Source organism: Talpa europaea (genome assembly GCF_964194135.1).
Source record: "Talpa europaea genome assembly, chromosome: 2".
In the NCBI taxonomy this organism is placed as follows: Eukaryota; Metazoa; Chordata; class Mammalia; order Eulipotyphla; family Talpidae; genus Talpa; species Talpa europaea.
In genome coordinates, this window is record NC_140068.1 from 11,399,364 (window position 1) to 11,542,559 (window position 143,196).

Sequence of the window (143,196 nt, forward strand, 5' to 3'; positions counted from 1 at the left end):
GTCTGTCTTTCAAACCAGGGTCTAGCAGACCGCTGTATTCTAGTCTGTCTTTCAAAAAGGCCCAACTTTTCTTGATGGTCTGTTTGAGCAGTTCACTGCCTGTGGGTGTGCATACATGTTTACACACACACACGTGCAACAGCAATCCTGACTCCCATCTGCACGCCATCGGTCCCTTTGCTATGGTAAATAAGCGACAGCAATCAAGTCTAAACACTTTTCTAATTGAATTTTAAAAGTACCTTAAATTTTTTTAAATTTCAGTCTTCAATATTGAAACTGCTAAGTCACTCCATTTTTCCATTGTGGGGGGGGGGGAACCAGGAAAAGTTAGGGGAAATTTTTTTAAGATTTTATTTTTGCATAGAAGAACTGGGGCATAGGCCAGTGGTATGGGGTTGGGGGTTGTGAGAGGATTCACCAGAGACAGAGTGGGGAGCAGGACAGGCGAATGGATTGACTGAAACACACTGTTGAGGGGAGCAGCAGGCGAGACAGGAGAGGTCTGCTGCACCATGTGGGTCACCCACCTGGCTGGGGATCTAACTTAGGCCATTGAGGTGATAGGGCTGAGACTTAACCCCTAGGCCACCAGGGAGGACCCAGGGGAAAGTATTTAAAATCTTCAAAAACTAAACAATCTGATGTTCTGTGTTACTGTACTAATAGTTTTTCCTTTACTGGAAAAACTAAACAATATGAACTTTCTGTAGTGACTGTACCACTTAAAAAACAAAAGGAAATCATCAGTAAGAATGGAATAACTCACAACTAAGCCTGAAAATACATGTTCCTGAGACACACTGCTGACCTCATCCAAAAATCAAGTTGCTTCTGTTTGGAAGGTGGCTTCAAGAAGGTGCATGCAGCTCTCTCGAGGGAGGGAGGTCATGAAAAGGAAGGAAAGAAGGGGGGCAGGGCCCAATCAGATCAGTCTGTGGCCCCATCCTAATCACTGAGTTTCCCAATCTGACTCTGATTTGTTTGTTTTAAGCACTTACGTAACACATATTTCTATGTTAGCAGACAAATTTTCACATGAAATGTTGCACAGGTCTTTAGAGTCCTCCTTGCAGAAAAATTCAGATGCACAACTATTTCCTTCTCATAATAAAGCAATTCTCATTTAGCAATTAAGTTATATATACATTTAAAAAAAAAATGGTCAGTGGAACCTTGTGTGACATGTAACCTTAATTAACTACCCAGTGATCACTACCAGAGGTGATTCTAGACAGGGGACAACTTAAAAATAGAGCATTTTCACAATAGAAAACTGAATATTCCCATTGGGAGGTAAATATGATATTTTATTGTCAAACAACATGGGCCAAAGACCAGATTTTCAATAAGTGCAATAAAACAGGTTTAGAAAGGTTACTCTAGAGGCCCCAAGAGTATAGCAATGGTATTTTTTAATGGTTTTGTGACAATTATAACTTCCCAGCTATTTTAGGTCTCAAAAGAAAATGTTCAATCAAAAGACTAAAATCATTCAAAGCATTTAATATTTCTAAATAATTGTCTGATAACAAAATTTTAATACAAGAAATTATTCATAGCATTAAATTATATTTATTAAATATCGGAATAAGCCACATTAAGAAATATTACAACAAAGCAACTTACTGGGACATGGTGGTATTCTATGCTACTGCAAAAGTACGTGAAGAGCTACTGTACTCAGTTTGAGGGTCAGGTTTTACTTTTTGCAAGCCTTGTATCTTTCAGTTACATTCTCCCAGTTGATTACATTCCAAATAGCTTTCAGGTAATCAGGTCTGACATTTTTATACTGAAGGTAATAAGCATGTTCCCAAACATCAATCCCCAGCAGTGGAATAAGACCTATTGGAAAGAAGGTGGGGGGGTAGGAAAAACTATTAATTTCAACCTAAAACACTACATTTTCTCAATTTCAACTTTGATCATCATATGCACCTTGCCAACATTCTCATCCATTTTTCAGTTTCTTATATAAACAGAAAACCTGCATAAGAGTGAATACCCTATAAAAAGATTTAAACTTTGCTCTTTAGAAGAAAATATAATAAATAGTAAAAATCATTAAACAAGGAAAAAATCAATTAACTACAGCAGTATGTGAATAGCTATTTTTACAATACCAAGAATCATCCAAGTGTCCATTCTCAGTTCCCCTGGCCTCAGTGTACTGTTTGTGGGGGTGGTTGAGACCTTCCAAAGGCCCTGAATGGGGGGCGGGGGGGTGTTGAGAAGCCTGTTCTGTTCCCCCAAGGCCAATGTTAATCTTACACAATACAAAGCATTTATAACACTAACAGAATAATTTAACAAGGAAAACTGAATTCAGGGCTAGAGAAGACACTATTTTCAGAGGTAAACAGTGTCAATGAAGAATTAGTTCTAGCTTATAAAAATCATTCATTTTGAAAAATTCAAAATCATTCATTTTGTAGCGTATGTCTCGAGCAGTTATGAGACACGCCACTAGTAATTTAGTAATCCTTCAGGTGGTGAAGTTTATAAATGTTTTTCCTCATAAATAACTGCCGTGACTTCCACTTGTCTTCACCGCGGTGGGTTTCCCTCCCGTGGGAGTGGAGGAGCAACTGGGTGTCATGGAAACCAGCCTATGGTCAGGTACATTCAGATACACCCGACTCACAGCCACCAGGGTTCCCAAATCTGTTGCTCTTCCAAACCCAGTGGCATCTCACTTTTCCAAAAAAGCTTGGATTCTGGCAAATTCTGAGTTTTGTGAGGGAAGTAGGTCATGTAAACATGCGGTAGAAAAATTGGCTGAGAACTACGCTGTTGAAGGGAAGCTGTCACTTTAGGATCATGGCATCAAAAATAACCTGCCAGCGAACCCCTGGGTGACTCCTGAATGCCTCCTAAAGAGCGGCTTACTCTGCCTGGCTCCACAGAAAAAAAGTGCAGCACCCTGCCTGGAGCTCCTAACCAAATACTTTCATGTATTAATTCCTCCACCACCCCACCCCACCCCACCCCAGCCCCCCGCCCCAGAAAAAAGAGTCTAGAAGCCTGAGCTCAAACCTGAGTCCCACTAGGACTCAGGCTAACAGAGGGGTGAGAGTCCAGGGTCTGAAGCCAGACTCAGGTTCTCTGCCTTTTCCTCATACTTGTTTAATTTTGGTTTATTTTAAGGCATATAATTATGTGAACTAATGTGAAGTCTGCCAAATGAAGCAGAGTTTAAGATTAAACTTTTTGTTAATGTAGCTGCAAAATTACAAATTTTACAAAGTATCAAGGATTCAATGCCCTGCTGCTGACACACTATGGGTATCATGTTAGTATTTGTTCAAGTTAGCTGAGAATAGTTGACTGCTTGTTTTCCTTAGTTCAAGGTAAATGCTGTAACATTGAACCTTCTCTCCCCAGTGAATGTAACAATTCTCAAATCCAACCTGTTGTTCCTTGCAGGGGGTCCTGGTTAGAACAAGCAGCAATCTGTAAGCGGCCCTGTTCCTTATTGAAACCAAGCCAGCCCCAGCCTGAGCCTTGCACACCAATGGATACAGCAGTCAACTTCTCCTTAAATTTGTCAAAGGAACCAAAGTCTCGCTTGATGGCTTCTAGCAATTCCCCTATTAAAAAGAAAAAAAAATCCACAAATACCATTAAAATACTTTATTACACATTAGGAATTCCTGTCATGTGATCTAAGATACAACCAGACATCACCCAGGAGTCACAATATGCCCACAGCCTGGTGGCGAGTTGACCTGCCTGACCTGCTGTGAGGTCTGCTTCAATTCACGTCTGTTACTGAGTGTGTTGGTGGGGTTTCTTCCTTCAATGCAATATTTCCATCAAGAAAAAAATTTTCCATTCCCCCCCCGCCTAAATTTTACTTTGACTTCTACCTATGTGTCTCAATTTGGGAATAAAATATTGTGTGTACTATCTGGTCTTCTCCAAGGCAGCCATGATCTTGCCTATCTCAATTACATCACTTTTTTTAAAGATTTATTTATATATACATACAAGAACTGGAGTACAGGCCAGAATTGGGGGGGGGGGGGGGCGAAAGGATTCACCAGAGATAGCGGGGAACAGAACAGGCAGACTGACTGAAATATACTGCTAGGGGAGCAGTGCGTGAGTCAGGAGAGGTTTGCTGTGCCATGTGGGTAGCTCCCTGGCCTGGCTGGGGATCAAACTCATGCTGCAGTGGCCGCAAACAGCTTCATGGGTTGCATCTTAACCCCTTGCGCCACCAGGGAGACCCACAATTACATCATTTTTAAGAGTGAATTTCTTTTCTACTTCTGAAAAAAGGATACACTTTCAGAACTAGATTCCTTTATTCTGCAGTAGTAAGTTAATTTTAGGTTGAGCTATCAATGAAGCCAAAAATATCAGTTCTCTGCTTCTACAGGTTTAAAAACAATTAGCTAGCATCCCCACGATGACAGAATAGAGTGGTACGAAGAACACAAAATGGTAGAGTGCCAAAACCCGCTAGCTGAATATGAGGGAAGCTGATTTCCTGGTAACTCCCAAAACCTCACAAGTACTGAGTTATGATCTGAAAACCTAAGTCAGAAAAAATTAACTGCCCAGCTTCCACACTCATTCCCCATTCCCCTTTACTTCCAAACGAACTTGTTTATACCAAGTGCACAGGCTAAGGTGCTTTCTCTAACACCACTAGACATAAAAATCACAAAAGCTTAAGGTCCGGGCCAGAAGCCCAGAACTAGGGAGCAGAGGGGATTTATCGTCTTCCCTGGGGCAAGGACAGTAAATGAAGTTGTCTGAGCCACCAGGAGCTGCACAGGGCAGTAAACCAGGCCAGCAGCTCCTGGCTCCCGGCATCACCTGCAGCTCTCCTGGGAAGGGCCGTTTGAAGCGTAGTAAAGTAACAGCAAATTGCACTATTCTAGGCACTTTTCATGAAACTTATTTAATTTTCAAAACAGGCCTTCCTCTAAACAAGGAAGAAAGTAAGGAACAGAATGACTGAGCATCTTACCCACAGCTAGCCAAATGAAAGCTCCCTTCTGAAACTGGTTCTCAGTCTTTCCCTTACAATACACTTCAACCAAAAGTTACACTTTATGTGATCATGCCCACAAGTGTGTGTATAAAACCTGGTTCTAAGTAGTTTCATTGTAAGTTCGTTGTATAAGCATTTCACCAAAAGCATTCTGACCCATAAATAACTGGCACAAGGTACTCTGCTATGAAGGCTAAAGTAACTGGGTGATGGTTTCAGGTTTGGTTTCAACTAACACAATGCTCCTCCCATTACATAAATCTAAAGCTAACTTATCAGTTTGCAAATCCCTCGATGCAGTGTCACCCTCCCTCCATCCAAACCAAAAGTTCACCAGGCTACGGCAAATACAAAGCAGGCAGCTAGAAATCATTAGTCTTCAAAAATGACAATCAATTGTTTAGCTAACTTATCTACAAGAGCTGTTCTCTGTTGTTGTCTTAACCAAATTTATCACACAACACTTGAAGGTGGAGGCAAAAAAGGATTCTTCCTTCCACCTGCCCCCACCCCCAGCAAAAATCAACTCCTAATGAGGTTGTTTCCAAATACTAGGATGCACATTAGAAACGGAATTTTGAATAGCTGTGTGACATTTTCCACACTACCGTTTGCTCCTGTCACCATGTCACATGTCCACTGACAGATTCCAAAGTTCGATGGGGACTATGTGGGTCCAGTTCTATACCCTCAAAGCCCTTGGTCTCGCCTCCAAAAGAATGTCTTTCAAAAGAAGAAATCAACTCTCGGGGCAAATTGTCATGAACTAGGAGAAACTTGCAACCAAAGCTGACCAGACTGTCAAACCCATCAACCAGTGGGTTTATCTTTCATGGCACAACAGTTATGCTGCAAAAAGGTTGTGACAGAGTATTTATGGCAAATACTGTAAAATCCGGTGCTGTAACTTCCTGAATGTGTTCATTCTTACCTAAGCCCTGTTGAAAGTTACAACTCTGTTGCACTCCTTGCTATGAAAAGCAGGACAATGTGAAAGTTCAAGGTAACAAAAAAATCAATAATCACACCTACTGCGCCCTTAATGCAACTGCAGCACAGCAATATATACTGACCTTTGGGTTCTCCTCCACCATTAGGGCTCAGGTTTGTCCAGAAAATGGTGTGATTGATATGACCTCCACCATTGAACCTCAGTGCAGGCTGAAGAGCTACCTGAGTTGTCACGTCACCTGAAATGTTAACAAGTAAACACATTTTGTAAAATTCTTACTTTCAACCACCCTGTACACTATTTTCTCCCTTCTTAAAATGTCAGATAATTGAGCCAGCTTATCTTAACATCCCTGATGGTACTAAAATTCCCCAATTTCAGGATTCTACCAAAACTATAACCCTCAAAATCATCTGTTCAGTGGATTTTCAGTTCAATTAATAATGTGATAATTTAGTGAGGCCCAGTAGTGGGGTGGGGAGTGGGCACAAAGATGGTAGAAAACTCACTTCTGACCATCAAGGAATTCAAAGTTTTCTTGGATAGAAAAGATTTCAGCAAATAAGAGCTCCAAGACAGAAAACTGTGGGATGTTACAATTTATGGTCCAAATACAGACTATAGAAAATTTGCCACTCTCATTTCTAAACAACTATTCTTTGGAGAGTATTTTAATGTTCCATTAACAAGAAAGTCAACATACTCAAAATGGAACTTCTGATTTTCAACCCCAAACTCACTTACCCTGTGGCTTCCCTGTCTCCATTAAGTGCCAGCCCTTTCTCAGGCCATTCTTGTGAACTAGAAGTTGTTTTGACTCCTTTCCTCTCACACTCCACTTTCAACCAGCAGAGCCAGCAGAGCCAGCCGTGCCTTTAGGACACAGCCAGCATCCTATACCTCGCCCCCAACCTGTGCATGCAGAGGCAACCCCCACTGGCCTTGGCGCCTAGTCTCTAACTGGTCTCCTGCTCCCAACATAGGATTCCTCTAGACCCAAACCCATCCTGGAACTACTCAAGCCCACAAAAGGCTGGTTTTTTTTTTTTTTCATGCAGTTAACCCAAATCCTTACAATGGGCTAAAAGGCTGTCATCCGGCCCTCTGCATCGCCATGCTCCCAGCAGCAGCCACACTGTCTGGCACCAACAAGGAAACTCAGCCCCTCCCAGCTTAGAAGTTTTTGTCCTTGGCTTTCCTGATAAGACTACAACCCGGCCCATGACATACAGACTTGTCCATCTAGAATGAAAGCTCCGTGAGAACAAGGACTCGTGGGCACTGCTGTGTCCCAGTGCCAGACACACTGCCTTGTTAATAGGACAGGCACTTAACAAAATTTGTTCACTGACTAAATCAGTAACTGAATGTACAGAATGCTGCCTCTAAGGAAAAAAAAAAATCTAAGAATGTACACAATGGTGCCTCTAATCAAAGAAATACAGAGTGGTCTACACTTCAAAAAAAAAAAAGTCATGCTGGAGGACATGAACTTACCTAGCTAAAAGGTGGCAAAATAACTCCAAGAAGCTTAACAGCTCAGATTAGCTGAACTATTATGAAAAATGGGAATTCCCTTGTTCAGTAAATATTGAGTGCTTGTGAGTCACAAAACACCAAGAGGTAAACTGAAGGACACAAAGAAGCTGACCTCAGGGAACTTACATAACAGAAAAAGGTCCCTTTCTTTTTCTGTGGGCTCACACTAGAAACAAATGTAAAAAATGTTGCCATTTCAACAAAGCCAAACCTACCTCCTCCACCCCCCCCCAGCTTTAGCAAATCAGAAAGGATAGGATCAAATGATATCTGAATACCTAGATGATCTTTTAGAGTTCTTAATAACAACTTTTTGTTGCTATATTTACAAAGTAACTCTCTTACAGTTAAGTATTCCACTCATTAACTTATCTTGGAGAATCAACAAAAAATAAATGAAGGCTTTATTTTTTTTCTAATAAATCAACAGTAACAATTTTTTAATGGCAAAGACACATGCTTGTTGACAGTTTAACAATCTCAACCTCTTCAAGTCTACTTAACAGTTAGAAAATTTTAAAAGAAAATTGGGGTTTAATGCCTGAACACTTTCCTGACACCATTTTCTTCAGTTTCATTCTGCTATTACTCATTTTTATTTGAAAATTATGTTATTTACATGGGATGAGACTGACCATGTTATTATTTTATTTATGCTTTTCTCCCAAATTTTGAAACATGAAAATTATCTCTAATAATTTTTAAAATATAATTTTTAAGAAAAAGATCTGCAGCACTTATTACAATATTGTGCACTATAAAGCTAAGGCTTTTCCCGAAACTGACTTTCATTAAGCAAGCAATACTTTGATTCCACAAGGGCAGAAATTAAGTTTGTGGTTATTTTCCTTTTTGGAAATTGTTAAGGTTGTTTTTAATATTAACAAGAAAGGTTCGGGAGCATCAGCTGTTATCACAGGAAATACTTTCACAGCTGAGACTGTCTCACCATTACCACAGCCTTCACACATTTGCTATTTCCTAAATCACAGAACTTTTCCTGCAATGGAGGCTCCTGATTGTCACAACCAAATCTGCGGAATGGGGTAACTTCCTCTCGTTTTGTTCATGACCACCTGCACAAGCAGGGGCCACACTCCATTGTCCCACTAGCTGCCCCCCGTCAACAAGACGCCACTGGCGAAAATCCGCTCAAGGAATGTCAGAGGACTGCTGTGCAATCAAGGCATACTTAAGGTAAAAACACATCTTTTAACTGTGCGGCCTCTTGAGCAATTCCTAGTGTGGAACCACCAGTGTCAGCGGGTTCCTCCTGCAAGCCCGGCTGACAGACCGCAAGTGCGCACAGTCCACGCGCTCCCGGTTTTGTCAACTGAGCTTTGGAAAAAACAAACCCCCCTGAAAATGCAGGTGCATCGAGTTGCAGTTTCTGCACATCCGGAAACAAACCCACGCCTGCCTGCCGCCGACAGGGGGGCCACCGAGCAGGCGGGGGGGGGGGCGACCCTAAGGCCCCGAGCGCCGGCGGCGGGGGGGGGGGCGCAGCGGCGGGAGAGCCCGGGGGCGGCGCTTACCCTTGGCCAGCGCCTCCTGGTACTTCTCCTCCGTGGCGTTCAGGTTGTTGACGTAGGTGGCGTGGTGCTTGCTGTGGTGCAGCTGCATGATCTGCGCGTTGATGTGCGGCTCCAGCGCGCCGTAGTCGTAGGGCAGGTCGGGGAGGCTGTGCTTCTGCCGGGCGCCCGCGGCCCCCAGCGCCGGCACCAGCTTCCGGCTCGCGCTGCGGAGAGGACGCCCCGGCGCGCTCACGCGGGCCCCGCGGCTCCCGGCCCCCGTAGGCCTCCCGCGGCCCGCCCGCCCCCGCCCCCGCCCCCGCCCCCCGGCCCGGCGACCCCCGCCCCGTCCCCGCCGGCCCGCACCTGCACGCCGCCCGGCACAACATGGCGCCCCGCCGGCCTCGGGCCTCGCCGCGCTCCGCCGCCCGCCGACCGTCCCGAGTACCGGCCGCACAGCAAGGGCAGCCCCGCCCCCGCCGGGCCCCGCCCCCTACGCCCGCCGCTCCCAACGCGGGGGGGACGGGGGCCCGAGACGGTGCCGGCCCGCTGGGTCCCGGCTCGGCGCCCAGGGAACCGAGAGGGGCGCACCCGCGGAGCTGCTCCCGGCGAGTCGCAGGCAGCGCGGTGATCAGTCGCTGCGCGCTGGGTCTGCGGCCGAAGGGACGGTCTCACCCCCCCCGGTGAGAAGTGGTACGCTCCGAATAACCACGCCCCCATGGGGGCGGGGCCCTTCCGGCGCGCGGCTCAGGGCGCAGGCGCGAGTGCTGCCCCGCCCCGCCCCCAGCCGCGGGCGTGCGTCCTATCTCCGCCCGCGGACCGCGGTTACCAGGACACCCAGGCACCGCCCCCCGCGCTCGGCTCCCCACGCCTCTGCCGTCATGACCTTCTTAGGGACAGAGCTGACCTTGGGGTCTCCGCCAGGCCCAGGACTGCAGGAGTATGTGTGGCTCGGCCCCTGCGGGGTGCCAGGGGCTGCGCTGCCAGCTTTACAGCCCGTTAACCTCATGTCACCCCCAGGGTCGCCGCGATTCCAGACGACAGTCCCCGCGCTCGCCCTCGCGAGGTTAAGCAGAATGCGCGGTAGATAAAGACATGTCAGGGTGAGGCCCCAAGTTCACACTTTCTTGTTTACTAGGCCTTCCCAACCGGTCTTGGGCGCTTGTTGAATGACTTCCATGAACCAATCGCTGGCCTGCTGGTTGAAAGAAGAACAGCGGGGCCTCTTTCCTAATGTCTCTTTCCTAGTGTTTATCAGTGCCCGATAAACTGTAAGTACCGAATGCTTCCTCAACAATGAAAAAAATGTCCTGTATTGTGTAGATTCTCCCCATCTAGGAATGCTTTGCTCTGATATTGGCCCGGGTGGGGTCTTTATGGGATAGAACAATGAATAAGACCTGTCATTCCTTCCCACCCCCATCCTCACCCCTTACTTCCTTCCCTTCCCAGGATGACCTGACTTTGGGTTGGGGAGTATTGCGAAGAGGTACCTCCGGGCATGACTTCACAACAACAGGGCCTGGTCAGCTTTGCTGACAGACCGAGTGAAGGAAATTCAGCTTGGGACCAGGTTACAAGGGTCCTTAAAACTCAAAGCATTTTTGTTGAAGTGAGGCACTTCCTAGCATGAATATTAAGCCACTTTCAGGGTACTAGCTGTGGGAGCTGGAAGAAAGGGGGTATTTTTTTTTAAGATTTATTTATATAGGCATACAAGAGCTGGGGTACAGGCCAGAGATTGGAGGGGGTGAGAGGATTCACCAGAGACAGACCGCGGAGCAGAACAGGCACTGGCTGAAATATACTGTTGAGGGTAGCAGCGGGCAAGACAGGAGAGGTCTACTGTGCCACGTGGGTTGCTCCCTGGCGGCAGGGGATCGAATTCATGCTGCAGAGGCTGTGGATTGCTTCACAATGCGGTGCTTAACCCCTTGTGCCATCAGGGAGGCTGAAAGGGGGTATTTTAAAGGAAGAAACTTCAGAGACAGTAAGAAAAAACTTATCAAGTGAGAACAAAATGTCCTCACACCGAAGAGACTGTGCCCAGGGTAGCATAGATGGATTTCTTGTTTGTCTGTACAGATGATGCCACTTGGAGACTTAGATTTACCCCAGGACCTGACCTTTTGAACAAGCCACAAAAATTAGGGAATGGGAAAATGACAGTAACAATTCAGTGGAAATGTCTCTAATATATGTCATCAGCTACATCCTTCCAGAAGTTGGAAGACAGGAGAATACCCAGACACCAAGAGTTTGGGGGGTTATGGAAAGTAATGTTACTAACTTTTTTTGTCTGCCACATCTAATAAACAGCCTCAGCTTCTTTTTAGGTGGCCACTGTAAGAAGTACTGGTTCAGGTCTCCCTGGTGGAACAGGGGTAAAAGTCTCAGTGTGATCAAGCTATCACCAGCCACCCTGGCATTGTAACAGGGTAGTCCCCAGGAAGGGGGGAGGTTCCAGGTTTCCTGCCCCACACAAAGGAGGGTGGAGTGGAGCTGGGAGGAGAAAAAGCTGGAGAGGACACTGGAGAAGAGGAAACAAGATGGAGAACAAGGAGACCTGGAGGAGACACATGGAGCAGAGAGACATATGAAGAAACTGTGCTTGCCTTTTGGTCCTGTGTTACAGGGCAGGGAGAGGGGCACCCCAGACCCCGCAAACTACCTGCTCTAATTAGTTCTGCCACCCACCGCATCAACACAAAACATATGAGACTTTAATGGAAAGGAACTTTAATACAATTAGGAAACAATACATGAAAGGCAAAGAATATAGTTTCTAAATCAAGCACCCAAAGTTACCCGTCCCCTCGTGGGTAAAATTCCACCCAAGCAGGATTGGCCCAGAGCAAGGCCCCAAAGCCTGCCACAAGTCTAAATAAAGCATCTTCCAGTGGAGACCCACAGAAAAGGATCAGAAACAACCACAAAGTTGGGGAGGAAAAGAGCAAAATCAAGTCAAAAACCACCATTGTCACCTCCCCACGGGTCTCTCACCCACATATGTGTCACCCAGCCCATGATCAAAAGCAAGCGCAGTTTCTTCACATGTCTCTTGGCTCCATGTGCCTCCTCTAGATCTCCTCCTGGCTCACCATTCTCCTTCCTTCCTTCCTCAGTCTCCTCTGCAGCTTCTTCTCTCCCTGCTCAGCTCCACCCTTCTTTTTGGGTGGGGCAGAGAACCTGGAACCTCCCCCTTTCCTGGGGACCACCCTGTTACAATCCCCCCTTTTATTTTTCTTTTAAAGATTTATTTATTTATTAAGATTTATTTATTTTTATACAAGAATCAGGGTACAGGACAGATGCGTGGGAATATTCACCAGAGACAGAGCGGGGAACAGAACAGGCAGACTGATGAAATACACTGCTGAGGGGAGCAGCGGGAGAGCCAGGAAAGGTCTGCTTCACCATGTAGGATTCTTGCCAGCCTGCCAGGATCGAACCGGTGCTGCAGAGGCTGTGGACAGACTCACAGTGTGGCGCTCAACCACTTGCACCACCAGGGAGACCCTATTTGTTTATTTTTATACAAGAACGGGGGTACAGGTCAGATGCGCAGGAGGGTGAGAGGATTCACCAGAGACAGAGCAGGGAACAGAACAGGCAGAGTGAAGAAATACACTGCTGAGGGGAGCAGCGGGCGCAACAGGAGAGGTCTGCCACGCCATGTGGGACCCTCCCGGCTGGCCAGCAGGGATCAAACTGGCACTGCAGAGGCTGCAGACAGTGCTCAATCGCCTGTGCAACCAGGGGAGGCCCATAATCCCCCCTTTTAATTTTTAGTCCACCATATCTACGGTGGCACAGATCTCAGGGTGTAGTCTTAGGAGACAGGAGACAGTCTTTTTTGAGGGTTACAGTGTATGTAAGAGAAGCAACCATTAGTCAGTAGCATTGTCCATGAATATCCAGTATGACAGTTTTCCATTCTGGAAAAATCCAAGCCAAAAGAAAAAAAAAAATCTGGAGGCATTAGCTAAAACAAGACAGCAAATATATCAAAATCACAGGGGAAAAAAATCTTAAAATTGGTTCAACTTACGTAAAAAACAATTTCTCTCAACCTTGATCCAAATTGTTTCAACAGCATAGCAAAAGTTCTCAAACTAAATCTACTTTTAAACCATATTACCCATTTTTGCATAAAATCACAGGGCAGAATAACTAAATGTCAATTTTAGCTGGCTTTGTTGGAATACTCCACATAGGATCAGAGCAAACTCGTGACATCCGGTCCACGGAGGCTTCAAGAACAAAGTTGGTCTCAGACTCCACCTGGGCTTCCTCTTCCCAAGGATACCAGCGTTTTTTTGTTTTTGGGTTGTCCAGTCCTGCCAATGGAGGCAGCTTCCTCACCTTCTTTGGAGGTCTCTGGAACCCTACGAACAAAGCAGCAGGTTCTCCTCTTCTTGGTTCAGCTCTATTTCAACTTCCTGGAAGATGCTACTCAAAGCCACACAATGAAACTCATGTCCAATTTTTTAGTTTAAGCAGACAAAATCCCCATGGAAGTTATGCAAAAACAGACTTTGAGATAAGTAGTAAAAGATTACTGCCACTATTTTTATGCTGCGTTGGTATCAAGGGGAGAGAAAATGCAAACACAAGTTAGCTTTGCTGGGAAAAAAACCACAACCTTGCTGCAGATCCTGGTAACTCAAAATAAGAAAACTTTGTAGATTCGGAACAAATGCCAAAAAAATTACCAGTATTATGTCAAAGAAAACTTAGCATGTGTCTCCGACAGTCTTCTCAGTCCTTTGTAGGAATTTTTTGTTCTTTTTTAACCCATCAAAATTTCCATCAATAGATATCTGTTGAGGCCTTTCGCCCCTATTTTCTCCAGAAATAATTTCTGTAGCTATCAAACAATTGAAGTATACAATATTACACAGTGACAATCACCACTGACAATTTACATACCTATCAGGGACTGAGAGGTTGTATACACATTTTAGAAAACCAATATGAACATTTCTGTACATGTCAAAGTTTCCCCATTTTCCCAATTGACAAGGCTTCCCTTCTAGTTTCACTCTCCTAGGAAAGCCAAATAGGACAAATTCATCTGATGCCTTTCCCAGGAGGAAAGGGAGAAACTCTGTGGAGTGTCTCAGGAGCTCTACTGAGGTTCCACAAAATATCCTTGTATCAATCAAATGACAGGCTACCAAATGTTTACTTGAATTTAGATTTCTGCCATTTTTAATGGCCAATAAGTTTAGAAATTTTCCAATCAACTGGCAAGCTTCCTTTACAGCTAGAAAGTTCAAAGTAATTTTGACAAAACCAACTGCGCCTGATCTCAGAAGTCCCCGAGTGTGATCCGAAGAGGCCAGAGAATTCAGAGGAAGAAAAGGCCTCCTTCAAGTGGAGAACACTCTCTTCAGCTCACTTGACATCCCATTTTCACAGTGACTGGGAGACACTGAATGAGCTGTCTGACTAAACACATAATAAGAAAAATAGCAAATTTTTAAATAACCAAGAACTGATTCCAGACACTTGCTTGAATTCCTTACACAGGCACAAGGTTCAGATTCACAGAGCTATTTGCACAAAGATAGGACCAGGTAAGGGAAGTAGAAGCCGCACTCCAGGCCCACTGCGCTCATGGGGACAACCCAGCCCTTCCAGCCACCTGCCACTGTCCACCAAGTCATGGTTATCCCAGGTTGCCCACAGCCAAAGCGCCTGAGCTTACCCTGAATGTCAGGGGGAGAGTATAGAAGAGGATCTTCACAAGGAACTCAGGCCTGAGCCAGCCAGTGTGGAAAAGAAGTGCTCACTACCTGCCTCTTGTGTTAGAAAAGCATCTGTTTGTTCCCCACTGTGAGCTGCTCCTGGGCTCCTGCAGGGAAACAGTGACAGGAGCTGCTTCCTAGACATGGGTTGGTAGCTACAGGTCCCCAACTGAGTTAATACCCAAGGGGCTTTCAGATGAAACAAATACAGCACACCTCTCACCATTTTCACCACATCCCCGGCTTCCAAAAATGAACAGGAAACTCCAAATACCAGACACCCAAGGAAAACACCCAATGTTTCCCAATTCCCACTCATCCAGGCCTGACACACCAACGAAGCCCCAAACTGAGGGAGACTCACAGACTCCCTCCCTGACTGGAATGCTGATTCTGTTACAGGGCAGGGAGAGGGGCAGCCCAAACCCCGCAAACCTGCCTATTCTAAATAGGTTCTGCCATCTGCCACATCAACACAAAACATAGGAGACCTTAATGGGAAGGAACTTTAACAAAACTAGGAAACAATACAGGAAAGGCAAAGAGTCTAGTTTCTAAATGAAGCACCCAAAGTTACCCGTCCCCTCGTGGGTAAAACTCCAAATGGGATCAGCCCAGAGCAAGGCCCCAAAGCCTGCCACAAGTCTAAAGCATCTTCCAGTGGGGACCCACAGAAAAGGGTCAGAAATAACCAGACAAGCCCGGAAGGAAAAGAGCAAAATCAAAATCAAGATAAAAAGCTGCCATGGTCACTTCCCCACGGGTCTCACCCACATCTGTGTCACCCCGTCCACGACCAAAAGGCAAGCGCAGTTTCTTCACGTCTCTCCATTCCATGTGCTCCTCCAGGTCTCCTCCTGGCTCGCCATCCTGCTTCCTTCCTTCCTCAGTCTCCTCTGCAGCTTCTCTCCCCGCTCAGCTCCACCCTGTGGGACAGGGAACCTGGAACCTCCTCCTTTCCTGGGGACCACCCTGTTACAATTCCTCCCAAATGTGTGCAGGCGAAGGGCTTGACGGGCGTGCACCCCGGGGAGCTGACACCAAAGGCCAGGGGACCACAGTTTTCCACCTGGGTTCTGTCTCCTCCAAGATGAATCCAGGGGGCAGAGAAGAGCTGGGCCTCTCCCCAGGAGGACTTGGCATGTTCCCCGGAGGAAACACCCCACAGCTGCTGGGACTCTCCTTCAGCCTGGAGAGAGGGTGCTCTCTCTGAGCATGGGGGTCAGACAGCCACCCGGGATGCCCAGGGGACAGGGTGGCCTGGAGCGCAGCCGCTGTGGCGGCGGCAGGCAACTGCTCCATCCCCAGGAAGTCAGAGTTGGGGCTGGCAGAGCCCCAAGTGGCATCCAGCTCCAGGCTCTGGCCTGTCCCATTGGTACCGAACACCGGCCTCAGTTTCCCTCAGCCAACAAAATGTAGTTATGTTACAGGGCAGGGAGAGGTGCACCCCAAATCCCCCCAAAACCTGCCTGCTCTAAATGGGTTCTGCCATCTGCTGCATTAACACAAAACATATGAGACTTTAATGGGAAGGAACTTTAATACAATTAGGAAACAGTACAGGAAAGGCAAAGAATCTAGTTTCTAAATGAAGCACCCAAAGTTAACCGTCCCCTCGTGGGTAAAAGTCCATCCAAATGGGATTGGCCCAGAGCAAGGCCCCAAAGCCTGCCACGAGTCTAAAGCACCTTCCAGTGGGGACCCCCAGAAAAGGGTCAGAAACAACCAGACAAGCCCAGAAGGAAAAGAGCAAAATCAACATCAAGATAAAAGCTGCCATTGTCACCTCCCCACGGGTCTCACCCACATGTGTCACCCCGTCCATTACCAAAAGACAAGCGCAGTTTCTTCACCAGTCTCTAGGCTCCATGCGCCTCCTTCAGGTCTCCTTCTGGCTCCATCCTGCTTCCTTCCTTCCTCAGTCTCCTCTGCAGCTTCTTCTCTCCCTGCTCAGCTCCCCCCTCCCTTGGGTGGGGCAGGGAACCTGGAGCCTCCCCCTCTCCTGGGGACCCCCTGTTACAGTTATTGTCAGGGAAGTTCACAGGGCCTGTGTGTGTGGGGGGGAGGAGCGGAGAGTGGGAGGAAAGCTGAAACTGCCCTGGTTTAGTCGTGGTGACTGGAAGACCCGCCATGGAAATGGTGATTTGATTCTCCCCTCGGTGGACACCACCCAGGAAGGCAGCCCCAGGTCTGGGGAAGCAAACTGATCAGCAGCCACGAGGGAAATAAATAAATAAATGTACAGACATGAAATCCAAAGCGTAAGAGTCAAGCAGAAAAGACCCCCACGGGGCCTCCCTGGGGGCGCGGGGGTGAAAGAAAGCGCCAGACCCCGCCTGTCTCACCCGCTGCTCCCCTCACCAGGGCACCTCAGTAGATCCACCTGTCTGACGGCCTGACCGCCACTCTCTCTGGTGCATCCGCTACAACCCGCCCCACCCCACCACCTCTGGCCTACACCCCAGTGCTTGTATACACAATAAATAACTCTTGGGGAAAAGAAAAGCCCCCCCCCACACACACACACACCCCACAGCGCCGGCAGGGGCACACCCTAAACCCATCACGGCTGTGAAAAGGAGGAGCTTGTCGGGAGCAGCTGCCAAAGAGAAGCGTGGATCCGAGGGCAGCAGATGCTCTCCCAGGGGGAGCGGGCCGGGGGATTGGATGCCACCTGGGAACCGAGATGATTTATTTGGGGGGCGACGTGCTGGGTCCCTGGAATATTTTGGTTAAATGCAAAGTGGAGGCCTGTGATGAGACACGCGGGTGCGGCAGGTGAGGTTAACTGGGCGGCGAGGCGGTTCCGAGAGTGACGTGGGGAGCCCCTGAGCTGCTGGGAAAGTCTCCCGCGAGGGTCGGTTCGTTTTCCAGCGTCTCTCCCGAGACTCACAAGACGCTGCGATCCTTTGCGGGGCGGCCCCGAGCAGATCCGGGGCGCGCACGGTGGAGGGGCGCAGGGCCAGAGTGGGGGTCTGTGGCGTCCAGGTAGCCGCTCGCGCGCGGGCGCCGGGGCCTCCGCGGCACCACCTGGGCCTGGGCGCGGGGGGCGCGGGGCGGGCGAGGGCGCGCACCTGGGGCGGGGGCGAGCATAGGAGGCGGCGTCTCCGCGGCGGGGCGGGCTCGGGCCCCCAGCGGCGAGAGCAAGAGCCAGAGCCGACGCGCAGCGGCCGGGACGGGAGGAGAAGGTGCGGGAAGGCCGGAGAGAGCCCGGAGAGTCCAGATCCCCCGACGACCGGGGGGGGGGGGGGGGGAGGCCTGCCCGCCCTTACCCCCCACCTCAGCCGCGGGTCCGCGGCCCCTCAGCGCCAGGCCCGCCCAGAGAGCGGGGAGAGTCCCCCCGGCCCGGGCCTCCTGCCTGCCCTGCCCGCGGCCGCCCGGCTCGACGTCGGGGGGAACGCGAAAGGAGCCCCAGGACCTGTGCCCGCGAACCCGGAGCCCCCCGGAGCCGGCCCCGTGCAGCGGCCGGCAGGACCTGCCGCGGACCCCAAGACCTCGCCGCGCACGGACTTGGGCCCCGCTGGGAGCAGGTCTGGGGTGGGCGTCCCCCGAAGCTCTGCCCGCGGGGGGAGGACGAGCCTGGGGGCGCCGCGGACCCCGGGAGGCAGACGCGGCCGGGAGCTGCCGCCGGAGACCTGGAGCGGAGGGGGACGAGCTGCGGGCGGGACCCGCCCGGGACCCCGAGCCGCAGACGCAGGGCGGGGGAGCAGGAGCCCAACGCCCCACCCGCTCGCCCGGCGCTGACGGCCCCAGCCACGGACCGCGGGGCCCCCGAGCACGCGAGCGGCTGGGGCGGGGGCGCCTTCTCCGTGGCGCCCGGTGAGGAGGAGCGAGGGGATCCTCTGTGCGCCCCCGAAGAGGAGGGTCCGGGTGGCCTTCAGCGGCCTGGGGGTTGGTTCCCCGCAGCAGGCGGCAGAGTCTCAAGAAGCCGCCCAGACGCGCCAGAAGCGGGCGCCGAGGTCGGGAGCCCCGAACGTGGGGGACGCGGCTGCGGATCTCCCGGAACAGCGGAGCCGCCCCCCGGCACCCGTGGGCGAGGCCCGTGGGCTGGAGAGCGAGGGTGAGGGCGGAGGAGCCTCAGGGGCGGGGGGTGGGCCCTGGCCTGTGGGGGCGCCCACGCGGGGAGGGGCCCGGAGCCGCCCTGTGGGCAGCTGGTCCCCAGGACCCGAGCCCAGGGGGCCCCGGCAGCGGCGGTGGGGAGACCTGGTGCGGCGGGGACGGCAGTGAGCACCCCCGGGGCTAGGCGAGTCCCCCCAAAAGAGCCGAGGGTCTCAGACCTCAGAGTGCTCAACCTGGGGGTACGGGTGGGGGTGGCGGGCGCTGAGCCCGCAGCCGGGAGAAGGCCCCGAGCCGGACGCCCGTGTTGGGACGGCGGAGTCCCCCGAGACGGAGCAGTGGCTCCCCCTGGGGGGAGCGGGGCTGTGGGGGGCAGTCGGGAGCGATCATGGGGGGCGGGGCGTGCAAAGGAGCTGCTCATTCAGCCTTCCGGGGTGCCCTGGCTGGAAGGAGCCGGTTTCTGCGGTGTCTGCTGTGATTGTGCGCAGGTGCCGCTCACCTGTGGGTCGTGGCTGCGGGGTTCACTGGCCAAGGCAAAGCCGGGCGGGGGCTGTGGACGGAGGGTGCGGGCAGACTGCTCCTTTCGGGGTTTGCGCCGAACGCCTTGGGGCTGCCCTGCGGCGGCGACAATGAGGAGCCTGAGGGGGTGTGGGCTTAGCCTCGGCTGCCTGAGGGGGGCCCTGGGGAAGGGGCGGGATGCCTGCGCGGCTCACCTGAGCCTGGGGGGCTGCGAAAATGAAGGCTGCGGCCGAGGGCCAGGAGCAGAAGAGGACCCCAGGGGCGCAGCAGCCGAAAGTAAGGGAGGGGGCATGAGGAGAGCGCGGGGAGCGGGCGAGGTCGAGGGCTCCAGGGACCCCAGCGGCCGGGCTGCGCTTTCGGGGGATCTGGCGCCCCCTACCGACACTTCTGCCGCGGTCCATTTTTGTTGGTGCCGGCGTCGGCCGGTGGGGTGCGCGGGCCTTCTGGCCGCACCTGGGGCCGCACCTGGAGGCTTCTCAGCTCTGCTCGGTCGTGCGCGGGCTTTTCCCCAGCAGGGATGCCGGTTGCCCCGGGGCGCCTGGGCTGGGGTGTCTGGGAGGTGATTTGCTTTTCCTGGCAGTGGGCGCGGTCCCCGTCTGCCTGTGGCTAGAGAGGGGGTGTCTTCCCGGAGAAGTGACCTCGGGCCCCCGCCCGCGACGTCTTCGGGGCGCGCGCTGCTCCTGGAGGTGTGAGTGTGCGCGGAGGGTGGAGGAGTCGCCCGCGTCTGACGCAGCGTGGGCAGGTAATTTTCGATTCGATGCCCCTATTTCTGCTTTTTCTTGTCATCTCATTCTCAGAACGCGCCTGATCATTGTCCTTTGGCAAATGCTCTGTACTCGGGATCCCACATTTGCCTTTTGCAAGGGCGAGGTACTGAGATTTGTAGACTTCACCCTCTGACAAGAGATCCTTGGAGCAGAACTTTTGGAGACTTACTAAAATATGTCTTAATTCTCAAAATTGATACATTATTTCCCCTATGTCTAACTCCACTTTCAGGCTATTATGTTTCAAATTTGGGGGGATATTCATTTCTTCTAGCACCCAATACTATAGTTGTCTTATATTGAAAGTTTTGTAATTGCCTTAATTTTTTCTCATTTTAAGATTTTTCTTTCTCAGCATTATAATTAAGATTTTTGCATTCATTATGCTGAGCACTTGCATAGAGTCCATGGTAAAATTCATTTATGATATATTTCCATTTTTTATTATAGAATTTCAATAAGATAGATGATTGATACCTCTTTGTTCTACAATTTGTTTACCCTGGATGTCAGGGGGAGACGGTAGAAGAGGACAGCCAAAAGGAAATCAGGCCTGAGCCAGCCACTGTGGAAAAGAAGCGCTTTCTGCCTGGCTCTTGTGTTGGAAAAGCACCTGTCTGTTCCCCACTGTCAGCTGTTTGTGGGCTCCTGCTGGGAAACAGTGACAGGAGCTGCTCCTTAGACATGGGTTGGCAGCTACAGGTCCCCAACTCAGTTAACAATGTTCCCCAAGGGGCTTGCAGATGAAACAAACACTGTGCTTCTCCTAACTCTACCCAGATGAAACAAACATGATGCTTCTCCTAATTCTACCCAAATCCTGTGTCCCAAAAAATGAACAGGACTTCAAATACCAGATACCCAACAACAATACGGAATGTTTCCCAATTCCTACTCCCCCAGGCCTGACACACCACAGGAGCCCCAAATTGAGGGAGACTCACAGACTCCCTCCCAAACTGAGGGCAACTGGACTCCCTCCCTGATGGGGACTACACACTCAAATGTGTATAGGTGAAGGACTTGGCCTGCACCCCTGGGGAACTGACAGCAAATGCCAGGGGATCAAGGTTTTCCACCCAGGTTCCATCTCCTCCAAGGTGAATCCAGGGGACAGAGAAGAGCTGTGTCTGTCCTGAGGAGGACTTAGGAACTTCCCCCAGAGGAAAAAACCCCACAGCTGCTGGGACTACCCTCCCCCCCCCCCCCCCCCGCAGAGGTCACTCCCTCTGAGCACCGGCTCAGGATGCCAGCCGGGATGCCCAGGTAACAGGGTGGCCTGGAGCAGCCACTCTGCAGGCAACTGCTCAGTCCCCGGGAAGTCAGAGTTGGGGTTGGCAGAGCCCAAGTGGCATCCAGCTCCTGTCTCTGGCCTGCCCCATTGGTACCGACCACCGGCCTCAGTTTCCCTCAGCCAACAAAAGGAAATCAAGTTTGGGGAAAAGGAAAGTGGTTGAATTATTTGTGGACAAAGGAGGGCAGCAGACTCACGTCTGACAGACCACCACCGTCCTGCTCTGGGGCAGAGGGCAGGGGTCTTCATGCAAAAGGAGAAGAGGAGGGAGGGTCTGCAAAGGGGCCAGAGAAGCGGTTGGGGAGAGATGGGTGAGCTCCAGGCTGCTTGGAATGGGAGAAGACAAACCTGTCAAATTAGGGCAGAACTGCAAGACATGGGGGAGACCAACTTGTTCATTCCTATCTGAGGGACCGGTCACGTGTAACTGCATCCGATGTGCTCCGGCAGCTCAAAGAAAAACCTCAGATTCATAATAAAATGCTTCTCTAGTTACGTTTCCTCCTTGATTTTTTTAGCTTGCTTTCTTTATGCATACAAGAACTGGGGTATAGGCCAGAGATGCAGGGTGTGAGAGGATTCAACAGAGAGAGTGGGGAGCAGAACTGGTGGATGGACTGAAATCCACAGCTGAGGGGGGGGCAGCAGGGAGACTGGGGAGGCCTGCTGCACCCTGTGGGCTGCTCCTGGTCCACGCGGGTGGAACTCGTTCTTTAGGGGCTGGCCAGGGCTGGAGAGAGCCATCTGTAACCACCTTCGATCCCGCCAGCTCCCTCCCTGCACCGGCACTGGCTGCCTGCCTGACCCAGTCCAGCCCCCCAGGCCTGGGCTTCTTTTGCCCTGACCGCCCTCAGCAGAGGCCTCACCACTCAAGGCCCCCACCTGGCCTGCTACCAGGAGACGCCAGGGGGGATCTCCAAGCAGAGCAGGGGTGCATGCACCCTGCCCAGCCTCCCCAGATCTCCAGCTGCTGCAGCACCAGGACTCAGAACTCTCTTAGCACCTCCCCTGGCAGACCCTCACCCACCTCCCCCTTTTTTACTCCCTTGTCTATAAGCCCCGGCCCTCAGCCCAAGAGCAGGAGGGGGTGAGCAGACTCGAGGGGCTGGCTCCCCAGAGCACCCACAGTCACAGGCTTGCTTTCCCCAGCTCTGGCTCCCTGCCACTGGGGAAGAAAGGAGACTGGAGGTGGGGTCATGGCCTAGGGGAGGTGGGAACCATGGGAAGCTCAGCGCAAACTTGAGAACCATTTCCACCTCAAAAGACACCAGGGCAACACCACAGGGAAGCCCCAGAACTGAAAAAAGTACCTGCTCACACAGAGTCTGGACCCCAGCATCACATCTACCTTCCGCACACTCACACCTCCAGGAGCAGCACGTGCCCCAAAGACGCCCTGGGCAGGGGGCTCGAGGTCGCTTCTCCGGGAAGACATCCCCTCTCCAGCCACCGGCAGATGGGGGACCCTGCCCACTGCCAGGAAAAGCAGGTATGAGGTAGCAGGCGTGAGGGAGGCTGACTGAGGCTGAGCCTAGTGCTCTTGGGGCTCACCTGGCCCAAGCCAGAGTCTTCCTGTTGGGCTGAGGCTCAATCCCAGGTGTTTCCGTTCATTTTCAGGCTTTCCCCCCACCTAACAACAGCAACTCAGCAAAAAAAAAAAAAAAAAAAAAAAAAAAAAAAAAAAAAAAAAAAAAAAAAAAAAAACCAGTCACCTTGAAGGCCTCCCTGGTTGGCCTAGGGGTTAAGGCTCAGCGCTATCACGCCTACAGCCTGAGTTCGATCCCCGCTCAGGGAGCTGACGAGCATAGAGCGCAGCAGGCCTCTCTGTCTTGCCTGCTGCAGCATTATATGTTCTGTCTCTATTAATCCTCTCTCGCCTATCCCCCTTCCCGGGCCGCCCCTGGCCCACCCCCCCCAACTCTCCTCCTCCCACCCCCCCCCAACTCTCCTCCTCCCACCCCCCCCAACTCTTCCCCCACAAAAATGTACCTTGTTGGACTAACCTCCTCCTCAGGATCCCTGCCTGTCTTCAGCAAACTCCTACTCCCTTTAAGGTGAAGCCAGAGAGCGTGCAGTGCCAACAGACCTCCCTAAGCAAGGAAAGCCCCACTTCCAACTCAGAGCACCTGGCACAGCAACCATGAGGCAGCAGAGGGATAGACCCCAGACCCAGGCTTAGTGAAAATGGAGACGGCTAGAGGAAGTGAAGCCTGTCAGCGCTGGGCATGTGTGGGTCAGGTGTGAGGAGGAAGAGGAAGGCCCTTACACCGGTGCAGACAGGGCTCAAGTGGGGCAGTGGGACATTGGGTGAGGCTCCAAGGCATAGGGGAAGAGCTGGCCACCCCACCCCTACTTAACACCAGGAAAGGCTGGCCCCGGCACAGCCTCAAACACTTACGCCTGGGCGAGGCCAGACCTCACTGACAGCACAGGCTGCAAGAGATAGGTCTCAGCAGTGAAATGCCAAATCCTAGTCCAGAGGACCCTCTACCACATATTACAACCACATATTACAATCTCCCCTTTTAATTTTTATTCCACCATATCTATGGTGCATCAGTCTTTTTTCAGGGCTACAATGTATGTAAGAGAAGCAACAATTGGGGGGGGTGCAATTGTATGGGGAATATAACCAAAATCATAATGCATACATCCTGCAAAAAATGAAAAATGATGTAAGAATTATATAAAATAAAATAATAAAAAAAGAAGAGCAACAATTAGTCAGCAGCATTGACCATGAAGGTCCAGTATGCCACTTTCCCATTACTGGAAAATAGTCCATTATCCAATCCAAAGGAAAAATAAAAAAACAAACATCTGGAGGCATTAGCCAAAACAAGACAGCAAATATATCAAAATCACAGGGGAAAAAAATCTTAAAATTGGTTCAAATTATCTAATATAATGATTTTTTTTTAAAGATTTATTTATACGAGCACTGGGTACAGTCAGAAGCGTGGGAGGGTGAGAGAATTAACCAGAGCCAGAGCAGGGAGCAGAACAGGCAGACAGATGAAGTACACTGCTGAGGGGAGCAGCGGGCGGCAGGAGAGGTCTGCAGTCTGCGCCATGTGAGACCCTCGCCAGAGGCCAGGGAATGAACTGGCACTTCAGAGGCTGCGGGCAGCTTCGCAGCCCAGCGCTCACCTGATGCACCTCCAGGGGAGGCCCGGTTCAAATTATCTAAAAACAGGTTCTCTCAACCTTGATCCCAAATTGTTTCAACAGCATAGCAAAAGTTTGCAAACTAAATCTACTTTTAATCCATATCGCCTATTTTTGCATACACTCCCAGGGCACAATAGCCAAACAGCAACGGCAGCTGGCTCTGCCGGACGGAACACTCCACATAGGATCAGAGCGAACTCTTGGCGTTCAGTCCACGTGGGCTTCAAGAACAAAGCTGGTCTCGCCAGACTCCACCTGGGCTTCCTCTTCTCGAGGGTACCAGGGCTTTTGTTTTTTCCAGGTCGTCCAGTCCTGCCCAGGGAGGCAGCTTTCTCACCTCCCTTGGTGGTTTCTGGAGCCCTACGGGCAAAGCAGCGGGTTCTCCTCTTCTTGGTCCAGCTCTGTCTCAGCTTCTTGGAAGATCGCCCCTCACAGCCACACAATGACACTCCTCTCCAATTGCTTTTGTTTTAAGCAGACAAAATCCCTATGGAAGTGAAGTGATGCAGAAATAGACACTGACCTGAGTAGTAAAAATCACTACTACCACTCTTTTCATGCTGTGTCGGTGTCAAGAGGAGCGAAAAGGCAAACACGAGTTAGCTCTGCTGGAAAAAGAAAAAATAATAATTGAACATTGCCACATTCCTAGTCAGTCAAAATAAGCAAGCTTTGTTGAATCAGAACAAAATGCAACAAAATTACCAGTATTATGCCAAAACTTAGTAAAAATCAGTTGTATCTCCAACAGTCTATTCAGTCTGGAATACGCTGGAATGTAGGGGGAAAACAATTTTTTTTTAACCCATCAAATTCCATCAATAGGAATCTGTTGAGGCCTTTCCTTCCTATTTTCTCCAGAAACAATTGCTGTAGGCATCAAACCATTGACGTATACAATATGACAAGGCGACAATCACCACTGACAATTTACATACCTGTCAGGGACTGAGAGGTTTATACACGTTTTAGAAAATCAATGTGAACATTTCTGTACATGTCAAAGTTTCCCCATTTTCCCAAGTGACAAGGCTTCCCTTCTAGTTTCACTCTCCTAGGGAGGCCAAATAGGATGGATTCATCTGATGCCTTTCCCAGGAGGAAAGGGAGAAACTCTGAGGAGTGTCCCATGAGCTCTACTGAGGTTCCACAAGATTTCCTTGTATCAACCAAATGACAGGCTACCAAATGTTTACTTGAATTCAGATTTCTGCCACTTTTAATGGCCAATAAGAAAATGGCCTTTACAGCTGACTAGAAAGTCCAAAGTCATTTTGACAAAACCAACTGAGCCTGATCCCAGAAGTCCCCGAGTGTGATCCTCCTTCAAGTGGAGAACACTCTCTTCAGCTCACTTGACACCCCATTTTCACAGTGACTGGGAGACACTGAATGAGCTGTCTGACTAAACACATAATAAGAAAAATAGCAAATTTTTAAATAACCAAGAACTGATTCCAGATACTTGCTTGAATTCCTTGCACAGGCACAAGGTTCAGATTCACAGAGCTATGGGCACAAAGTGAGGACCAGGAAAGGGAAGTAGAAGCCCCGCTCCAGGCCCACTGCGCTCATGGGGACAACCCAGCCCTTCCAGCCACCTGCCACTGTCCACCAAGTCAGGGTTATCCCAGGTTGCCCACAGCCAAAGCGCCTGAGCTTACCCTGGATGTCAGGGGGAGAGTGTAGAAGAGGATCCTCACAAGGAACTCAGGCCTGAGCCAGCCAGTGTGGAAAAGAAGCGCTCAGTACCTGGCTCTTGTGTTAGAAAAGCATCTGTCTGTTCCCCACTGTCAGCTGCTCCTGGGCTCCTGCAGGGAAACAGTGACAGGAGCTGCTTCCTAGACATGGGTTGGTAGCTACAGGTCCCCAACTCAGTTAACACTGTCCCAAGGGGCTCGCAGATGAAACAAACATCCAGCTCTCACCATTTTAACCACATCCCTGGCTTCCAAAAACGAACAGGAAACTCCAAGTACCAGATACCCAAGGAAAATTCCCAATGTTTCCCAATTCCCACTCCCCCAGGCCTGACACGCTGCAGGAGCCCCAAACCTAGGGAGACTCACAGACCCCCTCCTTGACAGGAACGCTGATTCCTCCCAAATATGTGCAGGGGAGGGGCTCCATGTGCACCCTGGGGAGCTGACACCAAAGGCCAGGGGACCGCGGTTTTCCACCTGGGTTCTGTCTCCTCCAAGATGATTCCAGGGGCAGAGAAGAGCTGGGCCTCTCCTGAGGAGGACTTGGCATGTTCCCTGGAGGAAACACCCCACAGCTGCTGGGACTTTCCCTCAGCCTGGAGAGAGGGCGCTCCCTCTGAGAATGGGGTGGGGTCAGGAAGACACCCGGGATGCCCTGGTAATGGGGGGGCCTGGAGCACCCCACTGCGGGGTGGGGGAGGCAACTGCTCCATCCCCAGGAAGTCAGAGTTGGGGCTGGCAGAGCCCAAGTGGCATCCAGCTCCTGGCTCTGGCCTGCCCCATTGGTACCAACCGCCGGCCTCAGTTTCCCTCAGCCAACAAAAGGAAACCGAGTTTGGGGAACAAGGAAAGTTGTTGAAATGGTGGACAAGGAGGAGGGCAGCTGATAGACCCCGTCCTGCCAGAGGGCAGGGTCTTTATGCAAAGGGGAAAAAGGGGGAAGAGGAGGGAGGGTCCGCCAAGGGGCCAGAGAAGGGGTCGGGTGGGCGCTTTGGGGGAGCTCCAGGCTGCTTTTCTCAGCTCCTTGGATGGGAGAAGACAAACCTGTCAAAGGAGGGTGACTGCCAGAGAAGGGGGAGACCAACTGGTTCATCCCTACCTGAGGGACGGGTCACCGGTAGCTGCATCCGATGTGCTCCGCAGCGCAAACCAAAACCTCAGATTCATAATAAAACGCTTCTTGAGTTACACGTTTCCTCCTTGATTTTTTTAGCTTTTTTTCTTTATGCATACAAGAACTGGGGTACAGGGCAGAGGTGCGGGGGTGCGAGAGGAGTCACCAGAGACAGCGTGGGGAGCAGAACTGGCGGATGGACTGAAATCCACAGCTGAGCGGGGCAGCGGGGAGACCGGGGAGGCCTGCTGCGCCCTGCGGGCTGCTCCTGGCCTGCCCAGTGTGTGTGTGGGATGGGGGGACACGGGACTCATCCTGCAGGGGCTGGCCAGGGCTGGAGAGCCCCCTCTGTAACCACCCCGCCCCCCAGGAGGCCCATGAAGGTGACCTGAAATGGCCCCCAGTTCTCTTGGGGAAGCTGAGCACAACCTGAGCTGCAGGAGAGACGGGCCGCCTTTGCATCACCACGGAGTGAAGCAGCTCAGGGCCGCGTCCTCCTGCCCCCAGGGACGGTGCGGGGCTCCTGACCCCCAGCTCCCTCCCTGCGCTGGCTGCGGCTGCCCACCCTCCGGGTATGCCCCAGGCCAGGGCTTCTCCCCCGACCACCCTCCGCAGAGGCTGCGCCACTCGAGGCCCCGCCTGGCCTGCGACCAGGACACCAGGGGGGGCGCCACTCAGAGCAGGGGCGCACGCACCCCGCCCCCCTCCTGATCTCCAGCCGCTGCATCACCGGGACTCGCCGAACCCTCTTACCCCCTGGCCGACCCTCGCCGCTCTCCCCTTCTTCATCCCTGTCTACAAGCCCCGGCCCTCGGCAGGACGGGTGAGCAGACAGCAGGGGCTCCCGCCTCTGCGCCCCGCCACCGGCTCTCCTCCCCCAGCTCTGGCGGGTCCCGGGACCAGGGAGGGGACCCACCCGCCGACCTCGCGACGGAAGCCGAGGGAACCTCCACAGGGTCAAGGCAAACCGAGAGCCCTTTCCACCCAAAGACGCCTTCGCCGCACAACAGGGACGCCCACACTCGAAAAGAGGACACAGTCAGACGCGGGCGTCACCCCCACCCGCACACACTCGCACCCCGGGAGCAGCGTGCACCCCAACACGCGCGGGGCAGGGGCCCGAGGCCACACCCCGGGAAGACACCCCGCCCCCCAGGCACAGGCACAGGCACACAGGTGACCCCGCCCATGGCCAGGAGGCGCAAATCACCCCACCCAGGCACCCCACCCGCGAGAGCCTCCTGCAGCCCGACGTCCCTCCGGGGAGAAGCCCGCACTGACCCGGAGCCGAGGAGCCGCCAGGGGGCGCAGCAGCTGCTGCCAGCAGCCCCGGCCGGCCAACTGCGCAGGCGCGAATGGAGACAAACCGACCGCGCGGAAGCGTCGGTAGGGGGCGCCAGAGCCCAGGCGAGCCGGGCCTGAGCCCCGCCTGAGCCCCGCCTGAGCCCCGCCTGAGCCCCGCCTGAGCCCCGCCTGAGCCCCGCCTTGCCCCTTCACCCCCTGGACCCTCTTACCTTGTTTTCAGTTGCTTCGCTCCCATCGGTCCTCTTCTGCTCCTTGCTGCCTGCAGCAACTTTCACTCTGGCAGCCCCAGCTCAGGTGTGCCCGCAAGCATCCTGCCCCTCCGGCAGGTGCCCACCCGCAGGCTGCGGACCGCAGCCCGCACTCCCAACACCCCTGTTTTCACCACCCCAGGCTTGTCACAAACATTCTGGGCGCCAACCCCAAGAGGAAGCAGTCTTCCCTCACCCCTGAGTCCGCACACCGTTTGCTGCCTCCACAGCCCCCGCCCGGCTTTGCCTTGGCCAGTGAACCCCGCAGCCACGACCCTCAGGTGAGCGGCACCTGCGCACAATCACAGCAGACACCGCAGAAACCGGCCCCTTCCAGCCAGGGCACCCCGGAAGGCTGAACGAGCAGCTCCTTTGCACGCCCCCCCCCCATGATCGCTCCCGACTGCCCCCCACAGCCCCGCTCCCCCCAGGGGGAGCCACTGCTCCGTCTCGGGGGACTCCGCCGTCCCAAGCAGGGGCGTCCGGCTCGGGGTCTTCTCGGGGCTGCGTCTCAGCGCCAGCCACCCCAACCCGCACCCCCAGGTTGAGCACTCTGAGGTCTGAGACCCTCAGCTCTCTTGGGGGGACCCGCCCAGCCCCGGGGGTGCTCACTGCCGTCCCCGCCGCTCCAGGTCTCGTCCCCCCGCTGCCGGCGCCCCCGCGCTCAGGCAGCCCCTTGGCCGGGGGCACCGCCCGCCTGGGGAGAGCGCGCTCCCCGCCCGCCGCTCCGGGCCCCTCCCCGCCGCGGGCGCCCCCACAGGCCAGGACCCCCCCTCCCCCCGCCCCTGAGGCTCCTCCGCCCTCACCCTCGCTCTCCAGCCCACCGGCCTCGCCCACGCGTGCCGGGAGGAGGATCAGCTGCTCTGGGAGCATCCGCAGCCGCGTCCCCCACGTTCGGGGCTCCTGGCCTGGGCGCCCGCTTCTGGCGCGTCTGGGCGGGTTTTTGGGGGGACTCTGCTGCGCAGAACCTCCCCCCGGCCGCTTAAGGTCACCCCGACCCTCCTCTCCGGGGGCGCACAGAGGATGCCCTCGCTGCCCCTCCCCGGGCGCCACGGAGAAGGCGCCCCCGCCCCAGCCGCGGGCGTGCTCGGGGGCCCCGCGGTCCGTGGCTGGGGCCGTCAGCGCCGGGCGAGCGGGTGGGGCGTCGGGCTCCTGCTCCCCCGCCCTGCGTCTGCGGCTCGGGGTCCCGGGCGGGTCCCGCCGGCAGCTCCCCCCTCCGCTCCAGGTCTCCGGCGGCAGCTCCGGGCCCCGTCTGCCTCCCGGGGTCCGCGGCGCCCCCAGGCTCGCCCTCCCCCCGCGGGCAGAGCTTCGGGGGACGCTCACCCCAGACCTGCTCCCAGCGGGGCCCAAGTCCGTGCGCGGCCCCCGCCGGGTCCTGCCGCCCGGGCCGGCTCCGGGGGCTCCGGGCACACGGGCAGAGGGTTCCCGGGCCCCCGGGGGACTTTCGCGATCTCCCCGACAGCGCAGCGGGGCGCCCGGGGGCAGGGCGGGCAGGAGGCCCGGCCCGGGTGAACCCCGACTCTCCGCGCTCTCGGGCGGGCCGGGGGCTGAGGGGCCTGAGGGGCCGGGGCCGGGGGGCTGACGGGCGGGCCCCCCCCCCCAGCGCCCGGGGGATCTGGACTCTCTCCGGGCTCTCCGGCGTTCCCGCGGGGGCGCCTCCTGCCCCGGCCGCTGCTGCGCGTCCTTCTCGCTGCCGCTCGGCTGGGGCCCGAGCCCGCCCGGCCGCGGAGACGCCGCCTCACCGGCTCCGCCCCGGCCCCAGGTGTGCGCCTCGCCGCCCCGCCGCGACGGCCCCCCAGAATGCCCGCATTCAACCCCCGCAGGGAGCTGACCCGCGCGGCGCCGCGGACCTCTCCGGTCTTGCCTGCTGCTCCCCTGGGCAGTGGATTTCAGTGGATCTGCCTGTTCTTCTCCCCAATATCTCTGCTGAATCCTCTCACTTCCCACACCTTTGGACTATACCCCTCCCCCCCCCCCTTCTACGCAAAAATAAATAAAATCTTTAAACAAAACTAAAACAAACTTTGAATTAGAAATTGGTAGAGTTTACTCCATCAAAATATCATGCCAGTTGGTATTCATCAAATTGTGGAGTTACAGGCGCTCGAGTCTGTGAAATAAACTCTTAAGTAAATTTAGCTGATTTATTGAGTGCAAAATCTATATTCCTAGAGAGTTTTTGCTTGTGTTGCTAAATTTGCTTTCCTAAATGTTCTACTTATTTATATTCCTACCACACTGTTGGCAACACCAGCCATTATCATACTTTGTTTTTGGAAACCTAACATAAATTCAGAAGTACCCAGACTGAGAATCAGATACAGGAGCTCCTGTTTTGTGTTATGTGAGTCACTCCTTCTCTGCTACACATAGATTAATTTTGTGTTTTTGAAATAAATATTATTTAGTGTATACTAAAAAAAAAATCATGCCAAGATCTTGTATTCATGAAGAAACAGATGGTTATTTTCAAACACAACTCCAGTTAAAATACAATACTTTCTCTCTTACCACAATTAATATTACATGCATTATAAAATTACCTACTAACAGCTGGGGTGGTTGCTTTAAATTACCAGAAGACTCTGGGTCAATGGTATCCTCAATTTGAAATCTGGATATAAGCATGTATTTATCAAATATTATCAAATAGGAAAATGAACTCTAAATCACATAAGGTCACTCTTTCCATAAATAAGGTATTTCTTTCTGGGCCTCCCTGGTGGTGCAGGTGGTTAAGTGCTGCACTGTGAAGCTGTCTGCAGCCTCTGCAGCACCGGTTCCATCCTGGCTGACCAGAGAGATGCCCACATGGCGGGGCAGACCTCTCCTGTCTCGCCTGCTGCTCCCCTTAACAGTGTACTTTCTCAGTCTGCCTGTTCTGTTCCCCGCTCTGTCTCTGGTGAATCCTCTCACCCTCCCATGCATCTGGCCTGTACCCCAGTTTTTGTATAAAAAAAATATAAATCTTTAAAAAAATTTCTTTCAGTCAGGTTTTTCCTTTGAGACACAGCCCCAATCCCTTGTTCCTTGCTCATGGATCCCTGATCCTGTCCAGAGCATCAATGTGCCAAGTGCAGAGTAATGAATCAATGTTCTTTGTTTTTGGCTTGATTTTTTCTTTTTCTTTTTAAAGATTTATCCATTCATGCATACAAGAACTGGGGCACAGGCCAGAGGTGTGGGGGGTGAGGGGACTCACCAGAGTCAGAGTGGAGAACAGAACAGGCAGACTGACTCATATACACTGCTGAGGGGAGCAGCGGACAAGCCAGGAGAGGTCTGCTGATCCACTGTGGGCAGCTCTCTGGCCAGCTGGGATGGAACTCATGCTGCAGTGGCCACGAATACACTCATAGCTTGTGTCTTAACCCCTTGCACCACCATGGAGGCCGGAATCAATGTTCTTTGATGTCACCAGTCCCTCAGTCCCTTCACCAGTTACAACCAACAAGACATATCAATGCAGGGAAAGGAGTCTGAGAAATCTTCCTCTTTCCCTATAGAGATACATAAACTAACTTACCCCTTTCTTTTCTTCTGTGAAATGGTTGATGTCTGGAGCCTCAGCAGCCATGTTGTGATGATGAGAGCCCAAACACAAAACCAGGACAGTAGAGCAGAAAACAGAAAGAGCTCAGTTCCTGCCGAATGCGCCGAGGAACCCTGTGACAGAAGGACTCCATTGTTAAAGCCAGTGCTAGTGTGGTTTCTGTCACAGGTGCTGGACTAGCACCCCCCACACCAGTTCCCCACACGATGTTAAGGCCTTGGTGACGTTATGGCAGCAATATGGTGTACAACATATCACAGTCCTAAATGTAATAAGGATGGCTTTTCCCCTCCTCAAGATGATGACGTTTAGGGTACAGCCCTAAGTGGAGAGGACCAGAGACTAATATAAATAGTGACTGAGACATCATTTTCTCTACCCTCATCCCAATTCTGTAAAATAGTAAACCAAATCTAATTTTCAACAATTTTACTATATTTGCATAAACTCATAGGGCAGAACAACCAAGCAGAATGTTGCTGGCTTTGCTGATAACTCCACAGGGTCTAGAGTGAGTTTTGTAATGCTCAGTCCCTGCGGGCTTCATCAAAGTCACAGTCTTACCAGACTTCACCTGTGATTTTCTCTTCACAAGGTTCTGAGGCTTTTTCCAGGGTTTTTCCAGTCCTGCCAATGGAGACAAGCTCCCTCCCCTTTCGTGGAGGTCTGTGGAACCCGGTAAGCAAGGAGACAGGCTCTTCATGACTCGCTCTTCTCAGCTCAGCTCCAATTTTATTTCCAGAAGCAGCTCAATCAAAGCCTTGTAACAAAACATGTTTTTAATTTTCTAGTTTAAGGAGGAATACATAATATTCCCTATTGAGATTATGCAAAGACAGACAGACACTGTCCTGAGAAGCACAAATATTGCCTACACAGCTGGGGGATGAGAAAAGCAAATGTTCCAGTTTGCTCATAAAAAGACACAAATGGCCACTGCTAAGACCACAGCCCAGTTGAAAGACAAGTTCTCTAGAGATAAAAAACAAAACATTGGCTGCCCTTGTCGCGGGGTCGTCGCCAGCGCGGAGGCCGCAGCGTCCACCATGAATTTACTTCAGATGGTACGGGACCACTAGGTACATGTACTTGTACCTATGGGGTTCGTCCTTGGATGTTACCTAGACAGAAAGAATGATGAAAAGCTAACTGCCTTCCGGAATAAGAGTATGTTATTTAAAAGGGAACTGAGACCCAATGAAGAAGTCACCTGGAAGTAGAGGCTGTGGCTGAAATGCAGGATGTTCACGTCATAAAAATTATGAGAGAAATAAAGACATTATTATTTAGTTTGAAAAAAAAACATTAAAAATCAATATTTTTTTCTTTTTCTCTTTACATATTTTATTTTATATAATTCTTACATCTTTTTTCATCTTTGCACAATGTATGCATTTTCATTTTGGTTTTTTCCCCATACAATTGCTCCCCACCCCCTTATTTTGACTCTAGTCCTTCTTTCCCCCCCTCCCCCCCTTTATAGTTGCTTGTTGATTTTGATTTTTACTTTGTATTAAAATCAATATTTTTTAAAAGTCATTAAATATTATCCAAATCCTCCTCAGTGTGCTTTTCCCCGTGTATTAAGTCTCCATCTTCTGTTGGTAATTTTCCTAAATCCAATTTTTTATAGGATCAGTAGGTATTCTCAGTTCCAAAACATATCAATATTGTCAGTCTCTTTTTGTGAGTTTTTTTAAGACAAAGCTTAGCAAGTGACCTTTAGAAATAACAAAAACTTGAAAATGACCATACCTAAATTTATGGTATAAGGCAAAAGACAAAGATGCTTGCTCAATTTTGTTACACACACACACACACATTTCAGAATAATCAGAATCGTCCTACAATATTATACTGGAACATACTAGGTTTTAAAAATCGCGTACATTTTAGAATACTTTAATCAATTTTTATGTATGCTGAAAAAGTGTAACTTTTCCCCTCAATGACAATGTTATTTCTATGAAGTTTTAACATCTCTAGATCCATCCAATGTGTTTTAGCATTTAACTACAAAGACAATAATTTATTAAGAGTCCTAAGACACATCAAATCATTTGGCTGATCAAAGGCTTTACTATTTCTGAAATTTGACTTCATATTGTCACAGGCTTAATAAATATATGCAGATTTTTATAAAACAACACTAAATTACCCAGAGTGACAACTAGAGAATTTTTAATTTAGATCTGTTGGTACAATGCTCAACAATGTTGACTGGACTATATTTTTCAGTTAACCAAGTCTGAGGGTAAAAGAGAACCACGATTTTAGATTACCTAAACAGTCTTTAATTTGTCATCCAAAACTAGTAAAAGCAGTTGAAGAATACTTGAGTCTTTACTGCAGGTGAAAAAGAAATTAAAGTTTGGTTTTATGTAAGTACACTGCTGATAATAAACTTAAAAATATTTAAAGCAAGTCATTCTAGCACATAATATGTTTTTAAGATACCTCTCTCAGACTTTCAACATTTTTTAGCACCATTTTCTTAAAGTTAGCCATTTTGCTTTGACACTAAATTTTTCCAGATTTAGCATATGTTTTATTTTTATTTATTTTTTGTAGAGAGGGATTTTTATTTATTTATTTATTAAAATCTAAGGTTTATTTATTTATTTATACAAGCACTGGGTATAGTCAGAAGTGCGGGAGGGTGAGAGAATTCACCAGAGCCAGAGCAGGGAGCAGGGCAGGCAGAAGGACCGAAGTACACTGCCAAAGGGAGCAGCGGGCGGCAGGAGAGGTCTGTGCGCCATGTGGGACCCTCCTCCGGTGGCCGGGGAGCAGCCGGGGATTGAACTGTCGCTGCAGAGGCTGTGGGCAGCTTCGCAACCCAGCACTCAACCCCTGTGCCACCGGGGAAACCCTTAGTATATCTGTTTAAATACATTTCTTAACACACCTCATTTTATTTGCATTTAGAGTTATGACATTATGTTTTTTATTTTTATTTATTTTTACTTTTTTTAAAGATTTATTTATTCATGTATACAAGAGCTGGGGTACAGGCCAGAGATGCAAGGGGTGAGAGGATTCACCAGAGACAGAGTAGGGAACAGAACAGGCAGACTGACTGAAATACACTGCTGAGGGGAGCAGCGGGAGAGACAGGAGAGGTCTGCAGCACCATGTGGGGTTTCTCCCTGGCCGTTGGGGATTGAACTGGTGCTGCAAAGGCTGCGTATTGCTTCATAGAGCGGTGCTTAACCCCTTGAGCCACCCAGGAGGCCCCTCTTTTTGATTTTTAGATTGTAAGATGGTTATGGCAGAATTTTGTCTTTATTTATGCCTGCAGGCCCAGAAGAGACCTTTTTCCAAAGTCTGAGCCCCTGAACAATTAGGCAACAGACCATCCATTGCCCCAGCAGGGGCACATTCTCACTTTCAAGCAAGCAGGGAGTATAGAGGCAGGAGACTTCCAAGAGGTCATCAGGTCATCCTGGGCACACAAGTCAGGCACCTGGCCAGAGACATTCTGGCAGTCACTCCCTGAAAGTTTTAGTCCACCCCAAGGTCTTGTCCCAACATAACTTCAGCTAATGAACAGCTCAGCCTCACTTTTCCACTTTAAGACACTGTAAGAGCTGTTATGCTATTCCTTTGTACTGGGTAACTCATACATAAACACATATTTTATTTATTTTTTTCTTAGGTGAGATGACAGTAAAGTTTAGTTTTTCTACAATAAGAAGCAAAAAATAAAGCAAAACCTTGTGAAGAAGTCAACAAATTTTCATTTTTTTTAACTTTATAATTTTTTAAAGATTTTTTTAAATTATTGTTATTATTTTATTTATTTATACAAGCACTGGGTACAGTCAGAAGCGAGGAAGGTGAGAGAATTCACCAGAGCGAGAGCTGGGAGCAGAGCAGGCAGAAGGACCGAAGTACACTGCTGAGGGGAGCAGCGGGCGGCAGGAGAGGTCTGCGTGCCATGTGGGACCCTCCTCCGGTGGCCAGGGAGTAGCTGGGGATCGAACCAGTGCCGCAGATGCTGCAGGCAGCTTCGCAATGCAGTGTTCAACCGCTGCGCCACCGGGGAGGCCCCAGATTTTCATTATTAAACTTAGTAGATCCTTAGTAGTTTTATAGGAGAAATATACCACCATTTAAATAATGATAAAAAGAACAGATTTAAGATAGAGAAACCAGCTGTAGTTTCAGTTTTTCTTAGGATAGGAAGTTCAAATTGCAGAGTTACAAATGAAACAATTTCCTATACCAGAGGTTTTGTTGCTGTTGTTGTTGTTGTTGTTGTTGTTGTTTTTGGCTAGGACAAGGGATGGAAAAATCAATTAAAGTGCTTACCTGGGGAGCAAAGTTACTTCTTTTAACAGGAAGATATTGTGGGTTAGCCATTTCAGAAAAGAATTTTATCAAAGGAAGTCCGGGTATAAACAAAACTACATTTATCTATCTCTGTTAACATAGACCAGGTCAATAATTCTTTTTGACTACTCCAAGCTTTTTTTTTTTCCTTTTTCTAATTAAACACATTTAAATATACAATGAAAGTATTAACTCCCAACATTATAAATTTAAGACATATTTGCTTTAATTAAACCATTACATTTTGAACTAGTTTTTGTTTACAAACAACTTTAGATCACGATCTCAAATTTTTTTTTAATTGTATAGGCACCATTTATAATTATTTTATTTTATTTTTTTAAGATTTATTTATTTATTTATACAAGAACCGGGGTACAGGTTAGAAGCATGGGAGGGTGAGAGAATTCACTAGAGACAGAGCGGGGAGCAGAACAGGCAGACAGACCAAAGACACTGCTGAGGGGAGCAGCGGGAGAGGCAGAAGAGGTCTCCCATGCCATGTAGGTTTCTCCCTGGCAGGTGGGGAATTGAACCAGCACTGCAGAGGCTGCAGACAGCTTTGCAACATGGCGCTCAAAGGCTGTGCCACCAGGGAGTCCCTATAATAATTTTAACACAGCAACCCTCTAAAGACAAAAGACACAAAGGCAAAGACACAGACTTAGAGATTTCTTTCATTTAGAATTTGGGCCATTTGCAATAATTTTTTTGTTAAAGATTTATTTATTCATGCATAAAAGAACCCGGGTACAGGCCAGATGTGCGGGAGGGTGAGAGGATTCACCAGAGACAGAGCAGGGAATAGAATAGGCAGACTGACTGAAATACTCTGCTGAGGGGAGCAGTGGGCTGGGCAGGAGAGGTCTGCGGGCCATGTGGGACCCTCGCAGGCAGCAGGTAACCGGAGCTGCAGATGCCGTGGACAGCTTCACAGCGCAGCGGCTCAACTGCTGTGCCGGTGGGGAGGCTCTCCCTATCAGTTTTGTTTTTTGAAAATTAATCAAGATATTTAATAGACAGTGCAAACCATAATTTCATCTGAATATAAATGTATGCACATTTCCAATGAGTTATCTATCAGTTATCACAAACAGCAACAAGGACCTTAGAGCCATGTTAGAAAAATGTATAGCTGGAATTTAATTCTAACAATCTCACTTGCTCTCAAGAGAACACCATCCATTTCAAATCAGTCTCACAAACTCCAAAAGACCAGGGGAGCAGGAGTGAGGAATGGGCCAGAGTGGTAAACACAGGGGCCAGTCACAGGTGATGGACAGAAATACAGTTCTTGAGGAAACTAAATCAGATGCATTATTATAGCTAAGAACAAGGAAAAGCCTATGGCTTTTAAAAAACGACTTTTCTGCCAGTACCATACAAGTCTTACAAAGAGATGTGGGACAAGTCAATAGACTTAAAAGGACGGAGGCTACATTTTCAGATCATTTAAACTGCAAACTGTTGACCCTTTCCATTGAGGCTCAGCAGTGGAGTTAGCTAGTCCAGAAGCTCAATGTTGGATTTGCAAATACAGTTTATTTTACAGAAATTCAACATTATAAACAGCAGGCACCTCCCACCCCACCCGCTCCCATCCCCCCAACTGGTCCCGCTGAGTGCAGACCATGCTATGCAGAGAGTGAGCAGGATGTGGCCATACTGCTTTGGGGGGAGATTCAAGAGCGATGGCACCTGCCTGCACCACGTCCTGCCTGTCCTGCACACGCACACGCCCGCCTGCTGCGCAGGCCACCAGAGTCTGTCTGGCCCAGCCTGCACTGGACCACTTACAAGGACCCAGCCAGGGTCTCCAATTCCTTCACGTCATCATCTTCCTCTTCCTTCTTCTTGGTGGGTTTTGATGGAAGGGTTATAGAGGGAACATTTGGTAGAGGGACTGTTTCGGGTCCACTGATTTCCAGCAAATTCTTGTCTAGCTCCTCCTGTTCTAGTTCTTCTAATTCTGCCATGAACTCATCCTCATCAAACTCTTCTCCAAACCCAACAGGTCTTGAAAGAGCTGTTGAAATCTCTTCCACCAGTTCTTGCTGGTCAGCAATGTCCTGCATTAACTCATCAACTTTAGCGATGTCCATGTTGTCGTGGGCAGCCTTCATGGCTTTGGCAGCATAGCCCATATTCTTAAGCACCTCGGTGTTGATATTAGCGTTCACTAGGGCCTCTTGCTGGAACTCAGTCGTTGAGCGCATACCATCTATCTGTGCCAGCTGCTTTTCGTATCTCTTCTTGTGCTTCAGTGCCTGGAGGGCAGCGCGCTTGTTTTTCCTGCCCTGCTTCTTGGCAGCCGTTCTTACTTAGCATCTCCTCGGTGTCCCGCAGCCCTGTATGGCCTCTTGGGGGGTCCGGCTGCCCTTGCCCGCCTTACCCCCTCCCGCCCCAAAGAGCTTCCCAAACACCGACAGGTTTGCTGCTCGCAGCACCGGACTGTGCTGCCAACTCAGGCTCCTCTAGGCTCAGGGCGCCTGCTCCAGGCCCCACCGCTCCCTGCCTCCGCAGGCCTCTCCCCCATCAGTTTTTTAAGGCCACATTTTTCCGTAAGTTCCTAGAAGGGATTTTGCATGTGTGGACAGTTTCACCAAAACTATATCCCTTTTCAAGACAAAGATAGACGAATTCCTAAAACAACTTAAGTGTTCCAAGTTTAGTCAATACAGCCTTTTAAGGTTTGCTGCTTTTTTTTTTTTTTTCTGTAATCGAGGTTTCTAATATGAGATGGAAACTAAGGTCCTAACACTTACATGTTATAACAGGTATCTCATTTTAATCATTTTAAAACCTCCTGAGCCAAAGACTGGAACCATCTTAAAGACAAGCATAGAAAATTCAAATTGCTTTGCAAAGTCCTGGTTTCTGTTTGACTTCACAGATTAGGCCTGGTCCTAGGAAAGATAAAAGATACCTTATCCATGGGCCATGAGGACAGGAGAAGAGATAGATTAAGATCTTACTTTGCAGTTTGTCTGTTCTTAGGCTCTTATCAGAAATTTGATAAGGAATATCATTTACAGAAACCCTCGATGTAGTTTTTGATTACTAAATTGATTATTAAATAAGAAACTTAGATTTTTAAAGAAACCTGTAATATTTATTTTTTAAAGACTTATTTATTTATGCATACAAGAACTGGGGTACAGGCCAGAGGTGTGGAGGGTGAGAGGATTCACCAGAGACAGAGTTGGGAACAGAACAGGCAGACTAACTGAAATACACTGCTGAGAGGAGCAGCAGGCGAGACAGGAGAGGTCTGCTGCGCCATGTGGGTAGCTCCCTGGCCAGGCTGCAGAGGCTGCTGATAGCGTCACAGTGCTGTGCTACCCTTTGTGCCACCAGGGAGGCCCTAGATGTCTGTTTTGTTTTTTTTTTAAACTGGCCCAGCCAATTTTATAAAGGATTTTGCAAATTGTCCACAGATGGGGCCAGCTTGTCACAATCCCTGTCTGTGAAAGGCCCAGGAATGGGAAGTTTAGGTGTCAGTGGAGTCTCTCCTGACACACAGCCTAGTGATCCGGAATCGCACTTTAACGGGGAGCGAGTCCCTCAGGCTGTTGACACGCACTAGCCAGGGCACTGCCCACTGGGGAGCGTCTCCTCCAGGGCAGCTTGGTCGTCGCAAGCCTGCTCCAAAGTCCCGAGTGTCCTGGCTCACAGGCCGGTGCACCTGATGGCCGTTTGGAACAACCGAGGGAGCCAACCTGGGGGTGCCGCTGCTGTGGAAGCAGCCGAGACGACTAAGGATATGATTCCAGCCTGAAAGTGCCTCTACGGTGGTTGCGGGGCTCCAGGAATGCCAGAAGGAATTGACCGAAGGGAGAGCCGCCAGCCTGGGGGCTGGTCAGGTGACTGGAATCCAGGCAGGCATATGCGGTTTAATCCAGAAAACTGTTTGGACAAAATGGAAGGAACAATGCAAGGGCTGCCAAGAGTGCCCTTGGGGAAGGTGGCATTGGGACTATACAGGGAAGAGTTGGAGGAAAAAGACACAAATAGGGAGAGGAAGTGCAGACCTCAGAAGCCCAGAGATCTTTCTCCAAAGCCTGAGCCCTTAGATATTCATTGCCCTGGCAGGGGCACATTTGCACTCTAAAGCAGGGAGTATAGAAGCAGGAGACTCCGGAGCAGTTCTCTGGGGTGCCAGTCAGGCGGGATCTATTCCTCCCTGAAACTTTGCGTCTCTGTCCAGGCTTTGTCCAGCACCATTTCAGCTGATTCCCAGGTCAGCCTGACAGTTTTACTGGAAGACATTGCAAGACCTGGGATGCGATCATCTCTTTAGGCGAGATAACTTACACAAACACACGCTTTTGTTTTCTTTTAGGCAAGATGACATTATATTTTAGTTGCCTTACAATAAGGAGCCAAAAGTAAACCTGAAAATTGAGTGATTTTATAAAAAATGACTTTAGGGGCCTCCCTGGTGGCGCAAGGGTTAAAGACACAGCACTATCAAGCTATCACCAGCCACTGCAGCATGAGTTTGATGCCCAGTCAGGGAGCTGACCCACATGGCATAGCAGACCTCTCGGATCTCACCTACTGCTCACCTCTGCAGTGTATTTCAGTAGATCTGCCTGTTCTGCTGCCCACTCTCTATGATGAATCCTATCACACACACACCCCACCTCTGATCTACACCCCAGGTCTTGTATGCATAAATAAATCTTTAAAAAAAAATGACTTTAGGGACCTCCCTGGTGGCACAAGGGGTTAAGACAGAGCACTATGAAGCTACCCGCAGCCACTGCAGCACAAGTTTGATCCCTGGCCAGAGAGGTAACCCACATGCTGTGGCAGACCTCTCCTGTCTGGCCTGCTGCTCCCCTCACCAGTGTTTTTGGTCCCTCTGCCTGTTCTGCTCCCAACTCTGCTCCCCACTCTGTCTCTGGTGAATGCCCTCACCCCCACACCTCTGGCCTGTACCCCAGTACTTGTATGAATAAATAAATAAGTCTTTAAAAAAATTGTTGTAGAGCAACCCCGATACAAAACGGGGTGCCTGACTGTGGGTCCTCACCCGCGCGCTTAAAAGGACTTATCAATGCTCTACTGCAGGCACACGCGAAAGGTTCATAAAAGGTTTATTTACAAGGGAAGGGGAAATGAGGAAATGGACAGCTCAGGGAGAAAAGTGGAGACAAAGTTTTAAATGAGTCCTACCCCATCCACCAATCAGGAATCCCAAAATGGCACTCTGGGAGCTGGCCACCAGCCAGGAACCGTGAAGCCAGGAGGCAAGCAATAGCGAGCCCCCCAAGGCCCACGTGTTTGGTTTTTATATCCAACCTGGCTGCCCAACTCCACCCTCAGGTCCCAGCCACCCTCCCTTTGGTGGTGATGGGATTTGTCTTTCCCAATGTCTTGATGGCTTTAGTCTGGAGTGGGGGTGGGGTCCACAAAGCCTGTATGGGATTAGCTCAGGACATCATTTCCCCCTAACAAAACGACTTTAAATGCTCAACAAATTCTCATTATAAAGCTTAGCAAAACCTGAGTTGTAGGAGAGATTTAACCACCATTGGAACCATGATTAAAAGAACAAATTCAAGAGGGGATTGGGGCTCACCCAGCGCAGGAGAGACTGGCAAAGGTGGGTTCCACCTCCGCGTTGTTAACCCCTGAGGGTTAGTTGCCATATTATCCTCTCATCGGATTGTCCTTTCTTTTCTTTAAAATCAGAAAGATAAACTTGTTAAATGAAGAGGTAGTGTTACAGGGCAGGGAGAGGGGCAGCCCAGACCCCGCAAACCTGCCTTCTCTAAATGGGTTCTGCCATCCACCGCATCAACACAAAACATATGAGATTTTAATGGGAAGGAACTTTAATACAGTTAGGAAACAAGACAGGAAAGGCAAAAACTAGTTTCTAAATCAAGTACCCAAAGTTACCCGTGCCCTCCGGGTAAAAGTCCACCCAAGCAGGATTGGCCGAGAGCAAAACCCCAAAGCCTGCCCCAAGTCTAAAGCACCTTCCAGTGGGGACCCACAGAAAAGGGTCAGAAACAACCAGACAAGCCTGGAAGGAAAAGAGCAAAATCAACATCAAGATAAAAGCTGCCATGGTCACCTCCCCACAGGTCTCACGCACATCTGTGTCACCCCGTCCACGACCAAAAGACAAGCGCAGTTTCTTCACGTGCCTCTCGGCCCCAGCCGCCTCCCCCAGGTCTCCTCCTGGCTCCACCCTGCTTCCTCCCTTCTCAGTCTCCTCTGCAGCTTCTCCTCTCCCTGCCCAGCTCCCCCCTCCCTTGGGCGGGGCAGGAAACCTGGACCCGCCCCCTTTCCCGGGGACCCCCGTTACAGCAGGGGTGCTTCTCAGGTGGGAGCCAGCCCGCCCCTCACCGCCTCCGCAGCAGGGCCCGTCCGGCTCTGTGTTTCCTCACAGCTCCTCTTGCCTGGGAGGCGCCTCCAGAAGCACCGGCCGCTGGAGCGGCGCCCGAACGCGCTTCCCCGCGCTGTGACGCGCCGCTTCTCGTCGGGTCGGGTAAACACCCCAGACCCGGCCCCCCGGGGTTCCTGCCCCCCAGTACAGCGACCCGGGAGTCCTGACTTTCTCCCTGAATAAACTTTCCACCTTAAAGTTTGCTTCTCTCTGTCACTCACCTGAGCGCCTGCGAATTCCTTTCCCGGCTGGTGGGAGGAGACCCCGTGGCGATTCGGGGCTCCGTCACCGGCGCGGGGACCCAGCGCCCCGGGAGTCGGCGCCCCGGGGAGTCCGGAAGTCAGCGATGGGGGAGGGGCGGCTCCCCTCCACGGGGGGCGGAGCCGGAGGGGCGCGGCCTCGAGCTTCCAGGTTCGGATGAATGAGATTCGCCGGCCTGAGCGTCCACAGCCTCCCGCGCGCCGCCGCCGCGATCCTCCCCCCGGGCCCCGGCGGGGACTGCCCGGCCCTCACAGGTGCCGTCGGGGGACCCTCCCCGCCCGCGGGCGCGGGGTTGGGGGCCGGGGGGAGCCGGGTCCTCCTGCGGGACTGAGGAGGCTCGAGTGAGCGCCGGGACCGAGACGCGGCGCCCGACGGGCGGGGAGGCCACGGCGCCTGCGGGGACGCGGGGCGGGGACGCCCCGGGAGGACGCGGGGGGGGGTCCCCTGGCGCCTCTGGGCGGAGAGGGCTCGGCGCTGCGAGCTGTCCGCGGGGTGCTCTGGTGAGAACCGCAGGATTTGAGGGGCCCCGCGATGCTGCCGTGGTCGGAATCTCCGTGTTGCCGGTCCGCGCCCAGGACGCTCGGGCCCGGCTGCGTCTACCTTATGATGACCTCACACCGCCTCCGGGAGCCGGGCTCTGGGCTTGTGGAGCCCCCTTTTTAGTTTTTTGGGTTGGTTTTTTTTTCTAGTCCCGCCCTCGGTCAGGGGCGCCCGGTGCTGGGCTCGGAGCTCCCGGGCGGGCGCGCGCCAGGAGACGGGAGGCGCGGGGAGCCGCTCGGAGGGCGGGGGAGCCTGGACGCCGGTGACCGTGGTCGGTGGGGGAGGAAGTTTCTAGACTTTTTGCTTTGATTTTGCTCCTTGGTGCCAGGAGGAGTCGCAGCGGGTGGGGACAGAGGGAGAGTAACGTCTTTCCTGTCCTGAGCCCCGTGAGTGTCCCGGGGCGCCTCGCGGAGACGGGGTGACTGGGCGCGAGTTCTCAGCCTGGGATTCCAGGGAAACCCAAAGCCACTCCAGAGAGAAGTGAAAGGTTATTGAGAAAGGGGGTGCAGAGGCAGGTGCTAGATGGCAGGAAGGCGGGGGAGCAGGCCTTGAGCGATGGGTAAATGAATCAACCAAATTAATTGGTCGGATGCCACGAATCCTGCTAACCTGTGGCATCGCAGCGCCTGCCCGGTCCTCGGACCCCAGAAGCACCCCAGGGGCTCGTCTCTCCCTCTGGGACCCGCAGAGCGGCCTGTCCCGGTCCGGCCCACCCGCCCTCGGGGGTCCGGCTCGAGCCTTCCGGGTCGTGCGGCTCAAGGGCCGCGTGTGAACAAGGTGACCCCAGGGATTCCCCCTCGGGAGGCGGCGCTGGGGCTGGGCCTCAGCTGCGATGAGGGGCGGGGGTGCTGCCGCCTCAGCTGGGCTGACGGACCCTGGGGAGCCTTGGGGAGAGAAAATCCTCACCATTGAGGAGAAAAGAGTTGGAAAGACCAGGAGTGGGGGAAATAGATGGGGAGATGCTCAAGTGGAGAGGAAAGGGGGGGGGAGAGATGGAAGTTGTGGTTGCTGGGGGAGGAGAGGAGCTCACAGATCCCCATCCTCACAATCACACCCACAGGAGAAGGGGTTTTATGGTGTTACCCTGAGGAGAAAGGAGAAGGTTATTCAAAGTACATTTTGGGGTTTATTTTTCTCTTACCTCGTTGTTAATTTTTGGACGGTGTTTGATGTCCCACCTCTGCTGTAGTCCTGGTGCTTTTCCCTCCACCACAGCAGCCATGACCCGTCACCACAGCCCCTGTGCTCCTCGCTCCCCATTTTTGTTTTTTTTTTTTAATGTCTGTTATAGTTAAATACTTGCAAAATACTTCGTTGCCACTGCTGAGCTCTTTCCAAGGTCGTCCTTAGTAATGGGAGAAAGAATGAATATTGTCCCTCTAGTTACTCATAAATTCTACACCAAGTATAATTCAGGCACAGGTAACTCTCACCAGTTGCTCTCTCACCCTCTCAGCAGGAATGGCCCTGGCATCTCACACCCTGTGTTTTCTTTTGCTCCTGCTGCTGGGACCAGCCTGGAAGACCATGGGCTGTGAGTGTCCTGGGGTCTCCTGGGGAGAAGGGTAGAGGGAGGACCTGAGCAGAGGGACTTGGGGCAGGTCTCAGCAGGGGGTGCCTGTTCCCTTCTCTGAAAGAGAGCCAGGGTGTGGTCTGTGCTGACAGGCTCCCTGGGATGTTACACCCAGTTCCAGAAACTCAGCCTAAGGCACCTTTTGTCCCCTTGGGCTCACAGGAGGCAGCTCACCCTCCTGCATGTGGAGTCCCACCATGAAGTTCCAAATGTCCTGTGGTGTCTTTTCTGTGCAAAGTCCTCTCAGCAAGATTATATGACACTGAAGATAGTTACCAGCGGAATCCCGCTGGGGACAGGAAGTCCATGGTGGCTTCTGAGTATTTAACACCCAGAGAGTTCAAAGTGGAGCAGCACTGAGATGATGAGGGGATGGAGGGAGACTCCTCCCTCTGCAGCAGGCCCTGCCCAGGGTCCCCAGGGCCTCACCTGAGTTTCTCTCTCACAGTTGCTGCTCATTCTCTTTGCCTCAACCTCACTGTCACATCTCACTCCCAACCTGGGCAGCCCTGGGGTGCAGCCCAGGGCTCTGTGGATGGAAACCCTTTCCTTCAGTATGACTGTGACAGCAACAAGGTCACGCCTCTGGGTCCCCTGGGGGAGAAGGTGAAGGCCACCGAGACATGGACAGACTTGACCCAGACACTGGGAGAAGTGGGGAGAGAGCTCAGGATGATCCTGCCTGACATCAAGCTGGAGACAACCAGGACCAGGGGTGAGTGAGGGGAGGGGCAGGGGGCTGGAGACAGGGCCCAAGAGGGGAGGGAGCAGCCCAGGGGGGAGGGGCTTTGTGTGAAAACTGAACACTGTCCCACCTTAGACAATTGTAAACCTGATGGGCAAGGATGGGCGAGACTTGGCGAGAACCCAGGCCCCTAAGTGTGCAGAGACTCTGACCCCCCCACACTACTGGGGGTGATGAGGCAGCCACAGTGACCGAAGTGTTTGTGTGTGGATGGCAGGTTCCTCAACCCTGCAGGCCAAGCTGTCTTGTCAGCGTGAAGCACACAGTGGCACTGGTGCATCCTGGGAGTTCAACATCAATGGACAGCGGGCCCTCCACTTTGATGCAATGAGGGGGACGTGGTCTGCCATTGGTCCTGGAGCCAGCAGGATCATGGACGAGTGGGAGAACAACCAGCAGCTGACAGAGTATTTCCGGAAGCTCTCCAGGGGAGATTGCAGTCACTGGCTTGGGAAATTCCTACCACACTGGGAGGATATGCTGGAACCCATAGGTAACTGAGCAGGGCAGGAAGATGTAGGAACTTCCTATAAATCTCTGACCTTTCTTGAGGGTGTGAGTGTGTGATTGAAGGTGTGATGGATGGATCATCTGATTTCTTGGTGGACTCCTCTCTGCAGAGTCAGAGACCACATAGCATCCCACTTTCTCCTGTCTGGCAGCATTGGGATCAAAGTGTTTTCTTGGTTAAAAACCCATCCAAAGTTTAACTGTGCTTCACTTCTGTATCATGCATAATATGGAACAAACTTTTCCTATGCATTAGCCAAGAGTTGTATTCCTTCCTAAGCATGGGTCAGCTTCCATCATTCATCTCTTGTGCTTTCACTGTCATGAAATGTATCTGAGATATTTAGTGACAAAAAAGAAAAGACAGGCAATGCCCAGTGTAGGGCAGATGTGGAGAGAGTGAATCCCTGGGTGTCTGGGAGAGAGTATGAAGATGGAGTCAGTGAGGAGGGTGACAGACACAGTGAGGCGAGGGGGTGTGCTGGGCAAGACCTGCTTGTCCGTGATCCTGGAGGTTCCAGAGTGAAATGTGGACAGTCAGGGATGAGGAGCAGGTATTGTCAGATCATGTGGAGTTTCCATTTCTAATTCTGAAGCAATTTCCACCCCAGGAAGGGGTGTTTTTTAAAAAAACATCTGTTCCAAGCTTACCTCAGGGACCTGCGGTCTTGTCTCCTCTGTGGTCTGGCTGGGCCACGCTGGTCTCAGTCGCTCCACATATCAGTGCACTTCTGAAAGAAGCTGAGAGCACAAGGCAAGAGGAGGTCTGTGGACCAGCCACACAGATCTGGCCTCCTCAGCCGGGGTCACTATGTCTTCTCTCCTTGCAGTCATCATTGTTCTTAAGTGTTGTGTCCAGTCTGTGCTTGAGTGGGATTTCAAGAGATAACCACTTAAAGGGTAGAATCTAGATGATGGTGTTCCCAGCATAGAGCGGATGTGGAAAAGTGAACCCTTTCGGTGGCTGGGGAGAGAGTCTGGAGACTGAGAGTCAGTTGAGGGTGAGAGTGTGAGGTGAGGGGGTGTGTTTGCCTGGAAAGACCTGCCTGTCCCTGACCCTGGAGGTTCTAGAGTGAAATGTGGACCATCAGGAATGAGGAGCAGGAGGGGATGGTGCTAGAGAGCTCAGTGGGGAGCTGCTCCCTTGGCTTGTCCAGTCCTTCATCACAGATGGACAAGAGTGGCCTCACAGGGAATAACATTTTATTTGTTATATTGTAATTATTTCATTTTTTGTATTGAGTTATTTTATCTCTTGTATTCATCTATTTTAATTATTGCTTTATTTTTAATTTTATATAGTTTTGCATAGAACTGGCATGTTGGCCAGAGGTTGGGCGGTGAGAGCACTCACCAGAGACAGTGTGGGGAGCAGAACAGATGCATCTTCTGAAATACACTGCTTAGGGGACCAGCAGGTGAGACAGGAGAGGTCTGCTGCCCCATGTGGGTCATATCCCTGGCCGGGGATTGAACTCAGGCCGTCCTGTGGGCCTTCTGGGTGGTGGGTCACCAGGGAGGCCCTATTTTAGTTCTTACATGATTTTATTTCAATTATTTTATTTATAGTATAGAGGATTTATTTTTTAGTTTTTCATTCTTTTTAATCTTAATATATTATTTTATTTCATTTTCTTTTATTGGGTTTTCTTTTCTTATCCAAGTTACATGGACCCACCAGATGACGGACCAGGGTGATGGTGGCTGGTGCTGAGTCCCAGGGCGAGTTAGGGGTGATCAGGCAGCTGTAGGGACAGCACAGGCAGGGCCTCTGGAGTGTTAAAGTGGCTTCTGGATAAGGACAGAGACATGAATGACTTACTCTTGAAGATGTCCCACGAGGACTGCAACATGTGTCTTTGGCAATTGGAAGTGCACCAGGAGATGCCAGGGAAGACAGGTGTGGGGAAGAAGTGTGGATTTCTGAGATGAGTGTATGAGAGTGTGTGTGTGTATGTGTGTGTGTGTGTGTGTGTGAGAGAGAGAGAGAGAGAGAGAGAGAGAGAGACTGGGTGTGAGTCTGCCTGTGGGAGCAGCTGATCCTGCGCAGGGAGCGGCTCTCAGGAGACCCTGGTCACAGGGCTGTTCTCCCTCCTTCCCCTTCTCCTCCCGCCATCTCTCCCCCTGGGACATTGCTCTGGGGATTCTAGCTGACCCCACACCCGAGGGAGTCATGCTCTTTTCAGAGGTTTCTTCTGACTCTCCCTTCTCTGAGAAACCCTCTCTCTGTCTCACCTGCTGTGTGTCTGCAGTCCGTCCTGTCCGCCTCGCATGCCAGCTCCTGAGAGGACTCTCTGCACCCTCTCCTGGGCCCTCCTCTGTCACAGCAGGGATGACTGATGAGAGGTCACCCTAGTTCCCTTCACTGTGTGAGCCCCTGGGGGACCCACCTCCTGTCTCTGGTCACCCGTAGGCCTGTCACTGTGCCCCCAACAGTGCAGGAGTAGAGAGTGGCCTCCTCTTTGCTGGACCTGGGCCAGCAGGAGGCAAGGCGGCCTCTTCTCACTGTGGTGTCTGCTCCTGCTCCAGGCTTCCACTCTTGCCTTTCCATTTCAGCATCGCCAAACAGGGCCCCAGGTACCGTCACATCCAAGGCCGGGACTGTCAGACACACGCCCTGGCCCATCCCTGTGATCCTCCTCCCCTGCGCCATCCTGCTTGGCATCACGGGTTTACCCTGAAGGTACTGGGGGCAGAACAGGTGGGATGGGATGGGCAGGTCACTGGGTATGAGGAAGGGATGGAATTCCAGTCCCCCCACCTTCCCAGAATCCACTCATGGTGGATTGAAACCAGGTGAGAAGAGCTCATGTCACCTGAGCAAGAACTGGGCCCAGCTCAGCCATGAGCGCTGAGTCCCCCTCCCTGGAGGCCAGTGGGTGGGAAGGGCCACGCCAAGGCTTAAGGCCTTTCATAGCAATGAGCTTGAACAACTCAGTCCTGACTGGGGTGAGATGCTGCTCTTGGTGGATGCCAGTGGGGTGGAGAGGGGAGTGTGGAATTTGGGGACACAGGCACACACACACACACACACACACACACACACATATATATATATATATATATATATATATACCCCTCAGTCCTTGTTTGGGGACAGTGCCGGGAGTGTCCAAAGGAGTGTCTGGGTCCAGGTACTGAGTGGGGAGGGGCTGGGCGGAATGCCAGGTGGAGACTTAAAAGCTTTACCTCCAATCACAAGACTGGAATGAGGATTCTGTTCCCATAGACCTGTCTGGGTGACTGTAGGGGAGGCAGGCGCCACTAGGGAGAGATCAAAGGACATTTGCTCTCACTCTACCTTGAGCATCTTGGCTCACCCTCTACCAGTCACCTGTCAGCCAGCCTCCTGCACACCCCAGATCCTGAGCCATTTGGGGACCCTGCCTTGAGCAGAGGTAGCCTGGGGACAGGGTGCAGGGCCAAGCTTCTTGTGATGCTCAGAACTGAGCTGGATCAGGACAGATGAGGAGAGGGGGCAGGGAGAGTCATGGTGAGTTCTCTGTCCTGCCAGCTGAGAGGCTCAGAGAGAAGCGGAAGAGGGATTTGAGCCTCTAGTGGACTCCAGAGACCTGGGATGCTGATCGTGAAGGACACACCAGACAGGGGACTGCTATGAGCAAGAAGCAGTGATTCTGTTTTTCTCAGCATGGTTATATGGGAACTATGAACAAAGACATCTCGTTTGTTTATGTCAGAGAAAGCCAAAACCACCTTGCCTCGCACGCCATGTATGTGAGCTCATACACACCACGTATGTGAGGCCTTGAGCTTATTGGACATGTCTGCCCTAGTGGGCCTCTGTTGCTAGGTAACAACCCAGAAGGCTTCCAAGGACAAAGCAAGTTCGGGGGCATCCCTCCTGGGCGGTTTTCCGCCCTGATGTTTCGGTCAGCCCTTTCCCTTGCCATCCTCAGGTCACCCCTCCATCATCCTCATGCAACAGGGATGATGGCCTGCAACCCTCCCCAAGGCTGGAAGTATGGATATGGGGGCCCGTCTCCTCTCTCACAGCTTGCCCCCCAGACCCTCTAGTAAGAGGGAGAATCAGCAGTGAGAATGGGGAGCAGAGGGGTTCATTACTGCCTTTAGCTGGGCCAAAGCCTTGGTATCAGGCCTGGGGCAGTCTGATGTGGAAGAGGGTGAAGAATTGGCACAGGCTACTGCACCCAGGGTTGGGGACCCAGGTTGGGGAAGTACCTGACCCTCAGGGAGGGAGGGCTGTGAGATGGGGGTGACAGGGGAGGGGGAGCTCCAGGAGAAGGGACCCAGGATCTCTCAGCCCCTGGGACAAACATTTGTTCTTCTCTGAAGGCCCGTGCTGCTGCCCGAGCCCCGAGCCGGGGGTCCTGCTCTAGACTCTGCCGTTGGGACTCGCCGTGGCTCCCCTGCTTCATCTTCCACCCCAGGACGCAGCGGATCCAAATCTGGAGGACTCCTCGGTCACCACTCCCAGCGTCTCAGTGTCTCCTGTCCTCTGTGGCCTTTGGTGACTGCCCATCACTGCTTTTTCTTAACACAAGAGGCCAGTTTCTCTGGTGCTAAAGATGGAATTCCTGCACTTCAACATTGAACTACTTAAACACATCGAATGGTGAACAGGAAATGGATTCACCAAGTTCCTGACACTGTTTGGATCTTAGACACTGAATCCTCCCGGGCCTCCCTGGTGGCTTAGGGGGTTGAGCAGAGTGCTGTGAAGCTCTCCGCAGCCCCTGCACACAGGTTCAATGCCAGTCTGGCCAAGGAGATAACCACATGGCACAGCAGACCTTTCCTGTCGCACCCACTGCTCCCCTCAGCAATGCTTTCTGTCTGCCTGTTCTGTTGCCCGCTCTGTCTCTGGTGAATCTTCTCACCCTCTGTAACTAGCAATAAAATATAATTGCTAGCCCTGTGCACAGGTGTTTGAGGGAGGCTCGATTCCGTGGGATTCAATGACCACACTGTATTAAAGGAAAAAGGATTTATTGTGAGCAACAGAGGCGATGTGCGAGCAAAATTATAAACAGTGCCCCAAACCCAACCAAACTGATGAACATGCATACATACTGTACAGTTTCCTCAGAAATTAGCATCATGGAGGCAAAGAGTCAGCACTCCGGAGAACAGCATCACGCAGGCAAAAAGGTAGCACTCCGGAGAAGAGCATGGGAGACGTATCCACGTCCAGCAGCTGCAAGCAGCAGCAGCTAGGCGTCCACTGTGTTTTTATCTCCCAAGGTCGGATATGGCCAGTATCCAAGCCCAGGGAGTCATGGTGGGCTGGTCACGTTCCTGCGCACGACGCCCCGGAGTTACATAACCAACCCATTTCTTGGTGGTCCCGGACATCGCGAACAGTTACATAACCAGCCCTATCTTTTGGCTGCTGGTTCGGGCGCTGGCCAGGCTCCCGGATCACGGGGCCAAAAGGTGGTCGAACATCTTCCAATGTCCCCGGCAAAACGACATTAACACTTTATTTTCGTACACCCTCCCGCTCCTCTGACTGTACCCCAGCTCTTGTATAAATAAATAAATCTTAAAAAATATATATGACTTATATAACGGACTAGAAAGAATGAGTGTTTATGTTTTGGGGAGGGAGATGCTGAGTAAGATTTTACTTAAAAGGAAAAGACACTGCTGCTGACACAAAGTGTGAAAAACACAGGTAAAAATCTCAGTTTCTCATGTAGGAAGTTACACACTGGAGAAAGGGACATTCTCAGCATCACACAACCATCAAGGACATTCTCAGGTTGGTCTGGGAGAGTCCCCAGGACTCTACTTGCATAATTATCCGGGGCTTAACTATTTCCACTGAGCTGTCCCCATCATGAATGTTAACCAATAAGTTATCCCTTGCTTTTGGTAGAATCAGACTATAATTTTGTCAGAAATTAAATTCACTGTTTTATTTGCATGCCTATTAATGCCTATTAAATTCTAGTATCCAAAAATCTGCCATTGATAAGCAGCAATTTAAATCACTTTCCCAAAGTAGTTAAGGGAAAAAATAATATTTGCAACTTACCAATAAGACAGAAAAGTTACACAGTGTGTTAACATACATTTGTTTTTTAGAATTGATGCTTTCAATATAAACAAATAAAAAATAATAAATAATAAAATAAAAAATAAAAATAAATTTAAAAAAGAAGAAAAAAATAGAATTGATGAAGAAATTATGAAGGATTAAATAACATATAAATATCCAATTCAAGAGTAAAAACAAATATGTTTTAGTTCCTAGGTCCCTGGACAAAGAAAGGAAGGCAAAAGATACTAAAAAGTCATTAGTTTGGTCTTCTGGTTACTTACTAGTTCAAAATTGCTCCATTAATTAAAAATTTTAAATTATTTTAAAGAAAGGGATTTATACCCACACATGCTTCCTCTGCTAGTGTCAGAAGTTAAGTGGCGGGAAAAGAAGCCGGGGAAGGAGCACGAACGGGCTCGCTGCTCCTCACCACACCTCTCGTGTCTGTGTTCATAACCTGCTTTCTCTGTACCAGACTGAATGCAGAATGACTAAAATAGGACTGGTTCATCTTATAAGACAAATAGACAAGGAATGTGTGTTTTTTTAAAAATATGAGCTGCTGTCTAAGACTAACAACAGTCTGCTATAAAAATGGATGAGGAAAGGTAAGGTTGCCCGTGTGCATAGATTATCAATTCAGCCCCATTTCCCCGTGGCGAATGTCACAGAAGTACATGAGAACGACAAAGCAACCAAGGGTGCTAGAAAGGCCAACGCCTAGCAAAGCAGCGAACGACACAAGTGACAAGGAAACAGACTACGGACCTGAGAACAATAAGGGTGATGAGGAGACGGAACATCACCCGGAGGCAAAAGTTAGACTCGTTTCAGAAAAGTTCTTTTGTCCTTAGCCTTTCCATGTTCTTTTTTTTCCGCTCTTTTTCACTTCTTTCCTCTTTGCTTATTTCCTGGAATTACATCCACATGCACAGTGGGATGACAAGTCATCAGCAAGGCCTTTATTTTCTGCAGGTGGATATGGCAGCCCATGGGATTCAGTGACTCAGGGAGGGTTGCCACCAGTTAAGGCCGAAGTCGTCCTCTGAGTGGTGGTTCCTGGATTTGAGCCCAGCATCCTCGCCAGAGCACACCCCTGTCTGCTTTACAATACCAAGTCCTACCACAGACCTGAGAGGTGAGACCCCTGGGAGCTTACACTGCACCGTGTAGCTGAACTGGCAGTAGCAAGTCTTGACATTCTTAGGCCTTGAAGCCCAACCTTTTTTGGTCATTTTGATCCCTGGGAGAGGGACCCTTTTCTCCTCCTGCTTGGATTCTGAGTCTGATTCAAGTGTAGCAGAGAACACCTTTCAGGGTTCCATGTGAGTCTAGGACTCTCAGGGTTCTATGTGACTCTAGAACTCTCAGTGCTGATTCCGATGACATTTCCAGTAAAATAAGATTGAGGTCAAGACAAAAGAATTAACAAATAAACAATAAAGATTTACCCAAGTAAACAATACTTAGCATGAATGGACCTGAAAACCAAAAAGTCTTTGTTCAGTGTTTGCCTGCAGTGGTCACAGTTCCCAGGTGCAGCACCTGGCAGATCACCTCCTTCCCCACCTTGGGGTCTCTGACATCGACGACACTGGTGACAGGTGTGGTCCCACTACGGTGTGAGAGTCTCAATACTGTTCTCAATCCTTGACCTGGAGATCCAAAATAATGCCTGCCCTGAATATTGGCTGAGCAAGTGATACCTAGAAGATCTTCCAGGAATTTGCAGTGAAGGATTCTGTGGCTGTATCTCACATGACATCTCTGCCACCACATCCAAGTCAGCCTCTAGGTCAGCAAATAAAGAAGAGCCTCCAGGACACTAGTTTCTCCATCCTCCTTTCCAAACAGCCCAGTTATCAGCTTCAGTTGGAAGCTGGGTGTTTGTCCTCCAAACCTGCTAGCCCTGCCTGGGAGCTCTGCTCAGCAATGCTGCCCTGCACTCTAGCAGGCCCAGGCCGCCAGCAGCATTACTTATAGTTATTCTTTTTCCTGGTCCCTTATTTAAGTTTTCTAGATTCTGCTATGAGTGAGACCATCCGGTATTTTTCTTTTTCTTTCTGGCTTATTTCACTGAGCATGATCCCTTCCAGTGCCATTCATGTAGCTGCAATTGCATGTGTTTATCTTTTTTGAATGCTGAGTAATATTCCATGGTGTATATGTACCACATCTTCTTGATCCAGTCACCTATTTTTGGGCATTTGGGTTGTTTCCAAAGCTTACGCCAGCAGCATTAACAGCACAAACAACAGAATTTGTCACAGTCCCTTTTCACACCAGCAGCCTCACGCCCATGTTCACATACTATTTTATAATTTTTTTTTTATAGAGGCATGTTTATTTATTTGTTTGTTTGTTTGTTTGTTTGTTTGTTTGTTTGTTTATACATGCACTGGGTACAGTCAGAAGCGCGGGAGGGTGAGAGAATTCACCAGAGCCAGAGCGGGAAGCAGAGCAGGCAGAAGGACCGAAGTACACTGCTGAGGGGAGCAGCGGGCGGCAGGAGAGGTCTGCGCGCCATGTGGGACCCTCCTCTGGTGGCCGGGGAGCAGCCGGGGATCGAACCGGCGCCGCAGAGGCCACGGGCAGCTTCGCAACCCAGCGCTCAACCGCTGCGCCACTGGGGAGGCCCCTATTTTATAATTTTTGTAAGTAGATTTTATTTTAAGATTGGAACTATGTGTTTCAATGTAATTATTATTTTTACATCATTGTCCATTTTTGTACAATATTTGATCTCACCCCTCAGGTATAGTCCCCTTAAACCATGCTCTTCAGAGAAGATACCAAACCCTAGTTTTATTATATGCTGAAAGTTTAACGTTTAACAGAAAACACAAAGTCTCATAGGCAAGTATTTCAATGTTTGAAGTGCTAAGGAACATCAAAATTCTATTGTAACAACTTGAGAGTATGTCAAAGCAAATACAGTGAAGCATTGTGAAAGGCAAATTATCTTCAGATTTTCAGAGATAATATGGTTAAAAAATACACTGGATTTTTTTTTTCTTAAACTAAGAAATTGGGTGACTTTGGGACCCCAGAAAGATCCCTTCAAGTTAAGAAATAAAAGCACAATAAGCCAATATTGAATGGAATTTATTATAATGGGAAATTCAAAATTTAGGGCCTATGATGAAGAAAACTTTCCTCCTGAAATTCCAAGAATCCAAGTATTATCAGAAGCACTTTAGAAGTAATCCCACCTGTGGGAAAGCACTTCCAGAACAGCCAAGAAGATTCCCCATCCTAAAACCACTTACAAGCCAAAGTCATGTCCCTCATTAGAGTCTTCACCCAAATTATAAGCAGGAAGAGAAAGAATTTTCATGTAAAAAATGTGTAGTTCCAGTGGAAAGGGAACCCTGCTACATTGCTGGTGGGAGTGCAAATTGGTCCAACCACTATGCAAAGCTGTCTGGAGGGTCCTCGGTGTACTAAAAATGGAGCTACCATACAACCCAGCAGTTCCACTCCTAGGGATGTACCCAAAGGACACAAAAACATTGATTCAAAAGGGCACCTGTACACCTCTGTTTATTGCAGCACTATTTACAAGAGGTAAAACCTAGAAACAACCCAAATGCTCAAAAATAGATGACTGGATCAAGAAGATGTGGCATATATACACCATGGAATATTATTCAGCAATCCAAAAAGACAAACTCATGCCATTCACAGCAACGTGGATGGAGCTAGAAGGAATTATGCTCAGTGAAATCAGCAGAAGGAAAAAGAAAAATATCGGATGGTTTCACTTATAATAGGAATATAGGGGAACCAAAGAAGACATCAGTGTAAAAAAAATAACAACAGTACAAAACACAACGAAGCAAAAACAGGCAATTATAAATCAGAGACATCCTGCAGAGGAGGAGGAGGGAGAGAGATCAGAGGGAGGGAGAAGCACAGGGGACTGAGGGGATGGTGCACGGGTGCATTGGGGAAGGAAACTCTATGGGGACTACACCTGAGGGGGTGGGGGAAGCAAATATTGTTTAAAAATTAAAATAATAATAATAATAACTTAAAAAATATGTAGTTCCAAAACACACTGCTAAAGTTATGAAATAACTGCATCATTGTGAATAAAAATTAAAGAAGCAATAATTAACCACAAAGGGCGTGCATATTCCTGAGAACCAGCAGAAAGGAGGAGCAGCAGGCACATTGCTGTATTCTACATTGCCAGTCATTTAAATTTTTCTCTCAAGTGGTTACGATTTTTTCACATTCAAGGTTTATGCCTACCCTGAAAAACAGTACTGTTTCAGAAGCCTCTGGAAATGTTCCTGTTACCCCTATGCAATTAGTTCTAGTATACTAGCCAAATAAAAGGGGGAAGTGGTCTAAAACAGTAGCAAATATTATTTTACTATTAGTGCAGATCTGGAAAATTTATCAACAGAAATAAGACAGGGGCCTCCCTGATCACACAGGGGTTAAAGACAGCGCTATCAAGCTATCACCAGCCACTGAGAATGAGTTTGATCCCCCACCAGCCAGGAGAAACCCACATGGCACAGCAGACCTCTCCTGTCTGGCCTGCTGCTCCCCTCAGCAGTGGATCTCAGTGGATCCCCCTGTTCTGGTCCACACTGTCTCTGGTGAATCCTCTCGCACACACCGCCAACCTCTGGCCTGTACCCCAATTCTTGTATGCATAAATAAACAAATTCAAAAAAAAGAAATAGGTAACTTGTCAAAAAAAATCAAGGTGGGGTAAATTGATTTCTCTGGGTCTTGCCACAACAGCCCTGCATTCTTCCCCTATGACCAAAGTATTTGTAGCCCACAGTTGCGAGAGAAAACCTTTATCACAAGGTCACGACCTACTGGGCTACGTTGCCTCATCAGTCATGTTATAAATATAGTTTAGCTATACCATCCTTGTGGGTGCATCTGATAGTAGCTAAAATTCATTTTTTTTAAGATTTATTTTATTTATTTATGCACACAAGAACTGGGTTGTAGCCCAGAGGTGCATGGTGCGAGAGGATTCACCAGAGACAGAGTGGGGAGCAGAACAGACAGTTCCACTGAAATACACTACCGAGGGGAGCAGTGGGCTAGGCAGGAGAGGTTTGCTGTGCCATGTGAGTTGCTCTTGGCTGGCAGGGGATATTAAACTCCTGCTGCAGTGGCTGGCAGTCCCTTGATATTGCTATGTTTAACCTCTGCGCCACCAGGGAGGCTCAACTTCCACGCTTTCTTGACCACTATCTACAATTCTCCTTGTGGTTCATCTTCCTGTCATTAGCTGTCTTAGAACAAGATGGCACAGTTTGAAGGGGGTAGTCCGTCCACCAACAGACATGGCAAAAAAAAGAAGTGAACTCTATTTCAGAAGAGGAAACTCCCCCTCCAAAGATGGAAATCCACAGAAAGCAGCAAACCAAGGTGAGTAGGGGGTGGGGGTAGCATGTAGGGTTGGCTGGAGTGTAGCAGTCTCATCTTTGTGGTCCTGCTGGGCCGCTGGTCTTGATCACTCCACATTTCCGTGCACTTCTGCCAAAAGCTGAGAGAGCACAAGGCAAGATGAGGTCTGCGGACCATCCACACAGATCTGGCCTCCTCAGCCAGGGTCACTATGTCTTCTCTCCTTGCGTTCATCATTGTTCTTAAGTGTTGTGTCCAATCTGTCCTTGAGGTGGGTTTCACAGAGATAACCACCTAACTTACCAGCAAGGAGTGTCAGTGAGGGTGAGGGGTGTGAGGGGCGTGTCCCTGAACCCGGAGGTTCCAAACTGAAATGTGGACCCTCAGGGATGAGGAGCCGGAGGGGATGGTGCTAGAGAGTTCGGTGGGGACCTGCTCCCTTGGCTTGTCCAGTCCTTGATCACAAACAGACTAGAATGGCTTTACGGGGAGTAAAATTTTATTTGTTGTATTTTAATTATTTCTTTTAAGTACTTTACTAATTTTATCTCTTATATTTCATCTATTTTATTTTATTTATTGTTTTATTTTTAGTAAATTTAGTTCTTTTTTATTTTTGTGTAGAAGAACGGAGGTATAGGTCAGAGGGTGGGGGGACATAAGAAGATTCACCAGGGACAGAGTGGGGAGCAGAACAGGCAGATCCACTGAAATACACTGTGTTGGGACACTCCCTGGTTGGGGATCTAACTGAGGACATCCCATAGGCCTTTGCAGTGGTCAGTGTCGGTAGGGCACCAGGGAGGCACTATTTTAGTGTTAAATGATTTTATTTAAATTATTTTATTTATAATATTTTAACTATTTCTGAGTTTTTCTTTTTTTTTTCATTTTTTATTGGGTTTTCTTTTCTTATCCAAGTTACATGGGCCCACCAGATGACTGATCAGGGTGATGGCGGCTGGTGTGAGTCCAGGGCAAGTTAGGGGTGATCAGGCAGCTGTAGGGACAGCACAGGCAGGACGTTCTGGAGAGTTAAAGAGGCTTCTAGACAAGGACAGTAGATTCTAAGAGGTGCAAACCAAAACATACTCCAGAGATGAGGCAGAAGCAGAAGTCCAGGAGGACCAAACAAATGCAGTTAACACTTGAGAGAATAAAGCCTTAGACAGGGCAGGTAAACTCTAAGGTAAGAGCTGGAAAAATGGACACATCTGCTCCAGGAGTAGAGCAACTAGGTGAAAGAGCCAATCACAAAATCAGACAATGAGAATAGAGGAGAAAAAGGTTTAAAATCCCTAGACACAGCCAACAAAGGGTAGCTTGCCCCTCCCAAGCACAGCACACCTAGAGTCCTTACTTTCTTCCTTTAAATAAACTTTATTTTAAAGATTGATTTATTTATGCATACAAGAACTGGGGTACAGGCCAGAGGTATGGGGGATGAGAGGATTCACCAGAGACAGATTGGGGAACAGAACAGGAAGACTGACTGAAATATACTGCTGAGGGGAGCACCAGGGACACAGGAGAGGTCTGCTGCTCCACATGGGTAACACCCTGGCAAGCCAGGGATCTATCTCAGGCTGCAGAGGCTGCAGATAGCTTCATAGTGCAGTGCTTAACCCCTTGTGCCACCAGGGAGGCCCTCTTTACATTCTTTTTTTTTTAAAAAATTTATTTATGTATGTATACAAGAACTGGGGTATAAGTCAGAGGTGTGGAAGGTAAAAGGATTCACCAGAGACAGAGTGGGGAGCAGAACAGACAGATTGCGTGAAAACAGAGACCAACCCCTCAATTGCAGAAGCCCCTCCTGGGCCCTTGAAGAGCCCCTTGGGTGGACTTCTGTGACTTGCTCCTTTTGAAAATTGGCAGAAGTGAGACCTTTGCCTCTCACCAGACAGGACAGCCGCTATACCTGATGCTCCTCCCACAGGACCTGCCTCCGCATCTCCGGAGCTGGAACAGCTGCTGCTATTCATTTTAGTCGGTGAGGTGAAGACCAGTTAGGAATATACTCTTATATATTGTGTTGAGATATTTATAATGTAGTAACAATGTGCAAATACTAACATTTATGTATTCACAGTCCCTCTGTGTGAAGGTAGTTATCGCTGTGCAGAACCCACTTGTCCACAGCGCTCATAAGCCTATGAAAAGATGCTGGGCGTCATGAGCCTCCAAGGAAATAGATCACACCACCCAGTGAGATGCCCCACATGCTCCGGGTTGGGTGGCATCAGAAAGAAAGTGCAGAACATTTGAAACTCTCTTACTGCCGGTTATATAGGGATGTGAACAAGCTGTAGAATATTTAGCACCCTGAAATTTAGACTAGCAGCATTGGGAATCAAAGTGTTTTCTTGCTTAAAAAAGCATCCAAACTTTAAACTATGCTTCACTTCTGTATCATACAGAATATGGAGCAAACTTTTTTCCTATGCATTAGCCAAGAGTTGTATTCCTTCCTAAGAATCGGTCAGCTTCCAACATGTCATCCCTTGTGCTTTCGCTGTCATGAAATGTATCTGAGATGTTTAGTGAAAAGAAAGAAAAGACAGGCAGTGCCCAGTGTAGGGCGGATGTGGAGAGAGTGAACCCCTGGGTGTCTGGGAGAGTGTATGGAGATGGAGTCCAGTGAGGAGGATGACAGACAGTGTGAAGACCTGCTTGTCCATGATCCTGGAGCTTCCACAGTGAATTGTGGACGATCAGGGATGAGGAGCAGGTATTGTCAGATCCTGTGGAGTTTCCATTTTTAATTCTGAAGCAATTTCCACCACAGGAAAGTGGTGTTTTTAAAAAATATCTTCTAGGCTTTCCTTGGGGATCAAAACTATGGTCTCCTGGTTCTCAATCAGTCCACATATCAGTGCACTTTTGACAAAAGCTGTGAGCACAAGGCAAGAGGAGGTCTGAGGACCATCCACACAGGTCTGGCCTCCTCAGCCTCCAGGTCTGGCCTCCTCACTGTGTCCTCTCTCCTTGTATTCATCATTGTTTTTAAGTGTTGTGTCCAGTCTGTCCATGAGTGGGATTTTTCAGAGATAACCAATGTTGATTGGCAGGGGTGGAATCTAGATGATGGCATCCCAGTGTGAAGCGGATGTGGACAAAGTGAACCCCCTGTGGCTGGAGAGGGAGTCTGGAGATGGAGAGTCAGTGAGGGTGACAGTGTGAGGTGAGGGGGTGTGTGTGTCTGAGAAGTCCTGCGTGTCCCTGACCCTCGAGGCTCCAGAGTGAAATGTGGACCATTAGGGATGGGGAGCAAGGTGGGTATGGTGCTAGAGAGCTCAATGGGGTCCAGCTTCCTTGGCTTGTCCAGTCCTTCATCACAGTCAGACTAGAGTGGCCTCACAGGAAAAACTATTTTATTTGTTTTATTAAATTATTTCATTTATTGTACTTAATTATTTTATCTCTTCATTTTCATTTAATTCTTTTACTTGTTGCTTTATTTTTAAATTTCAGTTATTTTTTATTTTATTTAGTTTTGTGTAGAACTGGGATGTAGACCAGAGGTTGGGGGGTGAGAGGATTCACCAGAGACATAGTGGGGAGCAGAACAGGCGGATCTTCTGAAATTCACTGCCGAGGGGAACATCGGCTGAGACAGGAGAGGTCTGCTGTGCCATGTGGGTAGCTTCCTGGCCAGCGATTCAACTCAGGCCATTCTGTGGGCCTTTGTGTTGGCAGGTGGTGGTAGGTCACCAGGGACGCCCTATTTTAGTTCTTATATGATACTATTTAAATTACTTTATTTATAGTATTTTAAGGATTTTAAAAATTTTTTCATTCTTTTATCTTAATATTTTATTTTATTTCATTTTCTTTTATTGGGTTTTCTTTCCTTACCCAAGTTACATGGACCCACCAGATGACGGACCAGGGTGATGACGGCCAGTGTGAGTCCAGGGCAAGTTAGGGGTGATCAGGCAGCTGTAGGGACAGCACAGGCAGGGCCTCTGGAGAGTTAAAGTGGCATCTGGGTAAGGACAGAGACATGAGTGACTTACTCTTGAATGTCCCAGGGGGACTGCAAGATGTGGCTTCGGCAAGTGGCAGTGCACCAGGAGATTCCAGGGAAGACAGGTGTGGGGAAGGAAGTGTGGATTTCTGACATGAGTGTGTGTGTGTGTGTGTGTGTGTGTGTGTGTGTGAGAGAGAGAGACAGACAGACAGACAGACACTGTGTGTGACTCTGCCTGTGGGAACAGCTGATCCTGCGCAGGGAGCGGCTCTCAGGAGACACTGGTCACAGGGCTGTTCTCCCTCCTTCCCCTTCTCCTCCCGCCATCTCTCCCCCTGGGACATTGCTCTGGGGATTCTAGCTGACCCCACACCCGAGGGAGTCATGCTCTTTTCAGAGGGTTCCTTCTGACTCTCCCTTCTCTGAGAAACCCTCTCTCTGTCTCACCTGCTGTGTGTCTGCAGTCCGTCCTGTCCGCCTCGCATGCCAGCTCCTGAGAGGACTCTCTGCACCCTCTCCTGGGCCCTCCTCTGTCACAGCAGGGGTGACTGATGAGAGGTCACCCTAGTTCACTTTACTGTGTGAGCCCCTGAGGAACCCACCTCTTGTCTCTGGCCCACCCCAGGGCCTGTCACTGTGCCCCCAACAGTACAGGAGTAGAGCGTCCTCCTCTGTGCTGGACCTGGACCAGCAGGTGGGGAGGCGGCCTCTTCTCTCATACGGAGTCTGGTTGAGGGTTTTCACTCTTGGGTTTCCATTGCAGCAACACCCACCACAGCACCTGTCACCGTCACATCCAAGGCCACAACTATGAGCCACATGCCCTGGCTGTTCCCTGTGATCCTTCTCCCCTGCATGTTCCCACCTGGCATCATGGGTTTACACTGAAGGTACTGGGGGCAAGATAGAGTAGTAGGATGGGATGGGCAGATTACTGGGTGTGAGGGAGGGTGTGGAATTTCCATTCTTACCCCATCCCCTCCCTGAACCTGCTCCTGGTGGATTGAAACCAGGTGAGAAGGGCTCATGTCACCTGAGCAGAACTTGGACAAGCTCAGCCCTGAGTGCCTAGGTGTCCTCACTGTAAATCCAGAGGGCGGGATGGGCCACCAAGGCTTATGTAGTTCCAAAACACACTGCTAAAGTTATGAAATAACTGTGGATCATTGTGAGTAAAAATTATTAAGGAAGTAATAATTAAGCACAAAGGGCGTGCATATTCCTGAGATTCCAGCAGAAAGATGAAGGACTAGCACGTACATTGCTGTATTATACATACCTAGTCATTCATATTTTTCTCTCAAATAGTTACAATTTTTTCACATTCAAGATTTATTTGAAACAAACAAAAAAATTCCAAAATACTTTTGCCCCGAAAAACAGTAGTGTTTCAGAAGCTTCTAGAAATGTTCCTGTGGCCTCCCTACAATTAGTTTTAGTAAGTATTAGACAAATAATAGGGAAAAATAGTCTAAAACACTAGCAAATTTTAATTTACTACAAGTGGAGACCTGGAAAGTTTATCAAAAGAAATAGGACAATTTGTCAAAAAAAAAATCAGGGTGAGGTAAATTGATTTCTCTGGGTCTTGCCACAACAGTCCTGCATTCTTCCCCCATGACCAAAGTATTTGTAGCCCACAGTTGCAAAAGAAACATTTACCCCAAGGTCACGACCTATTGGGCTCAGTTGCTTCATCTGTCATGTTATGAGTATAGTTAGCTATACCATCCTCCGGGGGTGTATCTGATACTACCAAAGATTCCTTTTTTTTAATGAATTATTTATTTATGCACACAAGAACTGAGGTGTAGGCCAGAGGTGTTGGAGGTGAGAGTATTCACCAGAGACAGAGTGGGGAGCAGAGCAAGCCCATCCACTGAAATACTGCTGAGGGGAGCAGGGGTTGAGACAGGAGAGGTCTGCTGTGCCATGTGAGTAGCTCCCTGGCCTGGATCAAACTCAGGCAGCAGTGGCAGGTGATAGCTTGATAGCACTGGGACTTAACTCCTGGCCACCAGGGAGGCCCCTGAAGATTCATTTACTCCACTCATCTGTAGACAACTAGTAGGGCAATTCCTGCGTCAATCACTCCATTTATTTATTTTTCCCACTGAGGAAAGAATGCACCAAAAACATTACAATGACAAAGATTCCGTTTACCAACTTTTTAAACCCAAACTTCACATTATTTATTTAAACAATTGTCAAAACTTACTAAGTTGCCAGCATTGGTGCACAACTAAAACATCCTCAATTTATATCCAGCCAGAAGTGTAGTGCCTCAATGCATTCATAACTTCACTAAATACGGGGCGGGGTGGGGGGTGGGGGAGACTAATTATTTTTGTGGAAGATTTCCACTCCTGGCAATGCTGACTTCACAGTGGCCCGACACTACTTGGCTCACATTTCAAACACAGTGGAAAAGCAGGTCTGGCTGAGATCAGTGCATGAAAGAGTCACGGCCACCTTGGATCATGTTTAATAAAAAAATCAAAGGGCGTGCAGAGATTTACAACTATTTTAAAGACAAAAAAAATGATACTATTATGTGGTCCCAATAATGAGTTGTTTAAAAATACTTTAGATTAAGTACAATTATACAGAAAGTCGAGTTCATTTGAAATCTTCCAAACTGTCCCTGTTAATCCTCAAACCATGCATGTGATCTTTTACATTTCTGTTTAATGAATGCTTTGAATTATTTGTTCTCCGAACACAGGAACTTCTCCACCTTCTTCAGCTTCTACTCTCTTGACCATTCTCTACAATTGTCCTGTGGTCTTCTTGCCTTTAGCTATTTTAGTGAAGGCGGCACATATTTGCTAGGGGCGGTCTCTTCCACCGAAAAGAAGTGAGGTCACCACCTAGTGACACAGAGGAAGTGAACTCTGGTTCAGAAGAGGAAATTCCCCTCCAGAAGATGGAAATGCACCAAAGCAGAAAAACAAGGATGAGGAGGGAGGGGTGTGTGTAGGGGTGGGGGGGGGTTGGTGGGGGAGGAGGTGGCTGGAGTGTAACAGTCTCATCTTTGTGGTCCAGCTGGGCGCTGGTCTCAATCATTCCACATTTCCGTGCACTTCTGACAAAAGCTGTGAGCACAAGACAACACGAGGTCTGCAGACCAGCCACACAGATCTGGCCTCCTCAGCCGGGGTCACTATGTCTTCTCTCCTTGCGTTCATCATTGTTCTCAAGTGTGGTGTCCTGTCTATGCTTGAGTGGGATCTCGTAGAGATAACCGCTTAATGTCGACTGGCAGGGGTAGAAGAATCTAGACAACGGTGTTCCCAGTGTGGAGTTGATGTGAAGAAAGTGAACCCCCTGGGGGGCTGGGGAGACAATATGGGGATGGAGTCAGTAAGGGTGACAGTGTGTGATTGTAGAAGGTGGCAGACCCCCTAGGGCCCTAGCTTAGGCAGCTTCAAGCAGGCATTAGCCATAAGGGAAATTCCAGTCCAAGTTCAAGACAATGAGGGGCCAAGTTCCCCTTAACACAGGGTACATGTACCCCACCCGGTACTTGGACCCCAGGACAAGGCGAAATGCTCCACTGCTTGTAACAGCACAGTTTGGCTTCTGTACTCCCGCTTGCTTTTGGCACCTGCAACCTCCCGGATGTGGTTTTGGGCTTTATACACCCTTGTCACCCCCTGCTGGGGGCTGCTCCCTATGTGAGGGACAGCAGCCAGCAGGATAATAGAGGCTTTCTCTGACTCTGATTCAGATTCTGGTCTGTGTCTAGGGGGAATCTGTACAAGGTGAGGGGGTGGGTGGGGGGAAGACCTGCATGTCCCTGACCCTGGAGGTTCCAGAGTGACATGTGGACCTTACAGAGGAGAAGCAGGGAGCAGGTGATGCTAGAGGGCTCAGGGGGGACCTGCCCCCTTGGCTTATCCAGTCCTTCTTCACAGATGGACTAGAATGGCCTTACAGGGAATAACATGTTATTTCCTGTATTGTAATTATTTCATTTATTGTACTTAATTGTATTATCTCTTGTATTTCATTTATTTTAATTGTTGGTTATTTTTAGTTTATATTTAGTTCTTTTTATTTAGTTTTGCGTAGAACTGGGGTATAGGCAAGAGATTGGGGGTAGATGAGAGGACTTACCAGAGACAGAGTGGGGAGCAGAATAGGCAGATCCACTGAAATACTCTGCTGAGGGAGCAGCAGGGGAGTCAGGAGGGGTCTGCTGCACCACGTGGGTCACTTCCCTGGCGGGGGATTGAACTCAGGCCATCCCATGGGCCTTCCTCATGGTAGGTGACCAGAGGTCACCAGAGAGGCTCTTATATGATTTTATTTAAATTATTTTATTCATTTATAGTATTTTAACTATTTCTTTTTATGATTTTGTTCTTTTATCTTAATATTTTATTTTAGTTTTTAGTTCGTTTTCTTGTATTGGGTTTTCTCTCCTCACCCAAGTCACATGGACCCACCAGACGCCGGGCCAGGGTGACGGGGCTGGGGTGAGTCCAGGGCAGGTGGGGGTGACCGGGCAGCTGCGGGGACGGCGCGGGCAGGGCCTCGGGGAGTTCCAGGGGCTTCTGGATCAGGGCAGGGGCGTCTGAGAGGCGCCAACCAGACACCGCAGAGCCTAGGCAGAGAGTCCAGGAGGAGCAAACAGGGCAGGTGACCCTGGAGAGAACAGCCCTGAGCCCGGGCGGGGCGCTCTGAGGGGAGGGGGGGTGGGGGGGAGGGCGCGCCCCCCGGAGCAGAGCCGGGGAGACAGCGCCGCCCCCAGAGCAGGGTGATGGGAACAGGGGAGAAAAGGGTTAAACACCCCTAGACCCGGCACCCCCGGGGCTTCTGCCCCCCAAGTACAGCGACCCGGGAGTCCTGACTTTCTCCCTGAATAAACTTTCCACCTTAAAGTTGCTTCTCTCTGTCACTCACCTGAGCGCCCGCGAATTCCCTTCCCGGCTGGCGGGACAGACCCTGCGCGGTTCAAGGGTCGTCGGGGCGCGGCCGGGAAGCGCGCCCGGGTTTTGTGTGAGCTTCCGCGGGGGGGGGGGGGGGGGGGGCGGGGCTGGCGTCGCTCCGTCCCGGGGCGGGTGTGTCCCCCTAGGGGCGGTTCTGAAGAAATTAAGGAGGCGTTTCCCTGCCACTGTCTGGGCCAATGCGCAGCCAGAGACTCGCCCGGCGCCCGCTGCCCGTGAGTCCTTCCCCCGGCCTCGCGCGGGGACCCCCGGCCCTCACGGTGCGGTCGCGGGACGCGCGCCCCTCGGCCCGGACGGCGGCGCTTCGCCCCGCGGGCGTGGGTTGGGGGGCAGGAGGGGGCTGGGTGGACTCGGCGAGTCTCACATTCCTAGAGGCCGGGACATGGCGGGGTTTGACCCTCGCGTCGGTCTGAAGATCCTGCTGCTGCTGCTGCTGCTGCGGGGCGGCGCGTGGGGGGCGCTCGGCGGGGAGTGTCGCGGGTGGGGAGTCGGGGCGCGGGGTGTCGGGGCGCGGGGTGTCGGGGCCGGGGCGGGCGAGTCCCAGTCAGAGCCGCGAGGCGAGCCCCGGCGCTGCAGGTTCACCGAGCGCGCCCCGGAGTCGCGCGGGACGGGGCACCCCTCGCCTCTCATCGCGCCCCGGGGCCCGGGGTGGAGGGCGGGGGCCGCGACTCTCCCCTGCCCCCGGGAAGGGACTCTGGGAAAGGCCGGAACGTGCGCTCGCTGGCGGCGGGACACGCCCCCCCCCCCCCCCACACACACACCCCGAGCCCTGCTGTCCGCGGGGACTTGGCTCCGCTCTGGACACGGGCAGAGGCCGGTGTGGTTGGGATGGGGTGTCAGGCTCCCCACCACCCCGCCTAGTGCTCCATGCTGGTCTTACTCCTGGAAATGCAGCGCTCAGCACCGGGAGGGCCCCCCTGTCTGACCCGCCTGGGAATGACAGGTGCTGCCGCCAGGCCCTCGCGGACGGGCACAGACTCCCTCTGCGCCTCAGCGACCGACCTCAGGCTCCCACCACTGGCTCCTGCCCTGAGCCTCCACAGGAGCCTCCCCTCGCTGGGGACGCCTCTGGCTCCCGGACCGCCTTCAGCACAAGTCCCCACCCAGCCTGAGCCCAGGCTTTCCTCAGGGCTGATGCCAGAGTCTCCAGCTCCCCCGGGGAGCCTGGCTGACCGAGGGGGTGTCTGGGTGTGTCCTGTCCTCGCCACCCCGACACCTCACTTTTCAAGCATGTGGTCATCCCGCCTCCACCCCCTGCCTCAGAAATTCTGGATTCTCTGTTTTCCCTGCCTGGACCGTGGCTTTCCCAGCTCCCGGAGCACCTGTGAGCAGATCAGTCCCCCTGCTGGGCCTGCTGGAGACCATGACCCGGCTCTGCAAACTCTCCTTCTCCACCCTGGGTTCTGTCCCCACCCCACCCTCCCCTTCCTCAGGAGCAGCACCCCCTGCAGGCCCTTCCCTGTCCTGCAAGGTCACTAGGCTGCCATTCTCACCAGTGCCCCTTGGCATGTGCTGGGCAGACTCCTCTGCGGCTGACTGGAGCTGGGCCTGGAGGGCACAGGGGACATGTCCTGATTTCTGGGGAGAGGGAGGGGTCACCCGGGGAGCCTTGCTCTTCCAGCCCAGCCCTTCAGAGAGTCTCTTGTGTCCCACAGATAGAGAGGGGAGCCTGTGTCCCTTCCCCCCGCTCCAGCCCCCCCTGGTTCTCATTCACAGCTGTCCAGCGCCTCTGCTACTACTTCTCCGTCATTCCTCAGCCCGGGCCTGGACGGCCATGATGTGAGATTCGAGGCCAGGTGGAGGGGTCCCTCTTCCTTCACCATCGCTGTGGGGGGCAGAAAGTGAAACCAGAGGAGGAAGCCACAGAGGCCTGGGGGGGACAGATTGAATCCCTCAAGGACCTGATGGAGGAGCTCAAGAAGAAACTGCTTGACCCGCCACCAAAGATGGTGAGAAGCAGTGGTGAGTGGGGAAGCCCCAGGGCAGAAGAACATCCCCGTGGGCCCAGGAAACCATGAGGTTTGTGTCAAACTGTGGTGTTTGTGTGGAGTTGGTTCCTCCCAAGAGACCCCACCGAGGAGGGAGGACGCGGAGGACAGAGCAGGGCAGGGAGTCAAGGGCCAGGGGGGTGGGTACCGGGTGGGCCAAGGCTGTGGAGAGCAGAGACCCAGCTCTTTCCCCGGGGCAGGGCCCCTCTCCCTGCAGGGCAGGATGGTGTGTGAGGGGGAGGCCCCTGGACAGAGCCGCGCATCCTGGCGCTTCATCGTCAATGGACACATCTCCCTGCGCCTGGACTCCCAGACCAGACTCTGGACGGGGGACCCGCCCGCAGACACGGGGACGCTGGAGAGGTGGGCGGAGGACAGAGACCTGAACCACTTGCTCTTGAAGATGTCCCTCGGGGACTGCAAGATGTGGCTTCGGCAGGTGGCAGCGCACCGGGAGATGCCGGGGACGACAGGTAGTGCTGTGTGGGGAGGAAGTGTGGTTTTCACAGATGAGTATGTGTGTGTGTGTGTGTGTGTGTGTGTGTGTGAGAGAGAGAGAGAGAGAGAGAGAGGGAGAGACTGGGTGTGAGTCAGCCTGTGGGAGCAGCTGATCCTGCGCAGGGAGCGGCTCTCAGGAGACCCTGGTCACAGGGCTGTTCTCCCTCCTTCCCCTTCTCCTCCCGCTGTCTCTCCCCCTGGGACACTGCTCTGGGGATTCTAGCTGACCCCACACACAGGGGAGTCATGCTCTTTTCAGAGGTTTCTTCTGACTCTCCCTTCTCTGAGAAACCCTCTCTCTGTCTCACCTGCTGTGTGTCTGCAGTCCGTCCTGTCCGCCTCGCATGCCAGCTCCTGAGAGGACTCTCTGCACCCGCTCCTGGGCCCTCCTCTGTCACAGCAGGGGTGACTGATTAGAGGTCACCCTAGTTCCCTCCACTGTGTGAACCACTGTGGGTTCAGGGCCCACCTCCTGTCTCTGGCCCACCCCACCCCCTGCCCCGGGCCTGACACTGAGCCCCCAACAGTAGAGGAGTGGAGCGTCCTCCTCTGTGCTGGAGCTGGGCCAGCAGGCGGCGAGGCGGCCTCTTCTCACCTGTGGGGTCTGGTTGAGGGTTTTCACTCTTGGGTTTCCATTTCAGCATCGCCCACCACGGCCCCAGGTACCGTCACATCCAAGGCCGGGACTGTCAGCCACATGCCCTGGCCCATCCCTGTGACCCTCCTCCCCTGCGCCATCCTACTTGGCATCACGGGTTTACGCTGAAGGTACTGGAGGCAGAATAGGTGGGACGGGATGGGCAGATGGCTGGTGTGAGGGGGGTATGGAATTCCCAGACCTCGCCCTCTCCTCCCTGGGCCTGCTGTGGGGGAAATGAGACCAGGTGCGAAGAGCTCTTGTCACCGGAGCAGAACTTGGACAAGCCCGGCCCTGAGTGCTGAGGTGTCCTCACCATAAATCCAGAGGGAGGGAAGGGCCGCCAAGGCTTAGGGCCTGCTCATGCCAATGGGTTTGGGCCCCAGTTAGTGCTCACTTGGTCAGATGCCTCTTCAGGAGGATCCCTGGGGGGGAGGGTGGGATTTGGGTTGGAGGTTTGGGTCACAGGCCCTCACATGCTCCTCAGTCCTTGTTTGGTGACAGCAGCATGGGCTCTCCACAGGGAGTGTCTAGGGGAGGCTGTTGGGTGAGGAGGGGCAGGTAATCCCAGGTAGAGAGTGGAGGGGTAGAAGGTTTTGCATCCAATTCAGAAGGCTGGAATCAGGCTTCTGTCCCCGTAGACATGGTTGGGGTGACTACAGGGGAGGCGGGAGCTACAGGGGACTGTCAGGCAGGGATCAAAGGACATTTGTTCTCACTCTACCTTGAGCATCTTGGCTCAGCCTGGAGCAGTCCCCTGTCAGCCAGCCTCCTGCACACCCCAGATCCTGCCTCACTGGGGAACCCTGCCTTGAGCAGGGGTGGCCTGGAGAGGGGGTGCAGGGCCAAGCTTCTGTTACTGCTCAGAACTGAGTTGGGTCAGGACAGATGAGGAGAGGCGCAAGGAGAGTCATATTGAGCGCTGTGTCCTGCCAGCTGAGAGGCTCAGAGAGAAGGGAAGAGGATGATGGCCTGCAACCCGCCCCAAGGCTGGAAGTATGGATATGGGGGCCCGTCTCCTCTCTCACAGCCTGACCCCCCAGCTCCACCAGTAAGAGGGAAAATCAGCGCTAAGAATGGGGAACAGAGGGGCTCATTACTGCCTTTGGCTGAGCCAAAGCCCTGGTACCAGGCCTGGGGCAGCGTCTAATGAGGGTGAAGAATTGGCACAGGCTACTGCACCCAGTATTGGGGGGCCAGGTTGGAGAAGTTCCTGACCCTCAGGGAGGGAGGGCTCTGAGATGGGGGTGACAGGGGAGGGGCAGCCCCAGGAGAAGGGACCCAGGATCTCTCAGCCCCTGGGACAAACACTTGTTCTTCTCTGAAGGCCCGTGCTGCTGCCCGAGCCCCGAGCCCGGGGTCCTGCTCCAGACACTGCCATTGGGGCCACTGTGGCTCCCCTGCTTCATCCTCCACCCCAGGACGCAATGGATCCAAATCTGGAGGATTCCTTAGTCACCACTCCCAGGGTCTCAACATGAACTGTGTCTGTGGCGTCTGGTGACTGCCCATCACTGCTTTCTCTTAACACAAGAGGCCAGTTTTGCTGGTGCTAAGAGGTGGAATTCCTGCACTTCAACATTGAACTGCTTGAGTAAATGAAATGGTGGACAGGAAATGGATTCACCAAGTTCCTGACATTGTTTGGATCTTGGAAATTGAATCTTCTTGGGTCTCCCTGGTGGCGCAGTGGGCTGAGCACAGCACTGTGAATCTGTCCACAGCCTCTGCAGCATGGATTCCATCCTGGGCAGGCCAGGGAGATACCCACATAGCACGGGAGCCCTCTCCTGTCTCGCCCGCTGCTCCCCTCAGCAGTGTTGTCAGTCCATCTGCTTGTTCTACTCCCCACTCTGTCTCTGGTGAATCTTCAACCCTCCCACAGAAATGGCCTATACCCCAGTTCTTGTATGCATAAATAAATAAATCTTTAAAAAAAAGAGAGAGAGGGAAAAATAAAAAGAAATTGAATCCTCCTTTGACATGAACTTCAGCATCTCCAATCTCTGGATGATTCAAGCTGACATGCCCTCACATTAGACCCCAAAAATCAAGGGTCCACCTGCACTGAAAAAGGACCCAATGGCCAACAGACAGGGTGCTCGGGTTGTCACTGGCAGGAGGTGCTAGGGAACACATCTCGTAGAGTGGGAGCCTGGATCCTAAACCTCACCAGACTGTAAATTTGCAGTAAACATAATATTTGAAAAATTATGTTTTCAAAAGGGGTCAATAAAAAAACCACAACCCACCTCTTTGTCAAGTCAAAAAAAGGTAAATATCTAAATATTTCATTCCTGTCGCCATAAAGGATGTGGTAAAACAATCACTGGTCATAACAGGGTCTCAGGATTCTTGTTTTGTGCTGAGGTAAATCAGAGGTGAGTGTTGTGGGGAGGTAGCAGCGTGTCCAGGTGTACAGGAAACACACTCACATATGTGGCATCAGAGGCCCTCACCACTAATGGGGGCCATCAGGTGACAGCTCACTGCCCTATAGTTCATCCCCTGTAGTGTGTGGAGGAGGGGGGAGGCTGGGTGGGGGAGAGAGGAGGGTTAAATAAGGTTGTGGTTGCAGGGGGGAGTGTCCATGACTTACAATCTCATCACTGCCAGAGTAATTTCTCACATCACCTCCTGAAATTCCTTCACTCCAATACCCTGAGGTCAACCAATCTGTTCTCCCTGTGGTCCTCACCATCAGGCCCCAGGCGCTCAGTTCTGGCACTTTCCACTGTCAGATAGTCCCGTCCCACTGGACAGGAGCCTGCAGTCATTCAAAACAGGGGCACATATCACCTCCCATTGTTTTCTGACACGCCTGAATATCAGGGTTCTGTGGGTAGAAAGTCTGATGTGGGGTGTCGGGGCGCACTTGGGGAGACAGAGAAACAGAGAGAGAGATAGCGCTAGTCCTGTGATCAGGGAGGCTCCAGTCTAGGCACAGGGCAGGCTGCACACTGAGCCCAAGGAAGCCTGAAGGGAATCATGTTCTGTGTGTGGGGCAGACTCAGGTTCCTTTAAGACCTTCAACTTGCTCATGCTGAGGCCTCACCAGGTCTCCTACTTCAGGTGTGTGCTGAATGCACAGCAGAGGTCATGGGTCAGGGTCACAGAGACAGAGATGGGCCAGGCACTGGAGTCCAAGGAACTTCCTCCTCACTTTTTGTATCTTTGAATGTGTGGACATGGAAGCAAAGACTGGCAGCCCCTGCATGCCTTGGAGGCGTTTTTCTCAACTTCTGGGGGTCACCACTTTATTCTTCCTTCCAGAGGAGCCCAACAGTTTAAATGCTGCTGCTTCAAAGGTGGGAAATCACCTGCCTGGTGTGCAGGGTGTGATATGAGTGGACGGACAGGGCACGGCCGCCTGGCAAACTTACAGAGAAAACAGACATCCTGCCTGGGAACCAGCATTTCCCAGGAGCACTGTGGTTGACAAGAGGTCTGGGGCCTGCAGGGATAGAAACCAGCAGACGGCTGCCTTAAGAGGAAACACCTGGGCCTCCCCGGTGGCGCAGGGGTTGAGAGCTGGGTTGCGAAGCTGCCCGCGGCCTCTGCGGCGTCGGTTCGATCCCCGGCTGCTCCCCGGCCACCGGAGGAGGATCCCACATGGCGCGCAGACCTCTCCTGCCGCCCGCTGCTCCCCTCAGCAGTGTACTTCGGTCCTTCTGCCTGCTCTGCTCCCTGCTCTGGCTCTGGTGAATTCTCTCACCCTCCCGCGCGTCTGACTGTACCCAGTGCTTGTATAAACAAAACAAAACGAACAAATAAATAAATAAATAAATAAGACGTGCCTCTTTAAAAAAAAAAAAAAAGGAAATACCTAAGAGGGTGGCCCTTTCATTAGGACCCAGTCTAGTCCTCTGAGCAGAGCAGGAAGGACTAAAGGCAGAGGTGGAATCCAGAATATGGGGAGGCGGGGGGGGGGGGGGGGGGGGGGATGGGAGGAGCTGGAGGGGCCAGAGCTGGAGAGTGGGGAAGAGGGCAGAGCCAGCACAGAATGGACACCGGTAACCACCCCCCACACAGCAGAGCACCTTGCCTTGGGCCTGTGACCCATTGGGCCCCTGGAGCTGAAAAGGAAGCCTCAGTGACATCGCTGCAGGGAGGTGACTGCACATTCACTAGAACCAGCTCATTTTATGTTTTCCTAAGGATCAGCACAATGCAATGAAGTGGTTTGTCCCCAGGCTCACTCAGCTTCCTGGTGCTGCTGCCAAGGAGCATCCACGGTGGGGCAGGCGCCAGGGAGTGTTGCCGGTGGGTAGCCTGGGCTAGTGAGTTGAATCCAAGGCAGGCTCCATTGTCAGCCCTCTAGCTCCCCACCTTGCCACACCCCAGGGTCCTGGTGAAGCTTCAGGGGGCCGTGACTCTCCGCTTACCCAAGGAAAGGGACTCTGGGAAAGACCAGAGGGATTTGCAAGATCCCTCCTCACCGGAGCCTATTCCTTCAGCTGAGAAGCAGCTCAGGTCTAGCAACTTGCAAAGGGCAGGTGTGGGTTGGGGTGGGGTTTCAGGCTCCTGAAGAACCCTGAGGTGTTCCAGGTTGGTTTCATTTCCACTTCATTTCCACTTCTGGAAATGAAGCGCTCAGCACCGGGAGGGCTGCCCAGCCTGCTGTCCTGGCTGGTGGCACAGATGCTGGCAGCCACATCCACAGGCCTCTCGTGCTGAGGCCCGGGCTGCTAGACCAGCCACCTCCTGGTCATTGACTCCTGACCGGGAGCCTCCACATGTGCCTTCCCCATTGCTATGGGGGCCCGATCTGGGCACAATATCTGCCTCTGCGCCTCATGTCAGCACAAGTCCTCACTGGGCTTGCAGAATTCTCAGCGCTTCTCTTCCAGGCTTTCCTCAGGGCTGATGCCAATCTCCAGGGCTTCCCCGGGGAGCCTGGGTGACCCAGATGGTGTCTGCGTGTGTCCTGTCCTCTCCACCCTGTCTTCTCACTGCTCTCAAGCATGTGGCCATCCCCGCCTCCACCACCTGCCTCAGAAATTCTGGAGTTTCTGTTTTCCCAGCTCCCGGATCACCTACCAGCAGATCAGTCCCATCTGCCTGGGCCTGCTGGAGACCATGACCCAGCACTGCAAACTCTACTTCTCCACCCTGGGTTCTGTCCCCACCCTCACCTGGCTCCTACCTTTTTGAGAACAGCCCCCCTCCATGCCCACCCTGCGCAGGCTCTTCTGCGTCCTGCAGGGACACTGGGCTGAGATTCTCACAAGGCTCTGATCTGCAGACTTTTCCTCCAGTGCTAAATTGCATGTTATGACCCTGACTGATCTGTGGGCACTGAAGATGGGTGGAGGCCTGGAGGGACCAGGGGCATGTCCAGAAATCTGGTGAAGGGAAGAGGCTGCCTAGGGAGGCCTTGCTCTTCACGTCCAGCCCTTCAGAGTTTCTCTTGTGTCCCACAGATTGAGAGCGCTGCCTGGGGTCCGTTTCTTCCCCCTCCAACCCCACCTGTGTTTTACAGTCATGGACGTGCACTGCACTGCTGCAACTTCTCCATCATTCCTCAGCCCGGACCTGGACAACCACGGTGTGAAGTTCAAGGCCAGGTGAGGGCTCCCCCTGCCTTCATTGTCACTGTCGGGGCAGAAGTTGAAACCAGTCTTTCCTCTGGGGATCAAGGAGAACACCACAGGGGCCTGGGAGGGACAGACTGAATCCCTCAACCACCTGACAGAGGAGCTCAAGAAGAAACTGCTTGACCTGCAACCAGAGATGGTGAGAATAGTATTGAGTGAGCAACTTCCCTGCAGGCCTAGAAAAGAAGAACTTGCCTGCAGGCCTAGAAAATTGTGGCATTTGTGCCTAGAAAACTAGAGTGTTTGTGTGGAGTTAGTCCCACTCCAGAGACCCTGAGCCAGAGAGAACATGAGGAACAGAACAGGGCAGGGAGTCAAGGGTCAGGGGGTGGGTACCAGGTTGGCGAAGGATGTGGAGAGCAGAGACCCAGCTCTTTCCCTGGGCCAGGGCCCCTCTCCCTGCAGGGCAGGATGGTGTGTGAGGGGGAGGCCCGTGCACAGAGCCTCACATCCTGGTGCTTTGTCATCAATAAACACATCTTCCTGCACATGGACGCTTGAGACCAGACACTGGACTGTGGACCCGCCCACAGACACAGGGATGCAGCCTGAAGGGGAATCCCGTTCTTTGTGGAGGGCAGGTCAGTCCCCTCAGCCTGGGCCTGCTGGAGCCCATGACCCAGCACTGCAAACTCTCCTTCTCCACCTTCCCCACCCCCCTCCCCTGGACCAGATTCCTCAGGAGCAGCCCCCCTACAGGCTCCTCCAGTCCTGCCAGGACCCCACAGTGCCTGAGCCAGGCCAGGCCTGCCCCACTGCGGGGGAGGGGGCGATGGGGGAGGAGATCTCTGCTGGCGAAGTGCCAGGTGAAGAGTCTGGGTTGCTCCCCGGTGTCTTCAGCCTTGCACGGGGTCCCAGCAGGAGCGTCTTATTCAAAAAGGAACAACACGGAGACAAAAAAATCAAAGAGTCATTGAAAAAGTGGTGGTCGGGCTATGCTGGTGCACCACCTCTGGGATCAGCAGGGACACAAAGGCAGAAAGGCCGGCCATGGTGTCTGCAGGCCTCTGCTTTTCAAACTGGCCCAGCCGAGTTGATAAAGGACCTTGCAAATGGCCCACAGATGGGGCCGGGTGGGAGCTCACAGTTTGTCACAATCCCTGTCTGTGAGAGGCCGGGGTGGGAAGCTCAGGTGTCAGCGGTGGTGTCTCTCCTGACACGCAGCCCGGGGATCCCGAATCGCACTTTCCCGGGGAGCGAGTCCCTCAGGCTGTGGACGGCACGAGTCAGGGCACTGCCCACTGGGGAGCGTCTCCCCCAGGGCAGCTTGGTGGACACGCGCCTGCTCCGGAGTCCCGAGGGTCCTGGCTCACGGGTCGGTGCACCTGGTGGCCGTTTGGAACGACCGAGGGAGCCCACCCGGGGGTGCAGCTGCTGGGGCGGCGGCCGAGGGGACTAGGGATGTGACTCCAGGGTGAAAGAGCCTCCAGGACGGCGGACACCGCGGGCTCAAGAAAGCCTGAACGCACTGACTGAAGGGAGAGCCCAGGCCCGCGGTCTGGGTCGGGAATCCCCCAGGCATAAGCGGTTCACTCCAGAAAACAGAGCGTTTGCACAAAATCTGGACAAAATCAAAGGAACAGTGCACGGGCTGCCGAGAGCGCCCCTGGGGAAGGTGTCCGGGAAGAGCTGGAGGCAAAAGCCACAAACAGGGAGAGGAAGTGCAGACCTCAGAAGCCCGGAGTCTCCTCCAAAGCCGGAGCCTCCAGCGTGTAGTCACTGCCCGGCAGGGGCACGAAAGTTTCACCCCACAGCCCGCAGGGAGGGTAGAAGCGGGAGACTCCCAAGGGCTTCTCTGGGGTGCGGCAGTCAGGGATCCGCTCCTCTTCGTCCCCACCATTTGAGCTGATTCCAGGTCACCTGCCAGTCCTGCTGCAAGACGTCGCCAGAGCTGGGACGCACCATCTCTTCAGGCGAGACGACTCACACAGACACACGCTTTCCTTTTCTTTAGGTGAGATGACGTTGCATTTTAGTTGCCTTACAATAAGGAGCCAAAAGTAAACCCGAAAGTTGAGTGATTTTATAAAAGATGAGTTTAGGGGCCTCCCTGGTGGCGCAGGGGTTAAAGACACAGCGCTATCAAGCTATCTGCAGCCACTGCAGCAGGAGTTCTGTCCCAGCCAGGGAGCTGCCCATGTGGAGCAGCAGACCTCTCCTGTCTCGCCTGCTGCTCCCCTCCATACAGTTAGCACGTTTGTCTTTCCCCCATTTCTTGCAATCCCCCCTTATCTAGCATTAACAACAGCTTGTCTTTCCCCATTTGTTACAGCTTCCCCCTTCCCTTAAGCAAAACAAGCTGTCGCCCCTTGGTTTCCCGTGCAGACCCTGTCCCCCTCCCCTTAATGAAAACAGGCTGAGACCACCTGTCTCTGTGCTGACCCTTCCCCTTCGCTTAAGAAGAGGAATGAGCTGACACGCACAGGCCTCTGTGAAGACCCTTCCCCTTCCCCTTCTCTGTGCTGACCCTCTTCCTGGTGGCGCAGAGGGTGAGGGCTGGGTTGGGAAGCTGCCCACAGCCTCTGCAGCGCTGGTTCGATCCCAGGGTCCCACATGGCTCAGCAGACCTCTCCTGCCGCACCTGCTGCTCCCCTCAGCAGTGTATTTCGTCACTCTGCCTGTTCTGCTTTCTGCTCTGACTCTGGTCAATCCTCTCACCCTCTGTTTCTTGTATGTATGGAAGAAAGAGAAAGGAAAGAAAGAAAGAAAGAAGGAAGGAGGAAGGAAGGAAGGAAGGAAGGAAGGAAGGAAGGAAGGAAGGAAGGAAGGAAGGAAGGAAGGAAGGAAGGAAGGAAGGAAGGAAGAAAGGAAAAAAGAAAGAAAGCCAGCCAGCTGGTACCATCCATGTCCATGTTGAGCTGGAGCCCACTTGTCTCCGCACAGTCCCTTCCCTCTCCCCTTCGCAGACCCCTACCCATCTCCCCCTTGTGTAAACACCCTGCACTCTGCCAAACAGCAGGACGGTTGTCTTTCAGACATGAGTCTGCTGCCCTCCTCATTTGTCCACAAATTAAACCACTTTCCTTTTCCTCAAACTCAGTTTCCTGTTATTGGCTGGAGGAAACTGAGGCCGGTGTTCGCGAAAACCCTCCGCAGTGAATTTCAGCAGATCTGCCTGTTCTGCTGCCCACTCTCTATGGGGAATCCTGTCTCACACACGCCCCACCTCTGATCTACACCCCAGGTCTTGTAGGCATAAATAAATCTTTTTAAAAAAAGACTTTAAATGGTCAACAAATTCTCATTATTAAGCTTAGCAAAACCTGAGTTGTAGGAGAGATTTAACCACCATTGGAGCCATGATGAAAAGAACAAGTTCAAGGGGGGTGTGGGCTTCACGGAGTGCAGGGGAGACTGCCAGTGCTGGGTACCACCTCTGCTTTGTTTTTTTGTTTGTTTTTTTAAAGATTTATTTATTATTTGTTTGTTTGTTTGTTTAAACAAGAACCAGGGTACAGGCCAGATGCACGGGAAGGTGAGAGGATTCACCAGAGACAGAGTGGGGAACAGAACAGGCAGACTGACGAAATACACTGCTGAGGGGAACAGTGGGGCGTGACAGGAGAGGTCTGCTGCACCATGTGGGAACTTCTCTGTCCCGCCTGGATGGAACCGGAGCTGGGAGCTGCAGAGGCTGAGGACAGCTTCACAGCATGGCCCTCAATGGCCTGCACCATCAGGGGAGGCCCACCACCTCTGCTTTGTTAACCCCTGAGGGTTAATTTCCATATTATCCTCTCATGAGATTGTCCTTCCTTTTCTTTAGAATCAGAAAGACAAACTTGTTACTTGAAGAGATAGGGGTGCTTATCTGGTAGGGAGCAAGAGAGCCCCTCACTGCCTCAGTAGTAGGTGACTGGTCTGGGCAGCCTGTGTTTTCATCACAACTCTTTTTGCCTGGGAGGAGCCTCCAAAGGACGGGTCTTTAGGGCAGTGCAGCAATGTGCTTCCTTGTACTGTTGAACATGCCGCTTCTGCTCTGGTCGGTGGCTTCTGAGCGTCCTGCCAGTATGAACAGGCGCTTCTGGCAAATTCTATCACGGAGTCCTCTTCTTCTACACCAGTAGTTTATTGGAGAGCTAAAATCCATGATCCTTTAAGTATTTTAGGCAGGTAAAATATTTTAAATTTTAAAAAATGGTAAATTGTTTAACCAATTTAATCAAATTATCTTTTTAATACTTGCTTTTTTCTAATATTCAAATATTAGAACATGGGAGTAAGTGAAACAACAGCCAAATAGCTTTACCTTTGAGAGAAAGAAAAATAAATGCATGGTCCTTAATTGCCTTAAAAAAGTGAAAACAAAACAAAAAAAATCTTCATACTGTCTTTCTTGTAAATAAAGCATACATGATCCGGTATCGATTTCTGTGAGGTTTTTTTTTTTTTTTTCCTTACTGGGAAAAAAGAACCGGAACAAATATTGGAAAAATGAGAGCATAAAACAATCTGAACACCACCAGGGATTAAAGTGGTATAAGTTGAATACTAGAGGGTGAGCATTTTGAACAGGATCTCCCAGAATCAAACCATAATTAATTTATATAAGAATTTAATAAGCATAAAAATGCATCAAATAGCACAAGGAAACTTGGGTTATTCATTGTGCAATCTTGGTAATTTTAGTTCAGATACTGGAGAAAATAAAATAGATTTTTACCTTGGTTTCTTCTGGGTACATTTTTTTACTTAATTACTTTAAAAGATACCATTTGAGGGCCTCCCTTGTGACGCAGGGTTTAAAGACAGCACTATCAAGCTCCTGCCAGCCACGACAGCATGAGTTCCATCCCTGGCCGGGGAGCAACCTGTATGGCACAGCAGACCTCTCCTGTCGCCCCCACTGCTCCCAGCAGCGGTGTATTTCTGTACATCTGTCTGTCTGCTCCCCACTCTGTCTCTGGTGAATCCTCTCACCTCCCACACCTCTGGCTTATACCCCAGTTCTTGTACGCATAAGTAAATAAATCTTTAAAAAATAAAAGATACCATTTGAAAATTTCAGATAAAAGTTAAAGTACCATTAAAAATAAATTCACAAGAGCCAATAATAAGCTGGGATTTAGTCAATATTAAGAAAAAGGTGGGTGCTTCTAACATATCTAGGTCATACACATCAAAATTTTGAAAACAAAGGCTATTCCAGAAAGAGGGCAAGAATGAAGAGTTCACAGTAAAGGAAATGGAAAGGAAAAGTTAATTACAGTCACCTTTATTCTGGGGTCATCCCTGCCCTATTCCTCTCTTCTCAATGCACCTGCACACTTAGATGAGGTCTCCCTTCGTTGTGCTTCCAGTCTCCTACCAGCCATTTCAAAAACCAATGCACCTACAACAGAACACATGTTTGGAACTACATCTGCAACAGACTGCAAACGTTTGAGGCCAGAACTCAGCTCAGCTAAGTGTGTGTGGGCGGAAAGACATAATAATCTTTTCTAAATGTTACTATACTCAGTCTATACTCCCTTCTGCTACAAGAGAAGTAACAGAATCTGAGTAAGAGATGCTGTTGTTTGAAATTTCAGTTCATTCTTCAGTGTCACTTTCTCATCTCAGATTTGTCTTCTCTCAAAGCAGAAGGCCTGGGAACTAGAAGGCTGAACTGAATGATGTGCAAATGAGAAAGACTCCTTGGGACTCTGTCGGGAACATCACTTCACAAGGAATGGGGCAGAGAAATGTCACCTGGACACATCTTGGAATTCATCCCGGAAACTAAAAGATGCTGCTGCATGTCTTGTAATTTAATATAAAGATAACAGAGGATGTGAAGCAAATCCAGAGAAAGTGAAGCAATCAGAGCCAGGTCACACAGCATAAGAAAGAACTTCACTTAATGACGCTAGAAAATGATGTGTACTCCTAGAATCGTTGCTATCCACAATGTGTATAAAAAATGGGAAAACTGCTTTCAAAATTTGACTCTGAAGCCGTTTTTGAAGGAAGAGTCTTTAACTAGAAACGATGAAGGTGATGATAGATGGATAGGTAGAGCGAGATGACAGGTGAAAGAGATGAGAGGTTATGACTGCAAAGTCTACATTCAATATCACAACAAAATTAGGCACTAACAGAAAACCACGGCTGCTGGTCCCTCCAAAACACTGTATTCCTTGCAAGTAAAGTTTGCTTCCTCGTTATTGCATGATTGCCTTTTTTCCAAATAAATAAAGATGATTAGGTCTAATAATAAAAAGAAACCAGAGAATCATATCATTGAACTTAGAATTATTGCAGACTCTAGTCCAAAGATTTCCCTATTTTTTCCAAATTGCTCAATCCTCCTTCATTGATCTCATTGAGCTTTCTGCCATTGCAGTACTATCTCAACAGTCTTATCCTCAACCCCTTGTTTCTGTGATTCTTCACGCGCCCATGTGGAAAACCATCAGGACTGGATGAGTTAAAGCCATCTCTTCTTATGTGGCCAAGTGACTGACCGCAAATGCAGAAAGTAACGTACAAGAGGGCAAGATGGTGCCTCTGCCAACGTGTGGCATCCTCTTCGTGCATCTGGCCACTCACTCTCCGGACATCTAGATAACTTCAACTATTGTTAAAGATAACACTGTAACGTTCCTCAGATTTCTGATAATGCTTCCCTCCTGCCTCTTCTTCCCTTCACAGGGAATCTTACCTTTCATTTCCTAGAGATTTAAAAAGAAAAGTGCAATTTGATAGACGGTTTTCTCAATTCACCCTTTCCTTAACGCTAAACCACTTTTATGTAACTCTGTCCTCTGTATCCTAAAACAACCAATCTCTACATACTCTGCATCCCAGCCTCTTACAACTCTCCAGGTTTCTTAGAAATCTTGCATTAGCAATTTTTTTCTTTCAAACATGTTACTGTGTTATTGAGATTAAGTGGGTTTACGTCACTGTATCTGCTTGAGTCTGTGTGTTTAACCTCTACAGACTTATGTTCTCACAACACACCCGCTACCAGTGCCCCAATAAACTTCCACCATGTTTCCTGGGGTCCTTCCCCTCCCCCACACCCACCCTACCTTGTTTCCTGCCTGGTTGCCTCAGTGTTGCAGTCAGATGCTAAAAGTTTATTGTCTGTTTGTTTTTGACTAAGCCTTGCTTTTTTCCCTCTGTATGCAACATATGTGGAGACTAGCCAGTATTTGTCTTCTTTTGTCCATGTTGTCACAAACAGCAAGAGGTCATCATTTTTTGTAGCTGAGTAACATTACACACACACACACACACACACACACACACAGAATCTTTCTAATCCATTTCTCTCTACTTGGGTACTCAGGCTGTTTCATAACTTACCTATTATAAATATGGCTACAATGCACATAGGAGTTTATATATGATTTGAAGGGAGATACATGTGTATATACACACATACATACACATGTATTTTTTGAATTTTGAATTTTTGTACTTCGTATTTTTGTATTATTCAAATAGATACCTGGGAGTAGAATTTCTAAGTTTCTTGGTCAGTCTAATTTTTTTAAAGATTTATTTTTATTTATTTGAGTGTAGGCCAGAGGTATGGGGGGTGAAAGAATCCACCAGAGAGAGAGTGGACAGGAGAACAGGCAGATCTACTGAAATACACTGCTGAGGGGAGCAGCGGGGAGAGACAGGAGAGGTCTGCAGTGCCATGGGGGTTGCTCCCTGGCCAGGGATAGCACTCCAGCTGCAGTGGCTGGAGATAGCTTGATAGCGCTGTCTTTAACCCCTGGGCCACCCGGGAGGGCCCCTCCTGCTCCTTCTTTAAAGAATCCTGACCTGACTCATGTTCTCTCAGCCTCTTCCCAAGGAATAGATGAGCAGAACTCACCGAGCTGTCCGCCCACCCCCTCCAGTCAAGTCAAAGCAACACCTGCCTCTTGTGCTGGCTCCACACCTGCCACCAGGTGGTCCTTCCTAGAGAGAGATCCTGATAGAAGTCAGGCTGGACCTTTCATGTTCCTTTATACATAAATACGCACTAAGTTTGGCACTCACCCACCACCTGGTTCTTAGGCAGAAGTGACATGAGCCTTGGCGGAGGCCCCCCACTTCTCCCTAACTGTGACGCCTGGTGACATAGCTAGCACATCCGTGCTGCTGTGTGGGGCAGGAGGCATCTTCAAGTTCCTTCAGCTCAGTGGGAAACGGCCAATCCTTAGATCGGCCAAGACTTCCCAGAGGCCTTTGTCATGTCTACCCCTCACCTCTGTCCACACCCCCGCTGCTGTTAGGACTGTCTGGTGGAGGGTAGTTACCTCAGCCATGTTGTAGGAGATGGAGTTGTAGCCATGGATTAAAGCAGGGTTTGGATAAAGGATAGGTGTGGTTGGGGCGGGGGGGGCTCAATATGTGGGTCTTTCTGTCAGGTCCGACTCTGTGAGCTAATTCTGCTTGCAACGTTATAGAACCCCTGCTAGATGCAGTCACTGCATTCCAGGGCCCAGGTGCAGGTCCCACACAATGAGATAGAGTTCACATATTAAGATGAGACAGGAAATGGAAATACTGTGTTGTGGTCCCTGAATTTCAAAGAGAAAATCTCTCTCACATGTTCTAGGTTCTCACCCGGACATCGGCTCTCCAAGAATGCACTGGAATCTTGGGGTAAACTAGAACTGGGGGCACTTATCACTCTGCCTCATGGGTTGAGTCAACCAGGGTGCTTCCTCCCAGGACTCAACCAGGTTCCTGTTCCCACCCCTGGGCATGGGCGTCTCCTCCCTCACCAGCTCCCATGGACCCACCAAGCGCTTCCCACTCAAACCCGAGTCTCCCACCCTGTGTGTGTTTCATCTTCCAACCACGCAGAAAGGCCCTGGCTGGATAGACTCCAGGGAATGAGTTAGAACATTCTGGTCTCATTTAGACCTGCTAAATCAGGTTGCAGAGACAGGCCCTGCACCCGGGACAGGCCTCCTCCACCTGCCCACATGCGTGGTCAGGAGGGGGTGTCGTCAGCAGGGACTGGTCCTGCCTGGACGGTGAATGTGTGTGGTAGGCGAGCTTCGCCCATTTTGCTCATGTAATCGGCAAGGGCTCAAGTTCCTGGGGCACAGTGGGACTCAGGGGGTCTAGCCCCCCAATCTTCCTCTCACCTCTCCCCTGCTACACTCACGGCCCTCATGAGGACCAGCGTCAGACTGTAGCGGCAGGAAGGGACGGAGCAGGATCCTGTGATTCAAGCTGACGGCTAAAGGAGGAGTCCCGGAGCCCTCCGTGGCTTTTCAGGCTTTTATTGGGATTTTCCCCTGTACACGGCAGGCGGGGGTGCCGCAGGCTGGCAGGCCTCCCAGCCCCCAGCGTACCTTTACTCTTTCTGGGCTCTGCGACATTCTCTCCTGGCCTCCTTCTTTGCTGCTCTGCTGCTTTTTTTTCATTCTCTTTTGTTCTGCGGGTGTCCCCGTGATGCAGCCCTATAAGCCCAGTCTCCCAGCCCAGGTGGACCCACTGACATAACCCACACCCCGCTCCAGGTGCCGCCATCAGGCCTGCATTCAGGACCACAGGGGTCCATCATCCATCCTAGTGGCGGGAGGGCAGGAGAGCCTGGCACTTTTTACCTTACTCTACAGACCGCACACCTGAGCATTGGAGGCTGAGGCCCTCAGGGCAGGGAGAAAGAAAGGAGAGCAGAAGAGGACCATGTCGGGGACAGCAGCTGAAATGAGGTAGTGGGGAGTAGAGTCCAGTGGAGAAAGGGAAGCAGAGCAGCACAGGAGGGCGGGTTGGGCAGGAGGGGTGGGGTGGGGGAGGCAAATGGAGGGTAGAGTGGGGCGGGGCTGGACCTCCAGGAAGGGTGGTGGAAGGGGGAGGGACTGGCCACCTGCACCCCTTTGGTGTTAGGAGGATGGGGCCATCCTGAAGGACTTACTCTTTTTTTTTTTTTTAATTTTCTAGAGGCATGTCTTATTTATTTATTTATTATTTGTTTGTTTGTTTGGTTTATACATGCACTGGGTACAGTCAGAAGCGCGGGAGGGTGAGAGAATTCACCAGAGCCAGAGCGGGGAGCAGAGCAGGCAGAAGGACCGAAGTACACTGCTGAGGGGAGCAGCGGGCGGCAGGAGAGGTCTGCGCGCCATGTGGGACCCTCTTCCGGTGACCAGGGAGCAGCATGGGATCTAACTGGTGCCGCAGAGGCTGTAGGCAGCTTCGCAACCCAGCGCTCAACCGCTGCGCCACTGGGGAGGCCCCTGAAGGACTTACTCTTAAAAATGTCACACAGGGACTTCAATTGTGGTTTGAGGGGGTGGGCTGGGGCCCTCTAGAGGCCTCCTCAGAGCACAAGGTGACAGTAGACCCACACCTCGTCCTTGATTGTGACGGGTGACTGATACTGCACATTTTTTAAACACATGATGTTACTTCTTCTTGGTGCTTGTAGAGTAAGGTGAAAAAGTATCAGGCTTGGGCCTCCCCAGGTGGCACAGGTGGTTGAGCGCAGGGCTATGAAGCTGTCCACAGCCTCTGCAGTGCTGGTTCGAGCCCTTAAAAATTAAAAAAAAATTAAACTGAGTGATGTGGATTAAAAAAAAAAATCTATCTTAAAAAAATAAGTATCAGGCTTTTCTGCCCTCCCGCCATTAGGACTGATGATGGATCCCTGTGATCCTGAATACATGCCTGATGGCGGGCACCTGGAGCGGGGTGTGGGCATGCGTAAGTGGGCACACCTGGGCTGAGAGACTGGGCTTACAAGGGCGGTGTCACGGGGACGCCAGCAGAACCATGAGAAGAGAGAGCCCAGAGAGAGTGAGGACTCGCCTGCCAGCCTCCCTACCCCCCACCCCCCGCCTGCCATGTACCTGGTAAACTCAATAAAAGTCTGTAAAAGCCACTGAGGGCTCCAGGACTCCCCCTTCACCCGTCTACTCCGATCAGAGAGATCCAGCACTGTGCCCTTGCTGCCTCTACAGTGCCAGAGACAGAGTGGGGAGCAGAACGGACAGCTGTACTGAAAGACACTGCTGAGGGGGGCAGCAGGAGACAGGAGAGGTCTGCCCTGCCATGGGGGTTGCTCCTGGCCAGCCTGGGCTCTACCTCAGGCTGCACAGGCTGAGCCAGCTTCACAGGGCTGTGCTTCACCCCCTCACCACCAGGGAGGCCTCCCTCTTTACGTTCTTAACCAAAGTTTGTTTCTCTTCGCTCACTTATCTCAAATGTCTGCGGATTCCGTGTTGTGGCTCGCGGGGTAAGAACCTGCGCTGATTCAAGGGCTAACACAAGAGCGCACCGGGACTCCCGCACACAGAGGTCAGGTAGTCTGGAGTCCCCGCCGTGGGAGTTCGCTCAGCCGCCAGCACAGCCACACTGTGGCTGGACCGGCCCCGCGGGGCTGGGCGGGCCCGGCCCCGCCCCGGCCGGCAAGGGCCGGGCTCGCGGGGGGCGGGGCGCCCGGAGCTAGGTTGTAAGGCTGGGGCGGAGCTTGTGACCTAGCTTGGGGCCTGCAGCCCAGGCCTCTCCTGTCTCACACTCTGCTCCCCTCAGCTGGGTAATTCAGTATCTGCCTGTTCTGCTCCCCTCTCTGTCTCTGGTGAATCCTCTCACCCGACCCTGGAACTGCTGGCCTGCAGCCAAACTCTTGCATGCGTACACAAATAGATATTAAAAAAAAAAAAAGAAAGAAATGTTGAGATCAGGAGCCCTGGAGGTGAGCAGCAGGCTGGCCTCTGGGTCTTGGGGAGGACACAGTGTGGTCAGGACTCAGGATAGAAGTCGTGGGCCTCACCGCCCTGTCCCCTGATCCACCTCTGCACAGAAGAATGGACTTTGAGATCTGCTGGGCCCCCACCTGCTGTTGTGGCGAGAGGCTGGACCAAGAGCTGCACAGCTCTGCAAGGGAAGAGGCAGAGTCTCCACTCCTGTGGGCAGGTGCAGGTCTCCAAGGCCTGGGATGGGTGCTGTTTCCCTCTAAACCAGGGTCCCTCAGACCTTAGAGGAGAAAAAGTCTTTGTTCTGTAACCAAGGCATGATTGAGCTCAACAATTTTCTTTCTTTCTTTTTTTTCTTTGCTAGAATCCACATCACTCAGTTTAATTTTTTTTAATTTTTAAATAAATTTTATTTTTATATTCCCCATACAATTGCAATCCCCTTATTTTGACCCCAATCCCTCCCCTCCCCGCCCCCTACCCCCCCATAGAGTGTCTCTGCTTCATAGTTTTTTGTTGATTTTGATTTTCACTTTCTTATAGTTATTCTTTTTCCTGGTCCCTTAGTTAAGTTTTCTAGATTCCTGCTATGAGTGAGACCATCCGGTATTTTTCTTTTTCTTTCTGGCTTATTTCGCTGAGCATGATCCCTTCCAGCGCCATCCATGTTGCTGCAAATTGCATGTGTTTACCTTTTTTGAATGCTGAGTAATATTCCATGGTGTATATGGACCACATCTTCTTGATCCAGTCATCTATTTTGGGGCATTTGGGTTGTTTCCAAAGCTTAGCTATTGTAAACAGTGCTGCTATAAACATAGGGGTGCAGGTGCTCTTTGGTATTGATGTTTCTGTGTCCTTTGGGTAAATACCTAGGAGTGGAATTCAACAATTTTCTTACTGATGTAACATTTGTTTCATTTTCTGGTGTTCTCTCTCTAGACCATGAGAAAGTAAATGGTTAACCCCGATGATAAAAAAAAGTTTGACATAGTCTGCCAGCTAGTCTACCATACAATCTCCTGCAGGGGTGGGTTTGCAAGGAGCTATGAAGTTTTTTGGTTTTGAAGCTAATGAAGTTTAATCTTCAGACCAGCCCCGCACTCGCAGGAGCCCCTCCTGGGCCCTTTAAGAGCCCCCTGTGTGGACTTCGATGACGTGGTCCTTTTGAAAACTGGCAGAAGAGAGACCTTTGCCTCTCACCAGACAGGACAGCCACTGCACCTGACACTCCTCCCACCAGACCTGCCTCTGTGTCTCGGGAGCTGGAGCAGCTGCTGCAATTTTAGTGATGACGTGAAGACAGGTTAGGAATATATCTTATATATTGTGTACTGAGATATGTATAATGTAGTAATGTTGTAGAGCAACCCCGTAACTTGGAAACCACGTTGGGCGCCCAACTGTTGTAGAGCAACCCCGATACAAAACGGGGTGCCTGACTGTGGGTCCTCACCCGCGCGCTGAAAAGGACTTATCAATGCTCTACTGCAGGCACACGCGAAAGGTTCATAGAAGGTTTATTTACAAGGGAAGGGGAAATGTACAGCTCAGGGAGAAAAGTGGGAGACAAAGTTTTAAATGAGTCCTACCCAGTCCGCCGATCAGGAGGCGAGCGATCGCGAGCCAGAGACCCCAAGGCCCACGTGTTTGGTTTTGATATCCAACCTGGCTGCCCAACTCCACCCTCAGGTCCTCAGTCCCTTCACCAATTACAACCAACAAGACATATCAATTCAGGGAAAAGGAGTCTGAAAAATCTTCCTCTTTCCCTATAGAGATACATAAACTAACTTACCCCTTTCTTTTCTTCTGTGAAATGGTTGATGTCTGGAGCCTCAGCAGCCATGTTGTGATGGTGAGAGCCCAATCTCAATCCCAGGACAGTGGAGCAGAAAACAGAAAGAGCTCAGTTCCCGCTGAATGAGCCAAGGAACCCTGCGACAAAAGGACTCCATTGTCAAAGCCAGTGCTAGTGTGGTTTCTGTCACAGGTGCTGGACTTGCGCCCCCTGACACCAGTTCCCCACACGATGTTAAGGCCTTGGTGACGTTATGGCAGCAATACGGTGTATAACATATCACAGTCCTAAATGTAATAAGGATGGCTTTTTCCCTTCCTCAAGATGATGACATTTAGGGTACAGCCCGAAGTAGAGAGGACCAGAAACTAATATAAATAGTGACTGAGACATCATTTTCTCTGCCCTCATCCCAATTCTGTAAAATAGTAAACCAAATCTAATTTTAAACGATTTTACCTATATTTGCATAAACTCATAGGGCAGAACAACCAAGCAGAATGTTGCTGGCTTTTCTGAAAACTCCACAGCGCCTAGAGTGAGCGTTGTAACAACCAGTCCCTGCAGGCTTCATCAAAGTCACAGTCTTATCAGACTTCCCCTGAGATTTCCTCTTCTCAAGGTTCTGAGGCTTTTTCCAGGGTTTTTCCAGTCCTGCCAATGGAGGCAAGCTCCCTCCCCTTTCATGGAGGTCTGTGGAACCCGGTAAGCAAGGTGACAGGCTCTTCTCAGCTTGCTCTTCTCAGCTCAGCTCCAATTTTATTTCCAGAAGCAGCTCAATCAAAGCCTTGTAACAAAACATGTTTTTCATTTTCTAGTTTAAGGAGAAATACATAATATTCCCTATTGAGATTATGCAAAGACAGACACTGTCCTGAGAAGCACAAATATTGCCTACACATCTGGGGGATGAGAAAAACAAATGTTCCCGTTTGCTCATAAAAAGACACAAATGGCCACTGCTAAGACCACAACCCAGTTGAAAGACAAGTTCTCTAGAGATAAAAAACAAAATAAAACATTAAAAATAAATATTTTTTCTTTTTTTATTTAAATACTTTATTTTATATAATTGTTTTTTTTTTTTAAGATTTATTTATTTATTTATTTATTTATTATACAAGCACTGGGTACAGTCAGAAGCGCGGGAGGGTGAGAGAATTCACCAGAGCCAGAGCGGGGAGCAGAGCAGGCAGAAGGACCAAAGTACACTGCTGAGGGGAGCAGCGGGCGGCAGGAGAGGTCTGTGCGCCATGTGGGACCCTCTTCCGGTGACCAGGGAGCAGCATGGGATCTAACTGGTGCTGCAGAGGCTGTAGGCAGCTTCGCAACCCAGCGCTCAACCGCTGCACCACCAGGGAGGCCCTTATATAATTCTTACATCTTTTTTCATCTTTGCACAATGTATGCATTTTCATTTTGGTTATATTCCCCATACAATTGCACTCCCCCCCTTATTTTGACTCTAGTCCTTCCTTTCCCTTTCCCTCCCTTCCCCCCCACCCAGTGTGCCTCTGGTTTATAGTTGCTTGTTGTTTTTGATTTTTACTTTGTATTAAAATCAATATTTTTTAAAATAATTAAATATTATCCAAATCCTCCTCAGTGTGCTTTTCCCCATGTATTAAGTCTCCATCTTCAGCTGGTCATTTTCCTAAATCCAATTTTTTATAGGATCAGTAGGTATTCTCAGTTCCAAAACATATCTATGTTGTCAGTCTCTTTTTGTGAGTTTTTTGAAGACAAAGCTTAGCAAGTAACCTTTAGAAATAACAAAAACTTGAAAATGACCATACCTAAATTTATGGTATAAGAGAAAAGACAAAGATGTTTGCTCAATTTTGTTACACACACACACACACACACACACACACACTTACTTCAGAATAATCAGAATCATCCTACAATATTATACTGAAACATACTAGGTTTTAAAAGTCGCGTGAATTTTAGAATACTTTAATCAATTTTTATGTATGCTGAAAAAGTGTAACTTTTCCCCTCAGCGACAATGTTATTTCTATGAAGTTTTAACATCTCTAGATCCATCCAACGTGTTTTGGCATTTTACTAGAAAGAAAATAATTTATTAAGAGTCCTAAGACACATCAAATCATCTGGCTGATCAAAAGCTTCACTATTTCTGAAATTTGACTTCAAGAAAAATATTGTCACAGGCTTAATAAATATATGCAGATTTTTATAAAACAACACTAAATTACCTAGTGATAACTGGAGAATTTTTAATTTAGATCTGTTGGTACAATGCTCAACAATGTTGACTGAACTATATTTTTCAGTTAACCAAGTCTGAGGGTAAAAGAGAACCAAGATTTTAGATTACCTAAACAGTCTTTAATTTGTCATCCAAAACTAGTAAAAGCAGTTGAAGAATACTTGAGTCTTTACTGCAGATGAAAAAGAAATTAAAGTTTGGTTTTATGTAAGTACACTGCTGATAATAAACTTAAAAATATTTAAAGCAAGTCATTCTAGCACATAATATGTTTTTAAGATACCTCTCTCAGACTTTCAACATTTTTTAGCACCATTTTCTTAAAGATAGCCATTTTGTTTTGACACTAAATTTTTCCAGATTTAGCATATCTGTTTTAAATACATTTCTTAACACACCTCACTTTATTTGCATTTAGAGTTACGACATTCTGTTTTTTATTTTTACTTTTTTTTTTTTTAAAGATTTATTTATTTATGCATACAAGAGCTGGGGTACAGGCCAGAGATGCAAGGGGTGAGAGGATTCGCCAGAGACAGAGTGGGGAACAGAACAGGCAGACTGATTTAAATACACTACTGAGGGGAGAAGGCGGGTGAGACAGGAGAGGTCTGCTGCACCATGAGGGTTTCTCCCTGGCTGCTGGGGATTGAACTGGTGCTGCAGAGGCTGTGTATTGCTTCATAGAGCGGTGCTTAACCCCTCGCGCCACCAGGGAGACCCCTCTTTTTGATTTTTACATTGTAAGATGGTTATAGCAGAATTTTGTCTTTATTTATGCCTGCAGGCCCAGAAGAGACCTTTTTCCAAAGTCTGAGCCCCTGAACAATTAGGCAACAGACCATCCATTGCCCCAGCAGGGGCACATTCCCACTTTAAAGCAAGCAGGGAGTATAGGAGACAGGAGACTTCCAAGAGGTCATCAAGTCATCCCGGGCATACAAGTCAGGCACCTGGCCAGAGACAGTCCGTCAGTCACTCCCTGAAACTTTTAGTCCACCCAGAGGCCTTGTCCCAACATAACTTCAGCTACTGAACAGCTCAGCCTCACTTTTCCACTTTAAGACACTATAAGAGCTGTTATGCTATTCTTTTGTACTGGATAACTCATACATAAACACATATTTTATTTATTTTTTTCTTAGGTGAGATGACAATAACGTGTAGTTTTTCTACAATAAGAAGCAAAAAATAAAGCAAAACCTTGTGAAGAAGTCAACAAATATTCATTATTAAACTTAGTAGATCCTTAGTTCTAAAGGAGAAATATACCACCATTTAAATAATGATAAAAAGAACAGATTTAAGATAGAGATACCAACTGTAGTTTTAGTTTTTCTTAGGATAGGAAGTTCAAATTACAGAGTTACAAATGAAACAATTTCCTATACCTGAAGTTTGTTGTTGCTGTTGTTGTTTTTGGCTAGGACAAGAGAAGGAAAAATCAATTAAGGTGCTTATCTGGGGAACAAAGTTACTTCTTTTAACAGGAAGAAATTGTGGGTTAGTCATTTCAGAAAAGAATTTTATCAAAGGAAGTCCGGGTATAAACAAAACTACATTTATCTATCTCTGTTAACATAGACCAGGTCAATAACTCTTTTTGACTACTCCAAGCTTTTTTTTTTTTCTTTTTCTAATTAAACACATTTAAATATACAATAAAACTATTAACTCCCAACATTACAAATTTAAGACATATTTGCTTTAATTAAACCATTACATTTTGAACTAGTTTTTGTTGACAATTTTAGATCACGATCTCAAAATTTATTTTATTTAATTAGAATGTATTGGGTGCCATTTATAATAATTTTATTTTATTTTTTAAAGATTTATTTATTTATAAATAAATACAAGAACCGGGGTATAGGTCAGAAGCATGGGAGGGTGAGAGAACTCACCAGAGCCAGAGCGGGGAGCAGAACAGGCAGAAGGACCGAAGTATACTGCTGAGGGGAGCCCACTTATTAAATAAGTGGGCGCAGCAGGAGAGGTCTGAGCTCCATGTGGGACCCTCGCAGGCAGCCTGGGATCTAACCTGAGCTGCAAAGGCTGCTGAAAGCTTCGCATCCCAGCGCTCAACCACTGCGCCAGTGGGGAGGCCCTCCCTATCAGTTTTTTAAGACCACATTTTTCCTTAAGTTCCTAGAAGGGATTTTGGATGTGTGGACAGTTTCACCAAACTATATCCCTTTTCAAGACAAAGATAGACGAATTCCTAAAACAACTTAAATGTTTCAAGTTTAGTCAATACAGCCATTTAAGGTTTGCTTGTTGGGTTTTTTTTTTTTTTTTTTCTGTAATCAAGGTTTCTAATATGAGATGGAAACTAAGGTCCTTACATGTTATAATAGGTATCTCATTTTAATCATTTTAAAACCTCCTGAGCTGAAGACTGGAACCATCTTAAAGACAAGCATTGAAAATTCAAATTGCTTTGCAAAGTCCTGGTTTCTGTTTGACCTCACAGATTAGGCCTGGTCCTAGGAAAGATAAAAGATACCTTATACATGGGCCATGAGAAGGCCAGGAGAAGAGATAGATTAAGCTCTTACTTTGCAGTTTGTCTGTTCTTAGGCTCTTATCAGAAATTTGATAAGGAATATCATTTACAGAAACCCTCGATGTAGTTTTTGATTACTAAATTGATTATTAAATAAGAAACTTAGATTTTTAAAGAAACCTGTAATTTTTATTTTTTTAAAGACTTATTTATTTATGCATACAAGAACTGGGGTATGGGCCAGAGGTGTGGAGGGTGAGAGGATTCACCAGAGACAGAGTGGGGAACAGAACAGGCAGATTGACTGAAACACACTGCTGAGGGGAGCAGCGGGCGAGACAGGAGAGGTCTGCTGCGCCATGTGGGTAGCTCCCTGGCCAGCCTGGGATGGAACTTGCTGCTGCAGAGGCTGCTGATAGCGTCACAGTGCTGTGCTACCCTTTGTGCCACCAGGAAGGCCCTAGATGTCTGTGTTTTTTTTTTTTTTTAAACTGGCCCAGCCAATTTTATAAAGGATTTTGCAAATTGTCCACAGATGGGGCCAGCTTGTCACAATCCCTGTCTGTGAAAGGCCCGGGAATGGGAAGTTCAGGTGTCAGCAGCATCTCTCCTGACACACAGCCCAGTGATCCGGAATCGCACTTTCATGGGGAGCGAGTCCCTCAGGCTGTCGAGGCCCACGAGCCAGGGCACTGCCCACTGGGGAGCGTCTCCTCCAGGGCAGCTTGGTCGAAGCAAGCCTGCTCCGAAGTCCCAAGTGTCATGGCTCACAGGTCGGTGCACCTGATGGCCATTTGGGACAACCGAGGGAGTCAACCCGGGGATGCCGCTGCTGTGGCAGCAGCCGAGAGGACTAAGGATATGATTCCAGCGTGAAAGTGCCTCCACGAAGGCAGTCGCAGGGCTCCATGAATGCCTGAACGAATTGACTAAAGGGAGAGCCACCAGCCCGGGGGCTGCTCAGGTGACTGGAATCCAGGCAGGTATATGCGGTTTAATCCAGAAAACTGGACAAAATGGAAGGAACAATGCAATGGCTGCCGAGAGTGCCCTTGGGGAAGGTGGTATTATCTTGGGACTGTAAGGGAAGAGTTGGAGCAAAAGACACAAATAGGGACAGGAAGTGCAGACCTCAGAAGCCCAGAGATCTTCCTCCAAAGCCTGAGCCCTTAGATACTCATTGCCCTGGCAGGGGCACATTTGCACTCTAAAGCAGGGAGTACAGAAGCAGGAGACTCCGGAGCAGTTCTCTGGGGTGCCAGAGTCTGCAGGATCTATTCCTCCCTGAAAATTTGAGTCTCCGTGCAGGCTTTGTCCAGCGCCACTTCAGCTGATTCCCAGGTCAGCCGGACAGTTTTACTGGAAGGCATTGCAAGACTTGGGAAGTGATCATCCCTTTAGGCGAGATAACTTCACAACACAAACTTACACAACACAAATACACGCTTTTGTTTTCTTTTAGGCGAGATGACATTATATTTTAGTTGCCTTACAATAAGGAGCCAAAAGTAAACCTGAAAGTTGAGTGATTTTATAAAAAATGACTTTAAGGGCCTCCCTGGTGACGCAAGGGTTAAAGACACAGCACTATCAAGCTATCACCAGCCACTGCAGCAGGAGTTTGATGCCCAGTCAGGGAGCTACCCACATGGCACAGCAGACCTCTCCTGTTTCGCCCACTGCTCCCCTCAGCAGTGAATTTCAGTAGATCTGCCTGTTCTGCTGCCCACTCTCTATGGTGAATCCTATCACACACACATGCACACACCCCACCTCTGATCTACACCCCTGGTCTTGTATGCATAAATAAATCTTTAAAAAAAAAAAATGACTTTAGGGACCTCCCTGGTGGCACAAGGGGTTAAGACACAGCACTACGAAGCTACCAGCAGCCACAGCAGCACAAGTTTGAGCCCTGACCAGGGAGCTGAACCACATGGCGCAGCAGACCTTTCTGACTCTCCTGCTGCTCCCCTCAGCAGTGTATTTCAGTCAATCCGCCTGTTATGCTCCCCATTCTGTCTCTGGTGAATCCTCTCACCCCCACACCTCTGGCCTGTACCCCAGTTGTTGTATGCATAAACAAATAAATCTTTAAATGGTCAACAAATCCCCATTATTAAGCTTAGCAAAACCTGAGTTGTACGAGAGATTTAACCACCAATGAAACTGTTACAGGGCAGGGAGAGGTGTACCCCAGATCCCCCCAAAACCTGCCTGCTCTAAATGGGTTCTGCCATCTGCCACATCAACACAAAACATATGAGACTTTAATGGGAAGGAACTTTAATACAATTAGGAAACAATACAAGAAAGGCAAAGAACATAGTTTCTAAATCAAGCACCCAAAGTCACCCGTCCCCTCGTGGGTAAAACTCTGTCCAAATGGAACTGGCCCAGAGCAAGGCCCCAAAGCCTGCCCCAAGTCTAAAGCACCTTCCAGTGGGGACCCACAGAAAAGGGTCAGAAACAACCAAACAAGCCCGGAAGGAAAAGAGCAAAATCAACATCAAGATAAAAGCTGCCATGGTCACCTCCCCACGGGTCTCACCCACATCTGTGTCACCCCGTCCACGACCAAAAGACAAGCGCAGTTTCTTCACGAGTCTCTAGGCTCCATGCGCCTCCCCAGGGTCTTCTGGCTCCATCCTGCTCCTTCCTCAGTCTCTTCTGCAGCTTCTCCTCTCCCTGCCCAGCTCCCCCCTCCCTTGGGCGGGGCAGGAAACCTGGACCCTCCCCCTTTCCCGGGGACCCCCGTTACAGCAGGGGTGCTTCTCAGGTGGGAGCCAGCCCGCCCCTCACCGCCTCCGCAGCAGGGCCCGTCCGGCTCTGTGTTTCCTCACAGCTCCTCTTGCCTGGGAGGCGCCTCCAGAAGCACCGGCCGCTGGAGCGGCGCCCGAACGCGCTTCCCCGCGCTGTGACGCGCCGCTTCTCGTCGGGTCGGTGTAAACACCCCAGACCCGGCCCCCCGGGGTTCCTGCCCCCCAGTACAGCGGACCCGGAAGTCCTGACTTTCTCCCTGAATAAACTTTCCACCTTAAAGTTTGCTTCTCTCTGTCACTCACCTGAGCGCCTGCGAATTCCTTTCCCGGCTGGTGGGACGAGACCCTGTGGCGATCGGGGGATCCGTCCCCGGCGCGGGGACCCAGCGCCCCGGGAGTCGGCGCCCCGGAGTCCGGAAGAGTCTGCGCTGGGGGAGGGGCGGCTCGGGCTTCTCCCCGGAGGGGGCGGGGCCGGCGGGGCCGGGCCCTGAGCTTCCAGGTTCTTATGAATGAGATTCGGGGGCGGTGACTGCACACCCAGAGCCTCCGCCCGCGCGCCGCCGCGATCCTCCCCCCGGGCCCCGGCGGGGACTGCCCGGCCCTCACAGGTGCCGTCTGGGGACCCTCCCCGCCCGCAGGCGCGGGGTTGGGGGGCGGGGGAAGCCGGGTCCTCCCTGCGGGACTGAGGAGGTTCGAGTGAGCGCGGGGTCTTGGGGTTCCCGCGGGAAGGGGTCCCCGGGGCCCCCTCAGCCCGCGGCGGTGTCCGCCGGACCGAGACGCGGCCCCCGACGGCGGGGAGGTCTCGGCGCCTGCGGGGACGCGGGGGTGGGGGCGCCCCCGGGAGGACGCGGGGGGTCCCCTGGCGCCTCTGGGCGGGGAGGGCTCGGCGCTGCGAGCTGTCCGCGGGGTGCTCCTGTGAGAAGGGCAGGATTTGAGGGGCCCCGCGATGCTGCAGTGGCCGGAATCTCCGTGTCCAGAGTCCGCGCCCAGGACGCTCGGGCCCGGCTGCGTCTACCTTATGCTCCTCTCCTCGCCCCGCCCCGGAGCCGGGCTCTGGGCTTGAGGCGCCTCCTTTTTAGGTTTTTGGGGTTTTTTTTCTATTCCCGCCCTCCGTCAGGGGCGCCCCTGCTGGGCTCTGAGCTCCCAGACGGGCGCGCAAGGACAGGCCCCGCCAGGAGCCGCTCCAGGGCGGGGGGCGGGCGCCTGGACGCGGGGCGGGCGGTCAGTGGGGAGGAAGGTTCTAGACTTTCTGCTGGGATTTTGCTCCGGGAGCCTGGAGGGGTCGCCGCGGGTGGGGCAGGGGCGGGAGGAGCGTCTTCCTCTCCTGAGCCCCAGGACTGTCCCGGGGCGCCTCGCAGAGACGGGGTGACTGGGCCTGAGTTCTCAGCCTGGGATTCCAGGCAAGCCCAAAGCGACTCCAGAGAGAAGTGAAAGGTTATTGAGAAAGGGGGTGCAGAGGCAGGTGCTAGATGGCAGGAAGGCCGGAGAGCAGGCCTTGAGCGATGGGTAAATGAATCACCCAAATTAATTGGTCGGATGCCACGAATCCTGCTAACCTGTGGCATCGCGGCGCCAGCCCGGTCCGCGGACCCCAGGAGCACCCCAGGGGCTCGTCTCTCCCTCTGGGACCCGCAGAGCGGCCTGTCCCGGTCCGGCCCACCCGCCCTCGGGGAGTCCGGCTCGAGCCTTCCGGGTCGTGCGGCTCAAGGGCCGCGTGTGAACAAGGTGACCCCAGGGATTCCCTCCTCGGGAGGCGGCGCTGGGGCTGGTCCTCAGCTGCGATGAGGGGCGGGGGCGCTGCCGCCTCAGCTGGGCTGACGGACCCTGGGGAGCCTTGGGGAGAGAAAATCCCCATCACTGAGGAGAAGAGAGTTGGAAAGACCCGGAGTGGGAGGAAATAGATGGGAAGGTGAGCAAGTGGAGGGAGGAAAGGAGGGGGGGGGGGGGAGTTGCAGTTGTGGCTGGTGGGGGAGGAGAGGAGATCACAGATCCCCCCACACCCCCACCACAGCCAATCACACCCACTGGAGAAGGGGTTTTATGGTGTTACCCAGGAGAGAGGAGAGGGGTTATTCAAAGTACATTTGGGGGTTTGTTTTTTCTTACCTTATTGTTAATTTTTGGACAGTGTTTGATGTCCCACCTCTGGTGTCATCCTGTAACTTTTCCCTCCACCACAGGAGCCATGACCCCTCACCACAGCCCCTGTGCTCTTCGCTCCCCCCCCTTTTTTTTTAAATGTCTGTTATAGTTAAATACTTACAAAACACTTCGTTCCACTGCTGAGCTCTTTCCAAGGTCGTCCTTAGTAATTCGGAGCAGGAATGAATAGTGTCCACTCTAGTCATGTATAAATTCTACCCCAGGTGTGACTCCAGGCACAGGTAACTCTCACCAGTTGCTCTCTCACCCTCTCAGCAGGAATGGCCCTGGCATCTCACACCCTGTCTTTTCTTTTCTGCTGCTTCTGGGACCAGCCTGGAAGCCTGTGGGCTGTGAGTGTCCTGGGGTCTCGGGGAGGAGGGTAGAGGGAGGACCTGAGCACAGGGACTTGGGGCAGGTCTCAGCAGGGGGTGCCTGTTCCCTTCTCTGAGAGAGAGCCAGGGTGTGGTCTGTGCAGACAGGCTCCCGGGATATTACACCCAGGTCTCCAAACTCAGCCTAAGGCACCTTCTGTCCCCTTGGGCTCACAGGAGGCAGCTCACCCTCCTGCATGGGGAGTCCCACCATGAAGTTCCAAATATCCTGTGGTATCTTTTCTGCCTTTCAGTGGAAAGTCCTCTCAGCAAGATTATATGACACTGAAGATAGTTACCCCTGGACGAGAAGTCCATGGTGGCTTCAGAGTATTGAACCCCCAGAGAGTTCAAGGTGGAGCAGTACTGAGATGATGGGGGGCTGGAGGGAGACGCCTCCCTCTGCAACAGGCCCTGCCCAGGGTCCCCAGGGCCTCACCTGAGCTTTTCTCTCACAGATGCTGCTCATTCTCTTTGCCTCAACCTCACTATCACATCTCACTCCCCACCTGGGCAGCCCTGGGGTGCAGCCCAGGGCTCAGGGGATGGAAACCCTTTCCTTCAGCATGACTGTGACAGCCACAAGGTCACGCCTCTGGGTCTCCTGAGGGAGAAGGTAAAGGCCACTGAGACATGGAGAGACCTGACCCAGACATTGGGAGAAGTGGGGAGAGAGCTCAGGATGATCCTGCTTGACATCAAGCTGGAGAAAAACATGACCAGGGGTGAGTGTGGGGAGGGGCAGGGGGCTGGAGACAGGGGCAAGAGGGGAGGGAGCAGCCCAGGGGGGAGGGGCTTTGTGTGAAAACTGAACACTGTCCCACCTTAGACCCTCTTGAACCTGATGGGCAAGGAGGGGCAAGACCTGGAGAGAACCCAGGCCCCTAAGTTTACAGAGACACTGACCCCTCCCCGCCACTTGGGGGTGATGGGGCAACCACAGTGATGCCAGGTGTTTGTGTGTGGATGGCAGGTCCCCCCACCCTGCAGGCCAAGCTGTCTTGTCAGCCAGAAGCACACAGAGGCACTGGTGCATCCTGGGAGTTCAGCATCAATGGACAGCGGGCCCTCTGCTTTGACGTGATGAGGGAGACGTGGTCGGCCACTGGTCCTGGAGCCAGCGGGGTCAGGGAGCAGTGGGAGAACAACCAGCACCTGACAGAGTATTTGAGGAGGATCTCCAGGGCAGACTGCAGTCACTGGCTTCAGCATTTCCTACTGACTGGGAAGAAATGCTGGAGCCCACAGGTAACTGAGCAGGGCAGGAGGATGTGGCAACTTCCCATAAATCTCTGACCTGTCTTGGGGGTGTGAGTGTGTGATCATAGGTGTGGTGGATGGATCCTCTGATTTCTCAGTGGACTCCTGTCCGCAGAGTCAGAGACCCATAGCATCCCCCTTCCTCCTGTGGGTCTTCTGGGTGGTAGGTCACCAGGGAGGCCTGTTTTTAGTTCTTACCTGATTTTATTTAAATTATTTTATTTATAGTATTTTAAGGATTTCCTTTTGAGTTTTTTGCTCTTTTTACCTTAATATTTTATTTTAGCTCATTTTCTTTTATTGGGTTTTCTTTTCTTACCCAAGTTACATGGACCCACCAGATGACAGACCAGGGTGACAGCGGCTGGTGTGAGTCCAGGGCAAGTTAGGGGTGATCAGGCAGCTGTAGAGACAGCACAGGCAGGGCCTCTGGAGAGTGAAAGTGGGTTCTGGGTAAGAACAGAGACATGAAGCCTAACCCTTGGAGATGTCCCATGGGGACTGCAAGATGTGGCTTTGGCAATTGGAAGTGCACCTGGAGATGCCAGGTCCGACAGGTATGGGAGGAAGTGTGTTTTTCTGAGAATGGTGTATGAGTGTGTGTGTGTGTGTGTGTGTGAGAGAGAGAGAGAGAGAGAGAGAGAGAGAGAGAGAGAGAGACTGGGTGTGAGTCGGCCTGTGGGAGCAGCTGATCCTGCGCAGGGAGCGGCTCTCAGGAGACCCTGGTCACAGGGCTGTTCTCCCTCCTTCCCCTTCTCCTCCCGCCATCTCTCCCCCTGGGACATTGCTCTGGGGATTCTAACTGACCCCACACACAAGGGAGTCATGCTCTTTTCAGAGGTTTCCTTCTGACTCTCCCTTCTCTGAGAAACCCTCTCTCTGTCTCACCTGCTGTGTGTCTGCAGTCTGTCCTGTACGCCTCGCGTGCCAGCTCCTGAGAGGACTCTCTGCACCCTCTCCTGGGCCCTCCTCTGTCACAGCAGGGATGACTGATGAGAGGTCACCCTAGTTCCCTTCACTGTGTGAGCCCCTGGGGGACCCACCTCCTGTCTCTGGTCCACCCCTAGGCCTGTCACCGTGCCCCCAACAGCACAGGAGTAGAGAGTGGCCTCCTCTGTGCTGGACCTGGCCCAGCAGGAGGCGAGGCGGCCTCTTCTCACTGTGGGGTCTGCTGCTGCTCCCGGCTTCCTCTCTTGCCTTTCCATTTCAGCATCGCCAAACAGGGCCCCAAGTACCATCACATCCAAGTCCGGAACTGTTGACAGGGCGGGCGTGTTGGACACGGGACTCCCCGTCGAGCAGCCCATCTTCTCCCTGCTGCGCCGCCCCCCCACTTCTCCCAGTCTGTAGGCTCTAGGCGGCCCTTCTATTGTCTTAAAAAGCAGCAGACTCTGCTGGGCTTCCCTGAGAGGGGCAGGTGAGCAAGGACAGGGCCCTGCCTTGGACCTTTCTCCTGCCCCTGGCCCAGCCGCACCCTGAGGCTGTCAGCCACATGCCCTGGCCGATCCCTGAGACCCTCCTCCCCTGCGCCATCCTACTTGGCATCACGGGTTTACACTGAAGGTACTGGGGGCAGCATAGGTGGGATGAGATGGGCAGGTCAGTGGGTATCAGGAGGGGATGGAATTTCTGTCCCCCACCTTCCCAGAATCCACTCATGGTGGATTGAAACCAGGCAAGAAGAGCTCCTGTCACCTGAGCAAGAACTGGGCCCAGCTCAGCCCTGAGTGCTGAGTCCCCCTCCCTGGAGGCCGGTGGGTGGGAAGGGCCACGCCAAGGCTTAAGGCCTGTTCATAGCCATGAGCTTGAGTAACTCAGACCTGACTGGGGTGAGATGCTGCTCTGGGAGGATGCCTGTGGGGGTGAGTGTGTGGAGTTTGGGGACACAGGCACACATATCTATCCTCTTCATCCTTGTTTGACAGGGAGTGTCCAAAGGAGTGTCTAGGGTCAGGTACTGAGTGGGGAGGGGCTGGGCGCAATGCCAGGTAGAGACTTAAAGGCTTTACCTCCAATCACAAGACTGGAATGAGGATTCTGTTCCCATAGACCTGTCTGGGTGACTCTAGGGGAGGCAGGAGCCACTAGGGAGAGATCAAAGGATATTTGCTGTCACTCTACCTTGAGCATCATGGCTCAGCCTGGAGCAGTCACCTGTGAACCAGCCTCCTGCAGACCCCAGATCCTGAGGGTATCCTGGGGTACCCTGCCTTGAGCAGATGTGGCCTGGAGAAGAGGTACAGGGCCAAGCTTCCTGTGTTGCTCAGAACTGAGCTGGATCAGGACAGATGGCGAGAGGGGCAGGGAGAGTCATAGTGAGCGCTGTGTCCTGCCAGCTGAGAGGCTCAGAGAGAAGGGAACAGGGATGCTGGGTTGCAACTTGCCCCAAGGCTGGAGGTGTGGGCACGCGCAGCCTCCTCTTCTCTCACAGCCTGACCCTGCAGCCCCTCCGGTTATATGGAGAATCAGCACTGAGAATGGGGAGCAGAGGGGTTCATTCCTAGGCCTGGGGCTGAATCTGATGTGGAAAAGTGGGGAGGAGGTGGCACAGGTTACTGCACCCAGGGTTGGGGTGCAGATTAGGGAAGTACCTGGCCCTCTGAGAGGGAGGGCTATGAGATGGGGGTGACAGGGGAGAGGTAATCCCTGGAGAAGGGACCCAGGATCTCTCAGCCCCTGGAACAAACATTCATTCTTCTCCGAAGGCCCGTGCTGCTGCCCGTGCCCCGAGCCCGGGGGCCTGCTCTAGACTCTGCCTTTGTGACCCGCCATGGCTCCCCTGGTTCATCGTCCACCCCAGGACACAGTGGTTTCAAAACCGAAGGACTCCCGGAGTCACCACTCCCAGGGTCTCAACATGGCCTGTCCTCTGTGGCCTTTGGTGTCACAGCTTTTTCTTACCACATGATGCCACTTTCTCGGGTACTAAGGGGTATCTTGCACCTCAACATTGAGAGGTGAAGAGATCATGTTCCTTCCAAATCGAGTGGTTGACAGAAGTGGATTCACCAAGGTCCTGATGTCCCTCAAACTCCTAGAAACTAAATCCTGCTTGGATGCCAACTTCACCATCTCAGTGCATGGACAGACACCCCCCACACTGAACACAATCAAGGGCACAGCAAGTGTCCACCTGCACTGAAGTGTCCTGTGACCCAAGGGACGATGGACAGGCTGCCCGGACTTCTGTGCCAGGGTTGTGGGAAGGAACACATCTGTAGAGTGACAGCCTAGGCCCTAAACCTCTAGGGACTTAAATCTGCGTGTCCGTAGTAAATACACTTGAGAAATTCTACAAGTTTACAAATGAGGTTAATAAAAACCACAACCCACATCTTTGTCTTTTCTTAAAATGGTAAATACCTGAATCCATCCTTCCTGTGACCATGAAGCACATTTTGGAACAACCGCTGAGACGTGACTCTGGACTGAGGATGAGGTGGTGACGGGCTGAGGTGCATCTCCTGTGAGCGTGTGTGGGGATGCAGGACCGTGTCCTGCTGTGCGGGAAACACGCGCTCGTGTATGTGGCATCAGAGGCCGCCACCATCACGGGAGACATCGGGTGACAGCTCGCTGCCCTGTGGCTCAGAGAGGGAAGGGCCTGTACAGCTTCACCACTTCTGTGTGAGTCTGTTCTCCCAAAGGTCTTACAGTTATTAAATATGTGGATAAGAAAACTTAATTCTCAGAGTTGGAGGAAGAAGGAAGAGCCCAAAAGTGCAACCAAGACCCAGCTGCTTGTCCAAAGGGAGGCGAAGCTCAGCCTCCCCAGTGCTCCTGCCTCCTGGGCTCCTCCTCCTGCACCTCATCTGCAGTATCCCCTCAACCCCCAGGACCTTCAGAGAGTGTGTGAGTCAGGCCTGAGCAGGGGTGTGCACACCCCCGGGACAGTACTGACCCTCACTGTGAGCCAGGACCCACCAGGAAACCAACCGGAGAATGGGGTCTAGTAGCTTTCTGAGGTGAAATCATCCTCTGTGGTCTGCGGGAGGGGAGAGGGGAGGAGGTTAAGTGAGGTTGTGGTTGCAGGGGGGGGCGTGTCCCATGTCTTGTCTCCCCAGATCTCATCACTGCCAGAGCAATTTCCCATCTCACCTCCGACATCTGTTCCTCTCCAACACCCTGAGGTCAACGATCTCTTCTCCCTGCTGGTCCTCAGATCATGCCCCAGGCATTCAGTTCTGGCGCTTTCCACTGTCAGGCGTTCCCGTCCCACTGGACAGGAGCTGCAGACATTCAAAGCCGGGCCTGCATCACCTCCCGGGGTCTCTCTGACACCCCCGCGTATCAGGCTTCTGCGGATACAGACAGAATATGGGTAGAAAGACTGACGTGGGGTGAGTGGAGGGGACAGTGGGGAGAGACTTGGAGGAGAGAGAAGGGGGAGAGGGGGAGCTAGAGAGGCACCAGCGCTGGGGCTGTGAGGAGTGAGACTGAGTCCCACCCCGCTGGGATCCTCACCCCCCAACCCTGTGGGCAGATGAGGCTGAAGGGGATCCTGCTCTTTGTGGGGGGCAGGCTCAGGTTCTTTCACCACCTTCAACTTGCTCGTGCTGAGGCCTCACCAGGCCTCCTACTACGGAGGTCAGGGGTCAAGCTCACAGAGACAGATGACCCAGAGCTGGAGTCCAAGGGCTTCCTCCTCACTGGAGGCGACTTTGCATGTGTGGAAATAAAGCAGGAGGCGCAGCCCCTGTACCAGATGGAGCTTCTTGCTCAGGCCCAGCAGGTTGCACAGCTGCCCTCCCCCGCCCCGCCCCCAGCCCACATGCTGCTGCACGGAGGGGAGAGGCCCCTGCACGGGGTCAGGGGCCTGCCTGGGCACTGGTTGGCTGCCTGGACAACTTTGGGCCTGGAAAATGGAAATTCCTGCCAGAAATTTCCCGGGAGGAGAGACTCAGGGCGCCTGGCAGGAGGGAACAGGGAGCTGGTGCCCCTCTCAGTAGGATGTGGCTGAGGCCCCAGAGCGGAGCTTAAAGGTTCAGAGCCACGTGGAAGTCGGGAAATGGGGAGGGGGTAGCCTGGGTTTGAGGCGCCGCAGCTGAGGGGGGAGGGGACCCGGCAATCCAGGCCCCGCATCACTGAGGCGGCCAAGCCGGCCCCTGAGAGCCGGGCTGAGTGGGAACCTTCCCCCGGAGAGGGACATGCCGCGTGCGGCTTCCTCCTGGCACATCTGGCCACTCCCGCTCCCGACACCCAGATGCCTCCTGCAAACCACTGCCAAGGTCCTCACATTTCTGCTGATGTGGCCCTCCCGCCTCTTCTTCGTCACAGGGAATCTCACCTTCTACTCCCTAGAGGTTTAAAAAGAAAAGTGCAATTTGACAGGCGGTTTTCTCAGCTCACCCTTTCCTTACCGCCAAACCACTTTCATGGGACTCTGTCCTCTCTGCATCCTAACACAACCAATCTCTACATACTCTGCATCCCAGCTCTCTCAACTCTCCAGTTTCTTAGAAATCTTGCATGAGCAATTTTTTTCTTTCAAACATGTTATTGCAATAAAGTGGGTTTACGTCACCGTATCTGCTTGAGTCTGTGTGTTTAACCTCTGCACATGCATGTTCTCACAACACACCTGCTACCAGTGCCCCAGTAAACTTTCTGGGGTCCCTCCCCTCCCCCACACCCACGCTGCCTTGTTTCCTTTCTGGTTGCCTCAGGGCTGCAGTCAGATGCTAAAAGTTTATGGTTTGTTTCATTTTGACTAACCCTTGCTTTTGTTTCTCTCTATTCCACATACACGTGAGACTCTCCAGTATTTGTTTTCTTTTGTCCATGTTGTCACAAATAGCAAGAGTTCATCGTTTTTTGTAGCTGAGTAACGTTACACACACACACATACAATCTTTCTAATCCATTTCTCTGTACTTGGGTACTCAGGCTGTTTCCATAACTCACCTATTGTAAGTATGGCTGCAATGAACATAGGCGTATATATCCACATACATGCATATTTTTTGAATTTTTGTATTTCTGTATTATTCAAATAGATACCTGGGAGTAGAATTTCTAAGTCTCTTGGTCAGTCTAATTTTTTTAAAGATTTATTTATTTATGCATACAAGAATTGGAGTAAAGGTCAGAGGTGCTTGAATGCAGTGAGAGGATCCACCAGAGAGAGAAGTACGGAGCAGAACGGGCAGATCTACTGAAATCCACTGCTGAGGGGAGCAGTGGGGAGAGTCAGGAGAGGTCTGCTTTGCCATGGGGGCTGCTCCCTGGCCGGGCATAGAACTGGAGTTGCAGTGGCTGGAGATAGCTTGATAGCACTGTCTTTAACCCCTGGGCCACCCAGGAGGCCCCCTCCTGCTTCTTTAAAGAATCCTAACCTGACTCATGTTTTCTCAGCCTTTTACCAAGGAATAGATGAGCAGAACTCACTGAGCTGTCCCCCCAGTCAAGTCAAAGCAACACCTGCCACCAGGTGGTCCTTCCTAGATAGAGATCCTGATAGAAGTCAGGCTGGACCTTTCATGTTCCTTATACATAAATATGCACTAAGTTTGCTGCTCACCCACCACCTGGTTCTTAGGTTGAAGTGACCGTGAGCCTTGGTAGAGGCTTCCCACGTCTCCCTAACCATGACACCTGGTGTAGGGTCAGGAATGGACACATTTATAATGTAGTAACAATATGCAAATACTAACATTTATATATTCACAGTCCCTCCATGAGAATTCGTTATCACTGTGCAGAACCCACAGTCCATGGTGCTAATAAGCCTATGAAAAGGTGCTGGGCATCATTAGCCACCAGGGAAATGCACATCACTCCCCACAGTGAGATGCTCCCCATGCCCGGGGGTGGGTGGCACCAGAAAGACAGTGCAGAACATTTGAGACTCTCTAATGCCGGCTGTACAGGGATATGAACAAGCTGTAGAACTAATATTTAGCACCCTGCAATTTGGACTGGAAGCATTGGAACTCAAAGCGTTTTCTTGGTGAAAAACCTCTCCCAAATTTCAACTATGCTTCACTTCTGTATCATGCATTATATGGAACAAAATTTTTTCCTACGCATTAGCAAAGAGTTGTCTTCCTTCCTAAGCATAGGTCAGCTTCCAACATGTCATCCCTGTGCTTTCACTGTCAGGAAATGTATCTGAGATTTTTTAGTGAAAAGAAAGAAAAGACAGACAGTGCCCAGTGTAGGGGGGATGTGGAGAGAGTGTCTGGGTATCTGGGAGAGTGTATGGAGCTGGAGCCAATGAGGAGGGTGACAGTGTGAGGTGAGGGGGGGCATGTGTGTCGGGGCAAGACCTGCTTGTCCCTGACCCTGGAGGTTCCAGAGGGAAATGTGGACTGTCAGGGATGAAGAGCAGGAGGGGATGGTGCTAGAGAGCTCGGTGGGACCTGCTCCCTTGGCTTGTCTAGGCCCGATGACAGACAGAGTGGCCTCAGAGGGAATAACATTTTATTTGCTGTATTTTAATTATTTCAGTTATTGTACTTAATTATTTTTATCTCTTGTATTTCATTTATTTTAATTATTGCTTTATTTTTAGTTTATTTTAGTTTTTTTTTTTAAATTTTATTTAGTGTTGCGTAGCACGGGGTGTAGGCCAGAGTTTGGGGGAGATGAGAGGATTCACTAGAGACAGAGTGGGGAGTACAGAAGATGGATCTTATGAAATATACTGCTGAGGGGAGCAGCGGGCAAGACAGGAGAGGTCTGCTCTGCCCTGTGGGTCACCTCCCTGGCTGGGGATCAAACTCAGGCCATCCTGTAGGCCTTCAGAGTGGTAGGTCACCAGGGAGGGCCTATTTAAATAAAATAAGTTTATTTAAATTAGTTTATTTATAGCATTTTAAGGATTTGTTTTTGAGTTTTTCTATCTTTTTTTTTTTTTTTTTTGGTGGACCCCTGACCTGCAGCAGGGGAAGGAACCACCCTCGCAGTCCAGAGCTCAACCGCCGCGCCACCAGGGGAGGCCCGAGTTCTTCAATCTTTTTATCTTAATGTTTTATTTTAGTTCATTTTCTTGTATCGGGTTTTCTCTCCTCACCCAGGTTACCTGGACCCACCAGACGCCGGGCCAGGGTGATGGGGCTGGGGTGAGTCCAGGGCAGGTGGGGGTGACCGGGCAGCTGCGGGGACGGCGCGGGCAGGGCCTCGGGGAGTTCCAGGGGCTTCTGGATCAGGGCAGGGGCGTCTGAGAGGCGCCCACCAGACACCCCAGAGCCGAGGCAGAGAGTCCGGGAGGAGCAAACAGGGCAGGTGACCCTGGAGAGAACAGCCCTGAGCCCGGGCGCTGAGGGGAGAGCGGGGGTGGGGGTGGGGAGGGGGGAGGACGCGCCCCCGGAGCAGAGCCGGGGAGACAGCGCCGCCCCAGAGCAGGGTGCTGGGAACCGGGAGAAAGTGTTAAATTCCCCGCACTCTGCGCTCCGGGCTCCCCGCCCCTCCAGGCACCGCGCCCCGGGAGGCCCGACTCTCCGGCGTTAAATGAACGCTACTTCCCCACACACGGCCTCTCCCGCCTGCTCGGCTGGGCCGGCTCCGGCTCCTGTCCTCGGGGGACGAGACCCTGCGGCGGCTCCAGGGCTACATTCACGGCGCGCGGGGACTCGGCGCCCTGAAGTCGGCTGCGCCGCCCACCCGAGGGGTCCGTGGAGCCGCTGGGCCGGCAACCCCGCCCCGCCCCGCCCCGCCCCGCCCCGCCGGTGACGTCCGTCCAATTCTGTCGCCCCGGGCGGAGCCTCAGACGCGGCGTGACCAGCGCTCAGGCTCCCACCCGCGGCGCCTCAGAGCAGCGGGAGAGCCTGACCACCCGGCCTTGAGTCTGCAGCGGGGAGGGGCGCCCCGAATACGGCTGCAGCCTCCGCCCGCCGCCGAGATCCTCCCCGGCCTCGCGCGGGGCCCCCCGGCCCTCACAGGTGCAGTCGCGGGACCCGCCCCCTCGGCCCGGGGCAAAAGCGCAGCGCCCCGCGGGCGTGGTGTGGGGGGGGCGGGGAGGGGAGCTGGGGTCCTCCCGGCCCGGACCCTCTGCGGGGCTCCGAGCCCCCCGGGGACGCGGGGGAGGACGGGGCGGGCGGGGAGCAGCCCCCCGAGTCCAGCCCCGGGCGCGTCACCCCAAGCGCGCACCCGAGGGGGGGCCGGGAGGGCGGGGGGCCGCCTGGACGCGGGGGGCCGCCTGGACGCGGGGGACGGTGGTCACTGAAGCGGGACAGTTTCTATCGCAGCGGGTGGGCACAGAGGAGAGAAGAGTAAACGTCTTTCCTTTCTGAACCCCAGTCAACAGCGCGCGCAGGCTCCGCGCAGAGTCCTCAGGGCTCCGCCCGCCGCGGCTCGCGGAGGAAACAGTTGCTGGGCCCGGAGCCCGGCGAGGGGGCGGGGCCGGGGCGGGGCCGGGTGCTCCCGTGGGGGCCTCGGGGAGGCGGGGTGGCCCGGGTGCGAGCTTTCAGCCCGAGCTTCCAGGTAACCCCAAGCCGGGTGAAAGGTTTCTTAGAAAGGGTGAGCGGAGCAGAGCGCGGGGGCGCGCAGGCGGGCAGCAGCGGGGCGGCCAGCATCACTCCACGTGCGCCTGCCAACCTGGGGCGTCGGGCGCCACCCGGTCCGCAGAGGCCAGGGGCGGCTCATCTCTCCCTCTGTGACCCGCAGAGCGGCTTGTCCGGGCCCCCGGCACCCCGCTCGGGAACCCGGCTGGGTTCTGCGCCTTGGTTGAAGCCGCCGACTGTGCAGAGGGCGAGCTCGGGCCGGTCCCACCGCCTGAACATGCCACTGCCTCACACCCCACCTTTTTTTTTTTTTAATATTTAAACAATATTTGCGCCCCCTGCCCCCATCCTCCCGATCCCGCAGGGTGAGTCCCCATAGAGTTTCCTTCCCCAGTGCCCCCGAGCACCATCCCCTCAGGCCCCTGTGCTCCGCCCTCCTCCCCGCTCAAGCCTCTCCGCCTCCCCCCTGCAGGATGTCTCTGGTTTATAATTGTCTGGTTTTGCTTTGTTGTGGTTTGTACTGTCAGTATTATTTTTTTATGCCGATGTCTTACTGGGCTCCCCTATATTCCTGTGATCAGTGAAAACATCCGATGGTTTTCTTTTTCTTTCTGGCTTATGTCACTGAGCATAATTCCTTCTAGCACCACCCACGTTGCTGCGAATGGCATCAGTTCATCTCTTTTGATTGCTGAATAGTATTCCACGGCGTGTATCTGCCGCATCTTCCTGACCCAGTCATCTATTTGTGGGCATTTGGGTTGTTCCCAGGTTTTACTCTATTGAAAATAATCAACCAGATCAGTGAAAAATCAGGGCACCAGGTCTGTGAAGAAGGACGGGGCTTTGAAGAAGGAAGGGGGAAGTTGTGGCTGCTGGGGGAGGAGAGGAGCCCACAGATCCCGCCCCAGTGACAGTGACTGGGGAAGGTGTTTTATGGTGTTTCCCTGAGGAGAGAGGAGAAAGGTTATTCAAAGTAGGTTTGGGTGTCTTTTTTTTCCCTCTTACATCATTGTTACTTTTTTTTTTTTTAAAGACTTATGTATTTATTTATACAAGCACTGGGTACAGTCAGAAGCGCAGGAGGTGACAGAATTCACCAGAGCCAGAGCGGGGAGCAGAGCAGGCAGAAGGACCGAAGTACACTGCTGAGGGGAGCAGCGGGCGGCAGGAGAGGTCTGCGCGCCATGTGGGACCCTCCTCCTGTGGCCGGGGAGCAGCAGGGGATCGAACCGGCGCCGCAGAGGCCACGGGCAGCTTCGCAACCCCGCGCTCAACCACTGCGCCACTTTTTGACAGTGTTTGAATTCCCCCCTCTGCTGTAGTCCTGGTACTTTTTCCTCCACCACAGCATCCATGATCCCTCACCACAGCCCCTGTGCTCTTTGCTCCCCCCCTTTTTTTTAAAATCACTGTTGTATTTAAATATTTGCAAAATACTTGGTTCCCTGCTGAGCTCTTTCCCAGGTCCTCCTTAGTAATTGGGAGCAGGAATGAATAGAGTCCACTCTAGTTATGTATGAATTCTACCCCAGGTGTCACTCCAGGCACAGGTGACTCTCACCAGTTGCTCTCTCACCCTCTCAGCAGGAATGGCCCTGGCATCTCACACCCTGTGTTTCCTTTTGCTGCTGCTCCTGGGACCAGCCTGGCAGACTGTGGGCTGTGAGTGTCCTGGGGTCTCCTGGGGAGGAGGGTAGAGGGAGGACCTGAGCAGAGGGACTTGGGGCAGGTTTCAGTTCCCTTCTCTGAGAGAGAGCCAGGGTGTGGTCTGTGCAGACAGGCTCCCCGGGATGTTACACCCAGGTCTCCAAACTCAGCCTAAGGCACCTTCTGTCCCCTTGGGCTCACAGGAGGCAGCTCACCCTCCCGCCTGCCCAGTCCCACCTTCTCCTCCAGGAGCCTTTCCTGAAACAAGGGACCATCATGCAGTTCCTCATGTCCTGTGTGTCTTTTCCACCTTTCTGTGGAAAGTCCTCTCAGCGAGATTATATGTCACTGAAGATAATTATCAGCGGAATCTCCTGGGCACAGCAGGGTCCATAGTGGCTTCAGAGTTTTTAACCCCCAGAGAGTTCAAGGTGGAGCAGCAGAGAAATGATGAGGGGCTGGAGGGAGACACTTCCCTCTGCAGCAGCCCTGCCCAGGGGTCCCCAAAGCCTCACCTGAGTTTTTCTCTCACAGCTGCTGCTCATTCTCTTTGCCTCAACCTCACTGTCACATCTCACTCCCCACCTGGGCAGCCCTTGTGTGCAGCCCAGGGCTCAGTGGATGGAAACCCTTTCCTTAGTATGACTGTGACAGCCACAAAGTCACGCCTCTGGGTCCCCTGGGGGAGAAGGTAAAGGCTACCAAGACATGCACAGACTTGACCCAGACCCTGGGAGAAGTGGGGAGAGAGCTCATCATGATCCTGCTTGACATCAAGCTGGAGAAAAGCACAACCTGGGGTGAGTGTGGGGAGGCGCAGGAGCTGGAGATGGGCAAGAGGGGAGGGAGCAGCCCAGGGGGAGGGGCTTTGTGTGAAAACTGAACACTGTCCCACCTTAGACACTCGTGAACCTGATGGACAAGGAGGGGCAAGACCTGGAGAGAGGAACCCAGGCCCCTAACTGTGCAGACACACTGACCCCCCCACCCACTACTGGGGGAGAAGGGCAGCCACAGTGACCCAGGTGTTTGTGTGTGGATGGCAGGTCCCCCCACCCTGCAGGCCAAGCTGTCTTGTCAGTGTGAAGCACGCAGAGGCACTGGTGCATCCTGGGAGTTCAGCATCAATGGACAGCGGGCCCTCCTCTTTGATGCCATGAGCGGGAAGTGGTCGGCCATTGGCCCTGGAGCCAGCGGGGTCAGGGAACAGTGGGAGAACAACCAGCAGGTGACAGGGTATTTCAGGAAGATCTCCAGGGGAGACTGCCCTCACTGGCTTCAGGAATTCCTACCAGACTGGGAAGAAATGCTGGAGCCCACAGGTAACTGAGCGGGGCGGGAGGATGTGGCAACTTCCTATAAAACTCTGACCTTTCTTGGGGGGTGTGAGTGTGTGATTACAGGTGTCATGGGTGGATCCTCTGATTTTTTGGTGGACTCCTCCTGTCTGCAGAGTCAGAGACCCCAGAGGATCCCACTTCCTCCTGTCCATCCCACCTCCCCCAGCGCAGGTGCCCTTCCCCCCTCCACCAAGGCTTTCTCTCTTCTGTTTTAGTTTTCCTTTAACCAGCTCAGAAGTCTCTTCTCATGAAGCCTTCACCATCTTCCCCAGGCAGAACTGAACACCCCCAAGCTCTGTTGTCCTCAAAAAAGTCAATCCCCAGTAAACAAGTCAAACTGTGAGGATCAGTGGACATTTGCTGTCTCCTGCAGCTGAAATCTGAGCTCCACGAGGACAGGGCACAACCCCTACTAATCTTCACAACGCAGACCTGTAGAGTGGCTGTCCCATGAGTCAGGAATGTGGGGGTGACACATGCTGCCTGGGAACACAGGTGCTGAGGGGGTACATTTTCATATTTGACAGGGTTTTTGGTGTTTTCTTCTGGTTTCTTTTAGTGCCACCAACAAAGACCCCAGAGACCGGCCAGTCCAACTGGACGATGATTTTGATCGCCATCTTTCTCCTATTTGTCATCATTGTTATTGGCAGCATCATCGGCATCAAGGTGAAGTCATGTAGGAGGAGATCAGGTGCCACTGGAGGTGAGCAGCAGGGGCCTCTGGGTCTTGGGACTGGCACAGTCTGGTCAGGACTCAGGAGAGATGTCCCAGGTCTCACCCAAGCCCTGTCCCCTGATCTCCCTCCTCACAGAACCCTGTGCTTTCAGATCGGGGCTGGGCCCCCTCCTGCTATTGGGGGAGGAGGCTGGTACTAAGACCAGGACAGTGCGGTGCGGGGAGGGGCAGAATCACCATCCTGTGGGCAGGTGCAGGTCTCCAAATCCTGGGGGTGGGGGGTGCTGTTTCCCTCTAAACCAGGGTTCCTGGAGACCTTAGAGGAGAAAAAGTGTTTGTTCTTTAACCATAGTGTGATTTAGCTCAACAGTTTGTTTTTTTTTTTAAAGATTTATTTATACAAGCACTGGGTACAGTCAGAATGTGGGAGGGTGAGAGAATTCACCAGAGCCAGAGCAGGAAGCAGAACAGGCAGATTGATGAAATACACTGCTGAGGGGCGCAGTGGGCGCGGCAGGGGAGGTCTGCGCGCCATGTGGGACCCTGTCCAGTGGCTGTGGATCAAATGGGTTGGCGGGTGGCGCTGCAGAGGCTGCAGGCAGCTTCGCAGCCCAGAGCTCAACCACTGTGCCACCAGGGAGGCCCCTAGCCCAACAGTTTTCTTGCTGATGTAACGTTTGTTCCATTTTTTGGTATTTGCTCTCTAGACTATGAGAATGTAAATGGTCAAGCCCGGATGATAAAAAATGAAGTCTGAAATAGGAGACTACATTCTCCTGCAGAGGTGCGTTTACAAGGAGCTACGAAGTTTTTTGGTTTTGAAGCTAATGAAGTTTAATCTTCACACCAGGCCCTCACTTGCAGGAGCCCCTCCTGTGACTGAGGAAGAGAGCCCCCTGTGTGGACGTCTGTGACTTGACCATTTTGAAAATTTGCAGAAATGAGACTTTTGCCTCTCACCAGACAGAACAGCTGCTGTACCTGACCCTTCTCCCTGGCGACCTGCCTCTGTATCTGGGGAGCAGGAGCAGCTGCTGCTATTTTTGTTAGTAGGTTAAGTGAAGACCAGTTAAGAGTATATTCTTATATATTGTATATTGAGATTTTTATAATGTAGTAACAATGTGCAAACGTAGTAACAATGTGTGAAGGTAGTTATCGCTGTGCAGAACCCACAGTCCGTGGTGCTAATAAGCCTATGAACAGGTGCTGGGCGTCATTAGCCACCAGGGAATTGCAGATCACACCACACAGTGGGATGCTCCACATGCTCCAGGGTAGGTGGCACCTTAAAGACAGTACACAACACTTGAAACCCTCTACTGCCGGCAATCCAGGGATGTGAACAAGATGTGGAACTCATATTTACTACACTGCAGATTAGACTGGAAGCATTGAGAATCAAAGTCTTTCGTTAAAAAAAAAAAAAAAAAACCTATCCAAAGTTTAAACTATGCTTCACTTCTGTATCATACCTAATATGGAATAAACTTTTTTCTACGCATTAGCGGAGAGTTGTACTCCTTCCTAAGCATGGGTCATGCTTAGGAACACGTCATCCCTTGTGCTTTAACTGTCATGAAAGGTATCTGAGCTATTTAGTGACAAGAAACAACAGACCGGCAGTCCCAGTGTAGGGCGAGTTGGAGAGAGTGAACCCCTGGGTGTCTGGGAGAGTGTGTGGAGATGGAGTCAGTGAGGAGGGTGACAGACAGTGTGAGGTGAGGGGGCCCGTGCTGGGCAAGACCTGTTTCTCCATGACCCTGGAGGTTCCAGAGTGAAATGTGGATGGTCAGGGATGAGGAGCAGGTATTGTCAGATCATGTGCGATTTCTATTTTTAATTCTGAAGCAATTTCCACCCCAGGAAGGGGGTGTTTTTTAAAAACATCCCTTCCAGTCTTTCCTCAGTGATCTGAACCCTTGTCTCCTCTCTGGTTCTGCTGGGCCTCAGTGGTCTCCATCACTCCACATTTCAGTGCACTTCTGACAAAAGCTGCACGCACAAGGCAAGATGAGGTCTGCGGACCAGCCACAGATCTGGCCTCCTCAGCCGGGGTCCCTATGTCTTCTCTCCTTGCGTTCATTTCATTCTGAGTCTGAGTCAAGTCTAACAGAGAACACCTTTCAGGGTTCTGTGTGACTCTGGGACTCTCAGTCCTGATTCCCACATTTCCAAGAAAATAAGATTGAGGTCAAGGCAAAAGGAATTACCAAAGAAACAATAAAGATTTACCAAGTAAACAACAATTAGCATGAATTGACCTGAAAACCAAAAGCCTTTTTGGGGGGTTTGCCTGCAGTGGGTCACATTTCCCAGGTGCAGCACCTGGCACATTGCCTCCTTCCCCCGCTTGGGGTATTTAACATGGAGGACACTGGTGACAGGTGTGGTCCCACTGGGGTGTGAGAATCTCAATACTGTTCTCATTACCTGGCCTGGAGATCTTCCAGATCACAGAGGCTGGGGAATATTGGCTGAGCAAGCAGTACTAGAAGGTCTTCAAGGAATATACACTGAAGGATTCTGTGGCTCTATCTCCCATGACATCTCTGCCGCCCACATCCAAGTCAGCCTCTAGGTCGGCAAATGAAAGAAGAGCCTCCAGGACACCAGTTTCTCCATCCTCCTTCCACTCAGCCCAGTTGTCAGCTTCAGCAGGAAGCTGGGTGTTTGTCCTCCAAACCTGCTAGCCCCGGGAGCTCTGCTCAGCAATGCCGCCCTGCTCTGCAGCAGGCCCAGGCCGCCAGCAGCATTGACAGCACTAACAACAGAGCTTGTCACAGTCCTGTTTTTACAACAGCAGCCTCACGCCCATGTTCACATACCATTTTATATTTTTTTATAAGTAGATTTTATTTTAAGGTTGGAACTATGTGTTTCAATGTAATTATTATTTTTACATCATTGTCTATTTTTGTGCAATATTTGATTTCACCCCTCAGGTATAGTCCCCATAAAACATGCTTTTTAGAGAAGCTACCAAACCCTAGTTTTATTATATGCTGAAAGTTTAATGTTTAACAGAAAACAGAAAGTCTCATAGGCAAGTATTTAAATATTGGAAATGCTAAGGAACATCATAATTCCACTGTGACAATTTGAGAGTATGTCAAAGGAAATGCAGTGAAACATTAAGAAAGACAAATTATCATCCGATTTTCAGAGATGATATGGTTAAAAAATAAACCTTTTTTTTTTCTTTCTTTCTTAAACTAAGAAATTGGATGACTTTGAGATCCCAGAAAGTATCCTTAGTAAAGAAATAAAAGCACCGGGCCTCCCCTGGTGGCGCAGGCGGTTGAGCACAGTGCGGTGAAGCTGTCCGCAGCCTCTGCAGCACCGGTTCAACCCCCCACAAGCTTGCGAGAATTCCACATAGCCCGCAGACCTCTCCTGTCTTGCCTGCTGCTCCCCTGAGCAGTGTATTTCCGTCCATCTGCCTGTTCTGTTCCCCGCCCTGTCTCTGGTGAATCTTCTTGCCCTCCCGCGCATCTGGCCTATACCCTGGTTCTTGTATGCATGAATAAATAAAATCTAAAAAAGAAAGAAAGAAAGAAAGAAAAGCACAATAAGACAATATTGAATGGAATTTATCATAACTGGAAATTCAAAATTTAGGGCCTATGATGATGAAAACTTTCCTTCTGAAATTCTAAGAAAGGCAAGTATTATCAGAAGCACTTTAGAACCAATCCCACTGTGGGAAAGCACTTCCAGAACAGCCAAGAAGATTCCCCACCTGAAAATCATTTACAAGACAAAGTCATGCCCATCATTAGAGTCCTCACCCAAATTATAAGCAGGAGGGGAAAATTTTCATGTCAAAAATATGTAGTTCCTAAATACACTGCTAAAGTTATGAAATAACTGTGGGTCATTGTGAATAAAAATTCAAGAAGCAGGGCCTCGCCAGTGGCATAGCTGTTGAGCGCTGGATCTGAAGCTGCCCACAGCCTCTGCAGCACCGGTTCGATCCCTGGCCGCTGGGCGAGGGTCCCACATGGTGTGCAGACCTCTCCTTGTGCCCGCTGCTCCCCTCAGCAGTGTACTTCGTCAGCTTGCCTGCTCTGCTCTCCCCTCTGGCTCTGGTGAATTCTCTCACCCTCCCGTGCTTCTGACTATACCCAGTGCTTGTATAAACAAATTCATTAATTAAAAAATAAAGAAAAAATAAAGAAGGATAATTAACCACAAAGGGCATGCATATTCCTGAGATTCCTGCAGAAAGATGAAGGAGTAGCAGGCATATTGCAGTATTCTACATTTCCAGTCATTTAAATTTTTCTCTCAAATGGGTATCATTTTCACATTCAAGGTTTATTTGAATACATAAAAAAAATCCAACGCCTTCCCTGAAAAACAGCAGTGTCAGAAGCCTCTAGAAATGTTCCTGTTACCTTTCTACAATTAGTTCTAGTAAGTACTAGCCAAATAAAAGGGGGAAATGGTCTAAAACAGTAGCAAATTTTATTTTACTACTAGTGGAGACCTGGAAAATTTATCAACAGAAACAAGACAGGGGCCTCCCTGATCACACAGGGGTTAAAGACAGCACTATCAAGCTATCACCAGCCACTGAGAATGATTTGATCCCCCACCAGCCAGGAGAAACCCACATGGCACAGCAGACCTCTCCTGTCTGGCCTGCTGCTTCCCTCAGCAGTGGATCTCAGTGGATCCCCCTGTTCTGGTCCACACTGTCTCTAGTGAATCCTCTCACACATACTCCCAACCTCTGGCCTGTACCCCAGTTCTTGTATGCGTAAATAAATAAATGAAAAAAAATAGGTAATTTTCAAAAACAATCAGGGTGGGGTAAACCGAAATCTCTGGGTCTTGGCACAACAGCCCTGCATTCCACCCCTATGACCAAAATATTGGTAGCCCACAGTTGCAAGAGAAAACCTTTACCCCAAGGTCACGACCTATTGGGCTAAGTTGCCTCATCAGTCATGTTATGAATATAGGTTAGCTATACCATCCTCAGTGGGTGCATCTGATACTACTGAAAATTCGTTTTTTAAAAACATTTATTTATTTATTTATTTATTTATTTATTTATTTATTTATTTACGCTCACAAGAAATGGGTTGTAGTCCAGAGGTGCAGGGGGTGAGACGATTCAGCGATTCACCAGCGACAGAGTAGGGAGCAGAAAAGGCAGATCTACTGAAATACACCACTGAAGGGAGCAGAGTGGCTAGGCAGGAGAGGCCTGCTGTGCCATGTGAGTTGCTCTTGGTAGGCAGGGGGTATCAAACTCCTGCTGCAGTGGCTGCAGTCCCTTGGTAGTGCTGTCTTTAACCCCTGCGCCACCAGGGAGGCTCAACTTCCACACTTTCTTGACCACTATCTACAATTCTCCTTGTGGTTCATCTTCCTGTCATTAGCTATTTTAGAACAAGTTGGCACAGATTTGAAAGGGGTAGTCCATCCACCAACAGACATGGCAGAAAAAGAAGTGAAGTCTATTTCAAAAGAGGAAATGCCCCATCCAGAAAATGGAAATCCAGAGAAAGCAGAAAACCAAGGTGAGGAGGGGGGTGGGGGTAGGATGAGAGTTGGCTGTGGTGTAGCAGTCTCATCTTTGTGGTCTGGCTGGGCATGCTGGTCTCGATCACTCCACATTTCCATGCACTTGTGACAAGAGCTGAGAGCACAAGGCAAGATGATGTCTGCAAATCATCCACGCAGATTGACCTCCTCAGCTGGGGTCACTATGTCTTCTCTCCTTGCATTCATCATTGTTCTTTTTTTTTTTTTTTCATTTTTTTTTCATCATTCTTCTTAAGTGTTGTGTCCAGTCTGTCCTTGAGTGGGATTTCATAGAGATAACCACTTAACATTGACTGGCAGGGGGAGAATCTAAATGACCATGTTCCCAGTGTACAGTGGAAGTGGACAAAGTGAACCCCCATGTATGGCTGGGGAGAGCCCAGAGACGAAGAGCCACTGAGGGTGACAGTGTGAGGTGAGGGTGTGTGTGCTGGGGAAGACCTGCCTGTCCTGACCCTGAAGTTTCCAGAGTGAAATGTGGACCCTCAGGGATAAGGAGCAGGAGGGGATGGTGCTAGAGAGCTCCCTGGGGATCTGCTCCCTTGGCTTGTCCAGTGCTTGATCACAGACTAGAATGGCCTCACAGGGAATAACATGTTATTTTATTTGTATTTTAATTATTTCATTTATTCTACTTAACTATTTTAACTCTTATATTTCGTTTATTTTAATTATTTCACTTTTGCCTTAAATTCAGTTTATTTTAGTTCTTTTTTTATTTTATTTAGTTTTGCATATAACTGGGAGTATGCCAGAGGTTGGAGGATTCACCAGAGACAGAGTGGGGAGCAGAACAGGCGGATCTTCTGAAATAAACTGCTGATGGGAGCAGCAGGCAAGACAACAAAGGTCTGGGGATTGAACTCAGGCCATTCCGTGGGCCTTTGCAGTGGTAAGTGGCAATAGTAACAAGGGAGGCCCCATTTTATTACTTACATGATTTTATTTAGATTATTTTAATTATAATATTTTAAGGACTTCTTTTTTATTTTGCATTCATTTTATCTTAGTGTTTTATTTTATCCCATTTTCTTTTTTTTTATATAAAGATTTATTTATTTGTTTGTACAAGCACTGTATACAGTCACGAGCGCGGGAGGGTGAGAGAATTCACCAGGCCAGAGGGGAGAGCAGAGCAGGCAGACTGATGAAGTACACTGCTGAGGGGAGCAGCGGGCGGCAGGAGAAAGGTGTGATGGATGGATCATCTGATTTTTGGTGGACTCCTGTCTGCAGAGTCAGAGACCCCATAGCATCCCACTTCCTCCTGTCTGGCAGCATTGGGATCAAAGTGTTTTTTTGGTTAAAAACCCATCCAAAATTTAACTGTGCTTCACTTCTGTATCATACATAATATGGAACAAACTTTTTTCCTACGCATTAGCAAAGAATTGTATTCCTTCCTAAGCATGGGTCGGCTTCCATCATTCATCCCTTGTGCTTTCACTGTCATGAAATGTATCTGAGATATTTAGTGACAAGAAAGAAAAGACAGGCAGTGCCCAGTGTAGGGCGGATGTGGAGAGAGTGAATCCCTGGGTGTCTGGGAGAGAGTATGAAGATGGAATCAGTGAAAAGGTTGACGGACACAGTGAGGTGAGGGGGTGTGCTGGGCAAGACCTGCTTGTCTGTGATCCTGGAGGTTCCAGAGTGAAATGTGGATGGTCAGGGATGAGGAGCAGGTATTGTCAGATCATGTGGAGTTTCCATTTCTAATTCTGAAGCAATTTCCACCCCAGGAAGGGGTGTTTTTTAAAAAAACATCTGTTCCAAGCTTACCTCAGGGACCTGCGGTCTTGTCTCCTCTGTGGTCTGGCTAGGCCACGCTGGTCTCAGTCGCTCCACATATCAGTGCACTTCTGAAAGAAGCTGAGAGCACAAGGCAAGACAAGGTCTGTGGACCAGCCACACAGATCTGGCCTCCTCAACCGGGGTCACTATGTCTTCTCTCCTTGCATTCATCATTGTTCTTAAGTGTTGTGTCCAGTCTGTGCTTGAGTGGGATTTCAAGAGATAACCACTTAAAGTTGACTGGCACGGGTAGAATCTAGATGACGGTGTTCCCAGCATAGAGCGGATGTGGAAAAGTGAACCCTTTCGGTGGCTGGGGAGAGAGTCTGGAGACTGAGAGTCAGTTGAGGGTGAGAGTGTGAGGTGAGGGTGTGTGTGTGTGCCTGGAAAGACCTGCCTGTCCCTGACCCTGGAGGTTCCAGAGTGAAATGTGGACCCTCAGGGATGAGGAGCAGGAGGGGATGGTGCTAGAGAGCTCAGTGGGGAGCTACTCCCTTGGCTTGTCCAGTCCTTCATCACAGATGGAATAGTGTGGCCTCACAGGGAATAACATTTTATTTGTTATATTGTAATTATTTCATTTATTGTATTGAATTATTTTATCTCTTGTATTTCATCTATTTTAATTATTTTACTTATTGCTTTATTTTTAATTTTATTTAGTTTTGCATAGAACTGGCATGTTGGCCAGAGGTTGGGGGGTGAGAGCACTCACCAGAGACAGTGTGGGGAGCAGAACAGATGCATCTTCTGAAATACACTGCTTAGGGGACCAGCAGGTGAGACAGGAGAGGTCTGCTGCCCCAGGTGGGTCATATCCCTGGCCGGGGATTGGACTCAGGCCATCCTGTGGGCCTTCTGGGTGGTAGGTCACCAGGGAGGCCCTATTTTAGTTCTTATATGATTTTATTTCAATTATTTTATTTATAGTATTTTAAGGATTTATTTTTTAGTTTTTCATTCTTTTTAATCTTAATATATTATTTTATTTCATTTTCTTTTATTGGGTTTTCTTTTCTTATCCAAGTTACATGGACCCACCAGATGATGGACCTGGGTGATGGTGGCTGGTGCTGAGTCCCAGGGCATGTTAGGGGGTGATCAGGCAGCTGTAGGGACAGCACAGGCAGGGCCTTCTGGAGAGTGAAAGTGGCTTCTGGATAAGGACAGAGACATGAACGACTTACTTTTGAAGATGTCCCACGGGGACTGCAAGATGTGGCTTTGGCAATTGGAAGTGCACCAGGAGATGCCAGGGAAGACAGGTATGGGGAGGAAGTGTGGATTTCTGAGATAGTGTATGAGTGTGTGTGTGTGTGTGTGTGTGTGTGTGTGAGAGAGAGAGAGAGAGAGAGAGAGGGAGAGAGAGAGAGAGAGAGGGAGAGAGAGAGACTGGGTGTGAGTCTGCCTGTGGGAGCAGCTGATCCTGCGCAGGGAGCGGCACTCAGGAGACCCTGGTCACAGGGCTGTTCTCCCTCCTTCCCCTTCTCCTCCCGCCCTCTCTCCCCCTGGGACATTGCTCTGGGGATTCTAGCTGACCCCACACCCGAGGGAGTCATGCCCTTTTCAGAGGTTTCCTTCTGACTCTCCCTTCTCTGAGAAACCCTCTCTCTGTCTCACCTGCTGTGTGTCTGCAGTCCGTCCTGTCCGCCTCGCATGCCAGCTCCTGAGAGGACTCTCTGCACCTCTCCTGGGCCCTCCTCTGTCACAGCAGGGGTGACTGATGAGAGGTCACCCTAGTTACCTTCACTGTGTGAGCCCCTGGGGGACCCACCTCCTGTCTCTGGTCACCCCTAGGCCTGTCACTGTGCCCCCAACAGCACAGGAGTAGAGAGTGGCCTCCTCTGTGCTGGACCTGGCCCAGCAGGAGGCGAGGCGGCCTCTTCTCACTGTGGGGTCTGCTCCTGCTCCAGGCTTCCACTCTTGCCTTTCCATTTCAGCATCACCAAACAGGGCGCCAGGTACCATCACACCCAAGGCTGGGACTGTCAGACACATGCCCTGCCCCATCCCTGTGACCCTCCTCCCCTGCGCCATCCTACTTGGCATCACGGGTTTACACTGAAGGTACTGGGGGCAGAATAGGTGGGGTGGTGGGGTGGGATGGGCAGGTCACTGGGTACGGGAGGGGAAGGAATTCCAGTCCTCCACCTTCCCAGAATCCCTCATGGTGGATGGAAACCAGGTGAGAAGAGCTCGTGTCACCTGAGCAAGCTCTTGGCCCAGCTCAGCCATGAGCGCTGAGTCCCCCTCCCTGGAGGCCAGTGGTTGGGAAGGGCCACGCCAAGGCTTAAGGCCTGTTCATAGCAGTGAGCTTGAGTAACTCAGATCTGACTGGGGTGAGATGCTGCTCTTGGAGGATGCCTGTGGGGGTGAGTGTGTGGAGTTTGGGGACACAGGCACACATATATATCCTCTTCATCCTTGTTTGACAGGGAGTGTCCAAAGGAGTGTCTGGGGCCAGGTACTGAGTGGGGAGGGGCTGGGCGGAATTCAGGTGGAGGCTTAAAGGTTTGTCTCCAATCACAAGACTGGAATGAGGATTCTGTTCCCCTAGACCTGTCTGGGTGACTGTAAGGGAGGCAGGCGCCACTAGGGAGAGATCAAAGGACATTTGCTCGCACTGTACCTTGAGCATCTTGGCTCACCCTGGACCAGTCACCTGTCAGCCAGCCTCCTGCACACCCCAGATACTGAGCCACTTGGGGACCCTGCCTTGAGCAGAGGTAGCCTGGGGACAGGGTGCAGGGCCAAGCTTCTTGTGATGCTCAGAACTGAGCTGGATCAGGACAGATGAGGAGAGGGGGCAGGGAGAGTCATGGTGAGTTCTCTGTCCTGCCAGCTGAGAGGCTCAGAGAGAAGCGGAAGAGGGATTGTGAGCCTCTAGTGGACTCCGGAGACCTGGGATGCTGATCGTGAAGGACACACCAGACAGGGGACTGCTAGGAGCAAGAAGCAGTGATTCTGTTTTTCTCAGCATGGTTATATGGGAACTATGAACAAAGACATCTCATTTGTTTATGTCAGAGAAAGCCAAAACCACCTTGCCTCGCACGCCATGTATGTGAGCTCATACACACCACGTATGTGAGGCCTTGAGCTGTGAGGCCTTGAGCTTATTGGACATGTCTGCCCTAGTGGGCCTCTGTTGCTAGGTAACGACCCAGAAGGCTTCCAAGGACAAAGCAAGTTCGGGGGCATCCCTCCTGGGCGGTTTTCCGCCCTGATGTTTCGGTCAGCCCTTTCCCTTGCCATCCTTAGGTCACCCCTCCATCATCCTCATGCAACAGGGATGTTGGCCTGCAACCCTCCCCAAGGCTGGAAGCATGGATATGGGGGCCCTTCTCCTCTCTCACAGCTTGCTCCCCAGACCCTCCAGTAAGAGGGAGAATCAGCAGTGAGAATGGGGAGCAGAGGTGTTCACTACTGCCTTTAGCTGGGCCAAAGCCTTGGTATCAGGCCTGGGGCAGTCTGATGTGGAAGAGGGTGAAGAATTGGCACAGGCTACTGCACCCAGGGTTGGGGGCCCAGGTTGGGGAAGTACCTGACCCTCAGGGAGGGAGGGCTGTGAGATGGGGTGACAGGAGAAGGGACCCAGGATCTCTCAGCCCCTGGGACAAACATTTGTTCTTCTCTGAAGGCCCGTGCTGCTGCCAGAGCCCTGAGCCTGGGGTCCTGCTCTAGACTCTGCCCTTGGGACCTGCCGTGGCTCCTCTGCTTCATCCTCCACCCCAAGACGCAGTGGATCCAAATCTGGAGGACTCCAGGATCACCACTCCCAGGGTCTCAGTGTCTCCTCTCCTCTGTGGCCTTTGGTGACTGCCCATTACTGCTCATGTAGGAAGCTACACACTGGAGAAAGGGACATTCTCAGCATCACACAACCATTGGTCTGGGAGAGTCCCCAGGACTCTACTTGCATAATTATCCAGGGTTTAACTATTTCCACTGAGCTGTCCCCATCACGATTGTTAACCAGTAAGTTATCTGTTGCTTTTCGTAGAATTAGACTACATTTGGTCAGAAATTAAATTCATTGTTTTTTTTGCATGCCTATTAATGCCTATTAAATTCTAGTATCCCAAAGTCTGCCATTGATAAGCAGCAATTTAAATCACTTTCCCAAAGTAGTTAAGGGAAAAAATATTTGCAACTTACCAATAAGACAGAAAAGTTACACAGTGTGATAACATACATTTGTTTTTTAGAATTGATGCTTTAAATATAAACAAATAAAGAAATAAAAAATAAAATAAAAAATAAAAATAAATTTAAAATAGAAGAAAAAATAGAATGCAAGAAATTATGAAGGATTAAATTACAGGTGAAAAGTTTACTAAATATATAAATATCCAATTCAACAGTAAAAACAAATACGTTTTAGTTCCTAGGTCCCTGGACAAAGACAGGAAGGCAAAGGATACTAAAAAGTCACTAGTTTGGTCTTCTGGTTACTTACTAGTTCAAAACTGCTCCGTTAATTAAAAATTTTAAATTATTGTAAAGAAAGGGATGTACACCCACACATGCTTCCTCTGCTGGTGTCAGAGGTTAAGTCGCGGGGAAAGAAGCCGGGGAAGGAGCGTGAACGGGCTCGCGGCTCCTCCCCACGCCTCTCAGGTCTGTTTTCATAACCTGCTTTCCCTGTACCAGACTGAACGCAGAATGACCAAAATAGGACTGGTTCATCTTATAAGACAAATGGGCAAGGAACGTGTGTTTTTTTAAAATATGAGCTGCTGTCTAAGACTAACAACAGTCTGCTATAAAAATGGACGAGGAAAGGTAAGGTTGCCCGTGTGCATAGATTATCAATTCAGCCCCATTTCCCCGGGGCGAATGTCACAGAAGTACATGAGCATCACAGTGCAGCCAAGGGTGCTAGGAAGGCCAACTCCTAGCAAAGCAGCGAACGACACAAGTGACAAGGAAACAGACTACGGACCTGAGAACAAGGGTGACGAAGAGACCGACATCACCGGGAGCCAAAAGTTAGAGTTGTTTCAGAAAAGTTCTTTTGTCCTCAGCCATTCCATGTTCTTTTTTTCTCTTTTTCACTTCTTTCCTCTTTGCTTATTTCCTGGAATTACATCCACGTGCACAGTGGGATGCCAAGGCATCTGCAAGGCCTTTATTTTCTGCTTGTGGTTGTAGCAGTTCATTGGATTCAGTGACTCGGGGCAGGCTGCCACAGTCAGGGCCAACGTCGTCCTCTGAGTGGTGGTTCCTGGATTTGAGACCAGCGTCCTCGCCAGAGCACACCCCTGTCTGCTTTACAACACCAAGTCCTACCACAGACCTGAGAGGTGAGTCCCCTGGGAGCTTATACTGCACCGTGTAGCTGAGGTGGCAGTAGCAAGTCTTGACATTCTTAGGCCTTGAAGCCCAACCTTTTTTGGTCATTTAAATCCCTGGGAGAGGGACCCTTTTCTCCTCCTGCTTGGATTCTGAGTCTGATTCAAGTCTAGCAGAGAACACCTTTCAGGGTTCCATGTGACTCTAGGACTCTCAGTCCTGATTCCGATGACATTTCCAGTAAAATAAGATTGAGGTCAAGACAAAAGAATTAAATAAACAATAAAGATTTGCCAAGTAAACAATACTTAGCATGAATGGACCTGAAAACCAAAAGTCTTTGTTCAGCGTTTACCTGCAGTGGTCACAGTTCCCAGGTGCAGCACCTGGCAGATTGCCTCCTTCCCATCCTTGGGGTCTTTGACATAGAGGACACTGGTGACAGGTGTGGTCCCACTGTAATAGGGCAGGGAGAGGGGCAGCCCAAACTCTGCAAACCTGCCTATTCTAAATGGGTTCTGCCATCCGCCGCATCAACACAAAACATATGAGACTTTAATGGGAAGAAGCTTTAATAATACTAGGAAACAATACAGGAAAGGCAAAGAGTCTCGTTTCTAAATGAAGCACCCGAAGTTATGGGCCCCCTTGTGGGTAAAAGTCCATCCATATGGAATTGACCCAGAGCAAGTCCCCAAAGCCTGCCCCAAGTCCAAAGCATCTTCCAGTGGGGACCCACAGAAAAGGGTCAGAAACAACCAGACAAGCCCGGAAGGAAAAGAGCAAAATTAAAATCAAGATAAAAGCTGCCATGGTCACCTCCCCACGGGTCTCACCCACATCTGTGTCACCCCGTCCATGACCAAAAGACAAGCGCGGTTTCTTCATGTGTCTCTCGGCTCCATGTGCCTCCTCCAGGTCTCCTTCTGGCTCCATCCTGTTCCTTCCTTCCTCAGTCTCCTCTGCAGCTTCTTCTCTCCCTGCTGAGCTTCACCCTCCCTTGGGTGGGGCAGGGAACCTGGAACCTCCCCCTTTACTGGGGACCACCCTGTTATACCACTGGGGTGTGAGAGACTCAATACTGTTCTCAATCCTTGACCTGGAGATCCAAAATATGCCTGCCCTGAATATTGGCTGAGCAAGTGATACTGTTATAGGGCAGCCCCAATACAAAACGGGGTGCCTGACTGTGGGTCCTCACCCACACGCTTAAAAGGACTTATGAATGCTCTACTGCAGGCACACGCGAAAGGTTCATAAAAGGTTTATTCACAAGGGAAGGGGAAATGAGGAAATGTACAGCTCAGGGAGAAAAGTGGGAGACAAAGTTTTAAATGCGTCCTACCCGATCCGCCGATCTGGAATCCCAAATGGCGCTCTGAGAGCTGCCCGCGAGCCAGGAGCTGTGAAGCCAGGAGGCGAGGGACAGAGCAAGAGCCCCCAAGGCCCACGTGTCTGGTTTTTATACCAACCCTGGCTGCTTAACTCCACCCTCAGGTCCCAGCCACCTTCCCTTTGGTGGTGACGGGATTTGTCTTTCCCAATGTCCTGATGGTTTTGGTCTGGAGTGGGGGTGGGGTCTGGGATTAGCACAGGACATCCTTTCCCCCTAAAAATACCTAGAAGGTCTTCCAGGAATTTGCAGTGAAGGATTTTGTGCCTGTATCTCCCATGACATCTCTGCCGCCCACATCCAAATCGGCCTCTAGGTTGGCAAATGAAAGAGGAGCCTCCAGGACACCAGTTTCTCCATCCTCCTTCCACTCAGCCCAGTTGTCAGCTTCAATCAGAAGCTGGGTGTTTGTCCTCCAAACCTGCTAGCCCTGCCTGGGAGCTCGGCTCAGCAATGCTGCCCTGAGCTCCAGCAGGCCCAGGCCGCCAGCAGCATTAACAGCACAAACAACAGAATTTGTCACAGTCCCGTTTTCACACCAGCAGCCTCATGCCCATGTTCACATACTATTTTATAATTTTTGTAAGTAGATTTTATTTTATTTTAAGATTGGAACTATGTGTTTGAATGTAATTATTATTTTTACATCATTGTCCATTTTTATACAATATTTGATCTCACCTCTCAGGTAGAGTCCCCTAAACCATGCTCTTCAGAGAAGCTACCAAACCCTAGTTTTATTATATGCTGAAAGTTTAATGTTTAACAGAAAACACAAAGTCTCATAGGCAAGTATTTCAATGTTTGAAGTGCTAAGGAACACCATAATTCTATTGTAACAACTTGAGAGTATGTCAAAGCAAATACAGTGAAGCATTATGAAAGGCAAATTATCTTCAGATTATCAGAGACAATATGGTTAAAAAATACACTCTGTTTTTTTTTTTCTTCAACTAAGAAATTGGGTGACTTTGGGACTCCAGAAAGATTCCTTGAAGTTAAGAAATAAAAGCACAATAAGCCAATATTGAATGGAATTTATTATAATTGGAAATTCAAAATTTAGGGCCAATGATGAAGAAAACTTTCCTCCTGAAATTCTAAGAATCCAGGTATTATCAGAAGCACTTTAGAAGTAATCCCACCTGAGGGAAAGCACTTCCAGAATAGCCAAGAAGATTCCCCATCCTAAAACCACTTACAAGCCAAAGTCATGTCCCTCATTAGAGTCTTCACCCAAATTATAAGCAGGAAGAGAAAGAATTTTCATGTAAAAAATATGTAGTTCCAGTGAAAAAGGAACCCTGCTACATTGCTGGTGGGAGTGCAAATTGGTCCAACCACTATGCAAAGCTGTCTGGAGGGTCCTCAGTCTACTAAAAATGGAGCTACCATACAACCCGGCAGTTCCACTCCTAGGGATGTACCCAAAGGACACAAAAACATTGATTCAAAAGGGCACCTGTACACCTCTGTTTATTGCAGCACTATTTACAAGAGGTAAAACCTGTAAACAACCCAAATGCCCAAAAATAGATGACTGGATCAAGAATATGTGATATATATATACCATGGAATATTATTCAGCAATCCAAAAAGACAAACTCATGTCATTCACAGCAACATGGATGGAGCTAGAAGGAATTATGCTCAGTGAAATCAGCCAGAAGGAAAAAGAAAAATATTGGATGGTTTCACTTATAACAGGAATACAGGGGAACCAAATAAGACATCAGTGTAAAAAAAAATAACAAAAGTACAAAACACAACAAAGCAAAAACAGACAATTATAAACCAGAGACATCCTGCAGGGGAGGAGGAGGGAGAGGGATCAGAGGGAGGGAGGGAGGAGCACAGGGGACTGTGGTGATGGAACACGGGGGCATTGGGGAAGGAAACTCTATGGGGACTACACCTGAGGGGTGGGGGGGAAGCAAATATAGTTTAAAAATTAAAATAATAATAATAATAACTTTTAGAAAATATATAGTCCCAAAACACACTGCTAAAGTTATGAAATAACTGTGCATCATTGTGAGTAAAAATTAAAGAAGCAATAATTAACCACAAAGGGCATGCATATTCCTGAGAACCAGCAGAAAGAAGAAGGAGTAGCAGGCACATTGCTGTATTCTACATTGCCAGTCATTTAAATTTTTCTCTCAAGTGGTTATGATTTTTTCACACTCAAGGTTTATTTGAAAAAAAAAAAATCAAAATATGCCTACCCTGAAAAACAGTACTGTTTCAGAAGCCTCTGGAAATATTCCTGTTACCCCTGTGCAATTAGTTCTAATACACTAGCCAAATAAAAGGGGGAAGTGGTCTAAAACAGTAGCAAATTTTATTTTACTATTAGTGGAGACCTGGAAAATTTATCAACAGAAATAAGACAGGGGCCTCCCTGGTGGCGCAGGGGTTAAAGACAGCACTATCAAGCTATCACCAGCCACTGAGAATGAGTTTGATCCCCCACCAGCCAGGAGAAACCCACATGGCACAGCAGACCTCTCCTGTTTGGCCTGCTGCTCCCCTCAGCGGTGGATCTCAGTGGATTCCCCCTGTTCTGGCCCACACAGTCCCTGGTGAATCCTCTCACACACACTGCCAACCTCTGGCCTGTACCCCAGTTCTTGTATGCATAAATAAATAAATTTAAAAAAAAGAAATAGGTAATTTGTCAAAAAAAATCAAGGTGGGGTAAATTGATTTCTCTGGGTCTTGCCACAACAGTCCTGCATTCTTCCCCTATGACCAAAGTATTTGTAGCCCACAGTTGCAAGAGAAAACCTTTATCACAAGGTCACAACCTACTGGGGTACATTGCCTCATCAGTTATGTTATAAATATAGTTTAGCTATACCATCCTTGTGGGTGCATCTGATACTACCCAAAGTTCATTTTTTTAAAGATTTATTTATTTATGCACACAAGAACTGGGTTGTAGCCCAGAGGTGCATGGTGCGAGAGGATTCACCAGAGACAGAGTGGGGAGCAGAACAGACAGTTCCACTGAAATACACTACTGAGGGGAGCAGTGGGCTAGGCAGGAGAGGTTTGCTGTGCCATGTGGGTTGCTCTTGGCTGGCAGGGGGTATCAAACCCCTGCTGCAGTGGCTGGCAGTCCCTTGATAGTGCTGTGTTTAACCCCTGCGCCACCAGAAAGGCTCAACTTCTATGCTTTCTTGACCACTATCTACAATTCTCCTTGTGGTTCATCTTCCTGTCATTAGCTGTCTTAGAACAAGTTGGCACAGATTTGAAGGGGGTAGTCCGTCCACCAACAGACATGGCAAAAAAAGAAGTGAGTGAACTCTATTTCAGAAGGGGAAACTCCCCCTCCAAAGATGGAAATCCACAGAAAGCAGCAAGCCAAGGTGAGGAGGGGGTAGGTGTAGCATGTGGGGTTGGCTGGAGTGTAGCAGTCTCATCTTTGTGGTCCTGCTGGACCGCTGGTCTTGATCACTCCACATTTCCATGCACTTCTGACAAAAAGCTGAGAGAGCACAAGGCAATACGAGGCCTGCGGACCATCCACACAGATCTGGCCTCCTTAGCCAGGGTCACTATGTCTTCTCTCCTTGCGTTCATCATTGTTCTTAAGTGTTGTGTCCAATCTGTCCTTGAGGTGGGTTTCACAGAGATAACCACCTAACTTAGACCGGCAAGGAGCATCAGTGAGGGTGAGGGGTGTGAGGGGCGTGTTCCTGACCCCAGAGGTTCCCAACTGAAATGTGGACCCTCAGGGATGAGGAGCCGGAGGGGATGGTGCTAGAGAGTTCGGTGGGGACCTGCTCCCTTGGCTTGTCCAGTCCTTGATCACAGACAGACTAGAATGGCCTTACGGGGAATAACATTTTATTTGTTGTATTTTAATTATTTCTTTTATTGTACTTTACTAATTTTATCTCTTATATTTCATCTATTTTATTTTGTTTTATTTATTGTTTTATTTTTAGTAAATTTTAGTTCTTTTTTATTTTTGTGTAGAAGAACTGAGGTACAGGTCAGAGGGTGGGGGGGCATAAGAAGATTCACCAGAGACAGAGTGGGGAGCAGAACAGGCAAATCCACTGAAATACACTGTGTTGGGACACTCCCTGGTTGGGGATCTAACTGAGGGCATCCCGTAGGCAATCGCAGTGGTAAGTGTCGGTAGGGCATGAGGGAGGCACTATTTTAGTGTTATATGATTTTATTTAAATTATTTTATTTATAATGTTTTAACTATTTCTGAGCTTTTCTTTTTTTCATTTTTTATTGGGTTTTCTTTTCTTACCCAAGTTACATGGGCCCACCAGATGACTGACCAGGGTGATGGCGGCTGGTTTGAGTCCAGGGCAAGTTAGGGGTGATCAGGCCGCTGTAGGGACAGCACAGGCAGGGCCTTCTGGAGAGTTAAAAAGGCTTCTAGACAAGGACAGTAGATTCTAAGAGGTGCAAACCAAAACATACTCCAGAGATGAGGCAGAAGTCCAGGAGGACCAAACAAATGCAGTTAACACTTCAGAGAATAAAACCTTAGACAGGGCAGGTAAACTCTAAGGTAAGAGCTGGAAAAATGGACACATCTGCTCCAGGAGTAGAGCAACTAAGAGAAAGAGCCAATCACAAAGTCAGACAATGAGAACAGAGGAGAAAAAGGTTTAAAACCCCTAAGACACAGCCAACAAAGGGTAGATTGCCCCTCCCAAGTACAGCCCACCTAGGAGTCCTTACTTTCTTCCTTTAAATAAACTTTATTTTAAAGATTGATTTATTTATGCATACAAGAACTGGGGTACAGGCCAGAGGTATGGGGGATAAGAGGATTCACCAGAGACAGAGTGGGGAACACAACAGGCAGATTGACTGAAATACACTGCTGAGAGGAGCACCAGGGACACAGGAGAGGTCTGCTGCTCCACATGGGTAACTCCCTGGCCAGCCAGGGATCTACCTCAGCCTCAGAGGCTGCAGATAGCTTCATAGTGCAGTGCTTAACCCCTTGTGCCACCAGGGAGGCCCTCTTTACATTCTTTTTTTTTTTTTAAAGATTTATTTATGTATGCATACAAGAACTGGGGTATAAGTCAGAGGTGTGGAGGGTGAAAGGATTCGCCAGAGACAGAGTGGGGAGCAGAACAGACAGACTGAGTGAAAACGGAGACCAGCCCCTCAATTGCAGAAGCCCCTCCTGGGCCCTTGAAGAGCCCCTTGGGTGGACTTCTGTGACTTGGTCCTTTTGAAAATTGGCAGAAGTGAGACGTTTGCCTCTCACCAGACAGGACAGCCGCTATACCTGATGCTCCTCCCACCGGACCTGCCTCTGCATCTCCGGAGCTGGAGCAGGTGCTGCTATTCATCTTAGTCGGTGAGGTGAAGACCAGTTAGGAATATATTCTTATATATTGTGTTGAGATATTTATAATGTAGTAACAATGTGCAAATACTAACATTTATGTATTCACAGTCCCTCTGTGTGAAGGTAGTTATTGCTGTGCAGAACCCACTTGTCCACAGCGCTCATAAGCCTATGAAAAGATGCTGGGCATCATGAGCCTCCAGGGAAATATAGAACACCACCCAGTGAGATGCTCCACATGCTCCAGGGTGGGTGGCATCAGAAAGAAAGTGCAGAACATTTGAAATTCTCTTACTGCCGGCTATACAGGGATGTGAACAAGCTGTAGAATATTTAGCACCCTGCAATTTAGACTAGCAGCATTGGGAATCAAAGTGTTTTCTTGGTTAGAAAAGTATTCAAATTTTAAACAATGCTTCACTTCTGTATCATACAGAATATGGAGCAAATTTTTTCCTATGCATTAGCAAAGAGGTGTATTCCTTCCTAAGCATGGGTCAGCTTCCAACATGTCACCCCTTGTGCTTTCACTGTCATGAAATGTATCTGCGATATTGAGTGACTAGAAAGAAAAGATAGGTAGTGCCCAGTGTAGGGCAGATGTGGAGAGAGTGAACCCCTGGATGTCTGGGAGAGTTTATAGAGATGGAGTCAGTGAGGAGGGTGACAGACACAGTGAGGTGAAGGGGTGTGTGCTGGGCAAGACCTGCTTGTCCATGATCCTGGAGCTTCCAGAGTGAAATGTGGACAGTCAGGGATGAGGAGCAGATATTGCCAGATCATGTGGATCTGAAGCAATTTCCACCCCAGGAAGGGGGTGTTTATGAAAAACATCTCTTCCAAGCTTACCTCAGGGATCTGAGGTCTTGTCTCCTCTCTGGTCCTGCTGGGCTGGCTGGTCTCCATCACTCCACATTTCCGTGCACTTCTGACAAAAGCTGTGAGCACAAGGCAAGATGAAGTCTGCGGACCCTCCACACAGATCTGGCCTCCTGAGCCAGGGTCACTATGTCTTCCTTCCTTGCATCCATCATTGCTCTTAAGTGTTGTGTCCAGTCTGTCCTTGAGTGCGATTTCACAGAGATAACCACTTAACATCAACTGCCACGGGTAGAATCTAGAAGACAGTGTTCCTGCTAGGGGGAAAAGGATGTCCTGAGCTAATTCCATACAGGCTTTGTGGACTCCACCCCCCACTCCAGACCAAAGCCATCAGGATATTGGGAAAGACAAATCCCATCACCACCAATGGGAAGGTTGCTGGGACCTGAGGGTAGAGTTAAGCAGCCAGGTTTGGTATAAAACCAGACATGTGGGCCTTGGGGGGGGGGTCCCTTTTGGCTCTCCACCAGCTTGCAGCTCTCGGCCAATTCTCAGAGTGTCGTAAGACTTTATTTCCCCATTTTCTCCCTGAGTTGTACATTCTCTCATTTCCCCTTCCCTTGTAAATAAACCTTTTATTAACCTTTTGTGTTGCCTGCAGTGGGGTATTCATAAGTCCCTTTAAACGCACGGGTGGGGACCCACAGCCAGGCAACCCGTTTTATATCGGGGCTGCCCTGTAACAGTTTGGCACACAACGTGGTTTCTAAGCTATACCCGTGGTTGACCAGCCCAAAGTAACTTTCCTTGCATTGGTCACCATAAGCACACTAGGTCTGCAGGACTCGCAGTGAAATCTTTGTTTCACGTCTTGAAAAGTCTGCTTTTTTTCCCCATGCGTACGGCTCTTGTGGGTGTGTTTTTGACCCAAACGTGGCCTCAGCCATGAGCTTAAGCAGTTTTATCCCTAGCTTGAGTTCTTTCAGCCTTTTTCCGTTAAATATTACCACCAGTTTTATAAATGTAAATAATTGGGTGAAGCCTGGTGTATGGCACATGATTTTACTCCTGTATACATATGTGGGTGGTTTACAAGCCATCCCTTTGCAGTCTTGCTTCTGGTAATGTGTGTAGTCGCCATTTGCTACATTCTTGTTTCTGTGAGAGGTAGATATTCTACTTCACATTCTGAGAATGTGCTGCAACAAATTCAAGCCCTTAACTTAGCTATGCAACAACAAACTCAGGCTTTTTATTTAACTATTAAGAGTATGAGGGATGAAAACCATAACGTATTTGAGTCAGCTTTTAAAAGCATGCAGGATCAAACTTTTAAAAGTATACAGGACCAGATACAGGCCGCCTTCCATAAACTGGATATGGCAGAGGCTCAGCTGATGGCACAGAGAAGAGATAAACCTTCTCCTTCTCAGGAGGACTACAGGAGGGCGGATTTAGAAGAGGAGGAGTATCATTTGCTAAATACCTTAAACACATCAGGACAAAGGCCTTCTCCACGTGATAAGGCCCCTCCCGCACGCACAGACTCCTGAGGCTTCACAGCCTCCACTGCCCTCTGTGGAGGAAATGAAAATGGCATCTCCTCCCCACACTAGAGGAGGCACACATTATGGCAGGAAAGGCCACCCTGAGGCAGGGCAGTATCCTCTTCACCAGATGCCGATGAGATGGGTGGCTTGAATGAACATGGGCGACCTGCTGGGTACTTTTGGTCACACCATCCTTTTAGCACTGGGGGCCTCCTAAATTGGAGGAGCTCTGTGCCCCCGTACTGGCAGGCTCCTAAGAGGATGGCGAACTTGTTTGCCTCCATCTTCGTCTCCTACTGCCCTAACTGGGCAGCTATACAATCAATATTACATACTTTATTTGAAGTATAGATGAGCAGAGGATGGTAGTCAGGAAAGCCAGGGAGGAGGCTGACTGTCTCCACCAACAGGATAGACAATCCCCAGAGCCAGAGATTGTTGTCCTAGAGGTAGATCCTGGATGGGACCTTAACAATGGAGGAATGGCGATGTTGGACCTGTATTAAAAATGTTTATTGGTAGGACTGCAGCAGGGAATTGCCAAACAAAAAAATTATAACAAAATATTACAACTTGACCAAGGGATTAATGAGGATACATCAGAGTTCCTTGAGAGGATTATTCAGACATATACAAACCACACGGCTATAAATCCAGATGCCCCAGAAAATGCTCGTTTGATCACTATGGCGTTCATCACACATAGTACTCCAGACATAAAGAAAAAGTTGACAAAGGTAGACGGCGTCACAGAGATGAGTCCGTCCCAGGTAGCAGACTTATCACTTAAGGTTTATAATAATAGAGAGGACAGGAGACCAAAACCTGCAACTGTTTTCGTACAAAGAGCGCACAGGACAGGTTTCGGGGAAACAGTAATGGACTGAGATGTGAACCCCTAGGAAATAATCATTGTGCTTTCTGCAGGGAAAAGGGACACTGGAAGTACAGTTGTCCCAGATTACAGGGAAGCGGCAGATGCAGTAATTACAGAAGGCAGGATAGAAGACTGAGGACACCACGACAGGATGATTCACGCAGGGGTTACAGGAGGGAATATAGAAGGAGTACACAGAACCAGGAACCAAGGAGAGAGGAGGGAAGACAAATGTTAGCACAGAGTAGAGGCTCAGATGATGACAGGGAATACAGAGAAGGAATCGAGAGCCCAGCACAGAGGAAAGGAGACAAATGATAGTTCATGGAGAAGGTTCAGATGAAGAATAGGGGTGCCCGGGGGCTCCACTAGATCTTAAGAAGCCCATCAAAATAACCCCCTCAGAGCCCCAGGTAACACTCACTGTGGGGGATCCTCTGATTGATTTCTTGGTGGACAATGGAGCGACATACTCAGTTTTGAATTCAAAATTAACTAAAATGAGCAACGAGACTGTAGCACTCACTGGGATTATGGGGAGGCCACAACAGAAAGCCTTCTTACAACCTTTGGAGTGCCGGCTGGGCACCACACAGCTTCCTGTACATGGGAGAGTGTCCAGTCCCTCTACTTGGTCATGACCTTTTAAGTAAGCTCAGTGCACGAGTTACATTCTCACCCACAAATCAGAGGCTTCACCTACAGGTACCTCCACAGCATGCTCTGCGGTTCCAGATGTTACTTACTCAAGATGCTCCACCAAAAGGTGAAATTTTACCCCCAGAAATTGTTGAAAGAGTAAGTAAATGGGTATGGGCTAATGGTACCCCAGGAAGTGCACGGAATGCAGAGCCTCTAAAGATAAAAGTGATAGAGGGAAGCAGAACCCCGAGGAAGAAACAATACCCCTTAAAGGAGGAGGCCTTGAGAGGAATTGAGCCAGTATTGAAAAGGTTCCTTCAATCTGGATTCATTCGGATGAGTCCACCGTACAACACTCCAATTCTGCCAGTGAAGAAACCCCATACAGGTGAGTACCATTTTGCCCAAGATTTAAGGGCTATTAATGACATTGTTCAGGATTTACATCCCACTGTGCCTAATCTCTACACACTATTAACTGCCATACCTGGTGACTTTGGGTGGTTTTGGTATTAGACCTGAAGGATGCCTTTTTCTGTATCCCAATAGATGTCCAGGATCAACTGCTTTTTGCCTTTGAGTGGCAGGACCCTAAGTCCAAGAGCACTCTCCGGTATTGCTGGGTGTGCTTCCACAGGGATTTAAGAACTCCCCAACTATTTTTGGGGAAATACTGGCCAGGGATCTCAGGAAGGTTCAGTTAAACCAGCGTGTCTTATTGCAATATGTAGATGATTTATTGATTGCAAGTCCAGACTACGAATCTAGTCTGGGAAATACCATAGCGGTACTGAACCTCCTGGCAGAATGTGGCTACAAGGTGTCACCGAACAAGGCACAGATATGTAAACAAACGGTGACATATTTGGGGTTTGAAATCAAGAAAGGCAGACAGAGCCTGATGACGGAAAGAAAACAGGTAATTTCAGCCCTTAAGAGTCCCCAGCAACCGGCGACAGTTGCATGGATTTTTGGGTACGGCTGGGTTTTGCAGGGTTTGGATTCCTAATTTTGGATTACTAGCAAACCCTTACATGATGCTCTCAAAGGTCTGGACTCTGACCTTGTCTTGGACTCCAGAATATCAAAGGGCCTTTGATGAAATAAAAGTAAAGTTGATCTCAGCACCAGCACTAGGGCTTCCAGATCTTAGGAAGCCATTCAGACTTTACGTACATAAGACTGGGGGTTGGCCTAGGAGTGCTAATCCAATTGTTGGGGCCAGAAATGCAGCCCGTTGCATATCTGTCCAAACAATTGGACCACACCACTAAGGGATGGCCTCCATGTTTGCGTGCTGTGGCTGCCACTTGTGACCTCCTACACGAGGCAGAGAAGTTTAAGTTGGGTCAGCCCATCACTGTGTATGTGCCACATTAAGTCTTGACATTGCTGGAGCAGAAGGGTGAACTTTGGTTGACCGCTGGGCAAATGGGAAAATATCAAGCAGCTCTGTTGGACAATCCTAATGTGAAACTGCAGGTTTCTAATTCCCTGAATCCTGCCACACTGCTTCCAAGCAATGCAGATGGACCTGAGGATGACACTTTAATCCATAACTGTTTAGAAACCATAGACACAGTGCATGCCAGCCGACTGGATCTAACTGACCAGCCTCTGCCTGATCCAGAGTGGGAGCTATTTACAGATGGCAGCAGCTTCATGGACCAAGGCCGTCGATGCACGGGATACACAGTGGTGACGCTCCAGAACACTGTGGAAGCCAAGGCTCTTCTGGCAGGTATATCTGCACAGAAAGCCAAATTTATAGCCCTGACCCGTGACTATATATTTACGGACTCAAAATACTCTTTGACGATTCTCCACATGCATGGGGCCATTTGGAAGGAGCGGGGACTTCTTACTGCGAGTAACAAGGACATCAAACACCCATTAGAAATCCTGGCCTTGTTAAAGGCAGTAGCTTTACCATCAGCTGTTGCCGTGATGCATTGTCCTGGCCACCAAAAGGGTGGGTCTGACATGGCAAAGGGCAACAGGGCAGCTGATCCGGTGGCTAAGGCTGCTGCCCGTTCTGCCCTGCAGGGTGCACTCATCTCTCTTGTGGACCTGACTCAGTATGCTCCTGAATACACCGAGCGGGATGAGGAGAGAGCTCGTGCATGGGAATTTACTGAGTTTGACCCCAGCTCCACTTGGAGAGTAAACTCCCATGGGATGATACTCCTCCCGGAGGCCCTGGTATATCTGGTGCTAAAACATCTTCACGAAGGATCGCACTATGGGAGAGATGCCTTATTAGAAACAGTACGCCCATATTTGAAGGGCCCATATTTACGTATAATAGCACAATGGATCACCCGAGGTTGTCAACTATATGCCAGGAATAACCCCAAGACTGACTCCCACCCTAAAGCCATTGGGGTTTGATATCGGGGCAAGTGCCCTTTTGAGGACTAGCAGGTAGACTTTATGCAAATGCCTAGAACAACAGGCAATTTCAAATACCTACTAGTTTTTGTGGACACGTTTTCGGGATGGGTGGAAGCATTTCCCACAAAGACGGAAAAAGCTTCCGAGGTTGCAAAACAGCTGCTGAAGGAGATAATCCCGGACACCATCCAGAGTGATAATGGGCCGGCATTCATCTCTGACATTACTCATGCAGTAAGCAGTGCGTTACAGATCAACTGGAAATTGCATGCTGCATGGAGACCACAGTCTTCTGGATAAACAGAAAATGAACCACACCTTAAAGAAAATCTTGGCAAAACTGTGCCAAGAAACACAACTTCGTTAGGACCAGGTACTATCCCTTGCCCTCCTCAGGATAAGAGCAGCACCTAGAAGTGGGCTACAACTAAGCCCCTCTGAAATTGTGTTTGGAAGACCCTTCCAGGCCTCAGTTCTGAAAGCCATTCCGGAAATAGCACAAGATTGCCGGATCACACAACATGTGAAACACATCCAGGAGGTTCTGCCAGTAATTCACAACTTTGCAACCTCGAGGATCTCTATGCCTCCTGATCAACCAGTACATCCCTTCAGATCTGGAGATCAGGTCTTATTGAAGACTTGGCAGACTGGGGATGCCCAAAACCAGCTGTCAGAAAAATGGACTGGTCCGTATGACGTTTTGCTGAATACACATACTTCTTCAAAACTTGCAGGCATAAAACCCTGGGTACATCATTCCAGAGTTAAGAAAGCGCCAGAAGGAACTGACCCAGAGATGAAGTCCCACTGGTCTTGTGAACCCATTGAGAACTTGAGATATTTGTTTAAGAAACAGACAAAAACTTGAATGTTACTGACTTCTTTTCTAGTTATTGTTGCAGGATACCCAAGGACTCACTTTTTCTGAAGAAACACTGAGAAAAACTAACATGCTCTAACCAATCTTCTTCCTTTCAAAGTTTAGGAGACAAGAAATAACATCTAGGATCATGCATATGCTGGCAGTATTTTTTTTACACAGAAAGGTTTTCAATCTTGATTTTGTTATTTCCTTTTAACTTTTTGCTTTTTTTTTAACTTTGAAGGTTTTTTCCTCTGCTTGTTTTTGTTACTTTGGCATATGAGTGAAACTGCAGTTGTATGAGATATCCCACACGTGATAAATGGTAACTTAAAGAGCTCTTTGTGTCTGTATGTTGTATGTCTGTATGTCCTTTTCTTGTATCCTCGTCCTGGTCTCCAGTGGTTGACAAATTGGTATACATGGTGCCCACAGACGTTGGGAGAAAAAAAAACAAAAACAAAGAGTCTCCAGTTATGGAAAAAAAAAAAAAAAGGTTATGGTTTGATTGTCTACATTGTACTACTGAACTAAGCCGGTGCCTTCACAGAGATTGAATATTGTTGTTTCTGCTGTTTTTCTGATATTTATGGCAAAGCTTCCCAGAAATCTAAATTCAAGTACAAATTTGGGAGCCTGTCATTTGGCTGATGCAAGGAAATTTTGTGGAACCCCAGTAGAGCTCCTGAGACACTCCCCAAAGTTTTTCCCTTTCCTCCTGGAAAGGCGTTCGATGAATTTGTTCTATTTGGCTTCTCTAGGAGAGTGAAACTAGAAGGGAAGCCTTGTCACTTGGGAAAATGGGGAAACTTTGGCATGTACAGAAACGTTAACACTTGTTTTTGAAAATGTGTATAAAATGTCTGAGTACCTGCGATGTATGTAAATTGTCAATGGTGATTGTCGCCTTGTAATATTCTATACTTCGACTGTTTATTGATAGAAATTGTTTCTGAAAAAATAGGGAGAAAAGACCTCAACAGATTCCTACTGATGGAACTATTGAGAGTACAAATTTCCTACACAGGATTGAATACACCTGATATTTACTAAGTTTCCTATGACATAATACTGGTAATTTTTTTGCATTTTGTTCTGAATCCACAAAGTTTTTTTTGTTTTGAGTGACCAGGACCTTCAGCAAGGTTGCAGTTTTTTTTCCCAGCAAAGCTAACTTGTGTTCACATTTTCTCTCCCTTTGATACCAACACAGCATACAAATAGTGGTAGTAATAATTTTTTGCTACTTATCTGAGTCTGTTTTTGCATAACTTCCATAGGGATTTTGTCTGTTTAAACTAAAAAAATTAGACATGAGTTTCATTGTGTGGCTTTGCGTGGAGTTCTTCCAGAAAGTTGAAACAGAGCTGAACCAATAGGAGAACCTGTTTGCTTTGTTTGTAGGGTTCTAGAGAACTCCAAAGAAGGTGAGGAAGCTTGCCTCCATTGGCAGGACTGGACAACCCGGCCAACAAAAAAGTCCTGGTACCCTGGAGAAGGGGAAAGCCCAGGTGGAGTCTGATGAGACCAACTTTGTTCCTGAAGCCTACATGGACCAGATGTCAGTGGTTTGCTCTGATCCTATATGGAGTATTCCAACAAAGCCAGCTAAAATTGCTGTTTAGTTATTCTGCAAAAAAAATAGGTAACACGGTTTAAAAGTAGATTTAGTTTGCAAACTTTTGCTATGCTGTTAAAAAGTTCGGGATCAAGGTTGAGAGAATTTGTGTTTTACATAAGTTGAACCAATTTAAGATTTTTTTTTCCCTGTGATTTTGACATATTTGCTGTCTTGTTTTGGCTAATGCCTCCAGATTTTTTTTTTTTTTTGGCTTGGACTGATGAAATGTTTTTCCAGGAATGGAGGACTTTTGCTTTCCACAATGGTTAACACCTGGAGAGACTGAATTTCTTGCACACTGAAACCCTGAAAAATGTTCATCTGAGACTGCATCCCAACATCCATGTATTTGATCTTCATCACCATGGAAATGGTGGAAAAAGTGAAAGGGGGGAATTGTTAAGGGCAAAAGGATGTCCTAAAGCTAATCCCATACAGGCTTTGTGGACTCCACCCCCACTCCAGACCAAAGCCATCAAGACACTGGGAATGACAAATCCCATCATCACCAAAGGGAGCATTGCTGGGACCTGAGGGTGGAGTTAAGCAGCCAGGTTTGGTATAAAACCAGACAGGTGGGCCTTGGGGGTCTCCCCTTTTGTCTCCCTGCCAGCTTGCAGCTCGTGGCCAGCTCTCAGTGCCATTGGGTTTCCAGGTCGGCGGATCGGGTAGGACGCATTTAAGACTTTATTTCTCTATTTTCTCTCTGAGTTGTACATTTCCTCATTTCCCCTTCCCTTGTAAATAAACCTTTTATTAACCTTTTGTGTGTGCCTGCAATAGAGTATTAATAAGTCCCTGTAAAGTGCACAGGTGAGGACCCACAGCCAGGCAACCCGTTTTATATCGGGGTTGCCCTGTATCATTCCCAGTGTGGAGGGGATGTGGACAAAGTGAACCCCCTGGGTGGTTGGGGAGAGAGACCAGAGATGAGAGTCACTGAGGGTGACAGTGTGAGGTGAGGGGGTGTGTGTGCCTGGGAAGACCTGCCTGTCTCAAACCCTGGAGGTTCCAGAGTGAAATGTGGACCTCAGAGAAGAGGAGCAGGAGGGGATGGTGCTAGAGAGCTCGGTGGGGACCTGCTCCCTTGGCTTGTCCAGTCCTTCATCACAGACAGACTAGAATACCCTCACAGGGAATAGCATGTTATTTTATTTGTTGTATTTTAATTATTTCATTTATTGTACTTAATTATTTTATTTCTTGCATTTCATTTATATCACTTATTTTACTTTTTGCCTTATTTTTAGTTTTATTTCTTTTTTTATTTTATTTAGTTTTGCATAGAACTGAGGCCAG

The 143,196-nt window shown here is 50.3% G+C and overlaps 2 protein-coding genes and 1 pseudogene across 3 annotated transcripts; 1 reads left to right on the forward strand and 2 right to left on the reverse strand.

The window, feature by feature from the left end:
• Positions 1 to 1,702: 1,702 nt before the first annotated feature.
• On the reverse strand, positions 1,703 to 9,415 carry SOD2 (superoxide dismutase 2; the record flags this gene model as incomplete). The annotated part of the gene is made up of 5 exons (XM_084228391.1): positions 9,377 to 9,415; positions 9,035 to 9,237; positions 6,082 to 6,198; positions 3,414 to 3,593; positions 1,703 to 1,848 (listed from the first exon to the last, which is right to left on the reverse strand). Exons 1-5 carry the CDS (start codon positions 9,397 to 9,399, stop codon positions 1,703 to 1,705), a joined length of 669 nt encoding a protein of 222 aa, XP_084084517.1. The 5' UTR covers positions 9,400 to 9,415.
• A 24,124-nt stretch (positions 9,416 to 33,539) lies between these two features.
• On the forward strand, positions 33,540 to 33,713 carry LOC311167095 (NADH dehydrogenase [ubiquinone] 1 beta subcomplex subunit 1-like; annotated as a pseudogene). Its single transcript has one exon. The product of its transcript is annotated as an NADH dehydrogenase [ubiquinone] 1 beta subcomplex subunit 1-like (transcript).
• Positions 33,714 to 38,621: 4,908 nt separating this feature from the next.
• Positions 38,622 to 98,421, reverse strand: LOC311186677 (charged multivesicular body protein 4b-like; the record flags this gene model as incomplete). Its single annotated transcript, XM_084257817.1, is given in 5 exon segments — positions 38,622 to 39,144; positions 39,146 to 39,176; positions 39,179 to 39,262; positions 97,160 to 97,769; positions 98,413 to 98,421. Coding segments are annotated over 5 exon segments (1,257 nt in total).
• Between the last annotated feature and the right edge of the window lie 44,775 nt (positions 98,422 to 143,196).